This window comes from Numenius arquata, chromosome Z (assembly GCF_964106895.1).
Source record: "Numenius arquata chromosome Z, bNumArq3.hap1.1, whole genome shotgun sequence".
In the NCBI taxonomy this organism is placed as follows: domain Eukaryota; kingdom Metazoa; phylum Chordata; class Aves; order Charadriiformes; family Scolopacidae; genus Numenius; species Numenius arquata.
In genome coordinates, this window is record NC_133616.1 from 16,805,050 (window position 1) to 16,949,228 (window position 144,179).

Below are 144,179 nucleotides of genomic sequence, written 5' to 3' on the forward strand. Positions count from 1 at the left end.
GACCAGTATTCAGCCTTTTCCCAGAATTCTGTGAAGACTCTTAGCAAATGAAAGAGTTTAATGTTCATTGAGTAATTAGTAAAATAGTTTCATAATCAAAAAGTCATATAGGATAATTTAAACCAAGCCACAGAATACTTTGGATGGTTTAATAGTACATCTGGAGCTTGGATGAATGGCTACACCAAAGGTACACACACTTTACATTTCAGTAGTAATAAAGAAACTGTAATATCTCAATTATTGATTTACTACCTTATCACAAGATAAATATAGCATCTGAGCTTTGATGTAAGAGTCCGGTTTTTCCACTGTGGTACATTATCTATATACCATCAGACATCTAAATATTTTGCACAGAACTGTACACTGGAGCACTTTCTGCGGGTTTTTTTCAGACACTGTGATTCTCATAGCCTCATATTTGGACAATGGTCTGAGAGCACATGTATTTTTGATGTCACCACCAGCTTATCCATTTATTCAATTGCGTGACTTAGTATTCTGCATTAATGAAATAGTATACAGTAGCATCACTAAAGGTCCTGGTTAGGAATTTCAGGAGTGCAATTTCTCCTCATTTACACCACAGTGGTCCCCTATCAGTTACTTCAGGCTTAGTCATGGTTCCTTTATTTTGCCTTTCACAGGAGCGTATCTTCTTTGCATCATTGAGGTGGGCAAAGGACATACTACTACTCTTTATCTTTTCTGGGATTAGTGAGTGAAGAGACATCAATCAGGTATCTGAAGTTCACTGTGCTTCATTAGAAAATCCCCAAACTTATTCTGAGAAAGCTTCCATATACTTAAACATGACGTTCAAATATTTGAGCAGGTAAGCATAACTGTAAACCATTATCTGACAGGTCCAAAACCAATTAATTTTTCATATTCTATTTCTTGCTTATAATGTGATGGGAAACATTTTTTTTGCATATGTTTGTTATTTGCAGTTGCACTGAAATTGTTTCAGTCAATGAGCTTTTTCTGAAAAATAACATCAATAATCACACATCGACTAGCTGCAGCAGAAAATGTGTTTGTTATATATTGTACTTTTCATTTTCCAATTTAATAGGAAATTAGGAGAATGAATTCTGCCCCACAATCTAACTTCACAGAGTAAATAATGATAGTTGATACTTCAAAAGAGGGCTGTCTTCATGCATTAGTTTCAAGATCAATCCTTGAAGCAGTTACAACTGGTTGTGTGAATAGAGACAATCAGTCACAGCAGGGCAAAGCTGTGCTCATACACTGGTATTCTTGTATTACTGAAGCTTACTAACCTTTAGTGAACTTTATAAACTGAAATGTGTTGAATGAAGTCTTATATAAAATGTAACTATTTTTCCTTATCTAAAGTTTACTTTAAAAATGTGTGTACCTGTTCTTCCCAAACTCCTTCATTCTTTCATCAAATGTGCTTGCTTAAAATTCATTGCCTTTTCCACTCTATAAACTAGGTGTATTTGAATACCTACAGGAAGAATCTAAAGCACTTGGTTGTTATTAGTGTGGAGATAGCTGACTCCCATGTGAAAAAAATTTAAGAAACTTACAAATGTTCAAGTGATTTTTGCTTTGTTTTGGAGCTATACAGCAACGAACTACACCCTGTAGTACAATGGATCTTTTCCCCTTTTATTTTTATTGTGCAGTATCATTTCAGGTTAATAAAACAAACAAGGACAATACTATTATTCTCTATTTCCCACATTTTATTATTTTTATTTAAATATACTATACATTTTTAGCTTATGGTTGAGGATCTGTGATCCTCTAGATAGAGTGTCTGCAGTTTGCTCCCACTACAGTGGGTATTACAGTACACCAAACACACAGGAATCATTGATTCCTTCCAGGTTTGGGTTTTTTTTAATTTTGGTCAATTTTCAGAAACCATTATTCATGTCGCATGAGCTCCTGACTTACTTTGGAAAAGTGCTATTTCCCAAGTTTGGCCTCTGAGCAGCCTTGTGTTTTCAGTACTATGATAATATTTATGCATAATCCCTCCCCTGACCAAATCATCTAGGTAATTTTGTCAAAAGAGAATTTCATTTGTACCCTGAATGTTCTTTAAGTGGTCATCCAATACTGCATTCACCCAAGCTTACACTAAATGTTCACTGTGGGTGGTTCATTATGTCTTGTCAGTTTTAATTATTGATTACAAATTTTAAAGACAAACTTGCTTTTATCATGGTAGTTAAGTCTTGCTGTGACCTGCAATTACATTTAAAGTCTGAAATACTTATTTCCCTTTCTAGAAAAGTCTCATTTGTGAAGAAGAAAGATGTAGATAAAGTACCATGAAATACAATGTCAATTATCAGCTAAAATGTTGTCTCTCAACGACTTCCTGGTTTTAAAACAGTTGACTTTATTTAAGGACAGGAAATACAATCTGACCATTTTGTATTTTACGGGAAAGCTATTATTTTTTTCTTTTTTTTTTTTACAAAAAACAGCTAAGATTTAAATAACAGATTAAGATTGAAGTGCTGGTTAAACATTGACTTAAATAAGTTATAGAAGATTCCAACAACACCAGCCTTTATAGAGGTTAAACATTCTCAAAAAGACACATTAAGCAAGGCTCTCGTTTGTACCAAAATACAGTTTCCAAACAATAAAAATAAAACCAACTTTTTCACAACAAGAAATAATGAAGATAAAACTGCAGCATCAATATAATCTCATAGTTATCACTTAAAGTATTTAGAACAAAATAATATTATACTACTTTTGTTTCTTACTAAAGACACTGCAAAGGCTTATTTATTTATTTAGTGGAATACAATGTGAAGACAGTGGTACAAATTGTTTGATGTACTGTTTTCTATTTATCTGCTCTAACAAAATGAATCTCAATATGGTTACATTGGTGAGCTATCCAGAGCTCTCTAAAATTACAGAGTAAAGCAAAACATAAAACAAACCTTATGTACCTTTAATTGAACAGACTTCATATTATGCTTAACTTTGTTATACTGCAGTTGCTCAAGTTAAGCCATGGGACTAGTAACACTTCATAAAAATGTGCTGGATATTATGTATTTTGAGCCTTCAGTTACTATGATGGATATGAAAGGCATGCTAAAGCTGGATACCAGCACAGCTTTTTTGTTGGCTCTCATATATAATATACAAGTGAGTAATAATCTCTGATAAATGCACGAGCATGATTTTGGATCTCCTGTTCCTCAGTCCTTTCTTGGGTATCGCTCCCACTATGTGCCCGTGATTCTACAAGGTGATAACAAGGACAAATGCGCTGAACGGGCGTGTTAACTGGTATTAACTAAATAAGAAGTGCAGGAACGACTGTGTTGCCTTCTTACTTACCTTTCAGAGGCCAAATTTTACACTTGGGAATTACACACTTAATTTTAACATTTAATTAACATGTTAATTTAACATTAATTTAACATGTTTAATTTTAACATTTGCAATCTCAGTGACGTTAACAGGGCTGTTCACATCTAGGTTCCAGCCCAATGCTTCCTGCAGAATATTGCACTGATTGCAATCCATTAGCTCTTAGCTCCAAATTGAAATCAGTCCGATCAATATACACACAGCTGCATTGACACCCAAGTACAGATGTGGCCCCTTCTCTCAATTTCAAAATAGCAGAAAGACCCTTTGAACAAAGTATTTCTTGAAGTTTGTTCTTGAGTGCTGATAAGTAAAAAAAATTCTCAACATAAAGACATCCAATACCATAAATCCAAGCACTGCTTGTTTGGTCTTTTTGCTTAAGTGCAAGACAGTTTAGGAAAAAAATGGATTATACACATTAAATTCTGCCTTTAAAGCCTTGTCTAATACCTATTCTCAGAGTACTTCTGAGGTTTTGACATTTTATCCTATCAATCTCAATGTGAAGTATTGAGAAAAAGGGAAAATAGCAAAGAAGCAAATGAGGAAAACATTTCAAATCAAAAAGATATTTAACATCCTATTAAATAAATAACTTAGAGAGAAATAAAAAGAAATGAAGTTAGAAAATATAAGCAAACCATACTATTCGTTTTGTTAGAACAGTTTTACACTACTTTGCTTATATTTCTTAATTCTATCCCATTCTTCCACAAGGCTTCGCCAGAAATGTCATTATTTGTGCATATGATCCAAGTGCTTCCAGTAAATGCTTGCATGTCTAACTGTTCATTGGATCATTAGGCTTGAACGAGCAATTAAGGTCTTTGATATGAGTTAGTATTCCATAAATAGCATTCCCCATGAAGATCATGCAACAGATTGTCTCATGTCCTTTAAGTTCTGTTGCAGGAAAAAAAAAAAAAAAAATTGTTCACACTGGCAATAACTTTCATCCCCTTTGATGCAGGTTGCCCCTTGATTATAAAATATGACACTGAACTAAATAAAAGTATTTCATGTGCCAGCGATGAGTACAAAACTTTCAAAGGCTTCCCTGTTCTCTTTTCAAACAAGCAGATGTCTGCACTATTTCTTTGCATTTACTCTTCAATAGGATTACCAAATATTCTTGACATAAGAACCTTTGGTTCAACTGCATCAATAAAATAGTTCCTTCATCTATGACATTACTACCATTGGAAGAAAGTGAGCTGAAGTGTTTTTCCTTCTTGTTTTCTGTCCTCTCTTCGTAGCTCCCCTTCCATTCAGGGCCACAAACATTTGCCTTCCATTGTGCTTCCAATTTAAGGAAGCATATGTGTTATACCCATTTTCTTCTATTCTTTCCTTCAACTTGCAATCACTGTTAAACTCTTTCTGTTAAAAGAAGAAAACAAACACACAATTCCAAATAAACATAATCTTTCAGAGTTGCAGCATACTGAAGGCAAATAATTTCTAAAAATGTTTTGGAAGATTTCAGTATTTTTTTGTATGTGGCACCCTTTTAGGATTCCACACTGTATTTAAAGAAAAGTTTCACTGTCTACAGCCTTTAAAGCAACATCAGTTAGACTACTAAATGTGAAAGCAACAAAAGACATAATCAATTATTCAGTGCATAATTATAGCAGTGAATTTATATAATTCACTCACAGCTGAAATGATGGTCCTCTGTGTTGGAATATAGCAATATTAAATCAAATTCTCAGTCACAAACTCAAAGTATGAGGTAGCAATCCTGGAAACATTCATCATACCTCAGTTCTAACAAATACAACCCTTAAATATCTTGAAACAGATTATTGATACCATATGTTACACAAATATGCATGGCATAGGCCTACTTCTTATTTAAAGTAAGATCCTTTACGCCACACTTGCCATGAAAAAGGACTTTTTTGGATGGGTGCAAATCACTGTTATGCTGCTGTTGCAATGGATGTGAGGCTTGTTTACTTTGCTGACCTGAAGAGGGGCTCAGCCTAAAAAAGAATCATGCATGATCCTGTATCTTATTGACTAAATAAACTTGAAAGCAATTTTGTTCATGGTACCAGGGACTAAGTTCTTCTATTTTTAAAGGAGAACCAGTTGAACCAGTTTGTTAGAAAGAGTAAAAAATACAAGCATGTGGAATCATGTAGGGGGAGACTATTTTTTTTCTATAATGTTAAATGCACTTTTACTCAGATCTGCTCTTTTTGAAGACAAAAATGCTTTCTTTTCACAAACAGGTAATTCCTAATATATAAAAAAACCCCGGTTTTATCAAGTTACTTATATTCCATTTAGAAGGCTTTTGAAAGTGGGACATTTACAACATACTTAAATTACAACCAAAAATTAGCATTTTGTTATTTATGCATTTCAGGAAATAAGATGTTATTTCACAGCTCAGGCACAAGCTCAGAGTATGATATACTAATTATATGTTGTATTTTAATGTGTCTAAGAACAAGACAAGAAATATGCCTGAATAATAAAACAATTTTCATGGTACAGATAAGAATTTCAGCAATATTTTATTAGGATCAAAATCCTTAGATATTCATCTTGTAAAAATATAGAAACTATTCACATTAATAAAAAAGGACATAAGAATTCTTTAAAATATATTTTCCACTCCTATTAATTTAAATTAGAATTTTTAAACTAGTTCGTGTTCAGTACTTTGATACAGTAAGAATTTTTGAGTCTATAATAATGTTTTACTTAGTTGCTGCTAAGATCACAGAACACATGCTTATGTTTTTGGAACAGAATTGCACATATTCAAGCTCAATTTGTAACCCAAAATGCTTTTTGACTTTGGGATTAGTAGTTAGTTGAACAATGACTGTTGGGGAAGACACTATCGAGAGAAGACTCTCTACAAAATGACCCTTGATACTGCCTGTATTCACAAAGCTACCTATAGATAATTTAATATCCATTTGCTATAATATGCCACCTCTGGCATCAAGATATTAAGAAGACAGTTGGCCATCATTCACAATTCTAAACTGCAGTAACTTCTCCTATATGCCAGCAGCTTATTTTGTTAAAGAAATCAAATAGTGAGTCTTCTTTTGCTCCCTAATTCTAATCAAAGTCAGTCAAATGGAAACGTATTTGATAAACGTAGAAACAGTCTTACTTGACTTGTTTTCCCAGATGCAGAATTGTACTCGAATCCAAACTTTAATCTCTATTCTTAGATAATACAGAGAGAACAGATGATGTTGTGATGTGGTTAAGAAGTCTTATTGGCAAGGGTCTGAGTGTTAGCCCAAGACTGCTTTGCTCATTTCAATTTTCAGCATTACCCTGCACCAATGTCTATTGTGCACATGCTTAAGAGTGTTTTTACAATTTTTATTGGTTCTGTTTTTCATATCCATCTGCAAGCTGCCACACTGTAGTAATATGAGTCTAACTGCAAGTCTTGGGAGGATGGGAAAAATAATAACAGAAGCATTCTTTAAATCTCTGAAGTATTATGGAATAGGTTTTGATAAGTCATTATGTTGTGATTTTATGATGTGAATATTGAAAAATTATCTCAGCTGGAATTTAAAAAAAGGCTTTCCACATTTGAATCCTCCTGTCAACACAATTTCTAATACACTATGAATTACCGAATCTTATGGCAGCAGTTTCCACCTATGATACATGAAAGCTGCTTTGACTTCTTTTGTGTGTATGTAGGGTTGGGATGGGCTCTCACCAAACCAGCCATGGCTAACAACTTGGGTAGGAAAACTTACCTCAGGCTTTGGGACAGACCACCAAAAATGACTAAATTAAATGCTGTAAACTGAGATGTGTGAATTGAAGATGGTGAGTTATGCGAATGCCTTCACATACGCTCATACACATGAGCAATGAGTGTAGCTTAATTGACTAATAGTAACTTTTTCAGCAACTCAGTATATCTTTGTACCTGTCAAAGCCGCAGGACTGAACACTGCTTATCCTGAATTTCTGACCAATATAATTTTAGAAATTAAAATCCACATTTACAGGAGTTTAAGAAACATTTCTCTGTTCTGGTCTTTCCTCTATGTGATTCTTTGACACTGCCCAGGAGTTTAGAAAGTCAGAAATTAATTTTTGAACCAGGAGTGACTAGCCACGGTGCAGGTGAGGGAGGAGAGCTTATGCAGTTTGTATGAGCTAAACCCACTCCATGGAAATGTTTCCTTAAAAAGGAGGGCTAAATGACTTCAAGTCCTTTGAGTCTCAGTTGAGACTGGCATTACTTCAATATTTTCAGCAAAGGTAGGGGGCTTAGCTACATTGCCCAAGGATAAACCCAGCCCTGGATCTGCTCTCTCTAAAGCCTATGGATGTTCTGAATACTGAGCAATCTGAAGATTGGCTCATAACCTTTGCAGATGACTTCAATAAGTTTACATGTATGTGGGCTCACATTCACTAGAACTGGGGAAAAGTTGCAAAACTACAAACCAAACCAGATGTAATACCAGAACAATCTGGTGTTTGTGTAATCATGTGGATGTATGAGGGTACACTTGAGTTTACTAGTGAGATTTATAGATCATATTGCTTCCTATTAAAAATATTTGGATAGTTACTGGGTTTTGTTGGGTTGTTTGGTTGTTTTTGGTTTTGTTTTTCCCCCTGAAAGTATCAGTAACCTCAAACTTTCACAAACACAAATAGAACGTATATGGACAATTTTCAAATGATACCCAAATTCTGCTCAGTCAAAGCTTATATATCTGCTAATATATGTCTATATCTCTCTGTAATGTCCATAATCTTGTGTATTAATTAATATAGTCAATTTAAAGCTGGCTACTCTAGAAATCTTCTTCTTGGAAGTCATAGTTTGATAATTTGATGTGTCTGCTCCATCAGATGAAGTTTCCAAGATTTCAGGTACACTTAATCCTCCCCCCCGAATTATTGCTAAATGTGACTGTACTGCAGAAAACCAGGAAAAAACAGTGTTAAAGATTACATTTTCTAGAACCCTTTCCATTGGCCACTACTTAATAAGAAACCTGACTGAAGCAGTAAGCATGATAAATCCCAGCAGCTGCTTTGGTATGATTTGAGCTTAACAAAAATCAGGGAGTTGTGGAGAAGGGGGCTGCTGGTTCACCAGAGGATGATATTTTGATGAACAGCTCATTTCAGCTCTAATTAGTAGTAATACACAGACAAGGGAGGTTTTCAGTAGGCAAGGAACTATGCTGACTACTGCAATCTATTAGGAAGGTAAAAAAGTGAAATACTTACAGAGCCGTAGACTTTTCCTTTCTTGTTCATGGCTAAATAATAGTTGCTCTTAATGGACTTTACTGCCACGACTCCAATTTCTACAGATGTTATCTCCAATATGCCTAAAAAATAAAAATTGAGCTATTTAGTCAGTTCACTACAGGATTTACTCACTATAGAAAAGACAATAAACTGAAAAATACTAAACTTCTAATAGTTGGAACCAACTGACCAACAAACTTTAGCAAAATTCTCTAAATCTTTGCAAGAATATACACAAACATTGTTTCAATTAACATGTTTCCTTTGCTAACCCTGCATTTTAAACCCATAAATACTGAAACAGATCCATTCTTCTTCGCATAGATTTTACTAAAATTTATCAGAAGAGACATCTGAACCACAGCATTAAATTAAATCTATAGCATATGTCAATAGAATGTTAGATATAGCCCAATCTTCCAAACCAGTGGTAAACTATTTATTCCTTGTAGGACATTTAGATAAACTAAATCTCTCGGCTGCACTGAGCTGATAAATTCACTTTTGGCAAGTGTGTTGACATTTTTGGATATAGTAAGACTAACCCTAATGGCCACATTATCTTTGTCTTTCAGATATCACAAACATTTTGCTCTGCTTGTAATAAATATGATTAATTATTTTTCTTGAAAACAAACTCTATCTGCAATACTGGATGGCTCAAGCGGCCAATAATGGGAGACAGAGCTTTTCATCTCTGTATTTTCTGCCCAAGAGCATACTGATTGTAAAAGTTACTACAACGTACACAGTGACTTTAGAGATCCCTTTTCAGCTATTACTAGAGTAACTGGATGGCTATGTTGTTTGGGCATTTTGTCTTAATACAGGATAAATATGGTTCCAACCAAGTAACTTCTAAATGGTTTGTTCAGGTAGTATGCCTGGCTCCAACATTTCTCCTGATATTAAAATAGGTATTAAAGTAGTCAGAATGGTAGCCCATCTAACTCAGTGGTCACTAATGAGGAAATTACAGGAAGGGCAAAAGTGTTGGGAACTGTAAAGAACATCCTATATCGAGCCAACAAATAATGTGACAAATAGATCAGCTGAAAAAACATTGATGAGTTGCCAACTGCTTAAAAAAAGAAGAATCTGCAACAATTTCCTCCTAAATACGTTCTATTCTTTTTGTGTGAGCAGGTTTGGACTGGAAAATATAAATGTTTTTTCATTTACTTCAAAATTCCTTATGGTAACCACACACCAACAGAAGGCAACAGTATAACTTGGTATTCAGTGCTTTTTCTGAAAATGCTGGTTTTCTATCCCTGCAAATTGAATGCAGTCTGTTCAGACTGTGGAACCATGTGGACTTTAGTGTGCAGAGGAGGTGAGAAGGAAGTTTTTTCACTGCATTTTTTTTTTTTAAATGGCTGCTTTTTACACAATGGAAAAGTCATTCTATATGGCTATTGAACTGGTCTATGCAACTCAGGAGTGAGGGTGCTACCTGTTCTGTGACTAGATGTACAGGCTTTGATTGTTAGCTGAGCAGCGGCTGTCAAGCATGAAAAAGTAGTAGTTGAATTTTATTGGGAAGTAAACTGATGACATACTATACGCAGTGAAGAAGGGAGAGAACAACAAACCAGGCAATTCAACATGAAAGGTCTCCTTTTATTGACAAGAAAAGAGTGGTGGCCTTTCCTGGATGCATTTTTAATATACATATTTTTAAATATTATGCATTTTTATATATTACATTCTATACTTATATAAATTACATAAATTTTGATATGAACACATATAAATTCCAGTGCAATTACCAGAGGTTTTGTGTTTACTTAACAAGAAGCATTAGGTTAGCCACAGCCACAAGGCCCTTACATATGAGAAAGACATCAGTGAGAACTGCAAGATAAACAAGAGTAGATCTGGGATCTAGTAAAGCCCTTCAGAAAATCATAGAATCATAGAATGGTTTGGGTTGGAAGGGACCTTAAAGATCATTGAGTTCCAACCCCCCTGCCATGGGCAGGGACACCTCCCACTAGACCAGGTTGCTCAAAGCCCCATCCAGCCTGGCCTTGAACACCTCCAGGGATGGGGCATCCACAACTTCTCTGGGCAACAATGGATCATATTAAACCAGAAATAACAAAAATTTTACAAAAGTTTCTTGTCCAAACCTATAAAGAGCTGAAAGTGAAGAAATATTTTGTATAAATATTGATATAAAAATGCAAATATAAATGTTAATAGACACAAATGATCATGTATTATTAAAAATAAAAAACTGATAAAGCCTTCTGCAGTAAGATTTTTATGGTAAGATTCTTAACTTCAGCATGGAAAATCAGTATGGAGTTGCACATATAAGCAAAGAAAACTTCACGTATGCTGTGGAAAATCTGAATATCCACTGAGCTCCTTACAGCCATATGAGAACAATTCTGCACTAATTGCCTCCCAGGCTTTAAACCCAGACTTCAACAGAGTGAATGCACAGTTACATACAGCACTGCAAGTCTGCTACCTGTGAGCGGGTAAAACAACAGTTCCCAGAATCTGCTCCCTCTACCATCAGTGGTATCCAACTCAGTAGCAGCAAAGGCCCCTCTGGTATCTGGAGCTGCCTAACTACTGCAAAGCCGCAAAGATATGGCCAGTTATTTGAATGAAAACTCTAAATGCAACTTCCATTAGTTACTTATATGTAATGTTAGCTTGAGTATTAGCACAAGGTGCCTAGAAATAAGAGGAGCTATTACATAGGGGAACTCTGTAACCTAGAAAGACCCAGAAAATGTGAGGGAAGAATCAGTTAAGACCTTTGGCCTATGTTTAAGGCTAACTTGTCTACTGTTGCAAAGGTGCAATGTATCATTTTCCATATGTAAGATGAAGAGAATTACACTCTCTAATCTCAAGATAAGTTGCAAGGACTTCTTACTTCTTAATTAAGTCTTGACAGTCAGCTCAAATATACCAATGTCATGCCATTGATACAAGCAGATTTCACTGCATTTTTTTAGAGCTGGAAGGGACCATAAAGATCATCTAGTCCAACTCCCCTGCTGAAGCAGGATTGCCCAGAGCATGGCAGAGCATGTTACTCAGGACTGCATGCAGGCGGGTCTTGAAAATCTCCAAAGAAGGGGACTCCACAACCTCCCTGGGCAGCCTGTTCCAGGGCTCTGTCACCCTCACCGTAAAGAAGCTTTTTCTCATATTTGAGTGGAACCTCCTCTGTTCCAACTTGTGCCCGTTGCCCCTCGTCCTCTCACTGGCAACCACTGAAAAGAGTCTGGCTCCCTCCTCCTTCAACCCACCCTTTAGATACTTATAAGCATTGATAAGGTCTCCCCTCAGCCTTCTCTTCTCCAGATCAACGAGTCCATACCAGCCAAGGCCTATTCTGCTTTATTACTCTTTAAAGTTGCTCATTTTCACAGAAAATCAAAACCAAAGTTGCTTTCTTAATTTTCTGTATTAATACAGAGCAGTGGTCTTGAATATTTCTCTCCCATGGGACATCTGAAGTATTTGTGCTCAAAATCAAACAGACTTGAGTGGAGTACCTTAAGTTATGTGGATGACAAGCTACTAGAGGGTAAGAATGTGGTGCAAACACTGCTACAACGCCCACTTCTTTTTACGAGTGACATGTTTTTTTGCATCTTCCACACCAAAAAGTGATGAGAAGAATTTAGTTAATTCTTTCTACAGAAATTGCTGTAAGCCAATGGCAGCAGTAATACTAGGCTGAGTCCATTTCTAACAACAGCAGTAACAAAAAAAAACAAAGATACTGGCATAATATGTGCCATTATTAATTTTTATGTTGAAATGGATAAAACTGAGTTATATTTTCTCATATTATCCTTGTAACAATAACACCATATTAGACCATTTCAACTGATTATTATACTTGTAGCTGAAAGAGAACATTGCTTAAATAAGACACTTGCACTGAATTAACCCATTTTAAGTGTTCTGCACTTCAGTGATGGAGATACACCGCTCTTCAGTACCATGCCTAAGTTAAAGTATCAGAAGTATTCATATAATTCATGAAAATATAGTCATTTTTTTCTGGTAAAGTCTGTTTGCAATCTCACACTCCATTACATTCCCCAGTGGGACAGCTAAAAGGAGGTCATGAGGAGGGATGTTACTACATTGACATTATATCCACAGTAACTAGCTTGATTATACCTAGTTAGGCTATTTTACTGGAGCCAAGGGCAGCTGAATTATTTGGAACTATTATCAGTTTGATCTCATCACCAATGATCCTACATTTATTTTTACTGAGTGTGTTTTTTGTATTTGGAAGTTGAAAAGTGCATAATTTTCAGTGACAATTTTGCATATTCTAACCTCTGCAGTATTTTGCAGGGAGAAGGGGACATAATGGCTGTTTTTCTTGCAAATGAATTTAATACTCTTGATGTAATATACCCTGGCTAACAGGGACCTAATTTGATACTTACCTACCCTGTTACTCTCTGTACACCCCAGAGACTTCACTGGAGTTACATGCTGGTTAAAAGCACAGAAATAGCTTTTGTCTAGATTGCAAATTATTCATGATTATTTACAGATTTTCTCAGGAGGAGATTTTGTCATGAATTTGATAGAAATCTGCTGAAGGCAATAGGAATCTTCTCATAGAATCAAGAATCACAAAACAGTTTGGGTTGGAAGGCACCTTAAAGGTCACCTGGTCCAACCTCCCAGGGACATCTTCAACTAGATCAGGTTGCTCAGAGCCCTGCCCAGCCTGAGCTTGAACGTTTCCAGGGATGGGGCATCTGCCACCTCCCTCGGCAACCTGTGCCAGTGTTTCACCACCTTTATTTTCACAGGTCAGTGATGTAGATGCAAATTTCAAAGGTCAGCATGAGAGCACCAACTCATCTGACAGATCTACAAGCAGAAACCATAAGGACTTTTCAGAACTTTCAAATAGACTGCATTTAAATCAAATGCCTTTGATGTAAAGGTGAAAATATGTATTTTATTATTCTTGAGTCATTATTAAATTTGTCAGGAATGTATAAAAAAGGAAAATGAGACATACAGTATTGAAGCTTAAAACTGGAGCGTTTTCACCATCTAATGAACCTGATTTCTTTGGGGACACAAAAAATTTTCCTCAAGGTTTATGTAGTAGTGTCACGGGCTGTGACTGGAATTCTATACTCCTGCAATAAAAAATATAATTTCTATGGGCTGTCAAGATTAACTCTGTAAAATTTCATATTCTTCAACTGCTGCACGCTTGGAGGTAAGAACCTATTTTTAATCATAGACAATATGGCTGAAAGGATGCCAGACCACTGTGGGTACTCCACTGGCCTTAGGAAAGTTACTCTTGACAGATGATTGTTCTCAGATATCTTCAAAAAATGATATTCTATGACCTCCCGGGTAACCTATCCCACTATCTACATTAGAAAATTTTTCTAGTATCCAATTTAAATGGCCTTGCTGTAATTTGAGCCCATTAATTCTTGTTTAAACTGTAAACTAACATGGAAAAGATTATTTTTTTTTCTTTGCAGAAACCTTTGTACATATTCAGAAGTTATTACCACACCTACCTATCTATCTACCACCTTTTGTTCTCTAAACAAGCCTAGTTTTTCAATGCTTTCCTTAAAGCTTTCAGGATTTCTAGACCTTTGAACACTCCTGTTCATGTGCCCACAGCATGGCCATAATACTCTTACTGAAATTTCAGCAATGTTGATACATGAAGGAACTTTTCCTATTTCTTGCAAAAGATATATGCATACTCAAACATTTATTCATACTGCCTTTTACAGTAATATGGTAATACTGATTCATGTTTGATTTGTGATTCATCACCCTTGGATACATGGAAGAAATGTAAGCAATCATTCCTCATTCTGTAGTTGTGAATTTGATTCTCCTAATTAAATTGTCATACTTCACACATGCCCTATTGTCAATGTTGTTTTGAGCTCTTATTCAGTCCTCCAAAATACTTGCAACTATTCCAAATTTCATATGTCCAGCAACTTTCATAACCATATTTTCAATTCCTCCATTCAAGTTATTAATGAATTTTTGATTAGAAAATACCTTGAAGAGACTCTGGTGGAACTTGATGCCACTGTTCAGATTGACAGTGAAAAACTGCTAATTCTTGAATATGGCTTTCCATACTGTAAAACTTTCACTTAGATTTTGCTTGCTGATGTTGGTTAAGAGAATTTCATTAGAGATACTAGTTTCAAAAGTCCTTCCAAATTTACGGTATCTACTGCTTCCCTCCTTAATATGAAGACTTTTATCTCATCACAGTTGAAAATTAGGTTAGTTTAGTATTACTTCTCTTTGATTAATTGATAAATTCTTTTTGATTGATAATTTCTTTGGTGTTTACAAACATATATTTAAAAATTAGTTTTCAGATATTTTTTCTCAGGATATGCTGACTTATCTCTAGGTCTTTGTTTTGTCCCTTTTTGAAGACAGGTATTATATTTACTACTTCCTCAGTTATCTGCGGAGTCGTTTTTCTCCTCAAGTTTTCAAAATGAATCTCTAGAGGCTTGGCCAACCTAAGTCAGTAAAGAGAGTAAATTTTATCAAGCGAAAACCAGATAAATCATCCAACTAATTTTAATTTTGTTCTTTTTCTATTCCAACAAATGTTAGCTTCTCTTTGGAGCTCATGTTTGTTTTCTGTGAAGCCTGAAACAAAAAGGCATTTCAGCATAATTCCTTGTATCTGATTGTATACCATTACTTGGGCTCAGTCATTTCCATGCCTTAAAACTTTTCACTCCAAGAAAATCTGTAAAGTAAATAATTTCTGTGATATAATTGTAATTGTAATTAGGCTTGATAATAAGCACTGCAAAATATTAATATTCTTGGGGGGAAAACTCTCAGTAGTTAACTCATTTCTGGTTCCATGCTTTTTAGGAACTTGGCAAGGAAAAGAAAATAATTTTAAAAAAAATATGCTGTGGCCTCCATTACGGTTTTAAAACAGATAGCACGCTATGATTTTATAGCCATAACTCTGTAAACTTCTACAATTACAACTAATCCCCTTTGACCACATCCACTGTAAAAGCATAGTTTTCAATACCCAAACCATTTCCAACTCATTATAGTTAGAAACATTTTAAATATCAACTTGAGATGTGCCCTGTAGCTATGCATGTGCTCTCGTTACAGGTCCCAAAGGCTAGAAACATATTCCCAGTAGAAACCAAGTATATTTAACTTAAATAAACTGTATTTTTATAGTTTATAAAAGTGATCATTACAGAAATGACAAGGCAACAGAAAGCTGACTGGCTGTCTTGCTCTGCACAGAGGGACTATAAAAAATACAAGTGAAAAATTGCACTTACATAATTCTTCACGCTAATTCCAAATGTCCTAAGTTTTTATAAAAATGCTGGTAACGTGAAGCAAAAAATTTACAAAACATCTTAGAACTTGAGTGAAATTATGTTTAGCAATTTGTTAGGAAAGACAACTTGACAGAGTTGACAGAGTATCAGATCTATTATCAAGGAAGTACTGCAATGGATACAAACATACCCTGCAGTAAGAACCACTTGATTCTGGAATCAAATTCAACTTCTTTGCAGTGTGAGGCAGTGACTATTTTTCTGTAGCTGTGTCATTAGTGTAATACGTTCTTAAAATGCACTTTAAAAGTCTGCAGGCCTAGTTGAAGTCCTCTTAATGTAGCTGAATAGGACCACATTGCACCTTCCTTCTCCTTTCAGAGATTATCCCATATATGTGGCAATCCACAGGCAGTCCTTCCCTCCCTTGCCTTTTCTTCTGTCTACAGAAATATTGCAGATGAAGAGTGAGTTCAGCTGTATGGAATGTGATGATGACTGAGAGGTTCTGAAACTTTCCAGTTTCCAAAATGGTTACAAGAAGCTGCTGGGTCATGAAGGCAGCTGCTGCTCTTTGTGGGTCACTGGAGATGGCAGAACTTGGTAACATTCCTCTAAACTGACTTTCTGAACTTTGGTTTGTGCACCCTTCAGGAAGCTTCTCTGAAGGGGTACCTTTGACTGGCATTCACTTAGGTCAAACAAAGTTGGTGATACGGCATAACGTTAAAGATTTGATAGTTGAAAAAGCTGCTGTTAGTAAATGGCTTGAAAAAGGGTGGTTTGAAGAAATGAGAAGGCTGGTTGGATGTGGTCATGAAAGAGTGTGAGGCCACTGACTTGGTTTCCACTCTGTTTCACCATTTACACCTACGCAAAGCAAGTTGAAAATATCCCCAAATGAGAAGTTATACTTTTATTCTTATATTTTATTTGTTTTGCATAAGAATTATTGACAACAGAAAGAGGAAGATGGTGTAGTAGAAGATAAGACAAACCTAGGAAACCAAGGATGGGCTAAGCAAGACTTGCCTTTGGAACCTTTTCAGTGAAGGAAAGTAGTTCCACTAAAATGTAGTCTTACAGACATTGTGGTTGTTTTTGGAAGGCAGCTTAAGATACAAATCTCACAATCTGTGACGCCACAGTTATGGGCATAAATCTCATATAAGCAATCTGAACCATAACCAGCTTTCACTTAAAACTAAAAGTTAAAGTTAAAATCAGTTTGGTGCTTCTTATTATTATTTAATATTTTCTGAGACCTCCACCCTGTCCACTCTAAATCAGAAGTACTGAAAGACCACAAAGCAAGCTGCTAATGTGTCATATTTACATCAGCTACAACCAAAATGCGAATGTCCCACGAGCTTTCCAGTCCAATCCCCACATGTGGTGTATTTGGATAAGCCTAAGATATGTATCCAAACTTCTGGAAGGCTGTGGGAACAGGACCTCTGAGCCTTCCTGCATTAGCACAGTATCAGCGTAAGATGTGAAATCTCCGTGATGCATAAAGACCACATAAAACAGTAATTTCTCAGACCCACAAGGGGATTAAAGGAAAATAAACTGCTTCTCCTTTCCTTATCTACTGCTTTTATGGCTTTAATTTCAGGGCAGAGCAAGGATTACTCAAACAATGGTCCTCTGTAGACCAAGTAAATGGAAGGAAGGCAGCAGTAGGGTACATGGGAGGAGAGAACCTCATTAGTAATGCACTAGTGAGAGCTGTTGGTTAGCAAAGGAGGAGTTTAAGTTTAGCTACAAGAATGGCAGGAATCAGTTTAGCTAGTATACATCCTGATATCTAACAGAAACAATTCAGGAGCACAGTTAACCTACTTTTTTCCCTCTTGTCAGTGATGGAAGGCAACTCCAAAGAACAGGTCTAAACACCATCACTCCTTGTGTTGAATGTCCGAAGTTAGATGAGTTAAACTTCAGCAAAGGTAATGCAGGAAATGACTTTGAAGACACATGTATGCTGTCAGTTAAGATGAGTTCAGATCTGCCCCCAAGGACACCTTGTCTGTCACTTTCGTCACTAACATGCAAGCATGTCATTGGATTAACCAAAGTGCTGGAACTATCTTGCAGGCGGGAGGATAAACACATTTGCTTCCTTCACATGGATTTAATTCATGCTGTGGAGACTGGGTGGCTACAGGTATAGCCAACTGTACCTAGCTCTATTAATCAGAGCTCAGATTTCTTAAGCTCCATGCTTTGAGCCAAGACAGGAAGACGTATAGACAGCTACATGAATGTTGATGGAAAATATAAGGGTCTGAATATCTCAGTGTGCTTGACCCCAACATTGCAAGATTTGATAACTTGCAGATTAGATACAGACCGTGTCAGAATTCATTATCTGATCTGTTTCTGGAACAGAGTTATAACTGGCGACTCATATTGATCCAGGCATGGTAGCAATTCACAGGCCAAGAGGAAAAAAAGGAAAATAAAACACCCCCACCAGGTATATATGGTTAGATGCAGGGTTATCCGATTTGTTAGATCTCTTGACAACGATGGCTTAAGGAGATTCAGCCCACCCTTCCCCCAGATACTTTTTCCTGCCTCTGTGCTGAAGTTCACCAACCCTTCAAATATAACTGTTTGTGGAGCAGCACTATAAACAAAATCATTGGAATGATCTGGCTTGGAAATAACTCTCAATAGAAAACAAATCAACCTAAACCCCTAAGGACTACACAATCCAAGTTTTTGCAGTCATTCCTAGCAGTGTATTTTTTCTAGACCTCCTATTGCTCTCTTTCTGGTCTCTTTCCAATTGGCTAATTTTTTTTAAGTTAGGTGCCCAAGACTGGACTGATGTTCTAACTAAGGCCTGATGGGTACTGAATTGAGCAGAAAGATTACTTCATGTGTTTATACGAAAACTTGAATCCCAATCCAAATCCTAATCGAAACTTGGCAGTCCATATATGTTTCCATTTAGTAGACAGGACCAGGCACTCAGGATTTCTGCCAAATCTTAAATTTCTAGATCTCCACAGAAATACACAGGAGAATGGAAAGCTTGTAAAAGACTAGTACAGCTCAGAAAATTTTCTTAGGGGTGTGCAGAGCTGCATATTTCAACCTGGGTGAAATCTTCAGTTACCTTTCACGTTCCTGGTCATTACATTCACCTCCTGCATTTTATCGTTTGCGTAAGTTTCAAAGTGGATAATTGCAAATTGAAAGAAACTGGATGGAGTTAAGGCTGTTCCATTTATTGCCCATCCTAACAGGCAAGGAAGGGATAATACATAGGTAGTGGCACTGCAGAAGAAACAGTCCAATGCATGGTGGCTGCCAGGAGAAGTAGCTGTCAATCACCTGTAATCTCAGGAAAGGCAGGTCTACACTGCTCAGGCAGTCAGCTGCTGCTCAGTCAGGAGCTTCTAGCAGATACAGTACATATATTCACAAACGGAGCACGGATTATGGTTAAATTGAGCCAATCTCTACTTAGGCCCTGAGCATGAGCTGATGGAAGGGAGCCTGGGTGCCAAAGCAGTCAGAGAGGGTACAAACAGATGAAAAAAGGTATCCCTATGAGACATTGTATGGAAGTTGTGATACTCATCACTCATCAGCGTGCTGCACATGGCCTCTGCTACTTGTCTGTCAACAATCTTTATGCAAATGACAGGTTTGTTGCCTCCTACTGAGACTGACACATACTGTAGCTGGTGTTCCAGCTATGTCTCTTCAGCTGCACAACAAAATGAGACAACAGTTTCTTTCAACAGTTATATTTAATTTTGGGCCTCATTTGTTCTTATGATGGATCTCAACTTGATTCCTCATTGTGCAAGACAATGGGACTGGAAAAATATGGTCTCTCATTTGATAGTCTTAAATTCATAACTTCTTGTGGAAGGTAGGAGACAGAAGGCGTAACTGTACCACAAAGCCTGGCAATGTGCATTGCACTGCCTGTGGCAAGTAGGATCCTCTCCTAAATCTGCACAATGACCTAGTAATGGGGTAAAAAAAAATAAAAATCACAAGGTTCTTTAAGGGCCCATGACTAGGTACAGTTCCTTGCAGCATCCTGCTACTGCTATGTTTCTCTGAAAAATAAGGGATGCTTTAGTGTGTTCCCTGCAAATCAGAAAGTAGCCAAACACACTAATCCACTACATCAATTAGTTGTTGAGTCTAATGGTTTATGTCTGTCTTTGCCTCATACAGGAAAAAGGAATCCATGGTATTTTAAAATATGGCATCCACACATTTATAATGCAAGATCAGCCCTGGACGAGTATAATGATCACTCTTTTTCATATAATTATCTTTGGTGGCAGTTACTTATCAACATTTTCAGCAGTTTTCTTCTACAATGCCACAAATATTCCTAGTATTGCATAATAATAACTTTTTTAAGGAAAACTTTATAATGACTGTAGCAACAGAACGCACATGTTAGAAGTGTAGATTAGGGCAGCTGTATGGTATGAGTGATCAGTATTAAGAAAAGGACTGCAAACAGTATTTCAGTATATCTTAAAATTCCTAACTGTTGTTTGTCCTTTGTAGCTCTTCTTCTTCACAAATTCTTTTTTTAACTGATCTAGAGGTGATCAAATAGAAGGCAGGTCTCTGACCCTAATATTCATATTTACATATTTTGGGTCAATGTTGTATGTGATTTAAGATGACCAGTCATCCATTGTGAGTAGCTCATAACCAGTGATTACTTTGCAAGCAAACTACTATCTAAATTTTTTCATATAAAATATTTATTGAAAGACACAATAATTATGACAGTTGGTATTGGACAGCCTGGGAGTAAATAAAGAGAAATTAATGGCAAGTTGTTACTAGATGAGAAGATGTTAAGGCCAACGGTTAAGCAGCTGAAAGAACTCAGTGACCTCTAATCAACAGTTCATTGCTCTGTCCATTCATTTTTTTTGTTTTCTCTGACATAAATAACTGTGTACTTCATTCATCCTAAATTACAACCAATCAAAAAGACATGATTCAATAACTGTATTATTCTTGTTATAATGCTTTGTGATCAGCTTCTCGTTTTTTCATGCTAGATACATACTTTCTCTTACATATTCTGTACAATTCTTTCATCATCAAAGGTATGCTGAACTACTAAAGCAAGTAACAAGGTCTGTACTCTTGCACACAGATGTAAACTATTGCCCGCTACAGTGCAAGCACCTGATATATGTCTTTAACAGTGTTTTCATCTTTAATACTTGACTGTCTCTTAACCTGGCTGGACCTGGTATCTTCAGTCTTCTAGTACAAACAGGTTTTTTTAAACTCTGATGAGCAGTGATAAGTGCTGTCTTCTTAAACATTCATTCAACACCTCATCAAAAAGCAGGATGACAGAATCATCAATCTTGCACAGAAACATAAAAGGCTGATCTGCAGAGCACAATCACTTCACACTTTTCTGCTTTCATTATCTTCAAGTCTCCTTCTATACTGTTCCCTTGCTGACATCCTCGGATAACAGCTAACAAGCATGTTTTGTACACAGGATTATGTGATCTAATTGCACATGCTTGTGCCTCGTGGCTTGTCTTTTTTTACAAACTCTGATTCCCTGGTTTGGGTTGCTGAAATCTTTTTGGTTTTCCCTTTCTTCGACTATGTAAGTCTCTTGCACAAATACAAAACTATGCTTGGGACAGTTAACAGACAATATGATTCAACAGGTTTGAAATACTCTTTCCAGCTTTTCTACTCAACTTTCTTTATTTAAATTGGGGTTTCTGCTCACTGGAGTCTAACAGAACAAAATCACAATCAGCCAACCGACACCAATCAACCACTGACAATCAATCAGTTGACGGTGAGTGTGATTTCTGCTGGGATCCCAGCAGAATGCTTGTCAGGGGACATGTATAAGGCAGGCAAAGAACCTCCCATCTTCTCTATGTACTTTTATGTCAGGCTCAGAGACACCTTTGCTTACACTGACTGTCTGACATTGCAAAGAGCACCCAGCCCCTAGGCCATGTGGTGACAACTGGCCAACAATCATATTTGCACCTTCTAGGGTGGCCTGGTGCATCTCTGAGAGTGCTCGGTTCAATTTTCCTCAGACTATTACCTTTAGAGACTTTACCCGTAGCCCTCAGTCACATTTGTGGTTTTTCTGTTCTGAGTGTCTGACATATTATGAAGACTGTGGCAGCCCACCAGTGTGCTGTTTGTATAGTCCAATGCCAAGGTCGTGTAGACATCCTCTTGCAGGACCTGGCATGACAGTGTATAAAACCAAAGAAACCAAGTCTGTCTTGGTCTTGTCCATATTCCCTCTTAGTAGTAGCCCCTGCAGTGAACTACCCTGAGAATTCTGCGAGGTTCGTCTCAGGAGGAAAGAGTTCATGTAAAAAAACCAAAAGCTAAGTGTGAAATAACGTGCAATGTGAAGGGTCAGGGGTCAGGAGTGCTGGATCCAAAAGGCACCTGGGAAGCTAAGTTAGTTAACAATGTAGACCTAGTCTTAGACAGCTATGGTGATGAACTACTGAAGAACAGAGCCGCCATATTTCTGTCTGGGATTTTGCATGTCGAGACAGACACTTCCAAGCAATGTCAAGCAATGGTGCATGTGCTGCTTGTACAGCCTGGGCCTAGACAACAAATATAAAACTGTCTATGTAAAATGTCTTATTGCTTGTGCATGAACCAACTCCACAATTATCTTCCAGGATACACGTCGTGTAGCTGATGTACAGATAACAATAAATACATAAGTAATGGGTTAAAAATAGGGAACAAAAGTAACTAATTTTCTCAGGAAAGTAATTAGTGAAGTCCTGGTATCATCTGTACTCAACATATTAATTAATGATCCACAACAATGCCATGACAAACCTTGCTAATTATACTAAACTGTTCTGGAAATCTGAAGGAACTAGGAGTAACTGCAGAAGAATCTCAGGATCCAACCTGACAAGGCAATAAAATACTAGATAAAATTCAATGTAGGTGAATATTGTAAGAAGTGGTACACACAGGGAAAGTAGTTAGGTTTATAAACATGGAATGTGTTACAGAATTGCTTATGGCCCAGCTACCACTTCTTAGTCTTAAAAGAGATAGCATAACAAAAATTAGGAATGTACAGGCCAGGAACAGGGAATGCTTAGGGAATGGAAAATATAGCAACGAAGTTTAAATCCATCTGTGCTTGCATTTTGAACACAATGCAAGCAAAAAAGATGGAGTAGAACTGGAAAAGCTACAGGAAAGGACAACATGCATGATCAGAAGTAAGGATTAACTATTATTTGAGGAATACCTAAAACCTAGGGCGTCACAGGGTGGAACAGAAATGGCTTGAGGAGGGGGAATCTATAATATTGTAGGCAACCTTGACAACGTGAAGAAGGAACAACTGTGTATTGAATCTCAAATGAAATTATTGGCCAGATATTTAAAACAAAACAAAGTATATTTTCACACTTGTTAGACTACTGCAGTCATCGATGGGATTTCAGTTTACATGCACTGAAAAGCAATCAGAAAAACTAATTCTGAAAATGAGTTCCTAAAACAAGTAAATAGGTACCATCTTTAGTCAATTGCATACTGATGGACACTATGAAATTATAATAATCAGTTATCACTATATCCTTGTTCTTCTCCTCTTCAGTATTCTGCTACTGCTACTGTAAGACACAGGAAACCAGACTGACCTTTAGTCTGAAGCAGTGCCATTTCCCTTTTTAAATCTTACATATACATCCCCTCATATAGAGAAATGGAAGAAAGCAGAGAAGCAGTCAACAAAGATTTGTCAAGAGCAAATTCTGTTAAATCTAATTTCATTTAATGACAATGCAACAGGTAATATCACGAAAAGAGCTATGTAGTTAGGCTTTTGACACTATTACATTGCATTATCATAAATACACTAGTTTCATATAAAACTGTATTTTAAGTAGGATGAAAAATAGGCTAGAAAACTGTATTTAGAGAATCATTCTCAATGATTCACTGCCAAAATTGAATGAAGCATTGAGGAGACACCAATAAAGGATGAAGAAGAACGAGACATCTATTTTGCAGAAAAGTGCCGGGGTGGATAGCGGTCCACAATTTGGGCTTGAGTGAACAGCATGAAAAACAAACATCTTCCTAACACATCTAAACATGAATATAGTGTGTGAAATGCAAAAGAAAATCTTTCCACATAATCCAGCACTTAAAAGGCTTCATTGGGGCTCTATGCTCATTTCAAGATATGTCAAGGGACAGCAACCAGCATGGCCATTGATCTAGAAAATACAATTTGCAATGGAAAACTAAATAAATTCATTCTGTTTATCTTAAGAAGAGGATTTGGGAAGAGAAAGCATATCAGTAACTTTCAAATACTTTAAAAATATCTGGAAAGAGGAGGGGAATATTCCGTGCAAGAGGTAACAGAAATAATAAGCTCAACAGCACAAAAAACAGGATATGAAGAATGATAAGATTTTAATAAAGGTGGTAAAAACCTCTCTGTATTCATTAAAGATGGTTTGGAGTGTGTGCAGTCCGTAAGAACAGGTTATAAAAGTGTCCAACAGAGTTGATAATAGCTATCATCCATATGTACATTGTGGGACAAGGGGACACACCACATTATCTCTTGAGATTTCTTCCAAGCCTATAAGGCTGTGTTTCCACATACAAGAAATCAATCAAATGTTCTGAAAATGTTGGACTAACTATGCTACAGAGCAGTATTCTGTACATTATTTGCACAGAAAGTCAAACACTGCCAGAAATGTACAGACTTAGAGCGTGCAGGGTGTGCAGCTGATGTCCTGAAATATTCAGGATTTTTGGTTACATAGAAACCAGTCAGAACTACTGTATGGCATTTGTGACCGATGCATTGGAATCCCAGAAGAAATGCAAAGAATCATTAAAAAACCCTGGAGGCAGAAGAGGTCCGTTCAGATATGTGGTAGCTCTAGGAGACAGTAGGAGTGTGATCTTTTAGATTTTGCTCCCCAAAACTTCAAGACCATAAATTGTTTCACAGTGTATCAGCTTTACAGATTATATATAAACTTGAGAGTTATTGCCTTTAAATTGTTAACTTTAAGTCCGTCATCCCCATGTTCTTCATTTGCAGGTTTGTGCTTATTGATCCTAATTGATATCTGATCAAATGTAACACTAACTATAATTCCTTTTTGTTTTCCTAGAAACTATTTGAACACTGTAGTCAGTGGTGTTTAGAAATGAGATACCTATTTATTTCTGTAAAGAAAAGCACAATTATGACAGCAATACTAGGCTACTAGGCCTGTTATACTGAAATTTGAAGGGACCTCTACTATAAAAAAATCGCATAAAACAATGAGCTTGCATACTAGTAAATCCTACAGAACTTGGGATTCAGTATCTGAAAGTTGGACTCCTGGCTGTAGTTCCTATGAGACTTACAGATTCGTGGGACTCCTTTCACAAATCAGAATCATAGATAGCAAGTATTCTACAAAGCAAAGCATGAAGATAACAGAACCACTTCTGAAAATTTGATTCTTAATATCCATGTCCATGTTCCTCTGCACACCCTAGTGAATTATTTTCTTTCTATTCATCATTTTCCTGGTGTCTCTTTTTCCCCTCAAGCCCACACTGTAATCTCCTCCTCTATCCTTGAGGTAGACACTAACAAAACAACTCGATAGAAAAAGAGTAAGTTGAAACATACGACTAAGAATCACAGCGGCTGCCTTTAAACTGTCAGTCTATTTATTTACTTAATTTATTTTGCTGTTTTGAAATCTCTGTGTGCCAAGACCACGCTCTGGGAGCTCCTTGCTGTGTATAAACTAACACAATAATCAACAGTTACAAGACACTGCTAAATCTATTGTCATGCATCTGCACAATCATAATTCACTTCCATGCAACTACAAAGCAATTGGACTGCCTGACCCCACTCAGTCCCACCAGTTGCATTGTCAGCTGCCTATGAAAAAATGAAAGCCCTCAGAGAAAGCAGAACATAATAAACTAGTCTCTGGTAGGAAAGATCAAAAAAAAATTGTATCAGGATATAAATTATATGACAAATATTTCCTTTGTTATGACAACAGAGTAACATCAATATACTACTGACACTATTTGCCGGTGATATTTAATTTCCAAGTCCCATATGTTTCACGTACACACTGAGCAACAGCTAGTACTCTGTAAAATCTTTAATAAGACAGAGATGATGAAATCCCAGTTGGCAAACTACTTTCTCAATTCTCTAGTATCAAAGTGGAACAGTTCTGGCGCAAGGAGTTCTAGTATGTTGCCTGAAGGATCTCAAAGCTGTCAGTGCCACTGCTGCAATGTCAGCTGACAAGACCCAGTGCTCACTGACCTCAGCAATCACACAGACCTTTCTAATTGATCTAACTCTTTGAATATCAATCTCTGATTTCCAGTGCAGCAATTCCAGTGCTGTTTGCGCATGAAGGGAGATCTGTGGCCACATTCCCAAACTGAGGCAGACTACCTACAGTCAGGAAGACTGGAAGTTTCCACAGGCTAACCTAAGTTTATGCAAGATCTACCCTTCTCCATAAATCTCATTTCAACAGGAGATGTCAGATGAATTGGTAAGTGATGAGACTGGCTCAGTTCTCAGACGGTTCACCATTTTTTTCCCAAAAAACATAAGTTCAGTGCTCAGAACTAGAAAGATTTTAATGTGCAGTATGCTCTAATTTATGAAGCTTTATCTCTTTTTCTTAAGGTATGACATGTAGAGTCAATGATCAGTATTGTCCCAAAATATACTGTAATTATCAGCTGATACTTCAGCAATTCCTTATTTCTGTGCTGCTTCTGACAAAATATAAATAGCTATGAAAACTAATATAAAACATTCTTGCAGATCTGTGGCCTGTGGTTGATTAAATCTACCATTTTTCTTAGCATAGAACTAATAATTTGTGACTTCTGACTGCTTACTTATTATCTCATAAACCTATATCCTTGTTTACAGGAAAATTCCTATCTATTTATTAACAAACCTGAATGAAAATTTCCAGCAGATGCAATTATTATTAGAAGACTGACTTCTTCAAGAAACCTGGCTTAACTCTTAGTTACAAGTGTGTTAAAGCAAATCACTGATGGATTTGTTACAGAACCTCTCTATAATGGCTTCCCACTCTGCCTTCATAAAATATTTTTCATCATGTACTTTAAAAGCAGGCTCTTACCTGTCAACATGGTCCTGAATGCCATTTGCCCTTTATGTACATATTAGTATACATAATACCCAGAAACAGTGCGACCCCCGTTCCCGGATTGTTAGGTACCAGAGCCAGCGAGATCAGTCTGAGGAGCCAGTAAACACCGTTGATTTGGGAAACACTGCTTCACTGCAATGACCTAGCAGAATAATAGCAAAGCTTGAAACAGGACTCTGCTATCTAAGTTCTATTTCAGTGTTTTATCCAGTGAGGATGCAATATTTAATAAGAGCAAACTTTCCTAATTATCTAAAATTATTTGAATATCAATCTCTGATTTCCAGCTTAACAATCCCAGTGTTGTGGGATATAGAAAAGATTTCTAAACGCCTTTTCAATTCATACAATAATTTAGGCTGGAAAAGGCCTTTGGTGGTTATCTGGTCCAAAACCTAGGGGCCAAATTCAAAGTTTTGTTAAGTTTTTCTATGTCTTCTTTGTGCTATCTATGTTATCTCTGATGTGGCTGTCCTGGAAAAGAGTTAAGTGACTTCCCTGACTGAGAAGCCTTAGAATCCATCTCTATCAACCATCTTGTCCAAAACTGGATCTGCCATATGCAAAGTAAAACCTCAGTGGAAGTCACTGGAGTAGAACTGACATCAGATTCAGAATCTGGTCCTGATTCCACTGTAAATGAATTAGAAGCATTAAGCTCGGAGAAGATCACTGACTTTTAAGAAGGTGGTGGCTAATGGGGCACTGTAAAACATACGCAAGAAGACAGTGACAGCTGATTCTGATTTCTCTTCGAACATGTGGATTATGTTACATCCACCCAAGCACCAAGCTTTCATCTCAAACAGTTGTGAAGGTGAAGGCTTCTGGGGGTCTCATTCTCTAATTATGCCTGACTTAGAATTCACTTAACTTAGACTAACACGGATAGGAAGTCAAGTTCTGTTAGCTGTTCCACCTTTCACCTTACCACACATCTGGGAAATATTCAGATCAAGATCATAACCTTGCATTTTGGCATTAGCTACCTAAAAAAACATTAAGATATCACCAACAATTTGCCTTTGACTGGGAAAATTAGAAGCATATTTGAGATGTAAACACTGTTGTGGCACTAATATTGCTGGTAATGATTAAAGGCTGCTACTTTAACTACAATGGAATAAACCAAAACTGACAGTCTTAGTCCATGCCCATTTTCAGTTTAAACAAGATAAGAAAATCCCAGTGGTATATCATATTTTGAAGGAGGGGGAAAGCTGGGAATATTTAAAGATTACTATTTTCTATGAGGTCTACAAATGGAAAGCAGTATGTGTAAAGTACTGTAACAAATTTGTGGTTACAAAGCAGAAGCAGGGATAGGACCCAGCTCTTCCTGCTGTAACAGGCCTCTCTGCCACTTGAATTAGGAAGAATTGCCTTTAATTGTAAACAGGCTAGACCTATGCATGCCCTAGAGTCGATGCAGTAGAGGGCAGCATTCATTAGCCAATTTATTCCATATTCATTAGCCAATTTATTAGATTATCATCACCATCATTATTCTTTTACTTCCAGAAAAAACATCAGAAATCAAAACCTGGGAATATAGGAGTTTGAGGGGAAGAGCAGCTGGGGCTATCCACACGCAGGAATGGGGAGTTCCAAACTCCCTCTCCCCTGCTGTCTCCAATTCAAACTTCAGAACTCAGGTCTAAAGCTGGGGTATGTTAGGAAGGATTTGCTGTTATAATCATACTGGCAAAACTTTCTCACCTCTAGTATTATTTTTGTGTTGAGGTTTTTACTCATTTAGAAAAGATAAAAAAAAAACAACCAATGACTGACTAATGTAGAATACTTAGAGACTCAGCAGAGATCAAATTGCGTAAGCCAAAGCCAGGAAGACGCATTAAGAAGGAAAGCACAACATTTTAATGAAAAATTTAGATCAGGCTATGGTACCAGCTGTGAAATAAAAATGAAAATTCTCTCTATATTGATGTGTCTAAACCAAGACGGATGCCTATCTGGGATATATGATTATCCAAATATTAGTTATGCTCAAAGTGGAAGTTACTATTTTCTTTGCAGTGTTTACTGTAGGAAATGCAGTAGGCTGTGATATATAAGCAGTCAGACTAGATGCTATGGATCTTTCCATACAAGTAAGAATGCTAAGAATTGATGTATATTAAAATTTTTTTATCTATTTTTTTTTCTTTTTCTTCAAAGTTGTATTTTTAGGTTAGAATCATTGTAAAAAATGAGATTTCCCTCCAGAAACAAGTTTTTCCTATGGTATCAATTTTTCCCATCAATAAGCAGCAAAATAGTAATTCTGTCAAATCATGAAGCTGTATATGCTGCTAAAGATGGTGAAATGAGATATAGCACACGTTTACAAAAGCATGTGTCTCACATGTTTAGTTTCTTAAGCCTTTGATGTGTTTCATATATCAGTAGAGCCTTGTCCTCATTGGCCTCATTGCGGTGCAAGTTCAAAGAAAACATATTATAAAAAGGTTAAATTGTAACAAAAGCTTCCTAGCAGCTTTGAACTGCCACATACAGTTTTAGTATTTATAAGAAATGCTATAATATCTGAGCTAACATTTCTTGTTAGTTGGTGAGCATTTACGTACCACAGGACAAATAAAGGAGGATGGTGGAATTAAACTATGGATGCTTGGGGACATCCAAAGTATGCAGGCTGTATACTGATTGTAGGATTTATTTTGAAAAATTCAGTTCTATAAATCACATGTAACAGACAAGTTTAGCCAGAAGAAAGGAGAAAACCCTAAGCATGCAAAAAAAGGGTTCAAGATAAACACAATTATTTTACCTACAACCAGATTTGAATATCATTGCTCCTCACAAAAGCAATATACATAACTCATGTATGAAAGAACTACTAAATGTAGGTAACACTCTAGGAAAGGTAGAAATAGATGCAAAAATTTGAAGCTGCTGTCGAATATCATCCCACAAAAGGAGATAGAATGGCACAGAGAGAACATAATTTGCGAAACCCAGAAGGGAAGGCATTTTCACAGTCTCCTTCCCCAAGTGTACATATTTTTAAGTCAATTTAGTTAATCAATAACTTATTGATTTACCTAATATTATTTAACTAGTAACTATAGGTTTTAATTTTAATATCAACATTTAATATGTTTGCTTCTTTGAGACAAATAGAAAGTATGCCTAATTCTGCCATTTCTACTCTTTAAGATTCTCCTTCATTTTTCCTCTGTTGCTTTGCCTGAAACCACAGGATAAATCAGTATTATAAACAAAGCAGCACATATACAATTACTTCTAGGTAGAAAAGGCTAAAATAGCGAATACTGACTTACACTTAAAGTAAAGTAACTTTTTCATGCACTTCTTTCAAACAAGCATTAGTTTTTAATACAGTTTTTTGAACATCTATGACAATTTTGCAGACAACACCCAGTTGCACAGGGGTGTGGATCTGCTTGAGGGTAGGAAGGCTTGACAGAGGGATCTGGACAGGCTGGATCAAGGGGCTGAGGCCAGTGGTACGAGGTTCAACAAGGCCAAGTGCCAGGTCCTGTACTTGGGTCACAACCACCCCATGCAGCGCTACAGGCTTGGGGAGGAGTGGCTGGAGAGCTGCCTTGAGGAAAAGGACCTGGGGGTGTTGGCTGTCTGATGGCTCAATCAATATGAGCCAGCAGTGTGCCCAGGTGGCCAAGAAGGCAAACAGCATCCTGGCTTGCATCAGAAACAGTGTGGCCAGCAGGACTAGGGAAGTAATAATTCTCCTGCACTTGGCACTAGTAAGGCTGCAGCTCAAATACTGTGTCCAGTTTTGGGCCCCTCACTACAAGAAAGACATCCAAGTGCTGGAGCGCGTCTAAAGAAGAGCAACGAAGCTGGTGAGGGATCTAGAGCACAAGTCTTATGAGGAGCAGCTGAGGGAACTGGGGTTGTTCAGCCTGGAGAAAAGGAGGTTTGGGGGAGATCTTATCTCTCTCTATAACTACCTGAAAGGAGATTGTAGCAAGGTGGGGGGTCAGTCTCTTCTCCCAAGTAACAGGCAATAGGACAAGAGGAAAGGGCCTCAACTTGTTCCAGGGGAGGTTTAGATTAGGTATCAGGAAAAATTTTTACACTGAAAGAGTTGTCAAGCATTGGAACAAGATGCCTATGGAAGTGGTAGAATTGTCATTCCTGGAGGTATTTAAAAGATGGGTAGATGTAGTGCTTAACCATATGGTTTAGTGATGATTTTGTCAGTGTTAAGTTGATGGTTGGACTCTGGTTGGATGGTTGGTCCCTTCCAACCTAGACAATTCTATGATTCTATGAATAAAATTCTAAGTAATACATAAGTATGATATGCAGAAACAACATCAGTAATTGCACGTGTAGATGCTGGAGGTAGCTTGCCTGCTAGAGAGAAATGAAAATACCACAATGTAAACTGAAAACTGCTCTTCTGAAATCCTTGCAATTCATTAGCGTTTGTGACTGAAGTAAAACTGGGTAATGTCATTAACCAGAACAATTACAACAAAACTACAGAGGTTTTGCAACAGTTTAGGCAGCACAGAGAATTTTTTTATAGGAAACATGATTTCTCTGCTTGCTAAGACATCTCCGCATCTGAGACAACAGCCCTGCCCGTGTGGCCAACTCCCATGCAGGCTAGGAGCCTGCACTGATTAATATAAATCACTTGATTTGAATGTAACGCCTTTAGAGGTGTTACACTGCATCTGACAAAAAAACCAAACAAGTAAATAATATGTTTAATGCCATCACATTTTTCAGAGGAACTGTCTCCTATTTTGTACTTTTACTGTGTTTAGCATAACAGGATTAGTGCCATGGATTTCCAGGTGCTCAGCATGCAACGTGTTAGCTCTGCAGAGTGATTCAACCCAGTGGCTTGACTGCTGCTGATACTCAGACTAGCTGGTTAAAAGCTAGTTGGAACAGCTCTGTAATACCATGGTGAAGAAATACATCTTCTCTTCTCCAGAATTAATCTCACCCTTTCTGTTAGACTCAGTCTGATTCTTTGTGCTTAGCCATTCTCCTGTATTAGATGCTGTGAGCCACTGGTCCAGTCAACCAGTGATGTCTTCCCTTTTGTTCCTACCTTATCATGTCTTCAGATAGTATTTGTAAACTGGCATCTGGTTGTAAAGGCTAAATTGCTGTACACAGTTTTACACATCCCTTTACATGAAAGACACCGGAAAAACAAATGACTTCCAAGTTCAGCAACAAAACTGAACTGACAGAGGTCATACCTTTATTGATGGACTTGGAAGTATCTACGTTAATCTTGTTTGCAACATTAAACTGCATGTAGGAAAAGTTTTTTTTCACACATGTATTTTTGCATGTGTACTAAACATATATATAATTGTATATATATGTATCTCACGATGTCTCTGATGTAAAAATATAGATCCGACCATATGAATGCTAGCTACTGAAATACTATTTATGAAGACTTCTTATATATATCAACCATTTCACTTATAATTTAGAAATATCCTCCTAAACTCTGAAGTACCCCTAACTGGATGTGAAATCCCTGGTATATTTCCCATCAAAGGCCAAATTGCTGCATAGCTATCAAATTGTTCATATTCTCAAATTATACTGAACATGTTTAAAGCGCACTAGTTAGTAATGAATATTTCTGATACAGAAAATTATGTAGAAAAAGAAAAGTTACATGATTCTACATGCAGGCAAAATGACAGTGACCTCTTGTAAATACTTCATGTAATCCAAGGGCACAGGGTGAACTTGCTTCTCTTAAAATTTGATATATTTCAGCACAGGCATGAGACACCATTCATCTTCCCTTCTCATATTTCTACCCACAAGACAGATGCCAATGTTGTCTAATGGATAGATCTCATCTAAGCTATTTCCCATCTGGAGGCAGGCAAAACAAAAGAAATGACAGCTAGAACCAGAGAATGATGTCTTTCAGAAAGTATCCCAAGCTTTTCAGTAATTATGTGTATCTTTTCAGCTCATCGACTTTTAGCAAACATATATAAAAAACATGATTTGTTTTTGGTGACATCAGATAACACGTATGTTTACATTGATATAACCCTAAAGATAATAGTATTGACTAATAAGAATCTAGTTGATGAGTATTAAACTTATTAATGGTGGTGTTTGGATCTCTATCTACACCACAGAAATTATCTGCCAGATGTCCCAATGAATGATTTTTCAGTGTAAGTATATTGTAAGTAAGTAGAAACATCGTAAAGTGACATAGAAGAGAATAAATAATAAAAACTGAAATTGATGGACTACATTGCAGTGTGTGCTTCAGCACAGGGCTGAAGTGTATTCACACGGCGTGATCATAGACTAACTGCAAATACATCAAAAGTGCATCATCAAAAAATCTGTCTGTACAGGAACACTTCATTAATAAAGAAGAGATCGCAACAAAACATTTGGCTGGCTTTGCTGAAAAGGAATTGTGAAATGTAATTATGAAATGCAGTGTCTGAAAATGGTGCACAAAATGGCTGGAGTTCATAGTGTTTCTTCCTGTGGGCCATGAGCAGGGCTGGAAAATACAGCGGTGACAGCAGTTTTAGTAGAGATGTGTCATCTATAGTTAAATCTCAAGTTTGCTCTCTGACTTCTCCACATAAAATACTTTCACTGTACAGCCTGAAAGTCTTGCCAGCACTGGAAACAATCTACTGCTTGAAAAAAGGCTCAGGTCCCTGAAAACATCATGAATAACAAAAATCAGAGTTTAGTGAATATTGCAGAATTAGTAGATATTATAGTACACAAGAACATTTACAGTTCATCATACAATGTCCACAGCAACATTATTTTGCCTTGTTTATTGCAGTAATATTTTATTTGTGCCAGTAGAGTGGGCAAACAAGATAAACACACAGATACATTTAAGATTCGCCTAAATCTGAACAGGTCGTTCTTGTGCTAAATCTGCTTCCACTAAAATCAATGCTGCGTTTCTTTCAGCCCTGCATCCCCCTATCCCTTTATAATATTATGCCTTCTCAGTATCTACTGATTGAGGATTTGGCTCTTAGATACATAAATAGATATTACTTTGATTGTAGTGGATTGTGCAAAAGTCCAAATACAATAGTCGGGTTTTGTACAGATTTTGGCTGGCACAGAGTTAAATTTCTTTATAGTAGCTTGCATGATGCTGTGTTTTAGATATGTGATGAAAACAGTGTTGATAACACAGGATGTTTTAGTTACTGCAGTGCAGTGTTTACAAGTGATGCAGTGCATCAAGGCCTTTTCTGCTCCTCACATCGCCCCATCAGTGAGTGGGCTGGGGGTGCACAAGAAGTTGGGAGGTCACACAGCTGAGACAGCTGACCCCAACTGACCAGAGGAATATTCCGTACCATATGGTGTCGCACTCAACAATAAAACTGGACTGGGGAGGGTGTTTGGCCAGGGCTGCCATTGCTGAGGGACTGGCTGGGCATCAGTCGGTTGGTGGTGAGCAATTAGGTTTTTGGGTGTTTTTTCATCACTTGTTTTTCTTGTTTTTTTTTTTTTCTTTTTCATTTTATTGTTTGTTTGTTTGTTTTTGTTTGTTTGGTTTGGTTTTTTTTAAAAAAGTCTTTATGTCAAACCATGAGTTTCGTCACTTTTAGACTTTTGATTCTCTCCCCCATTCCACTAGGCAGGGGAGTAAGCAAGTGGCTATGTAGAGCTTAGCTGCCTACTGGGGTTAAACCATGATGATTTTGAATCATGGAAGTTGCTTAAGTAATTATTAAAGGCAATGTTACAGCACTCCCCATTATTAAACTACTCTCTCTTTGTATAACTGGAAAAATACAAAGCTGGAGCATTAGATTTGTTTTAATCAAAAAAGAAGCAATGTTAACATGTTATTTACTTTTAACATGATATTTACTTCTCTGGTTTATTTTTCATTTAATAAATATTATTTAATGAGAAAGTTCAGCTGTATGACAACATATTAAGACAAACTAAAATCATGGTATTAAATGAAATAGTCCATTTGCTACTGAAGTTAGGTGTCAAATGCTTTAGTAGTAAAGGACATGGATGAAACACTTTGCATCAGAGTTTTAGTAGAGGAAATAACTTCTTCATTATGATTTATTCAATTTATTCATATCAGTAAAGCATCCATTCAAAGTTAAGATGTGATTGGGATTTTGAAAGGCAGTCAAATTCGTAACAGGAAAGAAACCAATGATTAAAAATAAGGTGTCAGAAGATGAGTTCTACTACCTTTAAAAACCCAAAGGAAACAGTAACCAGAAACAGCCAGTTTAGTTCACTAACTGCATACACTTCTTTTGCTCAATAAATTAGTTCATGCTAAATGCAAAGCATGTTTTGACAAATTTCTTTTTATGTTTCCAACATAATGTCATTTAATGTAATTTGACTAAACAATGTTGAATTGTTGTTTTTGAATTTTTTTAGTTACATGCTAATTTCTTTCCAAATGCAGCTTGACAAAAGCCATATGTAAATGATTATCTTGTAAATAACTAACTTATTGTCCACCATTTTCAACCAAAACCAAAAAGGAAAAATTACAAATCTGAATAACTGTTCACTAAGCCATATAACTATATACATACAAATCTGCAGATACTTTGTGTTTAGCAAAGAGGAGTGTTAAACAGTACCAAGCAGTGAGAACTAACAAAATGACTAAAACCAACAAATGCAAAATGATTATTTTTAAATTAAATATTGCTGTCGGATGCTTTAAATCATGCTAGTATAAAGTGGGATAATAAAGTGTAGTTAAGTTACTTGTTATGTGAAGCAACTGCATCATGCAGTCATTTCATAAACCGATAAACCTTAATTCCTTCTCAAGTTTTTGTTGAAAATGCATTTGAAAACTATTCTGTATTGTACAGCTAAAAAAATATAAATTTCAGAAAAAATTTTAAAGGGTCAGTTTTTACCCATTTTCTTCTGTATCATTAATCTCTTCGGTAAGCAGTCATCTTGTCTCTTTCCACATCTGTAGCATTACTCCTTTTTATCTTTCTGCTTAGATATATTAACAGATAATTCCTACATCCTCTTTCAGCCTTTCTTTTGCTTGGTTAAACAAGTGACTTTTTTTCAGACTCTCTGGTAAAACTGTGCCTCTCTATTGCAGAGCTATCCCCAGATTTGTGTCTACCGTAGCTCCCATTTCCATTTTTTCTTGACAAGAATCATGCATCTTATTTCAGATGAGTTCTTAACAGTACCAGAATGGAACCACAGTTACTCCACCTCTACAGGAACTTCCTAATGCAGAACACACGAGGCTTATGTTTATATTTTTCATGGCCGCATCACATTAGAAATTCTTATTCATTCTGTGATGAAGCTGTAGGCTGAAATCCTGCCCTCAGATTAAGCAGTAGTTGCTTATAATATATTCTTGTTACTAGTCCATAATGGTATGTCTTGTTCTTTAAGCTACCAAATTTCCTTCCTCCTCTCCACTCACCAATCTCATAAATTTCTTCCTATATACTACTGCTACTTTATATTTTTGAAATTTCTCATTATCACATCACCAAATTTAATTTTCTTTGTTGTCCAAGTTACTATTGAAAGCACTGAAATTTTATCAACTCTCCTAAAGTCCAGCCAGATAGATGAGATCTCATTTATTTTCCCTGTCCAGAAAAAACAATCATCAAAGAAAGCTATGAGGTTATGCTGACATTATGGCCTTTTGGAAAATCTATGTTAAATTTCATCCCATTTTCTATTTATTTCCATGCATTTACGCTGAATGTTGAAGAAGAGAATAATTATATCCTATTATTTTTAAGATTGGCTGATTTTTAGTTGTGTGGACAAGTCAAAATGGAAAATTTTGAAATTCTTCTGGAATGAGCAGAAGAATCTAAGAACACTCAGAGCAGTCTTCCTTCTCCTGAATCAGCAGTACATACCAACATTGCAGAACATTTTTTACCTGATAATAGCCAGTGGCAAAGCATCCCATTTCTTTTTTGATGCCACTGAGTAAAGAATATATGATGGACTGGTGTGGCCAGCTATCACAGGACAGGAGTCTGAAGACACCATTTTTTTGCTAAAACCTCCCTTTAAGATCCTATGTACCTTGAAAAACAGCTCACCAAGTGGTGTTTTTCTGAAAAAAAACTTGTGGGGAAAAAAGCTTACATCCTATCCAAGCAGGAGGGCACTGAAAGAATCACAGTCTGTCCTTGTTTATCAACAGATGGAAGTGAAAGTACAATCTTGCTGCCTTCATGCAATTGAAAGGGTGAATGCACATGCAAGTAGAGGATGGATATACTAATGGGAAAAAATGACAAAATGATTCCTCTTATCTTCTAAATATGCTTAAGCTGAACTTAATATACACAAGGCTCTGTGCATAGGATTGAATTACACCAGATCTTTGTCCATAACCATATCTCTACATGGTCCTGCACAAAGCACTTAAGCATATGCCCTTCTTCTTTACAATGACAAGAAGGGTTTTCCTAACATGGAAAATTTGGGCTATCTATGCATGTGCATGCATAAAAGGATTTTCTGTTTAACTGTGCTGGTGCATGGACCTCTCACGCACGATCCACCACCCTATTTTACAGAGTTCTGTATTCACACTCATTCTTGAAATGACCTTGGTCCCAAGTTTTCACCCTAAAAAAATATTGACAAGATGCAACAAATAGGGTAATTGAGCACAAGTTAACATTGTGACAGCATGGCAAAGTCAATTAGCAACAGTCTTCTGGGTGTGTTGTGATACATACGAACTGGAAGTAGAGGCTGGAAAGGATAGTATAACGGTTTCTACAAATTTTTTGAAAGTGTGACAAAGGTGAGAAGGAACAGACAAGAAATAGCAATGTCATTTTCAAAAGCTGGAATAAATGTTCAGTAGAGATTAACATGGCTAGCAGAAGCCAAACAAAACTTTCTGAAGGTAACAGCTTTCAGAATTCATGCTGACAGACTTTGTTCAATGAGTCATAGCTTTGTATTGTTACCATTTCTTTGTGCAGATAAAAATACTCCAAAGATGATTTCTGGGCATAATAATGCCTGCATAAGAAAAATTAGTTGGAAATTGTTTAAGGGAAGACTGATGGGAGATGAGAGAGAGTGATCACAGTGAGATCATCTCCAGATGTCAAAGACCTGAATCTTTGAGGGCAGCCATGTGTCCAGTAGGGCCCTTTGAGACAAAACTGTATTCAGAATAAGATGCTGTCAAGGATGAGTTCAAAGTCATGTTGAAATTGCTATCCAGGATCATTTTTCAGGAGGATGTATGCTTGTCTCTAAGGCAAAGCAAGAAATTTGATACTTTGTCATCCATCCCAAGCATACAATAATTTTTATGGATCATTAAAGCTTGGAAAGAGAGAATGGGAATATTCTGGGGTATTCTGAGAAAGTGATATAACAATCTCTGGGCTTTTCAACCTTTTTATCTAAGCTAAACCACATTTTAATTCTTAGCTCTACTTAAAACAAATATTCTGCCAAGACAGACATGTTAGAAGTTGATTTATCTGGAACTGCATTTCAACTCGATTCAAAAACTCCCATTTAAAAGTTAAGGTAAAGAGTAGCTCTTGAAGACAAGAGGCTTAAAAATAAAACAAAATAAAAGTCAATTGTATGTTTGAAAGATTTTCCTTCTCCTCACCTCATAGAAGTACCTGCTTTTGAGCACGACATTTAAACTATGTAGGGACCAACCTCTCTCATATAAAATGATTTACACAAGAGAACTGAAATTATTGTGTTGAAACTAATTGTTATTATCACCCAGTTGTGAACCAAAAGTGCAGGGCAGAATGTTTGAATAATCTAAGAAAATAAGGCATCTTTAATTTAACTTTCATTAGGGACCAGATTTAAAGTTCACTGGAGTCAGTGGAAACACTTCCATGAACTTCAGTTTGGACCCTTTAATGGCACATATCTCAGTGAAGTCCATTTCCTTGCAATTCAAACTTAACTCTCAATCAGAATAAATATTACTTTATCACAATCTGAAAATATACACACAAGAGAGAAGATGTCTGTAAAATAAACCATACCAAAATTACGTATTAATGTATGTTGATGATCAGCTACGTCTGTGCCGGATACAGTCAACAGTTGTTTTTTATCAATCACAATGAAGGACATATTTTTCTTCAAAAAACAATAATAATAACCATTTTATCAACAAAGCTCAGCAAATATATGCAAGGGAGCATTTCCTATGTGACCTCTTAAAGGAAACATTTGAATGCCAAAACCAAAATAGCAAAAATACTATCAAGCCTTTCCCACTCACAAAGACAAACAAAAACTTATGTAACTCAATAAAACACAAGGGTCAAACCCTCATCTACTTGATATCAAAGCTACTCACCTGGAATCAATAGACTAACCTCTTTTACACCTCAGTGAGAATAAATTGGATAGAATAAAAAATCTTTTCATTAGCCTCTTGGATATAAGGTTGTGTGGACTTTGTGAGTTGGATGATATGCAAACGCACTGGTGGTACATAACAGACTAATGAAGCTTTTGGTTTCTGGAATTTCAGTGATTTAGTGACTTTCAAATGGGGATGCCCAGAGCTTTTTGTCACCCGCTGAACATTGCTAGTATTCCACAAGGAACTAATGCCCAGAAAATGTTTTTCTTCTTTATTTCTATCTGTGACACCAAATTAAGAAGCTACTTAAAAACACAAAAAAAAGACCTCAGCAATTTCAACAGAGATAAATAAGCCTGGAGCTAAGGCACCCAAGAATCTGTCTCAAATTGTCAGTTTGCACACTGTTATGCTATTGCTATAACTGCATAAAATAAAATGCCACTGAAAGACAAAAAAGTGAAGGTTTTCTCGCTGCTAATGAAGTAGTTTCTCTACCAAGATCTGCTATGCACCAAGAAGACTCTTGGGAATGCCTCTCTCAGTGACTTCTATCTCGGGCAGTACGCTTTCAATGGATTTTGTACAAGATAAAATCTACACAACACTCTTAATACTTGAAGATTGTAAAAAGTAGTTCAAGGGTTGCTTCAGAAGTGCTATTCTTCTTCAGAAATAGTGGTTTACACTCTAGTGAAATGTAAACTGGCCCTACTCCCAATGAAGTCAATGGCAAAACTACTGCTGGTTTGAAAAACACTACCAGGTCTTGCAATTCCAGCTGCGACTTTTATGGTGTAATACAACGAGCAGATGATCTAGCTGAGGATGACCCTGCTCATTGCAGGGGGCTGGACTAGGTCCCTTCCAGCCCAAACTACTATGATTCTATGATTCTGTAAAGTCTGCTGAGGATATGATAGTGACTTTGTCAGAAAACTAAATTTCGCCAATTTAGGAAAGAAAATGAAAGCAACATACTTTGTTACTCTGTATCTATCACTGATAAGAGATAGCACTACGGTGTCATGGGAAAGTAGCTTTTATTTACATCATAAAAGAGTTGCCTTGGATGTAAGTAAGAGTTCTTTAGGGCTTTCCAACAAAGAAACAAGAAGGTAAATTAGAACCATACAAATTACTTGGGAAACAAACAAACAAACAAAAAACCCAAAACAAAACCCAAAAGATGTTATCTTTTAATGTTTATTCTGAGAGTTTTCCTTCTAAAGAAGAAGCACAAACATGCATTAAATGCTGAACTCTCTGTTTCCATTGTAGTCAAAGTTGCAGTTTCTAGTATACTGCCACTAAGTTACTCAAGTAAACGGAGAAGTAAGGGCCCTTTCTAGTGCCTATCTGTGCTCAATTCCCCTAGTTCAGTCTAATTCTCTGAGTTTGCACTAAGTCTCTTCTTATCCCCTTCACCCAACTCGGCAAATGTGCCTGGGGCACAGCTCACTCCAGAGCACCTTGCTGTTGTTCTACTCGATCTTCTCTTACACTAAGCTTTTAAGTCGAGAAGTAAACCTTTTGTTGTTTCTAAACCAGAAGCAAATGGTTCATTTTGTAAGGTTAAGGTCCTACAATTATTACAACAAATCCTGAAATCCCCAGTCTGATGACAATTCCTGACGTGGTCTTCCTGCTCCTCTTTTCCTTGTCACTTCCAAGGACACAAGTGAAAGGCATCAGTTGTGCTGAGACTATGCTTTCTTACAGGTGCTAATACTTCCAATAAGCCCTATGAAATGAAGAAAAACTCGTAACACAGTTATGCCTACAGTCTTCTCAGGCCCCACGAGTATGATGGGAGTGAGATAGTGTTGCGGTTTCAGTTGGGATAGAGTTAACTTTTTTACTAGCCGCTGGTATAGGGCTGTTTTGGATTTGGGATGAAAATAGTGTTGGTAAAACTCTGATGTTTTAGGTTGTTGCTAAGTAATCAAGGCCTTTTCTGCTTCTCACACCACCCTGCCAGCGAGTAGGCTGAGGGGGGAGTGCGTGTAGGGAGGCACAAGAAGTTGGGAGGAGACACAGCCAGGCCATCTGACCCTAAATGACCAAAGGGCTACTCCATGCCGTATGATGTCATGCTTAGTATATAAAGCTGGGGGAAGAAGAAGGAAGGGGGGACATTCCAAGTTATGGCTTTTGTCTTCCCAAGTAACTCTTATACATGGTGGAGCCCGGCTTTCCTGGACATGGTTGAACACCTGCCCGCTGATGGGAAGTGGTGAATGAATTCCTTGTGTTGCTTTACATGTGCATGCAGCTTTTGCTTTACTTTATTAAACTGTCTCTATCTCAACTCATGAGTTTTCTCGCTTTTACTCTCACGAATCTCTCCCTTATCCGAACTGGGGGAGTGAGCGAGTGGCTGTGTGCTTCTAGCTGCCGGCTGGGGTTGAAACAATGCATCTTGTAAGAGAAGGAGAGGTGGTCGCCTGCTGCCTCCAGCCACAATGCTTGCCTTTGGACCCGGCTGCAATGAAGCCCACAGCGTGCATAAAATGCCTCTTGTATGCTAGTTCTCAAGTGAGGACAGGATGTGTGAACCATGCCTTATTCTTTCCCTTTTCTTCCACAATATAATAACTATTTCCTCAAAGTAAGAGAAAGAATATTTGCCAGAAAGGCATTTTCTAATTGAGCTAAGATCTGTATCTACTGGATTGGAGTCAAAAGACTTCTCAGCCCCTTGGAGCATATTAATAACAAAAGACAGGTACACGTCTCAAATTCCTATATTCAGCTCCCAAGTTAACGGGGCAAGATATGTGACATTCAGTCTGGTTCTGGCCAATATCTATATAATGGAAGACATTTTCAAACTGGCATTTATCAGTTTCAGGGTGACCCTGTTGCTCTCACATTTTTGTGCCATGAATTTCTGAGGAGTGCTGACTTCTGAGCTGACAAAGAAGCCAAAAGTTGACTGCTGCCTGCCCCCTGCTATGTACACAGAGCACTGCAGCGCTCTCATCTACAGAAGTCAGCCAGAGGACTCTGCTTTTGTTAGTTCTTTGCTTTCTGCGTGGATGAAGTTTTCAACCCTCAGAGAGTAACCAATTTGCCTCCAGGCCGGCGTTTGTAATGAAAGTCTTGGTGCCAGGATTTTGTACATTCTATTCTGCCTCTAGTCAGGATGAGGAAACTTTCAAAATAATTATCCAATTTTAAAGACAAAAAGTAACAAATGGGTATCCAAGGAGCTGTAGGGTTCAATATAGGCTATTTCCTCATACAGTTAATATTGCCTACAAACACCAGGCCTAAGTTTAGCAGTGATGAAGATTGAAAACTCTGCAAGCAAAAGAGAAATAAATCTGTATTGAGGAAAACTGCTGTGGTGGGAAAGCTGCCCTCTACACATTACCACCCACAAAGCCATATGGGGATTCCATGGATAAATATGTGACTGCTAGCAAGAGCTGGGTGGGAAACAATCTCTCTAGCCTAGGAAACATTTCAAGATTTCAAAAGTGTTCCCACTCTGCACCAAGGAGGCTGACCAAGTCACTGCTACCATTGGAATCAGATAGGTCAGTTATTTGTGTCCAAAGTAAAATATGTTATAAAGCAAAACAGATAGTGACGAGATAGGTTTCAAAACCTACAGAGTTGGAAAAAAAATAATAATCAGACTTTTTCACCACTACAGTCTGAGATGAAAATTAGCATAAGAGTCCTGGTAGCCTGTAAAATGTAATGTATAGGAGAAGGGACACAGCCCAGAAGAGCTACAGGACACTTGCTCTTTCTCTTTTCAAATGTTAATTCTTTAGTGTGATAGCATCTTGTGGTTGGATAGTTTAAGACCGGGGTAAGAAACTCCTGAATATCATAGGGCACATCCAGAGCACCAGAATCAAGCTAGTGGCCTGTGCTCTGCTGCTTTCTTTCTTGATGGTCCTGTGTCAGGGGCCACAACAAAATGTTACTGTTCCTGACATATGCTCTTGATCAAATCCTAAGTGCAACTCTACTCCCAGGTCACAGGGATGGTGATGTGAGGTTCTTCAGTGCTTCTCTACTTTTCACTAACTCTAACCAAAAGTTGTCATTATGGATTGACAACTACATTAGCAGACCGTCCATAAAGTATTCGATACCACATGCCAAAAATGCTCTTGACAGACAAATTTAATTTCCTATTACTTATAAACTATTAAAATATTTCCCTAACATGAAGAGAACATTCAAACTGACATGAGAAATAAAAATTTTCTGTAAGAGCTTCACAAAGCTACTAGGTGTGAGAGGCAAATTCCCTTGACATCTGTTATAGTCCTATGATTTTTCATTGATAGCCCAAGGAAGCCTAGGAGCAGAAAAGGATAGAAACTGAGAAAGATGCAAACAGTAGTGATCATAACAGGTGAATTTTCTGCACTTTAAACAGATATTGATATCAAAAGCCTGAAATTTGGAAGACTTCATAGAAAAAAATCATGGCTTCACTTAACACACTATTACTCCAGATAATATTCAAGACTATTTCTCATGCAGACATATAAGCTGATTATGTTATCCTGTTACATCACATTCAAAGCACTACAGGACATTTATTGCTTCCTGTGCTTCCAGAACATTCATTAGCTTACGTTGCTATAGCTTTGAAAATTTGAAGTACAAATGCTAAATATTACTCTGTTCAACAGGTTGGTTAGTATTAGATTTAACTTCACAACTTTGATACTTCAGATAATAAACATGTAAAATTCAGGATGAAGAGGTTTTTTTGGCTGATGAAGTGTGCTTGCTCTGTATTTCTTTGGCATACCTTGTACAGAAAAGAAAGCAACATGTTCTCCAAAGCCTCCTGATCTATAAAAAGGATGAACAGACTGAAGAACAGTCTTCTCTAAGAATAAAAGACACCTTGGAATGCTGTGTTTGAAGGCAATGCTGCAACATCATATCATCTAAATGTTCCTCCTGTATATATAGGAAAGAAGCCATCAAAGCACATCGATGAACTTGAGTGTCTGATGTATACAATGCAAATATTTTAGTAGCACTGAAACGTTGTCCAGCTGTCTCTTCTAAGCTTTCAGTCCAGTTCAGCAGGAAGCCAAATGGTCCTAGGCTGCTACATAAATTTGGTGACATCTGAAAGAAGTGGTGTGCTCAGTTGGACAGACAGGTTTTGCATGGGAATATGTCGTATTAGGAAAGTTATAAAGCAGCTGGAGATTTAATACAGAATCTGTGATGGATAAAATCCAGGGCTACTGGCTGTGCTACTGCCTGCCCTTAGTCACACCATTGCTACTCAACCAACACATGCAACATATTAACAGCAATAATTAGTACACATTCCTGTCTGCTACTTAAAACTTCACTCCCAGATGCTGCTTTGGTCTGATCTCAATTTTATTACCTTTGATGATTCCCTGCACTTCGTAATACCAGGCTCCATTGCTATTCATTAAACTCAACAGTGGTTAGACAGACACTAGCTGAAGCCAGGTTTCTAACAGGAATGCCCTTGCTTTTATTTCATGTGGCTAACTTCCGTAAATTACTGTAATTCTTCCTCCAAATCCCCTGCAATATATGTTCATGTATGTGTGTATCTAGACAAAACAACTACAGCCATGAGAACAAAAAAAGGCAGCTAGATAACAAGCCAAATGATTATGTAAAAAAAATAAAAAATAAAAGAAGCAGCTATTTTGCAGTGAACCACCTTGAGTAAGATAACATGTGTTATTTAATTTATTCTTTGTACATACACACAGTCACACACTCCCACCCCTACTCTTTTCAATTCTTACGGTTTCTCTACACCCATAACCCTACAAGACACCTAATACTCTCCTACTACTCTCCAGCTGGGCAGGCAGACCTGGTCATCTTATATAAATATTTCTGCTAAGAAAATGCTCATGAGAAGTATGTCTGTGATGACATTTTTGTTTATAATTTCAAATAATCAGATCTCTCTTCTTTTATCTTATTGTTCTGGACCTTGTCTTGCCTTTCTTATTGACTTCTAACTATTTTGTTGCAATGTATGTAAGCAGAGTGAAATTATTTGGCATATTTTACTGGACAGCAGCTATAAATCCTTGTATGTGTAAAAAAGTATGAACATTTGGACACTATCAGTGGATACACAAAGGCTTAGTTTCCAGCATTAAAGATTTTAAAGTTCTTTTAATTTAAAATAAATATAAAAGGAAAGATTTCATAAAATACAAGCTGTCAAGGTTTGGCCTGAATTGATTCAAACAAATCAACACTTTGAAACATCTTTACCTGCCTCTTTGCTTATTGCTATGGCAAAATATGCTAAGTAAATGGGAAAAAACCACAATTACCTAGTTTGCAACAACTGGAAATATTCACAATAGAGCCAGAAACTGTGAAGCTTAACAGACATTGACTTTAATGAACATTTTGGAATTGGGTTGTTGCAAGAGTTTATACAAATCATTCAAAAAGGTACAGGGCTGGTATTTTTGTCTATGTGGAAATCTTTCCAGGACTTGAATTTTCTTTTAACATTTTTATTCAGTGAAACCCAAATTAGAAAGCTAATGCTGGAAAGAGAGTAAAAGATGCCTAGACTGACAGCACAGTCCCTTTGCAACTACAGTTGTTGATTTTGAGACAGCTTTATTTCAACTGGCTTAAATACTTACTTTCTTTTTCACTAGAAAAGTAAATTCATCTTCAAAAGTAATATCACCTTCAAACTTCAGAGATATTCCTAGCCACAATTTCAATCCACCCCTCTCTTTTTCGGGTAAGTAATTTAGAAGACTGTCATCTCTCATTGCACAATCAACATGAATTTAAGAATGGTGCAATAGTTTAAGTTCTGTTACCCATAATGAACAATTTTTCAACATGGACATTTCACATCATGTTCTGTTTCAAGATATGTCTTACACTACTCTACTTACTGATGGGATGGAATAAACAAACAAAAACAACTAGCAACTCAAATTCCTCAGATCGGACAACGACTAATTAAGTGCTAGCATCCAGGAAGGGTGTCAAACCAAACAAGGGATGAATAGAGCTTATTTGCTACACTCTTAATCAAAAAACTACTTATGAAACATATATCTGGTCATCTTGATAACAGAAAAATAAGTAACAAACATAAGTCATAAAAGCTGGGGCGTGCAGATTTTGTCCATCTGAAAGTGTGTAGGCAACTTGCAAGGAAATCAAAGCTGATCCTGCAAACTTCTCCATCCAAGTGATATTTAACCTCCAGAAAATTTTCCAAGTGACCACAACAGGGTTTTGATATGAAAAATGAGATCCTTTAAAATGTACATGTACTCTACTTTACAAAAAATGGAAAGGCCGCACTCCTTTTGAGAATTAAGATCTCATTTGACAGAAGATACTTAAGTCTGCTAATTCCCATGGACCAGCTTCTACCGATGAATATTTAACTCCCATTTTTTTGACTTGCACTATGAGTTAATACATGATTCTCCTGGGATCAGCAACATCTCACCTGTCCAAAAGGCAAGTTGGCCACGCAGATTCTTGCTTACAGGGAGTAAAAGCTCCACTTTAGACTATTCTGTTCTAAAGCAAACTCTTTCCAAGTTGTCTTCTTAGAAAAACCTACCATTTGCATAGAAGTTAATTGCTATTTACAGCCATTATTATATCAACAGCTTAGTCTGTTTCAATTAATATGAAGTAGAATTCAACTCTTCTTCCACCCACTATGTCCAAAAACAGTATTAAATACAAACTCAATTTAATACCACTTTGCCAAAATTTAATAATTTCATTAACTGGACTACCTAACAATCTTTTATTACACAATATACTAAATTATATAAACATAATTTTTGGCATATGTGTATTTTAATTCAAAACCCGAGTTGGACAGCACAATGCAACATTTGGCAAATCACAATCTTATCTTGGCTTTTGTAGTAATAATGTCTAAACAAAAGTAGACATTTACTGGCAACAGCAAACAGCAGAACTTGTGTCTTTTCCTTTTCACAATTCACAGTATCATGCTGGCATTTGTTATACATTTCTAAGCACATTTTGACAGCTAAAAATGTCCCACATCATATCTCAATGTAATGGCTGTTTTACATTATATTTTTGTATCTAATCCACTTAAAAAAATGATGATCCAATTATTTTTGGTACAAAAGAATTCCTTAGAAATTCTGGTAATTAAATCTAGCAACCTGGAGAATTCCTTGAGTGTCTATGATTTTTTTTTTGCTGTGATCTCATATAGGCAAATTCAAGACAGCTCCTATGCAGGCAGTGTCCAAGTCGCTTCAAGCATACAAGCCATATCAAACAGATTTTAAAGATTATTGTGCTATTGCTCTGAAGAAGCAGAAATGAGGTGAGACAGAAGTGAATTGCCATGCTTTGAGCTCACTGGCTGACCTTCCAACCCTTCCTCAACTTGTTCCTGCACACTCCAAAGCATAAAGCTGCCTCTTCTCTTCAAAAAGAGTTAAGAAAATGGTGTTGGAATGTTAAAAAAAAAAATCATAACAAGAGATAGAGGGAAGCAGGTACTTGCACTTTCGTTTTGTTGTTTTGCATAGAACATAACTGATTTCACTAGAGATTGGTTTGCAATAAAATAATCATAAGTGAGACATGATTGTCCTGTGGACTGCTTTTGCTTGAAAACATTATGCTTTCTGTTTCTAACCTAACACCTACAAGGATTCTCTTAAAAGAGAACAATGATTTATCAGTATGCTTACATTGCACTCTTGACAACTTGACAACTGTTTTATCAGTTTTACTCTGTTCCTAATGAAAGTTAGCTTCTGGCTCAGGCATAATTAACCTCTGTAGCCTCTTAATGCTGTTTCACCTATAATCCACAGGTCCATATCAGAGAAGAGCAGAGTTTGTTCAGACCCAATCGTAGCATTTCACAGAGAAGTCACTGATTAAAGCCAGACATACAGACAGTAAGAGAAAAGAAAAACAGAAAAATAACCCTGTCATGTGGTGCCCATTATCTCCATATATCAGCTGCAACAGTCCACACTTCTTCTATGACATCTTGATGCATCAGGGAAGCGCTAAGAATAGCCTTGATTGATATATCTATCTTAGAATGGCAGGAACAAGTGAAATTATACCTAACGGCTTCAGGAACTACTATATTGAAAAGATCTGTCACAATATGAAAAAAAAATGTCAACTCATTCTTTCCACTCCTCCTCAACACAGAAGCAAGAGACTTGTAGGGATTATATCAAATGCAAATACACAGCCACATAAACCACACAGTTTCCTAAAGTGCTTTTCTAAATACAAATGTGTGTTTAGCACAAAAAAAGATACAACTTAATGAAAAGAAGTCCTGGTTTCTCAGTTTGCTCTGTATCCAGAACAAATGACAGTTGTCTTGCTACTCCTGAAAAAAAAGTCAGAGGAAGCAAAGTTTTTTCTGGGGAGCAGAATGTTTACCGTAAACCCATTGATAACACTGGGGAATGAAGCTAAGGAAGTAAAGGTAGAGCCATGCCTGATCGCTTCTACATGTGGGACAGAAAGAAAATGACCCATGGGCAGGTTTCTGCATGGAAAGCAACAGTTTTGTGCACGGTGTTATGCCATTATGGGTATGCATACTAATTCTCTAGTATTTCTAATTCAATAATTCAATAACTGTTAGAGACTGAAAGTACCTAAGGACTAGCTGGAACTGTCTATTCCTTCAGTCACACAGACATCAGTGCCCTGAGCCTCAAGTATTAACTTAGACATTTTACAGATGGTCAAAATGCTTGCCTGGACCAAGAACTTGGCCACAGGCCTGGGCAAAACACAACATAGTCATTCTCTGTGTTTAGCGTCATGTCAGTGAAGAGCTTGACTATTTTGGCAAAGAATACTACAACTCTCTTCTGAGCATTTATTTGCTCCCTCTCCAATTCTTTTACTATTTTGAAATCAGTAAGTTATATGTTGAACCTTTATGACCAATTATTATTTAATTTGAAAATATAACTAAATTAATTTCATTTTCCCATAGAAATAATGGGCTTCAACCACGTTTTCAATTAAACTTTCTAAAAATTATGATCATATTAATTTTTCAGACTTTTAAAAGAGTATACTCTTTTATATAGTATATATACTATATACTTTAAAAGAGTATACTCTTTTATATAGTATATATAGTATATACTCTTTTACTATATACTATCGTAAAAAAAAAAATCAATTTGGACAGTTTTCATGATATATTTCTAACTAATTCCTACAAAATGTCATTGTGGTGGTGCAACCTTCCCTCCCCCTAACTTCACGCCACTTGGTACTTGGCGTGATCTCCCTCCCAATCTGGGCCGCAGAACAACACGAGGGACCAGAATGTAACATAATGGTCTAACACGAAAGAAAGAAAAGGTAGAGAGTAACACACCCAGAACACAATAGTGTGCCTGGTCCCTATGGCTCCTACCGTTTGAAGGTAATAATAGTAACTGATCACTCCTGACACCATATGGGTCATGGCCACAGAGGGGGGGGATACCATGACCCCAAGATCTAGCAAGCTCTGAGGTTGTATAACTATTGTCCAGTTTGGGCCAGAGTGGAAAAGCACCTCAATCTGAGAAAGGGAAATTTTAACTATAGGCTAGCCTCTCTCTCTCATCCACCTCTCCACCTGTATGTTGTGAGATATACATTAGCTTTATGGATGTGGATGCTCTTCTGTCCATCCATTAAAGTGTAGGACCTAAAAGTGGCACCTTTCAGCTCACTAGAATTACCTGCTATTAAGAAATTCCCAATGGGAGACCTGTATGTGCTTGTGTGTGTGCACGCTTATATGCTTTGCTTAGATATATACATATATATGTATTGATCTCTGATTCAGAGATTCATAGATTCATAGATTGGTCCAGGCCAGAAGGGATCTCCAAAGGTCATCTAGTCCGACCTCCCCGCAGTCAGCAGGGACACCCCCAACTAGACCAGGTTGCCCAGGGCCTCGTCGAGCTTCACCTTGAATATCTCAAGGGAAGGGGCCTCAACCACCTCCCTGGGCAACCTGTTCCAGTGTTCCACCACCCTCAGAGTAAAGAACTTTTTCCTAATGTCCAATCTAAATCTCCCCTTCTCCAACTTAAAACCATTGCCCCTCGTCCTGTCACTGCAGGCCTTTGTAAACAGACCCTCCCCAGCCTTCCTGTAGGCCCCCCTCAGGTACTGGAAGGCCGCAATTAGGTCTCCCCAGAGCCTCCTCTTCTCCAGGCTGAACAACCCCAGCTCCCTCAGCCTGTCCTCATAGGAGAGGTGCTCCAACCCCCTGATCATTTTAGTGGCCCTCCTCTGGACCTGCTCCATCAGGTCCATGTCCTTTCCATATTGAAGGCTCCAGACCTGCACACAGTACTCCAGGTGAGGTCTCACCAGAGCAAAGTGGCAGAATCACCTCTCTGTATCTGCTGGCAACACTTCTTTTGATGCAGCCCAGGATGTGATTGGCCTTCTGGGCTGCAAGTGCACATTGCCTGCTCATGTCCAGCTTCTCATCCATCAACACCCCCAAGTCCCTTTCCTCAGGGCTGCTTTCTAATACCTCATCCCCCAGTCTGTATTTATACCAAGGATTGTTTTGGCCCAGGTGCAGGACCCTGCACTTGCTTCTGTTGAACCTCATGAGGTCCATCTGGGCCCACCTCTCCAGCCCGTCCAGGTCCCTCTGAATGACATCCCGTCCCTCTGGTGTATCAACAACACCACACAGCTCGGTGTCATCTGCAAACTTGCTGATGGTGCTCTCAATCCCTCTATGTCTTTGATAAAAATGTTAAACAGTACCGGACCCAGCACGGACCCTTGAGGGACACCACTTGTCACTGGTCTTCATCTGGACTTCCAGTCATTGAGTACCACCCTCTGGGTGCGACCATCCAGCCAATTCCTTATCCACTGAACCGTCCACCCATCAAATCCGTATCCCTCCATTTTGGCAAGCAGGATGTTGTGAGGGACCATGTCAAAGGCCTTACAGAAGTCCAGATAGATCACGTCCATAGGTCGTCCCTTATCTACTGACCTAGTCACTCTATCATAGAAGGCCACTAGGCTAGTCAGGCAGGACCTGCCCCTAGTAAAGCCATGCTGGCTATCTTGAATCATCTCCGTGTCCTCCATGTGCCCAAGCATGGCATCTAGAAGGATCTGTTCCATGATCTTGCCAGGCACGGAGGTGAGGCTGACAGGTCAGTAGTTCCCTTTACTCATTTTTACCTTTACTCATATGTATATCTGTTGATTCGGGGTACCTTCTAGGAAGTTATGTGAATCTTGCCATCTTCGAATCTGTAACTAAGTTGCCAGTCAATTACTTTGTTTACTCACCTTGTCAACTGGTAAATTGTTAATGATCAAGTGCTGCTAAAATTCAACCTCTCAATCTGCCTTACATAATTAAAAAAATTTAAATAGCTGCTAAATCGTAACCATGTCAAATATTTTCATCCGTGACGATCATGCTTCATCTAAGCCAACATTAATTTGGACTTTGATTTTGTAGGCAAGTCTGTTTAAATATTTCACATTCACTCTAATTGGGAAATGCTTTGGAATTTCAACATCTTTAAGAAAATGGGGAAAATAAGCTCCTTCCCCAAGACACCCATAAAGCAATATTCTCCTTTCAAATTTCAAGAGAAGTCTTACATGCAAATGAATGACAGCAAAAGATTACATGATAAATTGTTTCAATTCACCTTTGTCTACACCAGCTGTATTCTGATCATCACACTTAACAGAGTACTTCAACCTTTCCAACATGCTGCCCTGTCAAACACACTGAAAAACAGCTCAATTTCTATAGTCCACATTTCTTTTACTAATTGGGCAGAGGGCAGCCTGAGCCAAGTGGCAGATGTGAGGTCTGTCTCGGGGTTTTGTTAGTTTTGGCAATCGCGGAATTCTTTCAGGTCTGGGACATGGTGCACAGTTCTGGTTTAAGACACCCAGTCATCCTTCAAGTTCCTGGAATGCATGGAGGACTGTTTCCTCATACAAACGTAAGATGTGCCAACCAGGAATGAGGCACTGCTGGACTTGCTACTCACAAACCAAGAAAACCTGCTTTGTAGCATCTTGGTTAAGTGATAGCCTTGGCTGCAGTGATGACAATATTGTGGAGTTTGGGATACTGCTGAGCACACTGAAGGTTAGTACTAAGACCAAGGTTTTGGATTTCAGAAGAGCAAACTTCAGCTCACTCAGAGCTCATTTGGCAGGGATTCCATGGGAAGCTTCCATGGGTGATAAAGGAGTTAGCGAGTGCTGGGAGTTTTTCAAGAATGCTCTCCCAGAAGCACCAGAACAGTTCATCCCCTTTAAAGACAAGGGAAGCAGGCAGAGCAAGAGAGCCTCTTGGCTCAACTGTGAGCTTCTGAGTCTGCTCAAAACCAAGAAAGAAGTGCACCAGAGATGGAAAAGCAGATGAACACTCGTTGATAACTACAAGTGCATTGCCAGGGTGTGCAGAGATGCAGTTAGAAAAGCAGAAGCTCAGCTTGAATTGAAATTGGCCAGAGGTGTCAAAAACAAGAAGAAAGGGTTCTTCATGTACATAAGCCACAAGCAGAAACATAAGGAAAATACTGACCCACTGTTAAATAGGAGAGGTTAATTAGTCATCAACAATGTTGAGAAGGCAGAGGTTCTCAACATTTTCTTCACCTCTGTCTTTACCATCACTACTGCGTGTCAGGCCTTGAGAACAGCAATCCAGGTGGATGCCAACACAGAACCACCATCAGTGAAGGAAGGGTTGGTGTGTGAGCTATTATAGGAGCTGGACCCCTACACATCGATGGACACTGACAATATCCACCCAAGGGTGTTAAGAGAGCTGGCTGACTTCATTGTGAGGTGGCTTTCCATACCCTTTGAGAAGCTGTGGAGGTCAGGGGACGTCCCAGAAGACTGGATGAAGGTTAATGTCATGCCCATCTACAAGAAAGACTTAAAGGAGGATTCAGGAAACTACTGGCCCATCAGTCTTACTTCAGCCCTTGGGAAAGTTATGGAATGAATCCTCCTGGGAGCTATCAAAACGCAAATGAAGCATCCGATTGGGAAAAGCTGACATGGATTTACCAAAGGGAAATTGTGCTTGAGAAACCTGATGGCCACCTACGACAAAGTAACCTGCTCAGTTGAGGTGGGGCGAGGGGTGGACATTGTCTACCTGGATTTCTCCAAGGCTTTCTGTACAGTTCCACACAGCCTCCTCATAAAGAAACTGGTGCTCTACGGTCTAGACAAGTGGTCTGTGCAGTGACTGGGGAACTGGCTGACAGGCCGCACCCAGAGGGTGGTGGTAAACAGCTCCTTCTCAAACTGGCAGCCTGTCACAAGTGGGGTCCCCCAGAGATTGATACTGGGCCGAATGCTCTTTAGTATCTTCATAAGTTATCACTTATATTTATTTACTATTATAAGTGTTATTATACACTTGGGACCATCAAGTGTACCCTGGTGAAGTTTGCTGAGGATACCAAAACTGGGTGGACACTTTGGAAGGGAGAGCCATCCTGCAGGAAGACCTGGATAGGCGGGATGAGTGTCCTAACAAGAACGTTATGAAGTTCAACAAGGACAAGTGTGTAAGGTCTTGTACCTGGGAAAACACAATCCAGGAGTGCAGCACAGACTGGGATCTGCCTGGCTGGGAGCAGCGCTGTGGAAAGGGACCTGGGGGTCCTGGTGGACAACAAGCTCAATAAGAGTGAACAGTGGGCTGCTGCAGCAAGAAAGCAAACAGGATGCTGGGTAGCATCAGCAAGGGCATCACCAGCAGAGATAAAGAAGTCATTGTCTCACACTGCTCAGTGCCATACCTGGAATACCTGGGCCAGTTTTGGCCCCTACTACACAAAAAAGATGTGGACAGGCCTGGGTCCAGGGAAGGGCCACCAAGATGATCACAGGGCTGGGAAGCCTGCACTGTGAGGAAAGGCTGAGAGAACTGTGTTTGTTCAGCCTTGAGAAAAGAAGGCTTAGGGAAGACCTTAACACCATGTTCCAGTCTTTAAAGGGTGGGTACAAAGAAGATGGAGGCTCCCTTTTTGCAAGGAGTCACATGGAGAGGACAAGGGGTAATGGCTTCAAGTTACTCCTGGGGACATTCTGATTGGACACAAAAGGAAACTTTTGCACAATGAGAACAATCAGCCACTGAAATAATCTCCCCAGGGAAGTGGTGGATTCATTCCCCAACATTGAACACTTTTAAGACTCAGCTGGAGAGGCTGCTGGGCCTTCTTGTCTAGATTGTGCTTTTGCCAAGAAAGGTTGGACCAGATGATCCTTGAGGTCCTTTCCAAACTGGTATTCTGTGATTCTGTGAAGAAGAGACACCTAGAAGGAGTTCTAGAAAGACAGGAGAATGAAAGCATTATCTTACAATAAAAGGGCACGTCAACACAGAACCAACCAGAAGACCCACAAGGAATACTTGAAATTAAACTGTCCCAGAAAACCTATTAAACTTGAGTTTGGAAAGCAAGACAGCTATGTTTCCATGGTGCCCCACAGGAATTAATATGGTCCACGAAGATGCATAGCTTATTAGTCTATGTAGATGTAGCTACATTGCTTCGTGTCCAGAACCAGCAGGAAGATGGCGGGCTGTGTCTCAGCACGCTGTTCTCTGTTTAACAATGAACTTGGCATATGAAGCTTAGCAGAGGGAAAAAAAGAGGAGAGAATATAACTGCCTCCCACGTGTACATTGTTGTGGTGAACTCTAAAGAAGAAAAGCTCTGGGGGCAGTGAAGAATGCTACTGGGGCAGAAGAGTGGGAATAGCAGCACTGATTATGAAGGTATTTTGATTGAAAATAAGAATTATTTGTAACCCTCAGAGGAGTGATATTATGAAATGGCCTTCAGCTACGTAGTAGGGCAAGCAAACCTACCTGGTGTTAATTGAACCTAATAGGCTTCTGAACAAATTTATGACAAACACTAGTAATAACAGGGCCTATATTAGGGTTCTCGGGAGGAACCCTGTCCTTGGGTCTGCTTTCCTGTGACTTAATTAATTTTTAATTAATGGACAAATGTAACAAATGCCCATGGTGAGGCCGTGCATGCAGCAGAGGTCCCCACTCACTGTATAGCACACAGCAATGCTGCCTGCTTCCTGACCCTGGGACACTAGGCCTGCCTGGCCACTTTGAAGTGATCCACCAAAAGCTGATGTTAAAAGGAGAAGCCAGAGAAAGATGAATAGAAATCTCCTTTTGTACCATAAGTTCACTGGTTACATATCGCATGGTATTGTAGAACTTCCCTGTTCTAGGCCAAGAGCCACAAACCACTCCCTACCTACCTACAGCTCTCAAACTGCCACAGGCCGCATGCCTGTAGGTGGGAGAGGCCATCTGGAAGTGCCCATCTTGTGGATGACAAAGCCTTCAGGAAGTGTAGTAAAGATGCCGTTGATACCACGCATAGACTCCTGTTACACAGAAACTGTCTGCTGAAGCTATCCAGTAAGAATCATTCCAATATTAGCATTTCACCTTTGAAATTTATGCAGATAAAGAGAAGACAGTTTCTAAGGAAGTTGCAGGGCACAAAAGATGAGGAGCTTATTGTGTGAATGCAGTGTGCTCCTGCCTCCTCACTGCAGCTTGCAGCACAAAGAATTCTCTTTTAATTTCCTTTTCCTTTTTAACCCACGACTGACATTTGCCTTTGACTATTTCAGCCTTCTGTAAAGCTGACATCTGCAACTTTTTCCAGGATTGGCACAACCCATAAAATCAACTGGTATTTTCTCCTGGACTAGGTTCTAAGGTGGTATTATTACTTTTATAAGGTGCTGAAATGATACTCTTGATAGAAATTGAAAACGCAGTGTGAATAAATTGGCTGCTTTACATTGCCAATTTCAGAGAAATACAAGGAATGCATAACTGAGATCCTGCACTGCTACATGTAGGTACAGGGTCAAAACTCCATCCTCTCTTTTCAAAGTCTAAATTATTTTGATTATTTTATACCAAACGTAGCTCCTTTTAACACTCCCTTTACTTTTTTTCCTTCTAAAACATCCTAAAAACATTCCTGTTACGAATCATGATTAAAGGGAAAAAAAAGTCTATACCAGCCAGTCTTTATGGGATCTCCCCAGATGGAGCTAAGCTGCTCTCCAAACACTCTAGTATACACTTGCTTTAGATGATATAAGCCAGGATGGCTGAAATCTTGTATTTAAGCCAATAAAGCTAAGATGTGTGATTTTGCATGGGGGAAAGTATGGAACGCTAACATGAGTTGGTAAGATTTAGCAACCTCCAGCAGAGGAGGTAGAACAAGTTGCTGGAGGGCTTTTCCTCTACTCACTTCTGGTAGTGATTCCCTGATTGTAATAGTCCTTTCATTTTTTCAATATCAGACCTATTTCTCCTGCCTTTCTGTAGGCAATTTTCTTTTGTTCCTGGGTGAATCTTTTATTCAGTTAAATCTCTCCTAAACACTAACTTATCCATAAAGGCTTAATGATATGACAAGGAAGCAATTATGAATTTAGAATCTATAAGCAAAATCTGCTGGTTTTCAGAATGTGCACTTCTAAAAGGACCGACTCCCTCCACCTGGTATCTGTAGTGAATATATTAACAGCACTTAAAACATTTATCTGTCATGGTAAAACAAACTTATTTCCCAAATTCCAAATGATAGCTTGTGGGTTACCAGCAGCTCCTAGCTTTTCTCATTAAGAACAACTCATTTTCAAACACTGCCAATTTTCTTGACTCCACTGGCTGACGGGCAGTTTTACCACAAGACACTTTCCAATACCTCTGTCTTTAGACAGAATTGCCTATTGTGTCTTTTCAATCACTTCTGTAGACTTTTCTTCTACTTTCTATAACTAGTGTTAAAGTTGTTATTTAATCTGTCATCTCTGTACATTTATGTTGGAGACATACCCTGCTATACAATATAAACACTATTACACCTTATACTTCAAATACCATTTCTATTAGGAACAGAAATATCATCCTTTCTATTGTGAACACAAAATAAGGCACAGAGCAGGATCATCAGTCCAGGGTTTTACGGTGAAATAAGTTTTAATAAAGAAAAAAGAGAGAAAATCCTGGTTTTTAAACTGTCTGCCTCAGTCCCCATCTCTGAAGAAGGGGAAAATAACACAGCCGTATTTCAAGATTTGGTTAGGTAATGTCTGTGGAGATGGAAAAGTCTAACATTGAATAGCAAACCTAAGATCTGTAGCATGATATTTCTACATTTTCTTTAACATGAGAATTTTAACTGCTTGTTACTTTCATTTTTGCTGCAACTCAACAAACTTTCTGCCACTAATTATCAAAAGTAAACACGGAGTTACTGTTCCGAGTACAGATGCATTGCTATAGTAAAACAGTCTCTTGGCCTAACATAGGACTCTGTAAGGCTGTCTTTTTCTAAAGAGCTCTTACCCAGTTGAAAAGTTCACCTTACCATATCAGTTATTTCTGTTTGGAGATATTTTAACTTTTTGTTCCTAATGGAAGCCAATCAGAAATATGAAATAACCTCTTGCCCTAGAGGTTAAACATACATCTGGTCTCCCTATTTAACATAGAGGTTTATCTTTTGCATGTTACTAATGATAATTTAGAAGGAGGGCAGAAAGGAAAAGGAAAACTTCCCTGCCCTAACACTTGTATATTTTTCTGTTATGAAGACGGCAGCCTCCATTTCTCATTTGACATATGAAATAGCTCTGCCATAAAACCCTGTATTTTTCAGCTTTGTGTTTAATTGTTGGAGCCAAGAAAAGGAGGTGAAGAAATAAGACAGATCTTACTTGAGCTGACACTGCTTAAAATGTAGGCTATGGCAAGCATGGCTCTCATTATATTTAAGTGAATTAGTCTGTTTCCTTTAAAAAAGGAGGCAAGGGGAAAGGAGAGATTAACAAGCCACCAAGGGCCTGCTGTAAGATTTTGACACTTTTAGTGGCTTGTGACATATGACTTGTGAGTATCAGCTCTCCTTCAAAATCAGGAAACAAATCTACTATTTGTATAGGAAATAATAAAAAAAAAAAGTCAATAGCAAAAGACTCTGCTACAAGGTCATGTTAACTAGGATTCATTAGCAAGGTATTTTTTGGAACAGAAGCATGAGATGAGTACTTTAGCTGAGTAAACTCTGAAATTATTATTAGATATCTAGAGGTCTCTAACATTTGTCATCCTTTGCTAGGCCAAGCATATGCTATGGTCCTCCTGAAGAAATTAATCTAATGTGTCCAAATACCGCAATAACGACACTGACTTCTACTTATTCTCAAGTTGTTTCACATGATGAGAGCTTTTACATCATAAGCTCAATAGAGTGAGCTCTCAGAAGTGCTCAGAGCAACAGCTGCACAAGGATTACACCTGAAAATTCAAGTGTGCTCTTCAATTAGGGCCCTTACAGATTCTTTGGAAACTTCATCTTACATGGCTATGTTGGTTGCATCGCCATGCAATCTACTCTTGCATTGTCAGTATGTCTGTGAGTGTGTAACAGGAGCTTTGTGTGTGGAACTTCCATAGTTTGGCACACAAAACAATAAATGAAGAGCTTATATATATATACACATATATATTTATGACTGGGTACTGTGAAAAGCAAAAAGATTCTGAAACTACCATGAAAAAATATTTAGTTGAAAAACCAACAGTACAAGTATTAGAAAATGTCAAACTGAAGTTTATTCAAACACCAACATTATGTTCCCATCCCCATTATAGACCTAATAAGTGTCTGGTAACCTCAGCTATAACTTCTTGTATTAAGCACAAGGTAACAAAAAGTAGTTAGATGTTTTTACATACTGGTTTTCCTGCTTATCATTAAAGATACTTCTCGAGTCTGCACTGATGTGTGAATGCAGATACTGGTACTCCTCACATCTATGGCTCCCTTTTTAAGGATTTTAAACTGCGATTAATGTTTGGGGGTCCCTGGATAACAAATACGTCCTCCATCTGCACAGTGGCAAGTTTTTGGTAGCATTATTGAATTTAATAGTTCAGATAGTCAGCACTAAGGATCTTCCTGAATATAACCACTGTGGTTTGCTTTTTTTTTTTTTTTAAATTTAATTTTGGACATAGGAGTTACTGTCATTAGTCTGTACTGAAAAGATACATCAGTCTTTGTTATGCCCTGAGTACAGTTGAAAACAAAAAGGTTACATCTTGCTGATCTTTATGGTCTACTGGGTACATTTATAAAACCAGCAAAACCCAAAAGGGAAGAGTTCCACAGAAAAATTATTATTGATATTTTATAATAGCGTTTGTCTCCAAATCCTCATCTTCGCAAAATGTTTCCTGTTTCATAAGCAGAATCAGCTGCAAGCAGCGTCCACAAACGCATGTGTGGCAGAGCTAAAGGAATAAAGCAAGCATGGTGAATTTTGAGCAAATCTGGATAATGCTTTGAGGAATTATTTGGTGTGTGGTCTGAGGCAAGAAGCCACAGAGAGGCGGAAGTTAATCTTATGTACTCCCCAGCTGCAGATACATCTTTTTGAGAGCAGACTGCAGCAGGAGACACAGAAGAAATGACCAAGAGACCAGATTAATACCACATGAGCCAAGTGTCAGCCTCATTATATGTGTTTTCACTAAAGTTGAAAAGGCTTTAACTTGGACGGCTGTCATTTCAAACAGAAGTTGTGACATGTAAAAGTAACTGTAATAAATTAAACTGAAAGAATAATGTCTGTGACACTAAAGGGGAAGTATCAATAATAAAAAAAATAGTAGGAAAAGAAATAAAAACCAAACAAATAACTCTAGTAGCTTAACTCCAACACATAGACAGCATTTCACAGAAATTAAGTCAGTCCCAAAAATATATAATAGGGCCAAATAAAATACCTTTTAGGTGGAGATCATGCTCAAATTTCTTTGACGGATAGGTCTGACAGTAAAGAGAAGGGAGTGAAATTGAAATTATATTTTAAGTCTTTAATCATGGAAATTATATATATCCGTGAGTGGAAACATCCTAATGTTCATATCTGTAAAGCAAAATAAACTTTGTTGTTGCTCGTAACTATGATGTCCATGCAGCACAAACAGATCTAGAGCTTAGCTTGACAGGACAGATCCAATTTGCACCTATGCCCATGTTATTTGGTTAGGAGCTATTTTGCCATTAAATTTTGTATTATGCTATGCAACAAATTTATTGAGTGATCTTGACAGAGAGCTTGAACAAGAGGCTATAGATTTAATTTTCTTTCTTGGGAATCTTAAGTTTTTTGTAGTCAGAAGACAAACACAAAAGTCTGCTAGAGTTAAGAAGCAGCCTATTCTTTCTTGTTCCATAAGCGGACAAAAATGCATTTGCTATTCCTTACATACAAACCTTTCTGTAAAAAGAGAATGATTACCCTCCTGGTAATCCTTTTGGTTTTTTTTCCTGGCACTCACTACACTGTTACTGGTGTGTTTCACAAATAATTTGTTTTCATAACAGCCTTGCTCATGTAGGAATTATTACTACCCTCATTTTACAAACAGCGAAGCACCAAAGAGATATTAGAGTCAAATACATTTATAAATTTTGGGGTACAATGTATAACATACATATACAAGACCTGATATTTCATAATACCCACAATAACACTTTATGGCACTCTCTATACTCAAAGTTTAGTTCCTGCAGACCATCCTTGTGCCAAATAGTTCAGTCTTCTTCCCTCTCTTTTTAATCAGATTCCTCCTCTATGTGGCTTGATTGTCAGCAGGTGAAGCACAGGGAACTCAGAAAAGTCCCTCAGCTCCCTTCATGCCCAGGGTATCTTCACAGCATATGGTGAAGGATATGAGCCTTTAGCCTTATGCAATTCTGTCTTATTTTGATAAAAAAAGAAAAATATCCATTGTTGACATTAAGAGTCTTTTTAAAATTCACAGGCTTCTCTACAAAGAAAGTGGGTGTTGGACCTTTTCTTTCCCAAACAATTTAGTTGCAACCTTGATGGAGTAGCAGTTTTGTGAGGTATACCATGCAGCTGAAACACACTGCCTCATCCAAAGCCCTACAGCAAGGCATTTTACACGCTGCATTTACTAATAATAATCTATGTCTTCCATACAGTAATCTTAAAATGTCTTTTAGCAACATCATTGGGTTCAGTATACCTGTATTGCAGTTATTAGCACTAGTATTTTGACAAAGGAAAAGTGTCCTGTCATCAGAACGTGGTCCAGAGCACTGCTCTGCTTCCCCCGAGACAGGGGAGAAGGACACAGGAAAGTCAGCTAAGGTTACGGCTCAGAGGAAGGTTTTCATTAGCTTCCTTTCCTGCAAGGGACAGGTGCCACAGGTACTAAGATACTTAATGCAGATGAAAGAGGTACTTCGAAATTGACATGGTTTGCACTTTTAATCTTCACCTCCAGGAAAACTATGGGGAAGAAATAAGTATCTGGGAAATACACAGAGATCAAATTTTGTTCTCTTGAAGTCAAGACGCTGTGTCAGTGAACATCAGGAGCTATAGCATCTCCTAAAATGTCTGGAAATGTATGAAAAGAAGGCACTAAAACTGCAGTCTTATAAAATTCACTTCATATTAAATACAGGTATCCTGTATCCTATTCTAGAGCATTGCTCTTGCTCTATTCTTGCTCACTCTAGTCACAGTTACTGAATATATGAACTTGTAACTACGTTACCACTTCACATCTTAAAGATAAGCTTACAAAATATGACAGTACTTGATAACACTAAAAAGCAGCCATAAAAATACTCTAGTCCGCCCTCAAAAGATTAAAACACTTAGAAATTTAGGATATCTTGGTGTCCCTCAGGTATACGTTTCTCAAAAAAAATGAGGCGGATGCTACCAGCATAATGAAAAGCTGAAGAAAACCCAACCAAACGAAACCCCAACTTTTTTCTTCTGTAGCACAGCTTTGCTTGTGGCTGCTTTAAACAGCTTATTACTTCCAAATGCAAGTTTGCCCACCTTTCTGCTCGCAATTAGTCCATACTGACTTTGACATTAGGAATAGAGCAGGTTATTAATCCGAAGAGGGTAATGCGAAGAAGAGAATCCCAGAGCATGTACCAGATAGTATCTATAGAATTCAATCAGAGAAGAGACAATGAAATTGGGAGTGGGAAGAGTTTATATCCCCATGCTGATTACATGCTTTTAGATAAATTCAGCAGGCACTTTAATGGCTTCACATGTTCAGGCTGTGAGCAAACTGATGATGCAGTGAGATGAGAGAGGACAATTCAACACCACTGACGGTTCACAGCTGCCAAAAAGGATAAGCCGTGCTTCCCCTCTCCCACTCATGACACATGCTGCCCCTATTTCTTTCTTGTCATCCTACCCAGGATTGCTCTGGCACTTGTCACACTTCCAGTCCCCTTCCTCTAATGCGGGTACAATATCATTGATTTATACTCAGCCTCCACTTAGCACCATGCCTTAATTCCAATTAAATAACATCCTGAATGCTTCCAAAATGCTTCAATGTTCCCTCCCCAACTCCCACACACACTGACTACAGCTGCACAGATGTGCATCAGGAACCTGAAAGAAAACTTAGATTGCCTTTATTTCTATGCAATGTTTGAACCTCTAATATCAGTGGCAGAAGAGGGAAGAGCAATTAGACTCCTCAGGCCCCCCATTTTCACTTCTGCTCCCCATGTAGGAAGAAGAGTCAGGAACTGCAAAAAACAAGTAAGTTAATTATCCTTCACATATGTTTTCCACCATGAAAAGAGCAGGCATCATATTGCTTTACTAGATCAAGGTTTATGAAAGATATGATCTTTATTTTTTATATACAATTCATGCGCATTCATTTTTCTAGTGTCTGTAGTCTTTTCCTCTCTTGCACAACACCAGAAGTTATGGAAGCGGGTGAGGAGAAAAGGAATGAAACTTTTTGTTGTAGTTTCAACATTTCTTTTTCCCTGAAAGTCAGCCTCGATGTGTGTGAAAATTCCTCTTTAACTGTAGAAGATATACACTACTGACAGATTATTTAGAGGTAAATGTGAAAGGGGACAGGCTAATAATTCTTTAGGCTAACTATAAAATAAGGGAATGCTTTACAGCTGACACTGTGAGTATATCAACCCAGTAATTGGATGCACGTGTTAGTAGCAGTAAAACAGCACTGTCCAGTTGTCCACTTTACATGGGAATCTACTTTGAGTGTATTCTTTGATTTACTGTTGCAATTAGAACTGAATGTTCAAAGAAAGAATACAAGTGACCTCATTTAAAAGCAAAGAGTGCCTTTAAAGCCATTATTTAGCGTGTAACCTGGCTCACTTGGAATCATTTCTTTCCCCTGCAACTTCTATTTGTTGCACTGTACTCATGAACTAGCATAATCAGTTTTAATAATCCACTCAGCTAATGAATTGAGTTTTAATATCCATTCAGTGATTAAAGATTAAGCCACTTCCTCCTCACTCCTACCCTTGAAGATTTTAATTTCTTCATAAACATGAAGAGTTTTCCCAGGCTGACTTTTCAAAACGTCATATAACAGTGTTTCCTGTCTCCTTTGTACTATGTCGTAACTAACAGTGATGTTTTACAACAAATTGGCACTAGAAACAGAAGCAATTAATACAGCTAGGAAAGGATCTTTCTAGTTAACAAAACTAATGGTTACAAGTACCCTTGACTACTTTTCTATGTTCAAAGCACCTGAGCAATGAAAGGCTCCATGATATTAAAACATTACATCAAAATAAATTGTCAAAAGAAGGAGAATTTGTTTGATAAGTACATACAGTCAGACTAGCAGTACTAATATACCTACTGACTGAGAAACATAGGTGTGCTAACATGAACTAAATGCATCCTCCATTTCTGATCTGATAATTTGGTTTTCATAGCCCAAAGCAAGCAAAGGTTACTTTTCCATGCAGTCTCATCAAGCTGACATTGGTTGTTAATACTGATAAATATTCAAACTATTTGTGCTGTTTGAAGTGGCAAAGAGGTCATTAGATCACAAACCCCAGATTATTAGGATAAGGTAGTTCAGCATTTTACGGAGACTGCAAGCAATGGTAGCGAGTGTTAAAAATCTGCAAACCAAAATTTGAACTTGGTGCTGTTTTGAGGAAGAAGGAACTGTAACAGAGTGATTCAGAAAGCTCTTCAGAAAACTGAGACAACAACCAAACAAAAACAGGTCATGAAGGGAGCATTATAACAAATCCTGAGTTGACCAAATGATTTCTCAGCTTTGCTGACACTATTTCTATATCCCAAATAATGAACTTAAGAATAGAAATACACAACTGTTTACAAAGGTACTTTTTTCCTATTCAGAACCTTCCTTGGGAAATACATGACTCGGACAGAAGTAAAGTCAGGAATCCCACCATGACAAGAGATGTTGCCCTCTGTTCATACAGGTACCTGCTATTTTTAACTTAAGACACACAGGTTAGCAAGATTTGCTCATAGAAGGGTTCTTCCTTTTCCAAAACCAAAGGCTCTGTGGAATAAGTGAAAACTCCCCTATTGCAGGATCTGATCTGACTCCCATTTCACTCAAGTGAAAAGGCCCCTATTCACACACACACAGTTCAAAGACATCTGAAAGTCATCTTAAAATGCCTTATTTCAAAACAGAGGATCTTATCCTACAAGTGAATGCATCCAAGATGTTTCAGAAGTGTAAGCACATTCTATAGTGCTCACTCAGCTAACGCCCTCTTCAAGGGAAGCTTTGACTGAGCCACTACCTGAGAACCCTCCCATTAAAACAGCAGCACGGCATCCATAAGCCTGCATGCCCTTTGGTTTCTTTCTTCTGAGGTTCTAAGAAGAACAAACTTCCAATTGCCCCTAACCCTTTCTTTTTTTTTTTTCTTTTTTTTTCTTTTTTTTTTTGCAAGTGGCTATAAGTTAGATTTATGAAGACAAAAAGACTTTTTACAACTGTATATTTTGAACAGATTTATAACAGGGCTACAGCATCAGCATGGAGGGTCCACAAGGCAGGAATGCAGTAAGGGTAACAGGAGAGTGTCATGTAGATGTTAAATAGTACAATTCTTTCCACATTCATAAATCCTAAGTGCCTAAGGTTGTATACTGCTGGTTATAAATTATGTAACTGAGTTCTGCAGAGGAGAAGAAAAAAAAAGACTTAAAGTGAAAAATCACCTCTATAAGAACTTACACATTTCATATTAAAGAACCTAAGTTTCAAATTACTTCACTAAAACAATATTATTTCCTATTCTAAGTCTTTTTGATAGGTAAAAAAATAAACCAGATCTCTATGGAGAGTAAAACAACAAAACACATACGGCTACTAATCCATCTCCAGAAAAACAGAGAAAAGTTCTCACATTAATTTACAAACAACAACTCATGAGGAGCTGATAACCCCAAACAGCTAGCTTAAAAAATGTTCAGTGGCAAAAGAACATATTTTACCACATATTCTGTTCTGGTTTGAGATTTACAGCTGAGGTTAAGGTACCTACCAAGCTTTATGATTTTATTACACTTGAGGTATAATCAAGAAACTGAGTCTCAAACCAAGTATACTTAGTCAAAACACATTTACTGCCATTTTTTACGTATATAACCAAATATGTACTACAAATCTGTATTTATATATCATGTTTTAAGTGGACACACTTAAAACTCTAACGATCAGCATTTCTAGTAATTAGAGCATTTGTTTACAATCTTTTGGCCTACAGAATGAGGCTCAAAACTTTCTTGCTGTTAGTCACTATGTTGCTAATCTGATTCCACTAACTAAAGCAAACCCAAAGGAACTTCAGCAGATCCTGAAGCTCTGTATAAAAGATAATTCCATACTCAAGGAAAAAGCCTGGAATAGGTTAGCTCATGAGAAGTAGCAAATTATTTCATGCTAGCTCCCCCAAGTGAACACTCTTTCCCTGTAATTGCAGTGCCGTTGCACTGTTTGGATTAATCCACTTTGGATGCTCAGAAGGCCAATTAACAGCCTCTCAGCTGCTGTATGCCTTTCAACTTTGTTTGAGCTAAATTAGTTCATACAGCTGAGGACCGAGCTCCTTCTTGTCCACCTACGTTGAGCAGAGGTGACACCAGACAGTGACTGTGCCGCCATCTACCGTAGGTTTTGCGTAGCACTGCTTGGTCCAAAGCCCGTAGGAATCGCTCCAGCAACATCCACTAATATTCAGGCTCAGTGACACGGAATCCACTCCCTAAACACGTACGTAAATAACGGCCTGATCCCACAATCCTTGCTCAGGCAGAACTCCCTCCACAGACTGCAAGTTAGCTGCTGCTAATTAAGCATCACATATTGTGCTACCATTCTTCTGCTACTAAGATCTGTCCTGTAAATGTAAAATCTGTCCTTGATAGCACTATTAACCATTGCTTTAAAAGTCAATTGAATATAGCATAAAACTCAAAAATACGTTCAAGTTTTCCTGAACCAGCTTATCACATATCATGTAGCCCAATGTATGTCATCCATTAAACCCAAAGAGATTCACTGTCTTCACGAAAATTTTCTGGGTGCAAGTCAGAAACTGCATACACACAGTTATCTCTCCATTTTAATATATGGCTTAAGCTTCCCTTGGTCATCCCAGATCTCAAGTTATATTGAAAGCTTTTGTAATTGCTCTTTGGAGGCTTTTTGATTGCCTCCCCCCCACCAGTAAGTCACCAGAAAGCAGTTCAGCTCTCCTTATTCATGCATACAAATGGCTCTATCAAGAACAGGGGGCAACAGACTTCACAGCTGTGGTACTTGTGGGACGATGTAGTAGTTGCATTTTGAGGACCAACTTCCAGATGCAAGGAACAATAAAACAAAACCTAAAAATTGTCCTACTAGTGACAGACACACTCCAGCTATGCCAAACACTGCAAGTTCCCCCAGCCTCCTCACAGAGCAGTCAGAAGCCACCTCTGTTCCCATTACCCAATAGGTAGAGAAAGGCTGATGGAATAGTTCCAAGCAATCAAGTTGGAGAACATCTGCCAGAGTAAACTTTAATTTAGCACACTCTACACAATATTTGTAGAGCAGATCTATGAATGCTGCTTGAGCCATTTAAAGGCTGGAGACTACATGCTGTTTTCCGAATGTTTATTCCGACTTTCTCCAACTGTTCCTCTTACTTGACAGTGCTCAGCTGGCAGCGAGCCATGAAAGCTGTTGTCTAATTACACAACATATCATGATCTTACAGCCCTACAGATAAGGCTTTACTGCAGCATAAATGAATTTTAAACATTAGCGTATGAGAAAAAGACAATTAGCCTCCAATCAGAATATTTCAAAGCCTTGTGTGTCAATAGTCATTATTATTTGTTTAAGAAAGCATGGTTTTGAAAGAGGAACTTACATTAGATATGAAATAACCTTTAATGTTAAACAGGCTACTATTTAGTGGGATAGCTGGCTAACCCTTTATGCGTGGCAGAAATCTATTCATATGTAAGCACGTACTTTAGACTGCCTTAAAGATACCATGCATTTTGTGTAATCAGTCCATCGAGGGATTACCGCAGCATTATGATGGCACAGCTACCTAAGAGGTTAGAAGAAGCATAGATTTTGTGAATCTCTTGCGACATTTTGATACATAAACAGCCTTGAAATAAAGGCATAGTTAATCTAGTCTTAAATGGTCTCAAACTACATACTTTTACAGAAAACACAATTTCACATTGCAAACTATAACGACTATTAAAGAAGAACATACAACTATTTGACTTATCTTCTGCTAACAAGATCCTAATTGTTTTGTATTTAAAGATGTTTTACACTAGGTCTGATTTTGTGATGTAAGTGCAGTTAGCAAGTTGCAAGTTTTAAGATGATGGGAGTCCTTTCTTCACTGCACATAAAACTCGAGCGACAGGATACAGCTACGTGTAATAAAAACATTGCTTTGCTTTTACATGAAAGAAATTGCATTCTCCTCTCTTTCAGCAGACGCTCTGCAGACGCGACAATAACCACGACATCACCACGAATGTCAATTCTTTTCCCGATGCACTGACTAGAAAACTAGGAAAAAAGAATCACACCCTACAGCTGCATGGGGTAGGCAGTTCTTGCATGTAGACTGAAAAAGTAGGAAGATGTATTTCTGCATTTAAGTGTATTCTACAGCTTCTGCATGATCTTGCCAAGAAGCGCATACAGGCATGCAACTTAACTCACAGAACAGTTCTGCTAGCCAAGGGGGACTGCTCAGATGAGTAGTTACTTCTCTGAGTACGCTGGTGTCAGACCGGGCCCCTTACAGCCTTCTCAGCAGCAATGTTCTACACAGAATGGCCGTTCTCAGAGATGCACACAAAGCTTTCAAAATCTCATTTTAGGAGAATGATGCTGTACTTCTCCATAAATTAAGTAATCTAAGAAATACAGTGGTAGAACCTGATTCCACACAAATTCATCAAAGTGAAGCCTTCATCATAGCTCTGTTTTTCAAGAATTTGGCTTTCTATGAAATACAGAAATGGAGGTGGTAAGATTCAGCTGCTTTGACATCTAAAGTTTTTACAAACATTAAGTGCATGATAAAGTATGAAGTTGCAAGGTGGAGCAAGTGAAGTAGTGACATATGATACAGCAGCCCTCTCCTCCCTGTTTGTAAGCCTATGTTATGGGTGTTTAACAGAAATACAGCTGAATTAACAGAACGTCTATCAGACAGCATGGCAATCTGCTGAAGTACTCCACGCTTTACACATTAGTTAACAAGGGATCTGCTTAAGTCACTTTAAATTGTTTTAATTTAACAGAGGATTTATCCCCAGGTTTATCTGGATTTATGTAAAACAACCCGAGAACCAAAACGTGGTTCTCCACCAGTGAAGCAAGTCAGAGAATTTCTTCCAACACTTGCATAACACTGGGCTTACTTTCTCAGCATGCTACTATAGCAAGACGCAGTCACTTAAGAGTAACAATGCAATATATTGTGATTTACTACAGTTACTTCAATTTGAGATTGCCCAGGCAGGAAAAGTGAATAAAGGTTACATTTCTAGCACTGACAGCCAAAAATACATTAACAGAAGCATGCTGTTACTAAAAGCCTAATTAGCACTACAGAAAAGCTTGAAAACTACAGCCATGGAGACAGCCATATGACTTTTACTTTGAAATAATTTCTTTTTAAATAAATAAATAAATAAATAAAAAATATGACAATGAAATGCGTGTGAGGTCCGTGCGAAGGCAGCCCCAGATGTTTACAATGCAGCGAGTAGCGGTAACAGCGGCAGCGGCGGGGCGCACGCCCGGGACGCGGCGGGCACCGGCATCGCCTCACCGCCGGCGCCCGCCGGGCACCCCCTCGGCAGGGAGCAAACCCAGGAACAACCCCCGCCCGAAGGAGGAAAAAAAAAAGAAAAAACAAAACAACCTTGTTCGGGGCTCGGGGAGGAGGGAGCGAGGAACAGACAGCTCTTGTGCGGGTCGGGGAGAAGAGTGCGTGCGTGTGTGTGTGCGCGCGCGGGGGAAATCCATGCATTGTTTCCATATAGCGTCCTCGTCGAGGCACTTTAATGACGGGGGATAATGATTTTCAGATTCAGGAGACAATGCCCCCCCCCCCCCACACACACACACTCCGCGCCACATCCTTACAAGTCCTCCTAACTTGCTCATCTGCCAGGCAAAGAAACAAACTCCGTTCGGCGAAGCCATTTGCAAAACAAATGTAGTAACGGGAGAGGTGCGCGGATTGGGGCTGGCGGGGAGCGGTGTCCCGGAGGAGCCCACCCCATCTCTGCCCCGCGCCCCCTCCCCGCCGAGGCGCCACCTTCCCCTTCCCTCCCCGGCGAGGGGGCTCGGGCGCTCCGCGACCGGGGCCGGGGCCGCCGGGGCGCTCGGCGGGGTAGGGGCGGGGGGTACCGGCAGCCGCTGCCCGGCACCGCGGCAGCAGAGAGGTACTTACTGAAGGGGCAGTTCTCCTTCTTGGTGCCGCTGACCTTGCCGTTCTTCTCGATCTTGAGAAAGTACTTGTTGTAAGAGTAGAGCTTCCTCTTGCGCACGTCTCCTTGGAGGTGATTGTAGCTCCGCACGTGTCTCCCCGCACTGGAAGGAGAGGAGAAGGACGAGGGGAAGGAGGAGGATGATGAAGAAGAAGAGTTGGTGGCCTCCGGGGACAGCATGTCCTGGCTGAGGTCATGGCAGGTGACAGGCACAGAAGACACCAAGAAGAGCAGCAGCAAGCAGCAACAAGGCAGGTGGGAAAAGGCTGAGGCACCATTTGTCAGTATCCATTTGCACATTGTACTGAAACTCTGGGCGCTGGAAAATGTCTTATCAAATGAAACATACTGGAAGGGTAAAACCTGGTAAAAGGCAAGTGGAGAGCCGGTGGTTGCTGCTTCTGGTTAGATCCCTCTGAGCTCTGATCTGGCCTGAAGTAAGTGCACCAACATCCATAACTCAGGGGACAAATCGCCTCAGAAGTTGCTGCCTTTTAATCCTTCGAGTCCTCCCTCAGAAAAAAGAGCTGTTGGTTTTTTTGGGGGGGTTGCTGTGGTTAATCCTCTTTCCTTTTTCTCTTCCCCACCCCACCCCCCCCCACATACACACACACTCCCCAACCTGGTTTGAGACTTCCCAGTAGTTATTTTGTTCTCTTCCTCACTCCTTTCTTCACCATCTTAGATGCAGAAAGGTCTGAAAAATAGATGACAGCAAAGTGAACAACAACAACAACAAAAATAAATAATAACCAGCGGAAAGGGGTGCTGGAAGGGATTTTTCACACATACCCCTTTACACACACACGCACTCACACTTTGTGGCTTTGCACCTTCTTCTGATCCCCACCCCCTTGCCTTTTTGCAAATCCCCAACCAGTTGCACAACTCGTCCTTTCTCACTGACAACCCCAGAGGAGGCAGTTTCTTTGTTTTGCTTTGAATTCCCCAGAACAGTATTTAAAAAAAAAAAAAAAAAAAAATCCAAAGAGAGAGAGGGAGGACAAGAAAGAGAGAGAGGGAAAATTCCCAACTTGTCTCTCCCCCCCCTTTCCTTCCTTTCCCTCCCCCTTTGGTTGTAAACAGGTTGGAAGCTGCAGCCTAAATGTCAGCGATTACAAGTCAGAGGTGGGATGTGCCTCTGGTGGTCAACCCTTATTTGCAGGGGGTCAAGCAGCGGTGGGACATCTGAAACCCTTTTGCAGTTGGAGGGAGCGGTGCCTGCTGCGGAGGGAGCCTCGGGAGCTGCCCTGGCTTCCTCTCGGGCGGCAGCAGCGGCGGCAGGAGCCGCCGCCTTCGGCTCGCTGCTAATTGCTCCTAAAGTGTTCTTCTCCTCCGAGCGCCGGCCACCAGCATGGCTTGGAGACTCATGCTTTACTAATTTCCCTGTCTTCCACGCTGAACCAATCCCCGCTAGGGAGGCTTCCCTCCCCCTTCACCCCCCCTTCAAAAAAAGAAAAAAAAAAAAAGAAACTTGTTTTCTAGCGGAGGATTTTATTTTATTTTTTTGGCAGTGAAGTGCTTGAGAAAGCCACCTGGAGCTTGTTGCCTGCTAGATCTCCCCCTCCCCCCCGCTGGAGGAGGGGCTGGGTGGAGAGGTTGGAAAGAAGTATATACTACAGGCAGACCCTGGAAAAGCAGATTATATGCTGGTCAGAGAGAGTAAAAAGAGAAGAGACATAATTAACTCCTTTTCCTTCTTCTTTGCCAGCTTCCATGGAGGTCTTTCTCCCTCCTTTAATGAATCACTGATTTCTTGCTTCCGTTGCTGAAATAAAAAGTTCACACTTTAGCCTGCTCTTCCTTTTAAGCCTCTCAAGATTTATTGTGTCTCTTTCCCCACCCTCACCCTCCTTGTCTCAAAAGAAATCAGGGCCCTAAATGACCATTTTCTAATTGCTAACATGAGTCATTTACTGAATCACGCGTCTGACTTCAAAGGAAAAGCGGCTTTATTGGGATTGCAAAGGTTTCCCCATAAAATCTGTCTGAATATTTGCTGGTGTTTGGTTTTTTTTTTTTTTTTTTAAACTAATGCAGTTTCCTTTGCCAGAAAGAAACAAATTTTCCATTTTCAAGGCTATTTTAGAGTGATTTTTCAAGCTATTATTTTCCGGGAGGGGCGTATGTTGTTGGTTTTTCCTTTGATTCCATTTTTCCTAATGGATTTGTCATTTCACATACTGAATGTTATGACAGATTCATATTTCTAGCTCATCACTGAACTGTCAGCTTTCCCAGTAATTAACAGGCATCTTCCATATGATGTACTATCTTTTAACACCAGAATGAAGGATCAGGGACTGACAGGATATGGGCAGCATGCAAGACATTAAATTTTGGTTCAGTATTTAGTATTGTAAAACAACTGTTCTGGAATGCAAGTAGGTGGACCATTTACTAAGAGAGTGGAGTAGCAGAGAAGTGAAGTGATACAGAAAGACCATGAGTACCTCAATACATAAACCTAGAACTGTTTTGAAGTAGAGGCAGTTTAATAACAGATCAGTGGAATGCAATGGAAAACCGCCTATGCAATTACATTTGGCATTTGGAGTAAATCTTAGTTTAAACAACAAAAATGCAGAAAAGAACAAATAGTTCTAAAATTAGACTGATTCATTAGATTAGGATGTTAAATATATTGTTAACTTCACAACAGAAATTAGAAATGATTTTCTCCAATTATGGTGTTTATTCTGGAGAGAGTCGGCTCCTAAATTTATGTGTTCAGCTTCTGGGGGTGACATTTAAACAGCCTTAAAAATGAAACCATTTAATGTTAGAATCAATATGTTTTATGATGTTGTTTATGGTACTTCAGAGTATTTATTCTGCTTGTATTTTCACTGAATGCAAGGCATTTCAGATTTTTTTTTTTTTGTGAATCTGATTTAGGCTTTCCATTTGTGGCAACTGATGAAAAAAAAAAAACCAACAAAAAAAACTCAAAATGAAAACCAAAAGCCTACTTTTCGGTGAATGCCTGACAGCTTATATGTATGTCTACAAAGATGATGTCAATGTTTGCTTGCTGTCTAGGTCATGAAGGGTACAACACGGTATTCCTGAAATTGAAGTTCTTTTGATTCCAGCAGCTTAAATAATAAATAATTATCATAATGTCTTAAAATTATTTTGAATTATTTTGAACATTTTCATTTTTTCTCTTTTTGTTTTGTCAAATGCTGGAAAATACAATGAATTGGCCCTTTAGGATCTCTGGTGGCAGAAGAACATAGTAGTTTGGGGGTCAAACATATATTTAACTCCTACTCGTTAAAAAAATAGGTACCGTCTTGAATTTACTCAAAAAGAGTTCTGTTTAGACCTGTTTCTGGCTTGTGATTGGCTGATGTTTGTTGTAAGATCTTGTCATTAAGAACAAAACCCACATATTTGGAATTTCATATTAAATCTGCTTCTGGCAGGTGCAATATTCGGTGCAGTACTTAAAACTACTACAACGCATAGAGTCCTTTTCTATCCTGTGTGATGACAGGGAGGGCATTTACAAAACAGAGTCCAAATGAAAAGCTGACATAGCTTTTTAGATTATATCTCATTCTTTTTTCTACTTTCTGTATAGGCTTTCTTTTATAGCACAGTTGAATCCCTAAATACCCCACTACTTTGTATTGTCAGGTCACCTCTTAGGTTAGCCTGAGAAAGCCTGAGAAAAGTTCCACAGGAAAGATGCACTATTTAACGGAATTCAATCTGTCCCAATAGATTTGAATCACTAACATAAATGTATGAATGTAGATTATATCTCTGTAATGAGGCCTGAATCATTCTCAGTTACTTCAAAGGACTGAAATTCAACCTTCCTTTTTAGCAGCAGCAATCAGACCTTAATGGGTTCCTTTATTAATTGTTCCATTGCTAAGCTTGAAAAGCAGCTACCTTCAGTACAGGTCTTAGACTAGAAATGGTACCTGCTGGTTCTAAAACAGTGTTTCTGTTTTGTCTTTTACTGCTCTTAGATTCCGTGAAAAGTCTCCTGCACTGCAGTTCTGTAAATGCTGAATTACATTGACCATTCAGAACGAAATAAATCCATTTCTGAAAAACATGCCAAAAGTAGAAGATATATTTTAAGAATTTGCTTTTCAGGATGTTTTCTTTCCAAAGAATGTTGAGGGAAATGAATTGTACAGGTGAATTTTAATGAAAAATAGTCTAAACAAAATATTTTTTTGATACTTGTAGCAATAGCTTATGTCATATTTTTGTCTTTTGATCAGCAAGGAGGGATGATTAGAGGTTTCTTTGTTTGTGTTTTTTTATTTCCTTCTGAAGTAGATTACTTGAATCAGAGAAGGAATATTTTAAGATAGTTGGAATAGATTTTTGCCTGGTATGATTTCCCTTAGGCAAGGTGTATCTTTTCTGGTGTTGTAACTAAGTTCTGTCGATGCCTTTGAGTGTTAATATAGTCAGCTCACTCTCAAACGTCACCAGCCCCTCAGTTTGAATTGCTAGATAGCAATCATGAACATTTGCTTCTTACAGTATGATGAGAGATGCATGTGCATCTTCTGGTCATGGGACCCAATTCTGTTCTTATTCAAGGTGTTGGGAAATTTGCCAGTGATTTCATTGAGAGAGATTTGGGCCAGGAATGTCACTGCCAGAGAGGCAGCTCTGCCAGAAATGAGGCGAGGAATGCCAAACACCAGTGACGGCTCAGATGCCTCCTTCTGTATGTAAGTTGTCAACTGCGTAACATGGTAGTGTTATAAAACCCTAGTTTTGGTTATAGAGAAAAGGCAGTGGCACATAGTGTCCACAATCACCAACCAGTAATGAGACAAGCTGTTTGGTTTTAGATGCAGTGCTACTTGCTGAAATCTTTGCACTGTGAAGTTCATGCCCACCAACAACAGGGACTGAAAGCCATTGCATTTTATCTGGATAAAGTATGGCCTAAAGCTTAAAGAAAAAAATCTTCGTTACAGTTGTTTTCTAGAAATGAGGTATAAAATAAGCCCTTAAGTTGTCAAAGACCAAGACTGAAGGTGGTGTAACTCATTTGTATGTATGAAGCTGGAATAAGACATAAAATCAGAATACTGTTTTAGCTGCCTGTAGTGGGATTTGGTAGTGTGTGGAGCATACTCCTTGGCTCTTCTGTGCGTGCTCCTTCCAAGTAAGTATCCAAAACTGGAGAAGAACTCCAGCAGAGTTAATAGCAGAGGTTAATAAAATGCTTGTTTCAGCATTTCTTTTTTATGTCAAAACGACTTACATTTCTTGGTCAGACATAACAGCAGACACGTGCAAAATGAGTCTGAGATAACCAAAATGTAGCTCAGCCAGAGCTGGTTCCACCCAGCCTGCAGAGTGACTAGTGGGAATGGCCAAGTGCCCTGACCAGGCTGAGGCTAGTCCTCAGGAGGAGTAAGATGGTACTCACTCCATGAGATTTGGTGGAAGAAGGAAGAGTTGGCTGGGCAACCACTGCCACTGCTGCTAGGTAATGATCAGCTGGAAGATACTGTATTTTATGTTTTTCTTTTAAGAAACAGAATCAAAATATGGCAGCTCAGGACTGCACAAGTCATCTTCTTTTGAACAGACATATAAATTGTGGTACCAGGCAAGATTTACCACATTACTTAAATTGGTAGTATGTGTTTCTCTCTCATGGATGTATTGGCAAAACCATCTGAAAGCTTTGCTTCAAGCAGACAATTGAGAAAATTGTTTATTCTTCTTAAAATACTAATTATGGCTATTCTCTTAGAATATGTTTATGGTTATGCTATGTCTGACAAAGAAATTACAGAGATGTATGACATTTGAAAATATTTGAAAATATTTTTTTGTTTTATAAATACAGCTATTAAAAAAAGAAGAAGAAATAAAAAAATGCATTCTATGGAGGTCAGCTAGAGGAGACTACAGACCCCCAGACATTGAGCTGCAGTGCCATAAATAGCTATGTGCGTGGGTTGGACACTGACCGTGTTTAGTAATGGTCTGCTGGCAGCCAGTTTTGCATACTCTGCAGCACAAACATAATTAAAAAGGCAATATTTCCAAGGGGTTACTTTAATCTTAGATGATTTGTTTTTCTTTCTTATTTCATACAGAACTACCATGAATGCAGACCACTTAAATAGTCTTATAAATACGAATGATTGAGGACAAAACTGTCAGAAACCGCCAGGAAGAGGTAAATGTCAGTCAGGTCTTTACAGATTCTTTCATGTTGTCCCCGCCCCCTGATTCAATCTCATCCACATTTTCCATGGGGAAACCTACCAGGATTTACAGATACTTTGTGCATTCTGATATGCCCTTCCTCCACATAAACCTATACACCTGTGAGCTTTCCTTGCAATGGTAATGATTTTTTTTCCCCCCATACTGTTTATTCTAATTGTTTATACAACTTCTTCTTAAGATACACTATCAACATTTTCACTAATGATTCCCAGGATCCAAAACTTCAGCTGAAACAAGGTGTTGGCTTATTTGTGACATTGAAGCTCCTGTTTCCTGGAGGAAACTTTCCAGAAATAGAGATAATTTGGTACTTAAATGTCATCTTTCTACCTTTAGATTGTATCTGTTAATTTCTGGAAAAGGTCTTTGCGTGGCACATAACTGAGAAAACCCCAAAAAAGTTACACAAAATTTTTTATGAACAGGGTTGTGTAATAGCACCTGAAAGGTGTTAACTATCCAGTACTCTTCTTGGATCCAGTCGAGATCCTTTTTAGAAAGGTGACAAAGCCAAACCAAAACTTCACAGCTTTGCTAGCCTCCATCCTTCTTGAGTGCGACTGGAAGGGAGCGAAGAAGTCACTTCTAGGCATTGCTTGTGGAACTATTTGAAACAGAGCTGACAGCTAGGAACATCAGCCCAACAGCTGAACATGCTTGCCTCACCACAGGCAACCAGGGTAGCCAGCTGGGCTCCCTCTGAGCTAGTTAATAGCTCACACATTGCAGGGGGAGCTCACACATTGCCTCTTCTTTGTCAGCTAATTTGTAGCAGTCACTGGAATTACTTCTGTGAGTAAGCACCTCTCAGCGTGAGGAAGGGTGATGGAAGCGAGCTCAGTGCTAGCAGAGAAGCATGGGGTAAGGCTGGGAATCAAGGGACATCTTCCCATACCTTCCGCTGAGTGGGTAGTGATGGAGATGCTGCAAGTCAGGCCAGGCACCTGTCAGCCTCCCTATGCATGGCATCCTCCAGGAGATAAGGAGCCTGGAATCTCTTACAGGGGACATTCCACATGTGTTTCCGCCAAAGTGCTGTGCTGGATTGCGCACCACCTTTCCTAAGGCCATACCTTGTCACACATATGTGACAAACGTCTCATTGAAGACACCATGAAGACAAAAAACAGATGTGGAGTCAGCTCAAATACATGGGAATTTTTCCTAAGCACTTCATAGCTTAGGGCATACCAGTGCCCTTAATGTTATTAGTAAGAACACCATGACTCAGATATAATTGCCCAGCTAGATACACCCTTCTTATTATTTAGTTCTGGATTTCAGAAAGAACAGCCAGGCTCTACTGCTGTGCTAGGCTCTCTATCAAATGACGAGTCCCTCAAAGTCAGTTTATTGCTGAGTTGTGATCATTTAAAAGATGATTTTCTTCTGTTATAGGGTACTCCCCAGCTGCTGATTATGGTTTTGGAAATGCAGCCTAATTAGTTGTATATTTATTAGCAGATTGTTTAGCTTTTTATTAAGATCAAAACACAGAGACAAAGGATAACAATATGGTGTATTCTTGCTAGCATTATTTAAAATGTTTACAGCATGTTAAAGATTTAAGCAACTCTCTGAAGAGCAGTCATCCATTCTGTGAGTCTTAAAGAGATTATTTTTCTTTACAGCATATGGGTAGCAACTGGCCACACAGATCCAAATTGTTGCAGATTTTAACCGTGTTGCCAGTTACTGATGATAGTGATTAGCTACTAAATGCCAGGTTCAGTAAACTTGACATCACGTTTCACGTGTCCTACATGCAGTTAAAAGCAGGGAACTTTGAAAATGACACACATTGTTTTTTGCATGCCAGTAATTGGTAAAATGTATTCCTTGGATGTTACTAAATACTAAAAAACCTGCTGCAGTTTTGTTCAGTGCAGCTCAGGGATATGTACCCCCTAAACCATGCTCAAATTTGCTGAATCAAGAGACATTACCAATCATAACAAGCAGTAGAAGCCTGTGTATATGGTATAAGCTTATTCCAAGCAGTTTTCAAAAGCATACAAGAGCTTTTTGCACCCAAACGATGGAGGGAGGAAGCCAAAGAAGGAGGGACACCTCCATTTCTTTCTCTTCTACTCTACTTGTGGTGCTGCCTTTCCTCTGGTATTCCTTCCAGCCCTGAGTCCCCAAGTTATCCTAGGAATTCACGTGATTACTGGGAAAAGAATATAATCTTGAAGCCCTTTTTGTGTATCTGAACAACAGAAATATAAACAACGAAGAACAAGTTACTTACATGTGGCAAATGGCGACTGTTGTCTGTGGAAAAACACTGCTTAAAACAAAATGCTGTCTAAGCAGAGGAGAGCAGATGGAAGGGCTGAATAGATAGGCCAACCTACAATATCCACAGATGACACAGGAGTGAAAATATTTGCTTTATTTCTGAGGCATTAAACACTAGTGCTTTTAATGTCTTCTGAACTTCTGTAAGTCTGTTGTACAAATGATTTAGCAGAACAGTGGTGACCCTTGCTTCAGCCTGCTCCACATCAGCTTGTGCTTGTGTCATACACCAAAAGGCAGAAAACTCTTCAATTAATTAACAATTCTATTAGTTAGTTAGTAAAGTGGCAGGTAAATGCTCCCTGCAAAAAAAACTCTAGGCATGAGAGACAGCTACTTAGATTCATGGTCAATGAATGGTGATTAGTCAGAAATTTTTTAAAAAGCATTTACAAATGATGTATTAACTCAGGCCATACAATTTAATTACCAAACAGTCTTTCTGGTCCTGGTTCCCCAGGGACAAGCATTCAGATTTGTTAACAAATCACATCATCAGGTAAGCCAACCCAAGTCACCTCTCTGAGGAGAGGGGGTGAGGGAACTAAAGCTATTTTTTCTCTACAGTTTGCAGTAAAAGGTACTCCTCCAGAAGTCTTAAGACTGGGAGCTTATGCAGAGCTCCACCAGACAAGTTGCTCCCTGGTTGCCTTCCATTCTCTTGTAAGTGCTTAGTGTCCTCAAACGGGAGCTAAGGAGAAGCCATACATCCTCCAAAATGGAAACTTGTCTTTGAATATCTTTTCAGAAATGCACAGTATTGTGTACCCTGAAAGCAGCCTGTCCTGTTCCCGATGTGGAGTATCTGCAGAGAAGTGACGGCTGGGATGTCGTCTCCTCAGTTTTTTGGTTGATGGCTGACATTTGTAGGTCTCCTTTCTGAACACTGAATAGAACTGGGGGTAGGGAGTAGCCTGACACCAAGAATGACTATGTCCAGCCTGGATTTTTGACAAAAGCAAATCAATCAACATCAGCTAATATGTAAAAAGTATTGTCTTCTACAAAAGGAGCAAATGTGTGAGTCCTATCTATGAAGAGATAATGACTGAGGTTAATGTCAGGGAAATAATGCAAGTCAGCTCACCAAATCATGACATAGAAAACACTATCCATAAATAAGACCCTCTAATCTATTAGAAATCTTCAAGCAAAACTGGGATTGGCCCTAGAGAACTTTGAGCCCTTAGCCAGCCCTCTAGACAGTTTCTTAAGTTTCTGCGTAAGCACCTGCATATTCCAATAAATTTCAGTATGTCAGCACATATGTTCAAAACTACCTGTGTGTTTACGTACTCTTAGGGCACGTTTGTTCAGCTTTTCCTACTCAGACTTTCAGCTGGCTTATAAAAAGTTGGGATTCTTCTTGTAGAAATCTGAGTATCAGGAGTGAGACTGTCAAGATTTTTAAGGGATTAAAAACTACACAAAATGTGAGAATGGCACTTTTTCAAGTCAGAAGGATACTAACATTTTCATAACTGGAAAGATGGTACCAAAGTAGCTGTTATGTGTCTTGTCGGGAGAATGCCATTAGTACAGACATGATGTTCAGTGCTTCTGATGAGCATTACAAGGAACCAGTAGGTTGTATGATCGTTTTCACAGGAAATTGCAAAAGTAGGTTAGAAAGAAATTTGTTGGGTTGTTCTAGGTGAACCTAATCTGATGGAGCGATTAATTTCGATGATTGCTGGATTCTTTTCCTATAGTTTTCATGATTTTGAAGAAACCAAATAGGTCTTGATTAAATGCTTAACAGAACGCTTACATTACTAAGGGACATCTCCTGTGAAACTACAAAATAAGCAAGAACAGAGCAAGATCTCTCATCCTTTCACAATAATTTATTTTCCATTTCTCTTTATGAGAATCCTCTCTCTCTAAAACTCTAATTCTGCAAAACTTAGAGAATAAACAGGACTCAAATTTCAGTTGATTCTGGGCAGCTGACTTCAACAGATTCTATGTGGTTTTCCTGCACTGACCAAATTGCAGAAAATGCATCAGAGCATGGCAATTCTAGAAGTTCCCTGGAAATTCCCAGTGTAGACTAAAGAAAACAGTAATTAATGCTCATTCAGCATTTTGTTTTCATTCTTCCTATATTTTTCCAGTGTACAGAACACAAATATACTTATTTGTGTCATGTGTGCAGATCCACAAGATCTTACTTAGGGGTTTGTTTTACACAGTGTACTGAATACCAGTCAGAAGTACGACTATTTGATCACATCTGAGTGAAAAAATCAATAGCTTAGCAGGAAAAGGCTTCTACTTTTATTCCTAATCCTTGTGTTGTTGGTTTGTTTTTTTTTTTTGTTTGTTTGGTTTGGTTTTTTTTTAGCAATGCTAGGCATTCATATAAAGGGTTTGCTTTCTGGTAAAAAAAGAAAAGAAAAAAGAAAAAAGAAAAGAATGCTAACAATCCATTAAATTCTGGGATAAAAATTTCCCGTAGATGAAAAATGACGTTTGCTCTAAGTACTGTTTTTTTTTTTTCCATAATAATTGCTGGGTGATTTTGATTTAGAGAGACAAGTGAACAACATTTAAAGTCTTCAAGACTCACTGTTGCATTACAGTAACATATGAATAACTTTGCTTGTTAAGTGAACATTTGTAACCAATTAGTCTGAAGAATGCGTCCTTACAGCTGAGAAAAAGAGGATCTCTTCAGCTCCCCTTGTTCCGCTGTCTCTGGTGTTGGTCTGCTGGGGCAGTGGTAAGTAGGAGCTGTGTATCCATCAACTTTGTGCACCAAGGCATTTAGCTGGGTGGTGGTAGCAGATTATGGGCAGACTACGTTCCTTTTACTCCTCTGGTACTGACTTAGAGGAATCCTATGCTGGTGGTATTATCAGCCTTCATGGAAAGGGGGAAAAAAGTCATGAGAGGCTATCTGACTGAGAAGGGCTTCTTCTTAAGTCTTAAAACTTCCTAAGTCTTATGAGGGGAGACTGAGGGAGCTGGGGTTGTTCAGCCTAGAAAAAAAGGAGGCTGAGGGGAGACCTTATTGCTCTCTACAACTACCTGAAAGGGGGTTGTAGAGAGGCAGGGGTCAGGCTCTTCTCCCAAGTCACAGGTAGGGCAAGAGGGAATGGCCTCAAGTTGCGCCAGTGGAGGTTCAGATTGGATATTAGGGAAAAAAATCACACTGAAAGGGTTATTAAGCATTGGAATGGGCTGCCCAGCGAAGTGGTTGAGGCGCCATCCCTGGAGGTATTTAAAAGATGGGTTGACATAGTGCTTAGTGACATGGTTTAGTGATGGTTTTTTATCAGAGTTAGGTTGATGGTTGGACTAGATGATCTTAAAGTTCCCTTCCAACCTAAACAATTCTATGATTCTATGATTCTGTCATGGTACTGGTCATTCAATACTCTTAGTCAAGGCTACATTGACTATCCAGGTCCTGTAAATGGTCCTGGACCAATCTGTAGAGTTCCTGACAGTTTTAAATTATGTAAAAAATTTAACCATGTTAACTGTGTCAAAAATTTAACTGTGTAAAGACTCCATCAGTTTGAAGTAGCTTGTCTTTGTCTTTTATTGAGCCAGATTTTGTGGTATTGTCTGTATAGATAAAAGATGTGAAAAAGAGGGAACTACACCAAGAATCATATCTTCAGATTGTTGGCATTCAAACAAATAATTCAATAATAAAAACTCAGAAAGTTGTAATTTATACTGCCACAAATCCCGACAATGAACCTCTTCAGAAGTGTACGTGCACACACATTCCCTCCCACCCCTTCCACCAACAGCTTTTCGCAACACTCTTGAAATTAGCTGTAATAAATATGACAGCAGGTTAAGGTACTAAGGACTTGAACTACGCATGGACAGTGTTTCAGATTAGTTACTGATAATGCCTTTACATGACTATCAGTATATCATTTCTTACTGGTAAGTGAAAGATAACTAAAACAGTCTTCCTACATATTTTTATGAGAAAATCAGTGAGTTACAAAGTTGGAATCTGAACTGAAACACTGAAAGAACAGTCAAAAATTGCTGGGTGTCTGGAGCCATCATCATGTCTACAAGTGAGCTCTGTTTCAGTGCAATATAACCACCGCGGGAATCTGTTCATAATAAAGGATTTCAGCACTGTGATGTTCATCATCACAGTCCCTAAGTGTCAGATGCTTTGCTCCTCCAGAAGAAGCTATAGCCTGTTGCATCTAGATTGTTGTCTGCACACCTAAGAGAAAACATTCTGACCTGGTTACCATGCTATTGGAGACCTACATTCTGTTTCTGTACTAGAAGAAGCTGCCTTCTTCTACTTTGAATTTATAGACACTTCAGGTAAGTCTTCTTTGTTCAAATGAAGTAGGAATCAGTACTTTGAAACAGAGTTGAAAGCACAAGTGGCAACTGCTTTTCATCCACAGGTTCTTCCCATGTGATGGGACTTTTCAGTTTAAACCCCTCTGCCTGAAGAGGATTTAGGTCCACATTTCCAGTTCAACAAGGTGCTTGAGCCATGTTAGGTGAAATAATCTCTCCTTACCTAATTCTAATGTTGTTTTTCCGCTTTACATGCACTTGTGTCCAGAAAAACACCAACTGTGGCCTAGGGTTAAAGCTTTCTTCTTAAAATAAAGATTTAGGTTCCAGTCATTGCTCCGTGGTATGTTTATACATTTTATGACTGCCTAATGCAAAATAAATAAGCAGCAGTTCAAGCAGGCACTGAAATTGAAGTCTCTCTTTTCACAGGTATGAATGTTAACACCCACTGGACTGAATCCCTCATGGAAATAAGCAGATTTACTTTCAGGATTCCAGCAGGACATGTGCTTACACCATGATATAAGGTATGCACTAGCATGCAGAGTTACTTATCCTGTCCAATTTTAGGTGTTTAAGTGCTTTTTACACACTACAAGTAATTCTGTAGGTGTCAGTGCACCTTTGTTGAAGCCCAAGGCCCCTGAACTTTAAATGATATCTGAGCAAAGGTTTTCAGAAGTTCAATTGATTAGATGCACGTCTGCCGTAAATGCCATTTTGGATACTGCAAATAGCCCTGGGCTAACATTATTTACCCAAGGATAATGCTGTGGGATAAGTTATATCCCCAATGCCCAAACTATATTTTGTGTTCAAAATGATAAGGTCACAGTAAAATAAGAGTACTACAAAGAGATGTCAGAATGCTTTTCAGGGAAAATCCACATTACATACAATGAAACTGAGGTACAAGCTATGGAAGTGACTTGCTGAAGGCAACCTAGAAGGTCAGTAGCAGAGGTGAGAGCCAAATCTCCAGAATCCGAACCTGCTACTTCATCTATGCAGCAAATTCTTTCTTCCACTGTACTGTCTACTTACTTTGGATTGTAAAATAACTGACAAAATAAGATTTTGCTCATCTGCTTATTTGTTCATTTGCTATTTTGCTCATCTGATGTAGTTTAAAATTTTAAGAAACAAACCATTGAATTTGCTTCTCTGTTTCTCAATTAGATTTTGCCTTTCTTTTAAAATTACTACCAGCTTTGTAGCTCTGTAGCTTTGTACATGGTAAGCTTTCTTTAAAATAAGGAATAAAATTTACATCCATCATTGATAAAGATTTCATATTTTTCATAAACACTGAGTGAGGAATAGCAAGGAATAACTATTATGGCTATCGGGTCCATCTTGTGTTCTAATGTATGCTACAGAAAGCTCCTCTTTCACATATCTATCTTCCACACAATTCCTGCAGCTAGTACAATAACTTGTGGTTAAAAGTAGCTTTCCAGAAGCCTCCAACAGTGGATTCTAGTCAACTGTAAGGAGGAACAAGCTCAGAGTATGACATCCACTGGCTTATGGATTAGAAATTCACAAATCTGTACAATACCCTTACTCCCAAAAAATCAAAATTGAAACAATGAAAACATGTTCCAGTTATATAAAAGTCAAGCAATTGGTGTCTAAGTTCAGGACATTTACTTTTGGATGAAATATTGAAACTTCTATAATTTTATGCTCTTACTGTATTTTTGAGATTTTAAACTCTTCCATCAGTTAAAAAGAAGAAAAACTTAGCTTAATTTGTGTTCATAACCAACAGATGCATTCAGAAACAGATTTTCTTTCTCTTTTCTGTTTGTGCCATGGCAAATTAGCTTTTAGCTCTAATGAAAAGAAAAACAAGTATTTTTAATCTTATAGAATGCTGTAATTTTTCTTCATTGAAGCTAAAGGTAGCAGAACTGATTCTGTTGTAATTTTTGTCTGAGAGTATCAAAGCTGTGGAAAATATTAATGTCATATAAAATGAGGGCTGACATTTCTACATCACTGGTCTTTGTGTTAGTCAGAATGGAATGGAAGAAGAAGACGCTGCAGTGAATCAGATCCTACAGTGCCAAATTTTTCATATCCCATTTCCTTTAGAAAAACATACTTGCTTCATTTTCATGGAAAAACAAATAAGACAGACAAGAAATGGACATATCTAGGCTTATGAGTTGTTCTGGAAGTTTGAGATGTTACACTTGGTTTTTATTTTCTTTCCATGAAAACCTTAGAGAAGAAATTTCTAAATAGAAGACCAAACAGCCACGCTGTCTTTATTTAAAGTTTCTTGTTGATGTAAGATTAAATGTCAGCAAACATTAGAAATAAACTGAATGTTTCAAGAAAAAAAAAAAAAGCACCCTATATTAATTCCTTTCTAATGCTTTTGGCTGCCATATCCCAATAAGTCCCAGGTAGGTGTTGCTGTCATAACCTCAGTGATTTAAGTTCACACACTGAAAGGAACCCTACTCATACGAACAAGGCTGTTTACAATTCCTGAGCCAAAGGTCTGTCACATCACCTGGAAAAAGGTCTTCGTTAGTATCAGTGTTTTTTGGATCAGGCTAACAGTGTGTGGATTTGAGGTTGTGTACAAGTCTTTGCAAGGGTAGAGACCAGATTGTGGTATCCCAGCCTGTTTTTAGTTGTTGCAGTAATGTAACTCTGTTGGAAAGTTTTGACATCTTTCTGTGCCAATCTCAAGATTTCAGAGAGTTTCCACTGGCTGGCCTGCCATCCTGTTGGCCAAGGTCCCCTGTAGCTGCAAGAATAGTAGCCACAGAAAAGGCATTGACAGGGAATCTGAAAGATTTGGAAAGGAATTAGTTCTGAAAAATGGTTATTTTTACCCTCCTTCTCTCTTGTGGGTAGTTGATGACAGATCAACTACCAAGCACTTTAGTAGAGGGGAAGAATCTCTTTCTTGCTTGAAGATTGCCCAGGACATTACAATATGTTAAAAGTTGCATATCCATGTAATACGGTGGTCTTGTCCCACAGAGGGAACTACATTTCCTGGGTGGACGAGACAAGCAATTGTCATTTAAGTACTACATTCCACCTGAATTTAAAAAAAAAAATAAAAATTGCTTAAGCTGTTCAGTCAGATTTATCCTGGAAATATCATGACCAAAGGGTCTACTGTGCACATCTTTGATGCAGGACTGTTTTAAAGAAACCTGAGAGCACACTAATGGGCAGCACTTTTAGGACAGCACCTATAAATCTTTGGAGAGATTCAAGGTACCAGAGCTTGGGAACACCACATTACATTCTGTTTCTCTCACTATTTGTTCTCTGCTGACAGGCTGAGAAACATTTTTTTATTACTTGTTGGAAATGCTACCCAACTTGCTTTGCCACACTGGCACAGTTTGGTCAAAAGACCCATGCAGGCTTGACTTTTTCTTTCTAGGAAGGTCGCAGAGATAATTCTGCAACTCTGGCTGTGACACTGGTGTCACTGTTGCCCGGAAGAATCCCTTAAAACACCTGTTGTAATTGATGACTATACGTTTTATATGTCTCTATAGGTAACAAGCAGAATTGTTTGAGACTCTGAAGTCTGTTACTGGTTTAAAATATACTAAATCAATCTCTTTAATAAGTTTATAACAATATGCCTTAAGCCACAAAGTATTCAGTAAAAATGGATTCATCTAGAAGGGATTGGCTGTATCGGTTTTAAGAATACACTTTTAACTGAATGGCTACTGCTCACTGCCAGTTCTGGCACAGATTTCCTTTCAATGTTCTTTTCCTTTAAAATCCAACTTTGAAATGAAGGGGCAATTTGCTTTGTTGTAGCACAAGTGGGATTCTCTACTTAAAGACACTGTTTTACTTTCCAAACAAACAAATAACTAGACAGCACCAACAGAAAAGCCAGTTGAAAAACATCACATGCATGGAGCTTACTGAGCGACTGTAAGTCTTTTTTGATCTTTCAGCATGGACCTCTGAACCCAACAAAATAAACAACCCAGATTACGTCCTAATTGCTCCTAGTGAGCAGAGCTGCAACACCTGGGTGTGTGGTTTCCCTTTATAAATTAAAAGGTCAAGCTAGCCCCTCCTTCCTTTAGGAAAACATCCTGTGCCTATGCTCTCGGTGGCCTTAGGTGGCTAATCAGTTTTGTGCCAGAGGATTAGTTTTGTATAGGGGTGTCGAGTTTGAATGTATTTCTGCCTCCCACCCCGTATTTTATTCTCTGCTGCTGGTTTCTCTTGGAGACATTCCTACTATCTAAGCATTTTTGCTCAACAAATGCAACCACACTCATACCACGCCTTGAGCACTGCAAGGGTATGACGAGTCTTCTAAATAAATTAATGTGATCTGCATAAATAGCTATACTAGTGTATATAAGGTACCTTGCCTGCCCAGGTCTACGAGCAGAGATTCACCCAGTGGGGATAAATTCCCAATCACACGAGCCCACCCTAACATAAATAAAATTAAAAGGGAAAATAAAAGTTTCTTAAGTAGAACACAGCAAAACGTAAGATACTAACTTGCTTTTAAACAAAAAGTTGAAAAGGGTGCGAAAAGAAAACATTCTCTTGGTTACCGCCTCATAGCGTTTTCTTTATAGCAATCTTGAAATAAGCAACTGAAGACAGAAGGGAGCTCTGTAAAACATCTGCCGTATCTCCATTCCCACATTTCCCTCAGACTCTTTTTCAAAGTGCATGTTGTTCCTTTCTGTTGGTAGGTCTAAAGTTAGGGTGATTGTACTGGAAAACACACGGCATGCTGCCGCCATTTGTATATTTTTTTTACAAAGGTAAAAACATCTTATCAGACTGTAGTGTTGACAGCTTGCTTTTCCACTTCTCAATGTAAAGGCTGCTGATCTTATTGAATGTACTGCAGATATGTTATATTTTAAAAAGTACTATTCTTACAGGGTAGCATTTCTCTCTAGGAAAAAAAAAAAGGTGTTTTTGAAAAATAAACAATCAAATAGTTCAAATCCTGACATAGAAAATGAGAATATTGTGGATATATATTTAGTGTTTGTATCTAACTCAGCTGAATGATGTGCCATAGTTGAAACTCAAAAACCCTTATGTAATACCAGTTGTAATAAGTAGATAATAATAAATTGAGTCTTTTGACTGATAAAAGGCACTTGTATTCTGAAAGAAAATCACTGAAATAAATATCTAGATATAGCACTTTTCTACTGGGGCCGCTAACAGAACAATGATTTTGAGATAGTTACAGGTGACTTTACAGTGGCTGCCAAACAGTTACATTGGCATAACTTAATATTTTTAACATGTATGCCAGATGCAGAATGTTACATTAAACTGTCTCTTGATTGGTTTGTTTTGTACGTGTTTTGAGTTTTGCTTCATGAACAGAATAATCTAGAGCATTGCAAGCTTAAATTTACAGTTCTAGATCAATGAAACTTTTCTCAGGGAATGTCCACACAAAATTCACAGGAACAGGGGAAAACAGTGCCAGATGAAATCTATTGGAAAGTCACCAAGGCATTAATAATTTTCACAGTATAACTGTTCTTCAGGGGCTTTCAACTGAAAGATTAATAATCTAATTATTGTACCTGTGATATAATTAATTCCTCTGTTTTATGCAATATAGAAATGATTCTTAGCTATGGGGCAAAGGTGTGTGCCTATGCGTATACCTGTATCTATACACTGTTGTGCCAAGGGGCTGCTGTGGCTGAGCTTGTAATAGTAACTCATCTCACTTCTCTTTGTCTGAGCTCCTTATGCTACAGTGTCTTCCCATCCTTGTTTGCACTCAAGTTCTTTCTAAAGGCTTGCTCCTAACAATGACGATAATTAATGACTGTGTTTCAAGGCTTCCCAGTACATCCTGTCATTTCAGAGCCTGTCTTCTATACTGTAGGCTCTGAGAGGCAGCATTTGTTTTCATGTTCTGTCTTATGCAATGCCAAGCAATTCATTCTGTTCAACAAACAATAAAAGTGGGTGAAATTTTGCTCACTGTTATACTTTTACAAATCTGAAGACTTTTAACTCCATAGAGAGAGGAGGAAATGAATATATTTCACATGCATTGTTACATGCCAATACATATCTGTGCAAAGCAGCAGTCTATCAGATTTCAGAATGAATGATTAATTTATTAAGCCAGACGTTTCTCTTACTGGCAAAAGCAAATATTTTCTTTGGTCATCTAAAGCATTCTATGTATTTTATATCGCTTAAGGAAGAAAACCTCTTGCTGTTCCTCTTTCCCATCTTTGTCACAGCTTCACACTATCCATGTGTTATAATCCAACATTGCATGAGTAGATGCAGCCCTCTTCTCCCCAGTCTCAGTTCAGCTCTTTCAAAGGCTAAAGAGTTTTGTCTGACACTTTTATTGTCCAGATGGTTTGTGACGTGTACAGATGTTATATTTGGTAATACATTGATTATCAAAACATGTCCTGTTGCTCACTTGAGGGTTATGACTTGATGCATAGGTCTATTACAAAGATTGATAGTCTTAATAAATGCTAACCTACCAATTCTGTAAGTGCACAGGGATTTTGTTGTTGTTGGGTTTTTTTTTAAAGATGCTAGATGGCACTGCTAGTCCAGGCTTTATTTTGAACAGCTGGGTTTCATAAAGCTAATTCTGCAAGTTATAAAAAGGGCATGTAAGGTATTACTTAAACTTGACAGCTAACGCATTCTGAGAAATACACACCATGATGCATACAATAACGTTTCCACTGTAAGAGTATTCAGGTTTAGGTCTATAAACTCTATAGTTAACTGCATTTAAAATTGTTTAGCAAGTATCCTTGTGTTTGCATTTTGTCCTCTGTGTTTCTTCTTCACATGCCACCTCATTTCATAGTTACTGAGTTATGATAGCATGGAACTTGTTACATATTTTAATTTTTTATTAAAGTTGTTAGTCATGTACTTTAAATATTTTTTAAATTTCAGAATTAGAAAATATGGAAATGGAAATAGAAAAAATGGAAAAAATATAAATTTTTTTTTTCTGGAATCATTTATTTCATAAACATTATGCCACCCATGATGAAAGTCATAAAATAATTATTTTGCAGTTCTGCAGAATATTTAAGTATTATTAACTATTAAGTATATCTGCAGAATATATTAAGTAGTGTTCTCCATTTCCTTCATTTACTTTAACATCTATTTAATCTATGGTTTGCATTTCTTTTATAGAATTTAGGGATTCGATGCTGTTATCTGCCAACAGGTGAGGGTTTCATTTTAGAAAAATACATTTTACACCTAAAAAATGAGAGAAGGGGACAAAAAAAAGCAATCTTTGGAGTAAGAGACTCCAGTAACATGCAAAGTCACTCCTGCTGCATAAAGATTTGTGACTTGAAAAAGTTTATACAATGTTATTGACTATTCATTCTCTGTTTAGTTAGTATCAAATTCCCTTCTTTTGTTTATTGTGCCGTAAGCTTACAAAGAAACTGCAAATTCTCAGCCTTTTGAGCAGACAGTTGGATACCGTTTCTAAGCGTTCGGAGCAACCAAACGGAACCTGCACCGTTCTGACCACTGGCTGGGTCACTGGCTGGGGCGTAAAGACTCACCTGAGTAACTCGAGAAATCCCTTCAATCCCCCCTTTTGATTTGCCTTTCACAGGCCAGTACTTTTTATTTCTTCTCATCTGTCTGCTATCATGTTAACAAGCAAAGGAGAATCTCGGCAGTTCATTGACAGCATAATAAAATGGGATTTAGATTTCAGTATTTGAAGAATGGCTTGCTTTTAGGGCTTTAAGCTTTCGTCTCGTACTTGTATTGCCCCAGTGATCAAAAAAGCCCCAAACCCCACAATGTATGTCGTTGGCCTTATGAATTGTTCCCCTAAGCTGTCCAGTCATAACTGGCAGAATATACAGTTTGTAACAAACTTTATGCAAAATTTTGCATATTTGTCTGTAGTACTGTAATATTAAACAGTGAATATTCCATGGGGCTTTTCTCAGGTAATTACTTCCATCTAAATAAAGCTGAAGATGCAAAGTCTAATTCAACACAGTTGAATAGAGAATAGCCCAAATTCATTCCAGACATGAATTAAGTGAACTGATGAGGTGAATTTGGCCTTGTGTATCTGCATAAGAAAACTCATACTTCCTCTTGGAAACCCAATGCAAATGTAACCTAAGATTATGGCTTTGAAAATCTGTGCTAGGTGATGCTCTCAGGTGAATATTGTGCTAAATACTTCATCACTGTTGAGAGATGTTGCTTGACAATCTTGTGTTTAGTTCCTAGATGAAAATAAGCACTGCTTTGTAAAAACAAGGCAGGAGTGAGCATTAGTAGAAGGTTTTTTATTGTTGATGGAACAACTGTAGTGCAATGCAGTACTGAAAAATTTGCAAATTAATGTACTCTAAAATACTGCAAAACTTTTTATTTTTATAAAGCTGCCTTACTGCTTTCAAATGATGCTTCTGTGTATATTTAAGTTAATTCTAATATATGTTATCTGAGCAAAAGAGTAGTGAGAGTGGTATCGATCTGAATGTCAAATGTTGTGGCATCTACGGAAAAACTCCATCTATCTGTAAAGCTGCAGGTTTTACTCAAACCTGCAGTTCACTTAGATTGCTGGCAACAAATACTGTGATATCTAGTAGGATTAAGAGTTATGTGTATTAGTTTGTCAGCTGTTCCTAATTCTGCATAATTTAGATGCTGTGAACTGGAGAGGTGTGCATTATTTATCAATAATGTATGTGTGGATTAGTTTCATGTGAGAGAAAGCTGAGTAAAAAAAACGCTCTAATGTGCTCTATCTATTATTAATCAGTGCAACTGAATAACTCTTAAAATATCCCAGTACACAATAGGCATCAGTAACAATTTTAAAGACTTGTGAGCTATTCTGTACTAAGTTTTTGAGAACCTTGTTTAAATCGTTATGATGATAAAAATACTGTAATGTAGGATTTTATATGATTTTTTTTTTAAAAAATAGAAATATTTATTCATTTTGCCTATTCTAATTTTAATCCATGTCAGAAAGGGAGAATTTCAAATCAGGGCCTCCATTCTTTAGAAACTCCCATAACATATTAAGGCATTTGCTGAGAATTTAGTTGGCTCCCTGTATAGATATAGGGTCTAGCCAGGAAGCTTTCAGTGCAAGGTCAGGACTGAAATTGGCAGAGGCTAAGCACATCTTAAGGAAGCTGCATTCTTCTTATCAAACTGGTGTCTGGAAAATAACCCAGAATTAATATCAATTCCTTACAGAAGAAAACCTCGAGATGGAATCCAGGCCAGCTGATGAGGGTCACCCAAGCTAGTCTGAGTGAAATGCAGCGAACAAAGGTGGGTTTTGCTCTGTTCTTGGGTCTTTTATATATTTCATTCAGCATTTCAGTATTTTATCTCAATTTGGAAATCTCATGGGGTGCCACGTAGGTGGGACATGTGAACACGACCATCTCGTGAGAGGTGGGAATGTGGGCTTGCGCTGAGAAATAGGTTTCCTGCAGAAGGGAAATGATGCATTTGCTTGATTCTGGAGTCTGTTCTGGAGATTAATGTTTTGCACACCTTGCTGCAAAAAGTCCTGCTTTTTCTTGCTGTCTTCTCCTACCTTGATAATTTTTTGTCCGTTTGTTTGTTTAGTGGAACAGCTTCATCAGAAGGTCTGAAACCATCAATCCCTTATCTAACATAGTCATCAGACCAGCTGGTACCTGGAGGGCTTGGGCACATCTGGGGACATGAATTCAAATGTCCTCAGATAGAAAATTATTCTTTCATAATCTGCATGTGGGCTCTGATCTCTTGGTGTAAAAGGGAATGTAGTTCTTCCAGGCCTCTTCTAAATGAAAGGAATTGCTACAAAATTTTATGCAGATCTTGCTTCAGCTGGTGTTCAGTAGATGTGCTCAGAGTATGAGTGCTTGATAAGAGAAACAGGAGGAGTGACCCCAAATGCAGAGCTCTTCTGACTGACCTCTAAGTATCAATGTCTGAGGTACTTGTCCTGTTGACGATAGAGTGGGTAGAATCTATACTATAATTCTTCTGAGGAAATCTTGGAAGAAGGTAAGTTGTGTCCCAAGATCCACTAACTGCGTGACTTGATCTCCCTTGACCATGGAAAGATTCTTGCTGACAATGTCAGAATGGGGCACCAACATTGTAGAACCCCACAGTTTGATGGAAGGGTCTTGGCCTCAGAGCGTTGGGTCTACATCTGGCCATGGGTAAGTGGTAAGTTAAGTAGGGAGCACTATAACAGTTAAGAAAGAAGCTGTTTAGTCTGTGCTGAACTGGAAATACATCTTCACAACAGTAGAGGCTCTGCAAAGTTTAGGAAGTTGGTCAAGAAGGATTTTCAGGGCTATTATTTTGGCATTAAGTGACTAAATTGCTCTTAAACTAGCATCAGGCACCTAAACCCCATTTTTGGTAAAACCTGAGCCACTATATAGCTATCCTATTTATTTCAAGATTTAAGTCTAATGCTAAAGGCCTGATCCTCCTGCACTGGAGATGGACTTTTGCTATTACTTTAAACAGAAGCAAAATTGGCTTTCATTTGTGTGCACACATAGTAAATCTAAGGTATCAACAAGCCCTTCCTGACACTACAGTACTTTTTAAAAAACTGTTTCATTTTTAACCAAGTTAATTACTTTCCAAGTGAGTAGGATGCTTTTATACCCTCTTAATATTCTCTTTGCATTGTGTTGGTTGCCTGGGGTTGAAGTGTTTTTGATTAACTATATGCGATAATGAAAACCATGAGAATGACCTTATGCAGAAGTTCTCTGTTTCTGATGTTAGATATAAAACGGCGGAAGTCTTACAATATTTAACACACAGCTTTTTCTCTCCTCCTGCTCCTTCCCCAACCCCCTCCAAGCCAGAACTAAAACTAATTATGGAAGTGTTAGAAATGCTTGTATACCAAGACTTCAGTGTTTTGTAAAGTGTGCCCAAGCGGAAAATTTGATGATTTTTACTGGGAAGAAGGGACAGCACAGTCTGATAAGGACACAAAGAAACTGCAGTGAGAGCTGCTTTGATTACTATGCTGTCCTACAGTGTGATGGAGCGTGACACTCAGCTGAGCACATGTATGCTTAGGGCTTGTTAATGAAGCAAATAGGATGCCCTGCTCTGCTTGCACATTTGTTATTTTTTCAGCACATTTTTTATTTTTTCAGCTAAATGTTGTTGACTGTTGGATCTTTCCTACATCCTGCCGCCTATGAAATGGAGTATAACTAGCCTGTTGGGACTAAATAAGATGGCCAAATGCTGGGGGTTGAGAAAAGAGTGCTGACTGTCTACACTGGATTCTGTGTTACGGACCTCATTTTTCATGTTAATTCCCATTGCAGAAACACTTTTGAATATGGATGATTCTCATGTAAAAACATGAATAGCAGGGTGTAGTCCCTGGTAAAGATCTGAAAGGATCTGATTTGTCTCCGAGTTGAACAGGCAGGAGTTTTGCAATTTCCTTTAATTAGGGAAAGAGTGAAATCCTTGAAAGAAAAACAAGATCTTAATACAGGCATATTTTGCTGTGTCACATGGATTTGCGTTAAATAGGTGAATTACAATGGCAATCAAATTCATCTTTACAAATATGTTAAGGGTATTAAGTTTTTATCAGACTGAAAATCCCAGCCTCTTTCTGCATCTCAGTAGTGGGAGGAGCTCTGCAGACTGTTGGGGCTGATGGCGATCTCCCAGTCTGCTCTGTAGTGAGTTCTGAGCTCTTGACAGATATTATTCCAACTTACTTTGGGGGGTGGGGCGAGGGGCAAATGTGATGGCCAAAGTTCCTTACAATAACACAGAAAGGCTTAGAGAATTAGATGTCTAAAAATAATTATGTCTCTGAAGTTGCAATATATTATGTAGAGTATTAAGCTTGCTGAATATTGTTATATATTGTGCCAAGAGGGTATGATGCAATGTGGATTTGTACCCATGGGAATTTTGCTCCAGACTATGACCAAAGCAGGAACTGGAGCCCCTATATTACTATTTGGCATATGCTCCAGAAAAAGATTTAGGCATATGTTGTATTTCTGTTTCATTTTAATTTTTTCAGGAGCAAACCTATGCCCAGAATGGAAAAGAGGAATCAAGTACAATTGAGAAATCATTGATTCTGTTTTATGCTAACAAAATGACCTTCAAACTGAAGCTAGTTTAGATCAAAACAAAACCTGTCATAGATCACAGATTTGAGCATTGAGAACTGAAACTGAACTTTGAGCATAAACTGTTTTGAAGTGAAAATAATTCTACAGGAATTGAAAGTGGTGTGTATAACCCTGCCAGGGTCATGCTACTAAAAAATTCTAGCTTGTTGGCTTGTTATATTTAGGGGAATACATTTGCTGGTATATATTCGTTAATTAATTTCACATCATTTGGCAAATGGGCAAACATTTCAGTGCAGGACTGTATGTAATAACCCTTTCTGTAGCAAATATCAAGAAGGTATTAAATAAAGCTGAAATAGCCTCTGTCAACATCAACAGAAGAATAACAGGTACTACAGTGACTAGGTACAGCTGGTGCCATCCTTTGAAAAAAAAAAAGACATCGCCCTGTCTCATTAAAATCCTTTGAAACCACTTAGTTATCTGTTCCTTTACAAATGCTGTACTAAAAAGGTGCTAAATTGCAGGGATCAAATTAACTCTCCATACATTCAGATTAGTGTTTCTCTGAAGTAAACACTGCCTAAATGTTCAAAGTAAGAGCAGTGGCTTTGAAAAGGTGTTTGGGATAACTGTAATATTAGTTTTTAGCACAGCAGTATCCTGATGGCAAACAGACGCATCACAGCATGTCACCTTTTGGCAGATAGCTGCTGGGCCGTAGCTTGCATCCCTACTGGCTTTGCTTGAGATTCCAGGGTGTAAATCTGGGTAGAATTTGTCCAGTTGTGTCCAAAGAACGTTGCTGTGAAAGTTAATGGGAAATTCAGCAATAATTTTTACTGTTGGGAGGAAAAGTAGGAGATCATGCCAAATATGACTCAAAGCCAATCTCAATTTCCATTTAAATATTAGTAGCCTGATACAGCTTAAAACCTTTTATTGCTTTAAAAAAGTAACACTTTGTCACATGTGAGAAGTATGAGTCAACTTTCTACTGGCTAATTGTAAATGGCACAAACCAAGATTTTAAGAACATTTGTGACTAATTTGATGTTACTTATTTGTTTAATTACATGACCTTTAAATACAAGCCCAAATTATTTTATAAATATTTAGCTTTCCAATAAAGCTATACCAGATATCAGTCTTTTTGATAAGAACCATCTGCAACATTTGAACTTACTGCATATTCAAATTCTTATTTATTTGTTTGCTTTCATTCTGAAAGCAATGCTTTTTTACCAGTGTTAAAAATGCAGCACCTAAATGAGATCCCAACTCTATGGCATGATCCAGGCACACAACCCAGATAATCAAAGTCAAGGCTAAGCATGGATAGCAACTTCGAATTAGACAACTGCTAAAATTCCTGGTAGGTCATGCACAGTTTGGAAATGCAAGTACTGAAGAAGGGAGACAAAAATCACACAGACAATATACCGACTTAGAGATAATAGTTCCTTCTGAACTTAAGTTTTATACAGTAAAATCTGTGTATCCCATGGAAGTTATTTTGAAAACAGATAATTATCATGTTTATAAGGATAGTAAAACAACCCATGACTAGAAAACTTCTAGTCATGATAGTTTTTCAGTTGTCAATACCAAAGAAACATTCTGCTGGAAGCTACTGGTCTAAAGCAGTAAAAAGTGTATCTCAGTCCGTTATGACTTTGTTCATTTTATCTTTTGTGCCTTCTGTTTATATTCCCTTTAACTGTATCCATGTCATCTGACTTTAAAAGATAAGCTATTAACTGAACTATTTCTTACTGTTTCACCTGTTCAAGTTAGATTTAGTAAACCAAAATATTCCATCACATGAGATGAAAGGTATATATTTCCTGAAAATAATAAATACAGTTCACAAGGTCTCTTGTGTTTTGTCTGATGTGGTTTCTGCATGTTGCTGTTAAACTTTAGGATAAACATCTATTATCTGTGTGGATTTTCCATGATGGTTTGATGTCAGGTGCACAGATTAGGACTTAATCCTGCTAACCTCTGCTCAAAGAAATGCCACCAGTGATCAGTGGCTACAAGCCACAGTTTTCAGTATAGGGCCCTCTCTGTTTTCTGAATAGAGAATGTAAATTGTTTAGTCTGAATAGCTTGTGGCATGCAGTTGCTTCATATATAACTCATAAGTAAATGATACTTGACACTAAGCAAACTGTTGCCCTTAATGTAATTGCTCACATTAGAAATGGAAGAATTTTTTGAAAAGGCAAAGCTAAAAAAGCTAGAGGCACATTACTTTTTCTCCCTCGGATACTTTTGCTATATTTTTCAGCTGTGATGCTGATATTATGCAAAAATACAAAGGCATTTCATTAAACGTGGTAATCAAACCACATAAAATGTGGTAATATCTATGTTCATGAGAAATACATTTTTAATGTCGTACACAATGTAGACATAGAAATCACTTTTATGAAGTATGTTCAGAGGTTAATGCATCCTCAGATTTTTTTGCTGTGGTTTGTATTTGCAGAATCTTGACTTTATCAAAGAAACCCCTGTGTCAGCCTCCTTATGCGTGTGTTTATCTTCTCCTGGTTTTGCTATTTGTAAAAAGCTTCTGTTTCTCTGGTCTTAATGAACATATCTGTTTAAAACGTTGGTGAGGCTGGAGTACCTTTACAGCAGTGTCTTTAAGCTTTATCTGATCACCAGAGGTTTACAAATTCTTGCTAATGCAAAATTAGGATACTCATTTCTCCTGTTTTCCCCTCACTCTGAGCACTTGTTTGAGGAGAGGGAACATTATAAACAGGTTGAAAAGCTTTAGCATACTCACCCTGCAGGGCAGAGGATATGGAAGATCACAGCTGTCTCTACCTCTTGTATCTGGATCTTATTAATGTCATCAAGCAGTGAATCCTTCGTAGCTGTAGGCTGGACTTTTCCTGCTGTTAACAGGCCTCTGAATGAACTGTAGTTCACCAAACTTTCTGCAGCTAAGTAAACTCAGCGTTACTCAAAAGTTTTCTCCAGAGCTTAAGATGACAACAAATGGGATAGTGTTAGTACAACAACCCCATGGAGCTGTTTGATGTCTGCAAATTGACTGGAGTGTGAAAGTTTATCTCTTGGGGGCTGCCCCTCCTCTCAGCCATAACCTGCCCTTCAAAAAGGGAGGCGAATGGTTCTGCGCTCGCGCTGCACGCTTGTTCTTCTGCTGCCTTAACCCTAGCAAGCTCTACTTTTGCTACCTGGCCCATTCTTCTTATCTTTCATGGGAGATGGACAAATTGGAGACCATGGAAGAGAAATGCAAAATGCCCTTCCCCAGGACAGAAAACATGAGAAAACAGCCAAGCTAGAAAAAGAGAGTTGGGGTGGGAAAAGGGTATAACAAAACTCACTCTGCCCCCCTGGATTGTGAACTATTTCTTTGTTTCATTTGACGGTTAATAAAGAAGGAGCTTCTTTCCATGAAATGTGGTCATGATAAATCTGATACCTTTCTATTGTAGTGTATTATAGTATTTATAAAGACAGTCTAAACCTGGGAATGCAGCTTCAACAGATAACCGATTATAATAAGCTGAACCTGAAATGCTTGGGAAAATATAGCTTTAATGTCTACAGATGGCTTTCCTGTCATGAAAACTGGTTGTCTGTTATTAGAGGATTTTTTCAGTAATGTGCAGTATTTAAGAACATCATTGTTAATTCACCCAATCACATTGCTCGCCTAATGCCGAATGTTTTCAGAATGTCATCAAATTGCCAGTAAGAATGGATGGCAAGAAATAAATGTAAAATAGCTTCTCTTTTATTAGAAGTCCCCAGCGCTGCTATTTTTAAAAAGCTTTGACTATAGTAAGAAGTTGAACTAAATACAAGAGATTGGTAACCCCAAGGGTATTCTGGGGAGACACAGGAATTACAAGTGACTACAGATGGAAGTGTCATGTGAAAATGATGCTACATTAAGTGAGTGCAACACCAAGATGCAAAAGAAATCTTGGGAGATCATATGATAAGGAGGTGGTAAATTTTTTCCCCTCATTGCTGCTTTACATTTTTTGGAAAGCAGATGTGCTTGCCTATATACACTGTGTTTATCTCTGAAGTACGGAAGGGATAATAAGAGACACTTGTATGCCACAGTTTAGTTATGTCAAGACATGTCATAAGCATGGAAAAATATTGCCATATATTTTCTTCTAGGTGAAACTGAGGCACACAGATTAAAACTGTCACCAAGTTGTTAATGGTACATTTAGTACTGCAGTCCAAGCTTCTGGCTTTCAGTCCCCTAATGAAATAGGTGTTCTGTCTCAGTGAATTTTTGTTCATGGATCCTTCTACAGCAGTGAAACCCACAAAGAAAGAGGGAGAAGGAAGGTGTGAAGGGTGCACAGCAAAGAAAGAATCATCCATATAGTTTTACAGCAATCAGCAGATTAGGGAGTAGAGCAGCTTGAGTCTGAATTACAGCACAGGGCAATGATTTTAAATTTTGCGTTATTAAATAATTCTTCATGCAGATCTGGAGCCTTTCTTCTAAAGGATCTCACAGAGTTTTTACAAATGAATATTCTATTGAATGTTTTCAAAGGTTTCCTTAACACTAATGACACCCTATTTAGAAAGCAAAAGCATCTTTAAAGTATACATGAAGACCTATATCCTCTCTAACATCAGCAGTACATGAAGTTTGAGGTATGAACTGAACCAGAACATGCTGGTTGAAATAGCTGTAGGACTAAGTTAGCTCATGCAGTGGATTTGCCAATGAATGGGTTAACGGCACAATTTTGTAAAACAGTACCATGGTATTTAGTGATGAAGAGTTACATTTTATCTGAAAAAGAGTCTGTTCACAGAATAGTGCCACCTAGGACCATATTAGGACATCAGTTTGTATGGCTGGAGGAAAGAATGTGACCTATTCACCAGCCCTACGTGCCGCAGAATCTTGGCTTGGAAGTCTTCCACCCAAGAGTTGGCTAGACTGAGCTCTAACATCCTTATGAAATGTCAAAGTCAATCTAAAATGGGGGTAGTTTGTGAGTATTTTTTAATTCCTCCCAGAAAAGCTCTTTATTTGAAGTCTGATTTAGCAAAAAGATGGTCAAGGGGGAAAAAAATTTTGGCCTTTGTAATGCAAAAGCCTGTTCAAGGTTTCAGGGGTGGGTTTTGTGGGTTGAGTATTTTGGTACAGACTGGTTTTTGAGACAGAATTTCTATAAGAAAATTAAATAGGGTTTGGAAATGTGAGTTAAGTACTGATTTGATATCCCAAAAGTCAACCTCAGATACTTCAGTACTTTAGTTTTACTTAGCTAATTTATGATGTTGTTGACTTTTAAGTGCTCTTGGCCTGTTCTGGATCATGAACTTGGAAGTCTCTTAGCCACTGAGTAAAAATTTTCTCCTGGAACTGAAAGCTGCTTTCCTAGGGGGGCTTACTGGAATTGGAAGCCAGTTTACTACAGTTTTCCAGACACCCCAGCTGTAAGAAAAAATGAGTTAGAGGAAAAAAAAAAAAAGGCTGTAAAGTATGTTTTTAAAATAACTATGTTGCACATCTATTTATTTTAAAACTCTAGTTTTTGGCTTATAGAGAAATACATTGCTTGTTTTCCATGATGTTTTTTGTATCAATTTTCCGATACATATTGGAGTGAAAAGGGCAAGAAAAAGTATATCTGTCACCTACCAGAAGATAAATCTAAAATGTTTGTTCAGCAGTTTAAAAGTTCTTGTGAATAACCTAATTCTGATGTCACTGCAACCAGGTGAAGTAATTTTATGTAGATATAACAATATTACATGCTGTTAGTTGAGTAGATTCTTTGAAATATGTGTAAATGAATTGTGAGATCTGAACTTTTGTCTTCTGGAATATCTTGGAAATAATTGAATGGCATGTACGCCTAACTAAAATCTAAAATCCCAAATCATAAGCCTGAACAGCAGTAAATCAAGATGGTCAAAACTAGCTTAATGAATCTAGACTTTTAATTTCACTTGCTTTGGGGAGATTTCCCAATAAATCCTCAGTTTCCATTTGTGTTTTTCATAATTGCTCCTTAACAGTCTAGGTGGATGACCAAAGAGTTGTTTCTGCTGACTTCCGATTGGTATTGCCTGCTTTGGGTTTGCTTCAGTTTTATAGCTTGCTTTGTGGATTTGGTCTGCAGGTTTGGGTAGCATGGCATCCACACAGCTGCAAAATGAACACTGCTATAGTATCCCGTTTGGAGAATGCTGGAAGAAAGAATTAAACTGGTGATAGAAACTGCTAAGAGGGTGGAGGAGAAGCTTGTGAGGATCAAATTATCTTTCACATTTTCTATGCGCAAAGAGAACAAGTACTACTGCAGATTAGTTCTTCAGCTATTCTGTGGCCCTGGGATGTTATCCTTGTGATTTCTTTCAGGGAAGTTTCTGTGGTGACAGTACAGTTCAGAAGAGTTCAAATGAGATGAACAAAGAGCAGAACAAAAGCTGTTCTTATGAAATACTAGCAAAGCCAGAAGACTTGCATCTTCTTCCTCTATTGAATATTGAACTTGTTGGACACCAGTCTCCCCCCATACTCAAAATGAGTAAATTTTCTACAGACAAGATATACTTGTCCCGTTTCCTTCTTTTTCTATGGAAAGCTTTCTGCTTTTTCTTATTTCCCTTGAGACAGAAAAGGTAAATAGGAAAAGCAGCAGCAGTCAGGGGATATTGGGGCTACATTTACTCTCTACACTCAAAAAGCAGTGAGAAGGCACAAGTTTAATTCAGAATTTCAAGCCCTTCTTAACTACATTCCTATTATCTAGTTGATGAATCTTGTGATGGCAGCGTTTTGCAGGCCATCTAAATATGTTGTGATTTTTTTTTCAATTGTTACCTGTCATGTGCCTATTTGTGTTAATTAAAGATGTTGCCACTTACTTGAAGGAGAATGTGAAGGCTTGGATTTATATCCTGAATGAGGTCCCTGGTTGCATAGGGTGAATATAGTTCTAAAGGAAGCTAGTAAAATTTCCTTATGGCTACTAATTCTGGAAGCCAAAGTCTATACATGAAAATATGAATGGCTAACAAGTATGTGTATTATAAATTCTGGTCCCATTTACTGCAGCCTTCTATAAAGTTGCCTTCAGAAATGCCCTTGATATCTTTGAAGGTAAAACATTACACAGGCCAAGTGTTAATAGCCACTCTAAGACAAATTCAGCTTGTAGTTCTATCAGCATAAATACAAAGTTATAGAGTTGCCTTTCAGTAGGCCCTGGGGAGGAACAATGCACATCCACTAAGACTTCAAAATAATTCAAATTGTTGTTGTTGTTCTTGAAACATTAAAGTGAATGATGAAAATGAGGAAACGAGTGCTGGCAAGAGGTTAGCAAGAGGCAAACAGTGTGCAGCCATGTCGATGCAGCTATCCTGCTTCGCCTCCTTTGCTCATGACCTGCAACGCCCTGAACACTCCAGTCCTGGATCTTTGCGGAAAAGCAGTTACAAGCTGTGCCAAACTGTGTGATTCTTTTGTGCTCTGAATACATGTCCTCCAGGGGCTAGGATGAAACCACCGCATTCATTTGCACTTGAGTAAAAACTACATTGTTTTTGCAGTCATTTGGCATCATGTTCAAAAAATATAAGGTCAAATTCAGCTCTAGTGTTGCAACTCAAATGATTTCAATGGCATTTTGCCCACCTACATCAGAGCTGGATTTGGCCCATCATCTGGATCTACTTAGTGAATACTGTGCTAAATGTTCAATGCCTTGCACAGGGTTTTAGTTATGTGCTTACCATTGAATTAAATGGGAATTGTATTCTTAGGATCTTATCCAAATTATGAAATCGTAGGACTGAGAAGGGAACTTTATTTTTGTTAAAGTTTGTGCAGCACCAAGCACACTAGAACTTAAATTGCATTTGTGATGCTGGGTACATCTATAATACAGCTATTAAGCATAATAAAATACCTTACTAGTGCTTCAATGAAGATACCACAACAATAGTAAATATGGAAGAGATTAAACTTTCTGACATGGGATTATTTTGCTTCTGTTTCTAAGTGATGACTCCATACATTAAACAGAGTGATTGTATAGTGTTCTTAAGTATGATCCTTTTAATAGCTTCAGAGAATATTAGAAATTTTTCTTCTTGCAGGGCAATCCCAGAACAAAGTCTTGCTTTCTTTATGCTTGAGAATTCAATATTGTCCTGTTTATATTTCTAAATATTTTAAAATTTTTTTTAAAGGGATGTAGTTTAAAATTTTGTCTAGATTTATTACTTAATGGATATGTGCAAAATTTTGGTGATCAAGGGAACAACACAGTAAGTCAGAAGCCTTCAGAAATAGATTCATTACATGTCACCATCTGTCCAGCCAAAAGTGATCAAGTGGTTTTGGCCATATTTGTTTTTCATAGAAAATTTAGTTTTCTATGGATGTTTTTGCAAAAGCATTTCATTTACTAGGAAAAAAATACTTGAATTCCTGCATATCTGTTAGGGCTTTGGAAATATTTCACTTCTGTCCTGGTTTCGGCTGTGAAAGAGTTAATTTTCTCTCTAGTGGTTGCTGTGAAAGGAATGTCAATAAGACCTATTGGTTTTAGTTGTTGCTAAGTGATGTTTACACTATTCAAGGACTTACAGCTTCCCAGAGAGGCATAGACAGGATGATGGAACAGCCAATGGAATATTCCATACCATAGACATCGTGCTCAGGATTGGCCAGGGGGTGGGAATACACAATCACTGCTTGGGAAGGTGCCAATTCACCAGGCAGTGAGAGCGACTCCTGTCATTATTATTACTGTTATTACTGTTGCTGTTTTTCCTTTTCTCTTGCTGTTTCCAATACACTGTCTTTGTTTCAACCCATGACGTTTTTTTTTCTCCCTTTCCCCTCCTTTTCCCCTCTTCTCCCCAGTCTTGGGGCAGGGGAGAGGGAAGGGACAGGGTGAGTGAGCAGCTGCGTGGTTGTGGTTGCCAGCTGGGGTTAAACCTCAGCAGTTTCTGACAGTCAAAAAGTCTTCCTTTGGACAGAGAACACTCTCATTGCTGTAGCGTACCTGAACCAACTGCCTGACACATGGTTCTCCAAGATCTTTTTGAAAACAGTATGCCAATGGAGTCTTGGAAGAAGAGTTTTCTTTCCATTTCTAAGAATCTGATTTCTCTAAGCATGAAAGCTTTCCAGAAGCAAAATTAGCAAAAAGTTTAATTTTGAGAAAGGAATCTAAATTTCTTATTGTCCTCCCACTCTTGGCTGTTGCTTTAGATTTGATTAGACCAAATAAAATGTGAAATTACGTAGTTAAGGCATTTAGCTTTACATCTATCTAGTGGTTGCTTTCATGTAGTTGAAATTTGTCTGTCCTGTCTAGTTCTAAATTAATCAATGGTGTCCATAAATATTATCATTTGGGATACTGTTTTGAAGCCTTTTTGAAGCTCTAAGTATATGTGAAATACTTGTGCTGACTTTTTCTTCCCTGGCTGGCAGCTCAGTATGGAGTGTGAGCAATAAAAGACAACACAGGGTGGGGGAGGAAGGATGTGGTGAACATGTCAAGGGTGGATTCTGCAGCAATAAAACATACAGAATATTGCTTAATTGTGTTAAAATGACACTCTAAGGTCAGTGGAACAACATATGGAAAAAGGAACATATGGAAAACTCTACATAGAATCATAGAATTATCTAGGTTGGAAGGGACCTTTCAGATCATCAAGTCCAACCATCAACCCAACACTGACAAAAAACATCACTAAACCATATCACTAAGCACTATGTCTAACTGTCTTTTAAAACCTCCAGGGATGATGATTCCACCACTTCCCTGGGCAGCTTGTTCCAATGCTTGACAACCCTTTCAGTGTAAAAATTTTTCCTGATATCTAACCTAAATCTCCCCTGGTGCAACTTGAGGCCATTTCCTTTTGTCCTAATGGGACAAGGTTCTCCTACTTGGGAGAAGAGACCAACTCAGCCTCCTTTTCTCCAGACTAAACAACCCCAATTCCCTCAGCTGCTTCTCATAAGACTTGCTCTCCAGACCCCTCACCAGCTTCGTTTCCCTTCTCTGGACTTGCTCCAGAATCTCAATGTCTTTTGTGTGGTGAAGGGCCCAAAACTAGACACAGTGAAGTAGAAATGCAAGTGCATAAAACTACCATTGGTTTGTGGCAGTGAATGCACTGGCATTTGAAATGTAAATCTTTGCTCTGTAGAGGACAGCTGTTCTCATGAGGGACTTATGGTTGAGAATACTGAAGCTGACCAAGAACCAGTTAGTCAGAAACGTGACCAAGGATATTGGGCTCATTGCAGCTTATGCTGCAGTCAATTGCAGGAGAATGTGAGCTGTGAAGCTGTCATGAGTCAGAAATCTAGAGGATGTCTTGGAAGAGTAGACTGAAAAAGCAGGAAGCAGCAATTGTAACTACAATTCTCAACATAAGCTATTATATTTTCCAGAATAACAGGAAACTTGGGAGATTTGATCTGGTGCATTGCTAGGACAAGTTTAAACCAGACTATGTTTTTGACAGAAAGTCAGTCTATAAGATTTTATGGTGTATCACCTAAGGAGAAAAGAAGCTAAACAATGAGATTAGCCATCCTTTACACTAACAATTTTTAAAGTATGACAGAAGCTGGAGGACATGTGCTGACACTAATCCCTAATGCAAAGGCTTTTCAAGATAGTTAACAGCTTTCTCCTGTAGCAGACACTGTAAAACATTGGGAGAAAAATATGTAATATATTTTGTTTCTGGCTGTAATTAAAGTGAGGAAAAACTCACTGTGCATTTACAGGTGAGCAGTAAGTGAACTAACCCAAGTTTTGGGGAATGTAAGGTGTTCTCAAGTACTTAGATTATTTCAATTTTTATATGGAATAGAGGAGAGCTATTTGGTAGGAACTAGAAGGATCCTAAAGCTATCCAAATCTGCACTCCAAATTTAGAGTTCACACCTTAACACACAGAAAGAGAAAGTAAGTTTAAAGTAACGTCATCTGTGCTCCTGCACTTCCAATTACAGAACTGACCATTAGAAAGAGCCAGGAAGTTTCTTTGAGACTGGAAGCAATTTATCGGTTTGAAAGTAGAGAAGAGTTGTATACAGTTTGGATGAGTGGGCAATGCCATTGTAGTACCAAATAATTGAGTGACTTTTGACAGAGGACCAGCAAAGAGGATTTGAATTGGTGAAGAAAGGATTTTTATGAACTAGATTGTATTTAAATTTCCAAATTGATCCTAGTCACTTGCGGCTTCTGTATGGGAAATTACTTTTATGCAATGCTAAAAGTTGCTGTGGGATTTGCACTTGAATAAATTGAGCTTGATTGGTGCGGAGTTTGGATACTGCAAATTAAACACTTAAAGTCTTGGTGAAGACTATAAATGCTAGAATATAAAAACAACATTTGTTGTCTTTGCTAGTGTTCTATTATCCATTACTTTCCCAGAGCTTATTTTTGCACTTCTGCTTTCCCGTGCCTTAACAAAAAGGCACTGATAGTTATCAGAGTCCTCTCTAGGTAGCTGTCATCGCAGTGTTGTTATATCTTTGCCTTCAGCGCAGTATTCCTGAATATAAGGCTGTTATGGGCTGCAAGTAAAGACAGTGGAAGCCCAAAAGAAATGAAAAGAATTATGTGCCCATCCAAGGAGCAAAAAATGCTTGGCTTTTGATTAGAAAAAGTAGCCAGGAAAAGAATTCCAAACTTAGTCCTTTTTGGAGAGAGCCTAGCCCAGTAATTAAGAAACTAAACAGTTTATTCTTGTTGATTCCAAACCCAAGACCTCATTCCTTTGGTGAGGACCTGGTGCAGAGATTTAAGAAACTATCCTGAGGGATGAAGAGGGAATTTGGAACTATCCCAGCAAATTTTATGCCTAATAGGAGATGATTTGTGGAGGAGAAATTGCTCAGGACTTGAGAGATCTCCTTGCAGCTGATAGATCTGGCTAAAAGTTGCTGATAATCTCAATCAAAGAACAAGCAATGCTTGCTGGCAGAAATTTAGCAGAAAATTAAGAAAACCTAGTCAGGAGACACACTATTTGGAATTCAGGAGTTTAGACAAAAATAAAACTTCTGTAGATAATTTTATTTAAATTAAAGGGAAATGGGCTATAATAAGAAGTCCAGGTATCAAAATTTACCAGTTTTACACTGCTGTGTTTCATAGTACATCTTTTTTCTGTTCAGATTGGGTAGAAGGAGATTAAAATCTGCTTGTGCTAGTGGGATGCTTACTTGTAATGTCCTAATGAATAATTTCATTTCAATAAGCAAGCGCTATAGTATGGGGCTGTAATAGTAGAGCACTTAGAGGTTTCAGGTGTGATTATGTAGATGTACTTATCATCAGGACTCAAAAACATACTAGGAGATAACTTTTGAGGTTACATATATATATATACTCCTAGAGCATTATAGTACTCTAGCTCTATCATCACTGATTCTCACTCAAGAGCCGTTTAAGTTAACACTAACACTGTTTTGAGCACTGGGTTAATGGAGACCTACATATATACTTTTTAGATATGTTATTAATCTACAAAGCATGACCGGCTGTTTTATATTGCTCCCAAAAATACATCTAAGAAGGATCAAAAGCACAATGAATAATACCAGTGGTAACTGGAAGGGAGTATAAATCATACACAGTATCATACACGTGGTATCATACACGTTAGGGACCATGGAGCTGCATTTTCCGAAATCACTTTCAACGTTTGGGCAAAATTTCTTACTGAATTTTTTAGATACTTAATTCACTATACAAGTACCTGCATTTACATAGCCTCTAATGACAAACTTAGAATAAAAATTTCTTTGCAAATTTTGTGAAAATGAGATTACAGGTTTTCTAGGGCTCCTACCTTTCAGCAGTTTACCAACTTGACCAGCACGCTATAGTACTGGTTTACGATTTGTTTCGAACGTATAACATTTTACATATATCCTGAAATTGGCCTTCTGTTTTTCCTTTTACCAGATGGCTTATTAAAAATCTGGTTGTTCCTGTTTTATGCAGGTTGTATGTGTGAAATGGAAGTCTAACATCTCTCTCCCCTTGTTGTCATCTCTCTCCTGCAAACCCCTGTAGCAGGGACCCCGCCACAGAGGTCCTGTTTTCTCATTGTGCTTTCTCATTCAGGCTCAGCTGCTTTGCCAAGCCTATGTAGAGCATCTCAGCTCCCTTCTCCAAGCACGGCCCTGCTCCCATGTGCTAAGCCTGAAGAGCGAGTTCCAGTGCTGGTTGTATTCTTCATCAAAACTTGCAAAACACAAGCTGCCAAGAGGTGACCTGTAGAGCACTCAGCAGGGACATAGTAGGGATCAGCTGGAATTGCTTGTGCAGAAGTGCTGCGAGTGAGGTAACCCACCACCATTGTTTGGGGAACTCTTCAAGCTCTGCTCTGCAATCCAGTTTGGAAAGCTCTGCTCCAAAATCTTTGCTTGTGGTAAAGTTTTAGTAGTTGCCAGCCCATACAGAATACCTTTCAGGTCTATCTAGAGTAACATGGTTGGATGAAAGGCATATTAAAAGCAAGAATAGCTCTTATCATTAAGGGACCTATTCATATTAGTATTGTAATATATGTGCTTTGTTGAATAATTATTTAATTACTTAGTTTTATTAAGATAGTTCCAAAACCACTGTGGTGCACTAATAGTGCAAGCTTGTAAGTGATTATTGTAGGTAAAGGAGTAGGTAAAGCATATATTCTAAAAAGTATTACAGTAATTGACTGATAACTTTAAAAATGTGGAGTGTATTGCTAATACTTATGCTAACACCTAAGTTTTGTGGTCATAAGCATAATTCTTCTTTTCCTAAGTATCTCTTCTACCTACTGGTATGTGTTATAATGTAAGCACATAGTTATTTTCTTTTTTCTTAGCCTTTTTGCTTCCCATTGTGTCAGGAACATAGGGAAAGTCCTGTTCCTTCCCGTGGAGAGTGATTTCAAAGCTAGATATATCACTTGACATTTCTTAAAATTGCTTTCTCTGTTCCAAAGCAACTTAATTTACAGCTTTCTATATTTACAGTGTTTCATAAAAAGAAACTGTGTTTGGCTTTGTTGAATAAAAGCTGAACAGCTTGAAGTGAGGTATCTTCAAAGTAACAAGAATATTGTGCAAATACTTCAGAAAATCAAATAAAATAATCATAATCAAATGTTGCTCAACTGTGTTTGGATCCTACAAGCTAAACTCTGATCAGACTGTACAAGTGAAATGCTGCAAAAGCTCATATGGGTTTACTGGTGTTCTCTCTTCTGGGCCAAAAGCTTAGAGGTTTGGATTCCAGCTAGAATGATTCCAAGAGCTTTGTGAACAAATTTAATCAAGTCTGATTTTGATGTTACGTTAGTTTTGGGGGAGGGGGTTGTTGGTTTTTTTGGTTTTGGGGTTTTTTTGTTTGTTTGTTTGGGGTTTTTTTGTTTGGTTTGGTTTTTAGTTTTTTTTTTCTTTTTTTTTTTTTTTCAATAAGGCTTTCATATCTTAACCTTGGAAAGGTTGAACTGCCTTGTGAGCATTCATGCCTATAATTGTTAAGCTTTGTGCTGCTACTTTATTTTAGGCAGATCTCTTCAGTTAGTTTTAATTTTCATAATGCACTGCTTCTTATCACTAAAAATTTCAGTCTCTGAGAAAAATACACGGCAAAGAGAAGACCAGTATGCATACTGAAAACTTGTAGGTATCAGAATATTTTGATATTGGTATTTTTGCTGCAAACTCTGTGTTGTCAGAAAGAGACTCACTTTTGATGCGTGCTTCTTTGGGAAAATCATGTGTTTGCTACTTCTGAATTGCCTTTCTAACGTGGATGTATCATCATCAAAGACCATCTTTTTGCTTCTTTTCTTTGTCATGGGACTATGGTGGTTTTGTGTGTGTGGGACACATGATACAGGGAGAGATAATTTTTCACATCAGTGTGGTTTTTTTCCATTTTTTTCTGCGTAGGCTATCATGCAGGTTTCTCTGTGTGCCTGAAGCTTCACCCAAGGTGAACAAGATATACCATTTTTGTCAGCATCCTGGGCTAGACTAAGGAATAATGGAGTCCCATATCTCCTTTGTATTTCAATAGGTGCTCTTGCTAAAGAGGGACTTTCAAGTATGGATGTGCTGCAAAGGGTGGTCAGAGATCTGCAGCCAGTGCTGTAAGGGTGGCCTTGGCCCTTCCAGTAACACTTCAAAATCTGTAGGACTGAGAGGTGTACTCTGATGTCTGTTCGTGAGGTTAACCACTTGCACCCTGCCCAGTACCTCAGTGCCCCACTGCTTCCTTCTCTCTGAAGAGCAGGTCAGGTTATTTTAGTAAATATAACATGAAGAGAGGGCAGCAGGTTATTTTTATAGCTCTTCTTCTAGTCTTAATTATTCTGTAAAGGAGTTTCAGTATGGATAGTCTTGTTTTGTTTTGGAGGCATTCTATTTTTGGTGTTTATTGGCACTTGTGCCTTGTACATTTAATAGGATACATTTTAATAAGGATTTAATTTCAATATTTGATAAAGGATAAGATGAAGAGAATAATTTCTTTTAAATTATTTTTCTAGACTCAGAATTTATACTAAGTTTTAATCTTAAAAATGGTTCTTTGTGGTACTAGCTGAAAAAGAGTTATAGGATGTCTTAAAAAATTGCATGATTTTATCTGGTGTTACAGAGAAAGAGAAAACTTGCAAAGTAATACAGCTTGAAAAAAATGTCCACAAGCTGCTACTAGTTAGAATTCTGTATAATATGAAGACTCCTTAAAGTTATGGAATGTAGTGGAAAATAACGTATCCTTAACTTCTAATTTTTTTTTTTTTCAAATTCCATGGTTTAAGATAAAAGTTGGGGTTCACATTTGAATCTTACAATGGCTTCCTCTCCAGAGGGCCACAGTAGCCTTGGGTGGAGACATCACATTAAGTGAAGTTTAGACACGGTTAAACCCACCGGAGCCCTGATCCTCTCCTGGGTGTAACAGCACCTGTATACTAGAAACGTGCTTTATCTTTTTCAGTCTTGACTTTGCATGACGCAGAGTGCGGAACTGCAGAAACCTAGAAGGATTTTACGACAGTGTGGTGACACTGCCTTTGGGACTGGTCTTTGCACAAACTTCTCTGTTTTGGAGGTGCTCTATCTCCTAGGATGAAGCTGCCTTATTTTTGTAATCTTACACTTATACTAGGGATGACTGATGGTCCTTTCCAATCAATTTTCACCATTCTTTGCCCCTGCTTTTGCAAATCAGTCAACTCAAGAAGAAGGCAGCTTAAGATGGCATTTTAAATAATTGCTGTTGGAAGGAGAGCTTTCATGTCTATCCTAAGAATGAGCATGAACTATGCAGATAGGAGATGTTTTTCTTCTCTGTAAGCTCTGCATAAACAAAATTACTCCTCTCTTGTTTCACTGGCTCCTGTGGGGCTACTCATTTGAGTTAGAAAAGTAGAGTTTTGCCCATATGAAATTTGAGTCTTAGTGATCTCCTTCTGATTCAAAACTATTACAGTCCATCTGAGTGTATTTACAGTTCTAACTAATTCTTTGCAGGTTCTTTAAACTACGTTATGTAATATGTGTTTTTACTTTTATTGGTCTTCCTGAAACTCTAATATTCCTGTTAATGCTCTTCTGAAAATAAAACATCTATGTAAAAAGACTATCATATTTTACATTTTTGGGACAGTTTCAAATGTAAAAGGCATGTCAAGGTGAATTGAATAATGGAATGAGGAATGCAGACCTTCCTCATTGTCCTCATGGGAAAATAATAATTATGATACCTAATCTGAAACCAAATGAAGTGACCTTGGAAAGGGAAGGGGAAGCCTTTCAGCTGGCTACAGATCCATTGTGCTCTATACCTGAACAGCTTGAAAGTTGATTACTTTCATCAGCATCACTTTGCACTGCTTATTGAAACCTTGGGATCATCTATTTAATAAATTCATGTGTGGCAATGTAAAGTCTCTTTTGGTATGCTGCTAAAGTAACTTCTGAGAAAACAAATACCGGCTGTGGAACAGTGTGCCCTGGAGAAAGAGATCTGGAATCCTCAGAGTTGCTTAGGGGTTAATTGAGTGAATTTGAGCTAGGACCCCAGAAAATACACCAATAATGATGTACACTTAAACTTCAGGAACCAACTGAATTTTATATAAGATTATTGTGAACCGCCAAAATGAATCAGGGCAATGGCCATACAGTCTTCTATATTTATCTTTGTCATTGGCCATTTGTTCATAGAAAAGAAAACCAAATTGGGGCTTTGTGCCTGGTTTTCAGGGGTCAGTGCTGAGGGTACCATGGAAAAAGAAAATAAAAAGAAGAGAAGAAGCCAATGACAGCTTGCAGGCATATACACAAGCTGTCTCCATCGTCAGGAGGACTTAGAATTTCCCAGCTAATTTTTTGGCCACTGCAAGAAGATAGAACATGTTTTGATATTTGAAGAAATACACAACTTTTATTAAAACCATTTCAATAATCGGAGAGCAAGAAAATGTCTAAGACTGCCTTTTTTTGGTTAACAAAATGGTCATTAGATCATCTTATAAATTTCTTTGAATTCCTATTGTCAATGATAAATCCATCTGTGTATAACTAAGTTAGACCTATTTCAACACAGACTTTATTCAAAACCTCCTGGTGAGTATTTTGTGTAGGTTTGTCCCTTTATTTATTATTTATCCACAGAAGATGAGCTGTTGCAGACCCTGACCACAAAATTTTGGCTCTCTGCATCTAGCTGCTCCAGTCTGTAGTTCAGGATCCCAAGGTCATCACTTTGGGGGTTTTTTTGTTTGTTTGTTGTTGTGGTGGTGTTTTTCCTTACTTTTTATTTAGAGACTACAGCTGAACATAATAGAGAATTATTAAATACTCTAGTTTAATTATGTGTAAAACTAAAACTATTAAGTGGCTCTTTCAAAGCGCAAAGAAAATATGTTTGTCGCCAAAATGTGACTTCTCAGGCTTCACTGGGTTTCTTTGCACAGTGTCAATCAAAAGCAGAGTCCTCTGTAATCATTATACAGTTCCTCTGAGCCCAGCCTAGGAGCTAGGTCCTACTGATTATTGAAGTCCTGGGAAGAATATTCTCCATCCAAAGTAGAAGAACATGCATTCTTCTCTCAAAAATCATTTGCCTCTGCTAGGTCTTTTCAGTGTCCTCTTCCACCTTATCCTCTGCTACCTACCAATTTGGAGTGATAGGCCCTTTGTATCCTTTTGTGTCCTTTTGAATTATCTTATTTCCAGGTTCAGCAGAAAAACTGATCTATTTTTCCAAAACCTCTGTACCTGCTAACAGTTCATCCTTTCTTTCTTTTGGCTTTTTCTTCCTGGACTTATTGTATTCTGGTTGTTCATGTGGATGAAAAAGTGAAGGTGCAACAATAGCATGCACTTGGTTCTCTGGTTTAATTTTAATAATTTTAATTGTAATAATCCTAGCTGGGCTGAACCCAGTGACAATGACCAGTGACATGCCCAGTTTCTTCATGTGCATGCAGAAACAGTTGAAGTATAGACTGTCAAGGGAATCTGAGCATGCTTTTTAGTTAGCATATGCTGACATTTACACTATTGTTTCTTCTGTCTGAATATACATAAAAGTCATATCCCAAAGTCTATTAAAATTCTTGAATCCATTTCACTTTATCAGTCTGAATGTTTGGATAGCCCTTTTTATTGCTTACAGCAAAAATACTAATAATTGACTTAGAGCCAATTAAAACATATAGCAGTTCTTATTTTTATAAATGAAACCACAGTGTAACACCACAATGGCCAAATCCTGCCTTCCTGCTCCAGGTAAAAGACTTATGAACTTTAGCAGTGCTTTGTCTGAATAAAGGTTAAGCAATGTTTGATGGAAGCACTGCCAAGTAGGCTATGTGCAATTTTTGTTTTCTCCTACATAATATAGTTTAAGTATAGCTTTCTCCCCCATGCCTTAAAAAAAAAAAAAAAAGCTCTAGAAGAAAGATATAAATCTCAATCTCTCTTGAAAATAAAGGACTGTGCTTAAGTCATTTCTCAGGAACATCCTGGACTGAAAATTTTCAAATTACATTAAAGACTTCAAATATAAGTCAGTCTTTATATAGTCAAGGAGTCACTATAGTGACAGTACAGCAGGGAGTTCGTATTTACCCTCTGAATGCAGAGGTGTGTGTCTGGATACACCTGCTTGAGAGCCCTGCACAAGAAGACCAGAAACAAGTGAATAAATTTGAGATGTCTCATGCAATACATGCTAGTGTTTTTTGTTGTAAAACTAAAGGAAATCTGAGTCATTGTAATCTTAGAATGTAATGCCAGACAAATGAGAACCAGACCGCAATCAATGAAGCCAAGTACATCATTATAGGTTGAGTAATGTGAACGACTTACATAAACTATGGCTGAAACTCAGGATTTAGCAAAAGACCATCACCCTTAATTGCATCAAGGACAATTAAAAGCTCGTTAGTCTGCAAATTGTCCATCAGGAATAAGAATCTCATAAATCTGAGTCATAAATATGTAAGAAGGGCAATATTTCATTTTGATTTAACTATTTTCCTTTAACTTACCTTTCTTCCTGTGTTATGAATTGATTTTAATTTATCCACTCTCTTCCCCAAAATGGAGAAATAATTGCACTTTGTCTTCACCTAGTCTCCATTCCCAGCAAGACTTTTCAGCCCAGGATCTTTAATTAAATCCTCTGTCTCTCTGAAGGCCTTTCTTGCTTTACTAACAAATGCTCTCTCATCAGCTCGGTGTTAGGTTCCTCCTTTTCTGATCCATTGGTTCCACATAACAATAATCCAGGTGATACTAACACTCTACTGAAAAAAAAATGTGTTATTGGTACCTGTGAAGTCCATAGGACTTGTGATAACTTTGTTTCTACTCTTCATTTAAAAAAGATAAAAAACAGTTATCAACCAGCTCCTGCTAACACTAGCTAACATCACCATTAGGCATTTGCTGTCTACACAGGATGAAGTCATTTACTAAGAAGCACCATTTATAGGATGCACGCCCACATGATGAAATAAACCACAGATTATCAAAGGCTTTAAGGGTTTTAGAAAACTCTGGATGAGACTGTGAAGAGAGGAGGCATCAAACTGAGAACAAAACTTCAGTCCTGCAAGACAATGTTGTAACATCTCCAGTGTGTTGTCACACAGCCACATTAAGAAACTCTCACTTCTCCTTAAGTTGCCTCAAAGACCATGGAAATTCTCTGGTGGCAGGAGGTAGCAGACACTGAAGTCCTACTAAGAACAAATGCATCAGGGATTTCTCTAATGTACATTTGAAGTGGTTGGCCATGTGATCTAAATGTGTGGAGGCAGACTGTCCCATAGGACATTTAAGTGTGGTAAACACTCCCATGGGAGTCAGCTTAAGGGTTATAAAGATTTTCTAGAGATAATCCTAAAAATGTGAGAAGCCCACTGATTTATGAGCTCATGATACTCCTAACAACAACAAGTAAAAATGGCAGAAGATGATTTACAGGGGTGTAAGTACATTTGAAACAAATAGTGTCCAGCTAGCCGAAGAAAAGAGAGCCCTTTTATTTTTTTTTTTTTTAAAGAGCTACACTAAATTCAGTCTGACAATTGTGTGGTGAAAACATTCCTTGGATTTCATAATCATAGGCAAACTCATCATCAGAATTAGTGTAGAGAAGAATTTGTTTGCTGCCATCATGGATAATAAGCAGAACAGAACAAACAGTCTCTAAGCAGTAGCTAGTTCAACTTTTTACAGCTCAAGTTTTCCAGTTACCATTTAGAATACCTTAAGAAGCAGCAACAAATCTAACCTCACTTCTGAATTTTCTTCCTAACAGAGTTTCTCATAGCAGGCATCACAGCATTCAAGTGAGAGGCAAGGATAGACAGAGATTGGGACCTGATGAAATACACCCCAGATTCTTGAAGGAACTAGCTGATGTAGTTGCCAAGCCACTTTCCATGATATTTGAAAAGTCGTGGCGGTCAGGGGAAGTCCCTATGGACTGGAAGAGAGGAAACATCACACCCATTTTTAAAAAGGGTAGAAAGGAGGACCCTGGGAGACCTGTCAGCCTCACCTCCATGCCTGGGAAGATCATGGAACAGATCCTTCTAGATGCCATGCTTGGGCACGTGGAGGACACGGAGGTGATTCAAGATAGCCAGCATGGCTTTACTAGGGGCAGGTCCTGCCTGACTAGCCTAGTGGCCTTCTATGATAGAGTGACTAGGTCAGTAGATAAGGGACGACCTATGGATGTGATCTATCTGGACTTCTGTAAGGCCTTTGACACGGTCTCTCACAACACCCTGCTTGCCAAAATGGAGGGATACGGATTTGATGGGTGGACGGTTCAGTGGATAAGGAATTGGCTGGATGGTCGCACCCAGAGGGTGGTACTCAATGACTGGAAGTCCACATGAAGACCAGTGACAAGTGGTGTCCCTCAAGGGTCCGTGCTGGGACCGGTACTGTTTAACATTTTTATCAAAGACATAGACAGAGGGATTGAGAGCACCATCAGCAAGTTTGCAGATGACACCGAGCTGTGTGGTGTTGTCAATACACCAGAGGGATGGGATGTCATTCAGAGGGACCTGGACGGGCTGGAGAGGTGGGCCCAGATGAACCTCATGAGGTTCAACAGAAGCTAGTGCAGGGTCCTGCACCTGGGCCGAAACAATCCTTGGTATAAATACAGACTGGGGGATGAGGTATTAGAAAGCAGCCCTGAGGAAAGGGACTTGGGGGTGTTGATGGATGAGAAGCTGGACATGAGCAGGCAATGTGCACTTGCAGCCCAGAAGGCCAATCACATCCTGGGCTGCATCAAAAGAAGTGTTGCCAGCAGATCCAGAGAGGTGATTCTGCCACTTTGCTCTGGTGAGACCTCACCTGGAGTACTGTGTGCAGGTCTGGAGCCTTCAATATGGAAAGGACATGGACCTGATGGAGCGGGTCCAGAGGAGGGCCACTAAAATGATCAGGGGGTTGGAGCAGCTCTGCTATGAGGACAGGCTGAGGGAGCTGGGGTTGTTCAGCCTGGAGAAGAGGAGGCTCCGGGGAGACCTAATAGCGGCCCTCCAGTACCTGAGGGGGGCCTACAGAAAGGCTGGGGAGGGTCTGTTTACAAAGGCCTGTAGTGAGAGGACGAGGGGCAATGGTTTTAATTTGGAGAAGGGGAGATTTAGATTGGACATTAGGAAAAAGTTCTTTACTCTGAAGGTGGTGGAACACTGGAACAGGTTGCCCAGGGAGGTGGTTGAGGCCCCTTCCCTTGAGATATTCAAGGTGAAGCTTGACGAGGCCCTGGGCAACCTGGTCTAGTTGGGGGTGTCCCTGCTGACTGCGGGGAGGTCGGACTAGATGACCTTTGGAGATCTTTTCCGGCCTGGACCAATCTATGAATCTATGATTTGTTGGCATCCACTGAAGAGATACTTGGTGAAAGTGACGTGTTTTTACAGACTTGTTGCAGCAGCTATTTTAAGTACTGTCCTAGACACCTGCTTTGTTTCAGACTTACTATTTGATTTCAGGTATGAAAAGAGAGTTCAGAACGTGGCTAATTCTTTGACTTAAAGCAGAAGCTCTTGCCTCGGTCAGGGAGACTAGAGTCCAACTGGAAGAAAAAGCTGGATGCTTAAAACCATTTCACTCTAATTGATAGAGTGACAATGAGCTTAGAAGCGAAAAACATATATATATGTATGATTGCCACCACTATATTTGTGAAGCCATCTTTTCTGGTGATAGCCATGCTTCTCCACATTAAACCATCAGATGGATGTTAATACTAACTTGGCTGAAGAATACTAAAATGAACAACTTGTGCTACTCACAAGTAGCTCTTGCTAAAGCATGTTTTGGTAAGTCCTGCTAGATTAAATAAGATGCTGAAAGCTTCTGCTCCAGTGAATTTTGACAAAATAGGCATTTGCTCTGCTTCTGCAGCTGGTTCATAATAACATCTGGTACAGTATGTTCTCTCTGGGTTCCCACAGAGAGAAGATTTGATACTATTGATTCATCTCCCTTGGTTCCAGACATAACACAAACTGAAAGTAGAAAACTAAACATATCCATTTTTTTAAGTTGAGGTAGCAAAGCATTTTATTTTCTACAATGAGTGTTCCTTGAACTACTTGAGGAGCCAGATGTTCTCTTAAATCTGACAAAAATAAACCTTGATTTGAAACTAAAATTCCAATGAGGATTTCATTATGTCAATTCTGATTTCGCTCACTTTCCAAAAATTACAGAGCTATAAAATTCTCTATTTTAATTGCCAGTCACTGTTTGAACCGCTTTTCCAATTCAACCATAAGTGCAATACTAGAAACTAATAACTGTGGCAACTTTGCTATCCGATGTCATGAATTTGTCTGGATATTCAACAGCGTGCACTTCTTATCCCTTCAAGTGTTCCTTGGCAGTGAATTGCGGCAAAGAGCTAATGAGAATCAAAACACCTACTGGGGTATCTCTGTATCCTGAATTTGATAAAACGAAAGAGTGAGGCTTGGCTGTACTATCTTAGAGTTGACAATCATATATATAACTCTCAAGATTTTTCCCCAGTTTTGTTTTTTGTTTTTTTTTAAATTTTTTTATGTTGGCTGACATCATATCTCATTCTGGGCATTGTGTATGTGTCTTTTTGGCATTCTATGCCTTTGCAGTCCAATTCCAAGAAATATAGATAGAATCATTAAAATCATAGAATGGTTCAGGTTGGAAGGGACCTTGAAGATCATCTATTTCCAATCCCCCTGCCATGGGCAGGAACACCTCCCAGTAGACCAGGTTGCTCAAAGCCCCATCCAGTCTGGCCTTGAACACTTCCAGGGATGTGTCATCCACGACTTCTCTGGGCAACCTGCTCCAGTGTCTCACCACCTTCACAGTGCAGAATTTCTTCCTAATGTCTAATCTAATTCTCCGCTTTTTCAGTTTAAAATTTTTACCCATTGTCCTATCGCTCCACTCCCTCATATCGCTCCAGTCCTTCCCAATCTTTCTTGTAGGCCCCATTTAGGTAGTGGAAGGCTGCTCTAAGGTCTTCCTGGAGCCGTCTCTTCTCCAGGCTGAACAACCCCAACTCTCTCAGCCTGTCTTCTTCTGGTGCTCCATCCCTCTGATCATCTTTGTGGCCATCCTCTGGATCTGTTCCAACAGGTCCATGTGCTTCATGTGCTGAGGACTCCAGAACTGGACACAGGACTCCAGGTGGGGTCTCACCAGAGCAGAGTAGAGGGGTAGAATCACCTCCCTTGACCTGCTGATGGGTTCTAGACCAGGCACAGGCACAGAATCTTGCTGTTAAATCAGCCAAAACAGGGGGCCAGAATGTATACTGGCCGTGTGTTTTTATGCTAGTTGTGGAAAGACAGAGTATTTTGCATAAACCTATAGGTAACAAGTTAATTAAGCAAAATTTTTGGAAGACACCTGAGGTACCAGTTGATTTTATAATGCAGCAGTACTTTGTGACTCATGGCTGTAGGATCTTTGATCTAGAACTCAGAGCCTTCAAACTGAATTTCATTGTATCATTTAACAGCAATTGAAACTGTGCCTTCAAATAAGAAGTGTCTTAATAACTGTGCCATGCAAAGATTACATATTTGTAGATTTACAAGTGAATTTTATAAGTACATCTCATCCAATCTAAAGGATTCACAGAAATTTTCAATATTAATCCCAATTTTGGAAGTATGACATAAATGCCAAAACATGGTTACAACTACATAGACATTGTCAAGTGACAGTGGAAAAACATTTAGGACTAGATTTGTTAACACTTACAATAACTTATTGTTCAAAATATTTGCCACTGAGCAAATTCCACTAAGTGTCCCAAAATGGGAAATAAATTCATTCCAAACCCACTTACTGACTCAAGGAGGAAATGAGGGGGTGGGACTATCCTTTATCACCAAGCCAAAGTACCTCATAATTCAGTGATCAGGAAACCCCTTCTAATAAACTCTTATAATCAAATTTGCTCATACGAAGCAGGCACATAAGTCGAAGTGTTGCATATTTTGGAAAGAGCTATAATGCCTAGAGAACTTTGTATACATCATGCCTTAGAATCTTTTTGAATCAAAATGTTCGTTTTATCTCAGTTTTAGAATTCTGCAAGGTGGATTACTCTGTTCCAATTAAACAAGATACTGAACTCAATGATTTTTTTGAGTCTACCTGGATTGTGATACTTTCATTCCCATTTCCCCATTTTTTCTGGTATTTAGAATCAAAAATTTTGCTGGAAACTGAGGGGAAATATCAGCTGAAGAAGTTACATAGACTTTTATTTTTTTATTTTATTTTATTTTGTTTAGTTTTGTAGTTTATATTTTATTTTGTTTAGTTTTTTAGTTTATATTTTATTTTCTATCTTGTGTCAAAGCAGTTCTACTCCCTGTTTTTATTTCCTTTTCATTTATGTAGCTAGAGAACTTCCTATGATTTGTATAAGTCCACTATAAAGTAGCTTGTACATTTTGGATATTTCTTGCCTTATCCCATAATTTCTGAATTTTAAGATTTTTTTAGACAGTCTTCTTCCCACACTCTTCTGAGTAAGCAGGTAACTTTTTTTTTTAGCTCTTTATTCACTGGATTACATCTGAATATCACTTCCTTTACATTTATTGTTCAAACTATTTGTAATGTGAACCATTAATATTCTTTGCATTTTTATTTTAAAAACATTTCAGGTGTCCTATATAGTTTCTTTACCTTTTTAGACTTCACCAGCTAGTTCACAGCGTTTCTTAGTTAACCTATCTGAAATCAAGAGCCTGCAAGGCAGATCTGCCTTTCTTTGTCCTTCCATTTAAAGTAAAGCAACTTATGAAAGCTTGTTCTTTTTTAATGGCCAAATGTTTGATGATGGCTTTTTCTATTTGTCTAAACAAAGTCTAAAAGACCTTAGCCTCATGTGGGTTCAGTTGATTGTCAGGTGAGAGCTAGGCCACCCAGGACTAACTAGCCCTTATGTTATTTATAGATTGGATATCCAATGTTTTAGTCTCCCACAATGACATACATTTACAGTAGTATTTGTCTGAACTAAAATTACCACAATCTTTGTTTATATCCAAAACTAATCTAAAGGGTTCACAGAGATATCCAACATTATCCCAATAAACTTGCACCACCATTCTTCATCAGAGACTGATTTTTTGACTCAATTAGATTTATTTGTATTAGTTCTTGTTCACAGTGTCTGTAATCACTAGTGTTCAGTTTGGCACCTTCACCCATATGTTTGTCAGTTCCTCTAAACCCTACACCAATGCTTCAATTACGGTAGCTGTTGGTTACTTCTGCCATCTCTGGTTTCATATCCTGGACTAGCAGCTTTTCATCCATTTTTCTTCCAGGTTTCTTGTGTTCATATAATAAAGGTTTCGGTTGTGTTTTATGAATCATGCCTAAAATTTTCTGAGAGCAAGTGTCCTACACACATTTGTTGTACACAGACTTGGCTTCTCATTCCATTTTAACAAAAATAGGTCTTTGTCTCTTTCTCCAAATACCAGCAAAGCATAAGCTTATATTTTTTTGCCCAGCAAGCACAGCACAAAATCAAATAACATTCTCAGTCAGGCCTGTGACAATGATTGCAGTAGAAGTAAAATTCAAGTGTTACTCAACATTTTAATTGAAATAGGACAGAATTATTCCTTTTAATGCTAATTAAAACTAAAGCTAGATTGAGAAACAGCCAATTTTTTTTCCCAAGTCACAAAATCCTCCAAAATCCTTATCTCTGAAATTGATTTTTTTTTTTTTTTTTACAATATGAAAGATAAGTAGTGGCCTGTATTTTCAGAATAAGGAAGCCTGGAAACGTCAGCTCAGTGGCAGCTGTCAAGGCCAGGAAGCTGTGCCGTAAAGGGGCTGAACACAAGACCTTGCTCTGAGGCTGGCAGCCTCCAAGGTTCTCCAGACTCACAGTGCTGGAAGCCCATTTCCTGGCACTTTCTACATCCTCCCGAAAACAATTTGCGAACTCAGAATCCACTGTTTTAATCTTAAGAACTGTGATTTTTAAAAAACAAAAATAGGAATTTCCACTTTCTAATTTTGAAAGTAAATTCCAAACCAGCCCAAATATAAATTTTCTTCAGAAACATCCATCTTCTATTGGAAGTCTTAAACCTACATTACATCTGGGAGCAGTTCAAACCTACCACTTTGGACCACAGCTAGGGAAACAAGGACTATTTAACTTGCATCAGTTGAAGGTTTTAATTCTGATAAAGGCTGAAGGCGTTTTCCCTTCCTGGCACATCTCTCTCTGAGCCATTAACTTCCAGAGGCAACTGCCTGCAGCTGGTGAAAGTTCAGGTTGCTCAGCCTGTGTACTCTAAATATAACAGTACAGCTAGACTTTATTTATTCTAATAATTTCCAAGAAGCAATATCTGAAATAGACTTCCAGATCCATAGGAAAAGGAATAGATCTGAATGTTCAGCAGGGGTCTCAGCACAGGAAAGAGTTAATTATAATTTTTTTGCTGGAATAACATATATGAAAGTCTGGCTCCAAACCGTAGTAGAGCGCTTAAGAGCAACAGTGCTATGACCTCAATGAGCATTATCTAGCTGTGGGAGAAATTATTAGATAGTTAACAAAGAGATTGTGAAATTCTGACTGCTGGCAATATCTGTCTGAAAGATTTAAAGGCCACATAAATGGTTTAATAGATGCAGTTTCATAATTAAAATCATATCAATAATTAAAATATTCATTGTAATAAATACAATTACAATTGTTTAAAATTGCACCATGATATTTACCTAGATACTGTTACCATTCACTGCTTAGTTGCCAAACAATAGCATGGTTAAAAACAATTCACAGAATATTTTTAGTATTTTCAAAAAAGTTAGACAGATTTTTTGGTTACAATGAATATAATTAATCGATATCTTAATGTAAGTATGTTTTTAACAGATGTTATTTTAAGAGATTAAATAACATATATTTTAACATATGTGGTTTTAGTGACACAGAATAAATGTATCAAAAAATAAAAAATTAGGTTCTACCTAGTACAGACTTTTCCATGAAGGATCACATTGTAAGTAGGAATTCGTAGTGGTGGTGGAATTCCTGTTGTCATAGTTTGAGGTAAAACATAACCAATTTTCTTTTCAGTAATTTTACTTTTCAGCTAAGCCTCTTCTAACTAACTAACTAACTAACTAACTAACTCACTTACTCACTCACTCTAAAATTAAGGTCATATTCTTCAGAATACCTACCTGTGAGAAAGCCCACACTTCTAAATATATAATTACCAAATGAAAAATTTTATATTATACATAATTTTCATAATGATAATTTTAGAATTTATGATATGGTTTTGTAAAATGCATATATCATTATATTTTATAACATAAATCAGTAAGATATTGATAAACATAACTGTATTTCTAAAAAATCATATTTTTTAAAAGAAAGTTGTGGAACCATGATATATTCATTTCCCATAATTCTGCTAATGCACTGTTCTTGTAGACACATACAGGGAAAACTCAAAATGTATCAGACACCAGACCAGATGCAGAAGATTTGTCTACACCATTTATATTCATTTTCAATTCCACAAAACCTTTTCATGGCTAACCTAATATCTGTAGATCTTGCCACTCCTAGCAGTCAGCAAACAAGAGCATACTTCTTACTGCCCCTTCCATCTACTTGAATTTGTCTTTGAGACTGGAAAATAGCTTCAACTGCACTGATGACACCAAACGTGGCTCACAGAATGGTCAAGACAGATTAGAAAAGAAGGGCTGCAATTGCTCACCTGATGCTTGCTCATGGAAAAAGTAGGTAGATGAGTCCTTTTCAGCAGGGTGACCATTGAAGTTGATGACTGGCAATGACCTGTAGCTCAGAAAGAAAGCTGAGGAGATGGCATTGATGTCCTCCCCACTTTCTGAGGGCGATGGGGCACACTGAAGCCTTCTGTGAGGAACAGCTTATGCTGCAAGTACAGCTCATCAAGCACGGGCTGTGTTCAGCCCCTGAGGAGCTGTAGCTCACAAATTAAGGGAAAGAGCCTTTCCAGAAATGAATGTGTGTTCCTGCAACCACATTTAAAATTAATTTTTAAAAATCTACTCTGAAAAAGCTAAATGATCCCCTTGTTATTTGTTGTTCGTCCTGCGTCTGCTCTTTAGGGACTTCTGCCTTCATATTGCTCATCTACCAAGGCCAGCCAATGCAGCAATACGTGTCTTTGTCTTTTAAGCCAAACATAATGTGAGAATATGGACTGAAAACTCCAACTTTATTAAGGAGTTGGACAAATGAGTCATTATTTTGCTGACAGCCATCCTGTGTCACCGGCCAGGAATGATGAACCCTGTGGTGAATGTGATATTGGTTTGAGCGGTTCTATTTGCGTTCACAGTCATAGCAGATTTGGACAATGTAGGAGTTAAAATGATTAATCTGTTCCTCGACAGGCATTTCTACGTGTTTAGTTAGATTCAGATTCAGGGCTTTGGCATAAACGAATGAAAAAGCGAGCACAGAAAAATTCAAGTTAATGACCGAGTTCTCTTGGGTAATCATCCAACATTTACAAGATATGCCAGGTTTAGCAATAGGCCATAATTCTGCAAACAAGATATTTTAATATAAGCTTCATTATATCAGTTTTTCCTGTTTACTAAGGCTCTGGTCTTCAGATAAGTCAAATAATTGTATGTAAGACAATTGCTTATGATGAGCCAATTCTGTCGAAATAAAGAGCTTTTGAAATTTCCTCTTGCTTTCTCTAGGGATTTCTGTTGTAAAAATGGGTTATGATATGACTTTAAGAGAACTTGGTATAGGAGGAGCTTTAAAGGCAAAATGTTAATTTTTGTGGTCAAAGTAACAATTTGAGAAGGAAGTCTGGAAGAGAAAGTTATATTATGAATATTCACAGTATGTCCAGGATAACCAATTGCATTATTTTACATTATATGTTTTGCTCAGTGATAAAAGCTGTTTTTTGGGATGCAAACTTGAATGACCCTAATTATTTGTTTTCACGTGTTAATTGCTCAAAATGTGATGAAGCATCCCATGTTAGCATCTCAGCCAAAGGAAACCTAAAGGAGATTTATCACTTTTCTGTTCAGATACAAAAGGGAGGGAACAAATCCTCCCATTATAAAGTTGCATTTATAGTGGAGTTAACAACCCTTTGCTAGATAATCTAAAATACTAAATGCCTAAAGATTTTAAACATGTTAGAGTATCTGATCCCAGCTCCTTTGTGATTATAGTAATGGAAAATTTCCACTTCATCTCACCCTGCCTGACACTGCTTGGTGTCTCTGAATTTTCTGGGCTGCTGTAGGAGAGTGATTGGAATCAAGTTGATAAATCATCCTGAATGTCATGGGTATCCAAGACAGGTAAATGCTAATAATGAAAAACACTCTGCCTCCTAGCCACAGTAAGGGACTCTGAGTAACCCACCTTTTTATAACTGTGGAGTCTATCTATGAGTCAGTGAGGATTTGCTGGACTGACCCTAGAGAAAAGACTTTGTGATGCTCTAGATCCTGCCTGCTTCCCTGACTTCTGAAATTCAGAGCCTTACTCTAACACTGTGTCTGAAACAATTTAACACTTTTCTCCTTCTCCTTCTATCCCCAGCTGCACGTTTCTTCTTCCACTCTTTGTGCTAAACCTTACATATATGGACCAACTCCAAAACCATCATTAAGTCCCTATCTGCAGCACAGATTCATTAACTGCAGGAAGTATAATTTTTATTTCCTTACTTACCGTTGTCCTGTATTTCATGTTTGGTATTCTAGTTATGCTACATATGTTATCTGTGTCCTATCTGGAGCCCACCAGAAAGTGGTCATTAGAAGTGACAGCTTCTCTGCAAGACCCTATTCCTGTAATGTTTTTCTGTTTCTATTTATTTTTATTCCTGGGGTAGATGCAAAAATCCACTGATGGAAAACTGAGTGAAACTGGGGCCTTAAGATCCCCTGTATCTGTGGAAAAAAAAAAAAAAAAAAAAAAGACACTTCCTCTTACCAATTTTTAGTGGAGAGAGACTAATGCAGAATATGTTTCCAAAACACTGGCACAAGGGAGCCTTGAAGCAATTGTATATTTAAAATACTCTCTTTCCTTCTGCCTTCTACTTGCTGTTTTGCTGAACAAGCCAGTTTTAACTTTTCAAGACTTTTCAGAAAACATAAAGAATACAACCTCATTATTATTGTACAGAAAGCCATGATAAGTAGATGTTAATGGTTCCTAATCAGTTTTCAAAAGGGTATAAAATAGATTCTTTCTACATATCTATTCTGAATAGGCTTAACACACTGAGGAGCAAGGCAAATCAGGCCATGCTGAGTATCTAGACAATGACTCATGACACAGCTAACTGGTTGAAAGAATTGAGTTGGGCACATCTTATTTTATGCTGATTACTCCCTCTGCCATGGTAGTACTGCAGAGAACATTGTAAGTATATATTAAAAATAATAGGAAAAGACCTCATAAAAAATAGAACTTGTAATAGAGTGGATAACCTGGCAAACAAGATTGGGTAGCTGGGCACTCTTTCCCCAGAAAAGCAGTGCTGGTAGGAGTGGAAGGACCTCAGCTCACCACCCCAGGAAGGGTGTGTAGCCCTCCTAGAGGTGTCTGTCCCACCTGCTCTTGCAAGGTAGTGCTGGAGGCTCAGGGAAATATGTTTTGTTAGTGTCCATACTCTCAGAAAGCACTTACTAATGCATAATCTGAAATTCTTTGATGTAGTTCTACTCTGTTGCTCATTTGGGCTACAAAAACCTGTGTTTTCCTTCTCCATCACATTTTATATAAATCTTATGTTAATACACACTAGCATACTCATTGCTTTTTAATTGCAGCTGAAACTATAATTTACTTACAGCACATGAAACCTGTAATGCAGCTCAGACCTTACTTGAATATTGCCTAATTAGCTAAATGATTGGTTTGAAATGGATCATAGTGAAGTTGGCAGTTTGTTGGTTTTTTTTTTTTTTTTTTTTTATGGAGGGGGGAAGCTGCATTGAAGTGCATTCCTGCCCCAGGTAGAACTGTGAAGAAACCTCTGGGCTTCCTGCAGTCTCACACCTGGACTCCTCAGCCACCTCTTCCCAGCCCCATCTCCTGGGCACCACCCTGCAAAGACTAAGCCCTCACAGGCTTGAAAAGAAATAATTTCCATGCAGGTAAGAGGAGGTGGAGCAAATATCCAGGCAGAGAGGGAAAACACCTCTTCAGACAAACACCACCCAACATGCACTGCGCATCACTGGTTTCAAAGAGCTCTTGCAAAAACCTCTTCAAGGTGTAAAGGTCTGCATGGTCTGCATCTCTTCCCTGATGATTCTCTCCCTTCTTTGGACCAAAACCATGCAGTATCAGCTACTAACAGCAGCAGGAAAGTCTAGTTGGAAGTTACCCAAAACGCTTTCATTTAAGTGTTACGCTTTACCAAAGCGTAACCAAATGAAAAAGAAATATTTGCACATTTAGAAGTATTTTAGCTTTCCTTATCAGTTTATTTAATATTTTTGGAACTTTGCCAGAATATATAGGAAAATAAAAATATATTCAAGAAACATACAGTGTAGTAAATCCACCAGACAAATAGTTTCTTCACCAAAACACTATGAATTCTTGTTTAAAATCTCAGCACTTCTGATCTGCCAAAGCCACGGTTAGGAAACTTCAGTGTGTGTAACCAGTGCTTACCCACTGAGTTACAAGTACTCTAGCAGGCATAACCACAGATGTATTTTATATGGCTCAATAATTTAGGAATAAAACCACCTGAAAATATCTGGAGAGAGAATTTATGTGAAAAGATAATGAAGTTTTGATTTGTATCAGAATGATGTGTTGGTCTGAAAAATGCAAAAGGACAACAAGCTGACAGGTTTTCCAAGGGCCTTTCAGTTTTTGTGGTCATCAGAGAAGGAAGTAATTTCTGAGAATATTGGTTGGAACACAAATAGGCACAGAGAGAAAAAGAATACAAGATGTTCCTGATTTTTACATAAAATGTAGCTGTTCCCCAGAGGTCTACGGGGTCCTTTTCCTGCAGCGGGGCAAGACTTGTGTGTTTTGTGCGCCTGTGTCCACAGTTGCATTGTTGGGGTCTTTTGCAGGCAGACTTTTGCAGGGATTTTTTCTTGTGGCAGCTGGACAAATGTGCATCAACGCTGAGTGCTCTGCTGTCCATGAGTCCTATTTTCAGCAGACTATGTCTTCGGAGCACGTGTAGAGGTATAATAAGATATCCTGTGTTTGGGAACTTCCTTGCAGGCTTTTGACCTGGAGAGGCTGCAAGCACTCTGTGCTCCTTTCAGAAAAGCACCTCTGGGCATGTCCCACCCGTGTTCTAGACAAATCCCTAAGTGCTCTGAGCACAGCGTGAGAGATGATAAAATAAATAATTATTTTTACTGGAACACTTGCAACTGTTTTTTTCGAGGACCAGTTAAAACTCCAAGTGAACTTTTGTGGTGAATATTTCATAGGTTTGTACAATATCTAATGTTCATAGCTATCTTAAACAAATTCCTTTTAGAAACCTAAGCAGTCAAAACTTTAATTCAAGAATTTCAAAGGCAGGAGTATTAACAACTCCAGACTCCCAGTCCGTCAGAAAACTGCAACTGCCTAACACTCTTCAGTTCTGGATCAGTAGGAGTAAAGCCTTTGTTTTTAAATGTATAGGGAAATGCCCCTGGGCCTTAGAATCATAGAATGGTTCAGGTTGGAAACGACCTTAAAGACCATCTATTTTCAACCCCCCTGCCATGGGCAGGGATGCCTCCCACTAGACCAGGTTGCTCAAAGCCTCATCCCACCTGGTCTTGAATACCTCCAGGGACGAGGCATTCACAGCTTCTCTGGGCCACCTGTTCCAGTGTCTCACCACCCTCACAGTAAATAATTTCTTCTCAATATCTAATCTAAATCTCCCTTCTTTCAGTTTAAAACCATTACCCTTTCTCCCACTATACTCCCTGATCAAGAGTCCCTCCCCATCTTTCTTGTAGGTGCTGAAGGCTGCTCTAAAGTCTTCCTGGAGCCTTCTCTTCTCCAGGCTGAACAATCGCAACTCTCTCAGCCTGTCTTCATAGGAGAGGTGCTCCAGCCCTCATATCATCTTCGTGGCCCTCGTCTGGACCCATTTCAACACATCCATGTCCTTCCTGTAATGAAGGCTCCAGAGCTGGATGCAGTACTCCAGGTGGGATCTCACAAGAACAGAATACGGGGGTAGAATCACCTCCCTTGACCCGCTGGCCATGCTTCTTTTGATGCAGCCCAGGATGCAGTTGGCTTTCTGGGCTGCAAGTACACATTGCCCCGTCATGTTGAGCTTCTCTTCAACCAACACCCTCAAGTCCTTCTCCTTGAGGCTGCTCTCAACCCACTCTCTGCCCAGCTTGTCTTTGCGCTTGGGATTGCCCTGGGAAGGACCTTGAACTTGGCTTGGTTGAACTTCATGAGTTTTGCATGGACCCACCTCTCCAGCCTTTCCAGGTCCTTCTGGACGGCATCCTTTCCCTCCAGCATCTCAACCGCACCACACAAGTTGGTGTCATTGGCAAACTTGCTGAGGTTGCACCCAATCCCATTGTCCATGTCGCTGACAAAGGTGTTAAACAGCACAAGTCCCAGTGCCAACCCTGGACGAACACCTTCAGATAAAACATCTGAGCATGTTAGAGAAAATGCCTCAAATTAAAGACACATACTGTGGAACTGGAGAGTCCTTGGGCTGTCATGAATCAAACCCCATACCTTAATGGAGAATTAAAATTTAAATAAAATTAAATTCCACAGCACCTGCAGGTGCTGTGGAAGATACCTCTTGTTCACCCAGTGTCATAGAGCAAAAATAACTAGTAGCTCTGGCAGCCAGAACAGCTGAAGCTGTATACTTGGTTCCCTAAATGATGTACTGGATATTGTGGTATAAGCAAAACTGGTGTAACTTTAAACACCCATGAGGACCCTGGAGGCCATCTGGAGTCCAGGTGGGAAAGGACTGAGAAGCTGACAGAAACATTTCATTCTAATCGTCTTCAGTACCGCTCTTTAAGGAAAGTGCCACGTGCCAACGTGAGTGTGATAACACGTCTGAGGCCATCATCATAACCGTGCCTACTCTGAGTGTCTTGCAGTTCAAAACTGAGTCTGACCCTTTTTCAGGGATTCTGCAGCTGTAGGATACTTTACTGTGTACACCAGATACAACTTGATTTTTCTTATGTTATCATAGGTCTCGAAAATGTGCTCTAATTACTCATCTGTACTTATGCTCTTGTGCATCTATATGGCCCTTTCTTTAAACTTGACTGTAGACACTTTCAAAGTTAGAGCTCTAAACCAAGCAAGAGGTTCACATTCCAGAGACTCCAGCTGAGCCCTAAAAAAGATAAAGTTATTTTATGCAAATAAAGGAGAACTGGAGTTCACCGCGGGAGTTTTCTGCTGTGAGTACCATGAAGGCAGAGCAAATGATTATGACAAAAAGGTAGGTTCTTGGAAAGTATGATCTTGTGTTTTAAATGTAACCAAAGGTCTTGTTTAATTGCACTTGTACTTGTGTAAATCAGGAGCAATTCACTTGCAACTGATGAAGTAGTTCTGGTGTAATTTCATGCAAGACAGATCATTAGCTGCAGTTAATTGAACATTCTCTTGTTCAAATGTGGGTGTCTCAAGAAGAAAAAATTCTCTTGGTAGAGAATGTTTTTTCTGAACCTTCTCACTCCATTTCTAGTGCATTGCAGCTTTTCCAAATATATTACTTTGATGCTAAAATTTTTGCTTTTTGATCTCAATACACTAAAATTTGGAGAAAAAAAAAAACAAACCATTGGAGCTGAGTTACGCTAGTATAAGAAAAAATTTTATGCCATAGTTTCATAACTGAGAAAGACTCAAGTCACATCATTTGATCCAGATGTGGGTCTAAAACATCCTCGATCCAGACTCAGGAAACACTAAAATTTAAGACTGTTTCCACAGTGTTTACTTGGCCAAGTTGTACACATGTGTTATTTTCTATTCCTGGTTTCCTTATTAAATGGAAACCTTAATGTATCATTTTGTTATTTACGGTCTGCCATAAAAACTACAGGATATACAATGTGAAGAGTTAGAACTGAGGAAGTTAAAGCTTAGCATTTGGCTTTCCTGACTTTTGAGTGCATGTTGCTTTATTCGTGTTAGCTAGCTAACGTAAGAAATTACTTCTTATGTAAATTTACTTGCTTTATGGAAATTGTAATAGCTGCAAGGCCACTTTTGGCTCTCCCAAAGCTGTCACTCTGTTACCTCCTTGTTCTTTAGAAGTGATTTCATGTGTGTTTACACATCCCAGATCTGAATTCTGACCAAATGATTAAATAAACAGTGATTATTCTAATTGACTAGTCTGAAACCTGCTATAAGGACAAGGGCAAAGCTCTTACTCAGTTTAAGCCATTGCTTGCTTTAAATGTCCGTTCTGGTGTTGTAATAGATGGGAAATGACTTTTATGTGCAATCCTGCTCCTGCTCCATGCGTTCCTTCGTCACTGGGCTCGGAGGCTGGAGTGCCGGGCCCCGGGAAGCGCCGCCGGCCGCTCCCTCTGCTGGCGGCAGCGCTCAGGCAGCCCCGCTCGCCACCGGGGGCGACCGCCTCCGGACCCCCGGCCGCCCTTCCCCCTCTTCGCTTCTCCTCCGGCACCGGCTCTCACCCTGCCCCGCCGAGGGCCTTCGGGCAGAAGAGACCAAGGGAGAGTCAAAGAGGAAGAGGTGAGGAAGGAAAGAAGGAGCAAAGGAAAGAAAGAAGTAAAGGGAAGAGGAAGGGGAAGAGGAAGAGGAGAAGAAGGATGAAGGAAGAGAGAAAAAGAAAAAGAAGAAAAAAAAAAGAAAAAAAAAGAAAAAGAAAAAGAAAAAGAAAAAGAGAAAAAGAAAAAGAAAAAGAAAAAGAAAAAGAAAAAGAAAAAGAAAAAGAAAAAGAAAAAGAAAAAGAAAAAGAAAAAGAAAAAGAGAAAAAGAAAAAGAAAAAGAAAAAAAAGAAAAAAAAAGAAAACGAAAAAAGAAAAAAAGAAAAAAGGAAAAAGAAACAAGAAAATCTTTTTCTCTCTAGTGCAAAGAGGGCTGGAGGGGTGGGAATAAATGGCTGGTGGAAGAAAAGAGGAAACAAGATTGCTTCTTCTGACAGCAGTTTATGGTTAGATCAGTTTAGTTGTAACATCAAGCTGCATCTTTAGATAAAAACAGTACAGTTTAAGTTTAGCTGCATGTTAAACTTAGAAAAAGGGTGAAAAGTTACTTGTCAGAAGGAAACTAACAATGTGTAGGGAAATGCTAATTTCCAGTTACTAAAGAATCACTAGCAGTAATTCATATATAGATATGAGGTATATCTTGCATAGTGTTAGAAAAGAACCATATCTTCAGTGTCCATGATTGGAAGTGACTTTTGTGTGACCAAACTGCAAATGAAATATCTGCTTTAGGTATTTAGTCATTTAATTCATTAATTCCTGTTTTTCTCCTGCTCCATATATACCTCCAAAACAAAATATCTTATTATTTATCAGAGAAGATCTACCATTTTGTGATTCTATTGCATTCCTATCTCTAAGTACTACTACAACCTGGGTGGAAACAGAAAACCTAAAGGCAAGGGGATAGAAACTGCAAGAAAAATTGTCCCTGAAACAAATATTCCTGCTTTTACCCTAGACTGTGTTTTGGTAGGATTGCTCTTTGTGCTTTACTCTCTTGCTAGACCCAGCTTAACATTCTTGAACTATGGGTGCAGTTCTAACATCCAGACTTAACAAAATTAGTACGTTCTGCCCTCCCCATGACTCTAGTCCTGTTTCTTTCCTCATCACTCTCTTTGTTTTCTCTCCTTCGCTTGGGGAAAAGCAAAAGAGATTGACCTTTCCTATCTGTATCCATCAGCATTTGCTCTTTTCTCCTTTGGCTCACCTTGTTGTTGCCAACCCTTAGCTCCTCTCCTATGCATCTAGCTGCCATTTCTCCCTCTGGGGTTAATTGCCAAACTGATATTAAAATTAGAAAGGTGTTTCCAAGGCAGAATGTGGATCATAGTGAAGAGAAAATGAACGCTAGCAGGAATGAAATCAAGTGCTGTGAAAAACAGACATAAATTATAGCACTGTTACAATGCCTCTTATGTTATACAGTGATTTATGTTGTTTTTCTGGTTTTATGTTCTGTCCAATGTAATGCAAAACATATTGCTGACAGATACCTATTTTGCTGTTATTTTAAGCAGGCCTACGATTTGTATCCTCTTACAGTTCACAAAGTTACATTTTATGCCAGTGCTGCAGGAATGGAAAAGAGATCTTGTGGAGGACAGCTCTATAGTGAGCTTTCCTAGAAACTTTTGTTTTTTTCCTGGGACTCTTCTAACCTACATACCTAGGAGGTATGCCTGGAAATCAACATAATGATCAGGTACCTGAAAAATGTACCTAGTTAGGGGGCCAAACATTATGTTCAGGCTGGTCTATACAGGAAAAATAAAAGTTAGGAGGAATCAAGGAGAGCTAATGCTCAAAATACAGATGGATTTACCCATTAGTTGTGACCTCTTAAAGAAGTGAAGGAGCTTTAATTCTTTTTGGATAAGATTAGCTTAAACTGAAATAAAACCAATGTGCCCCTGAATGTGACAGTTAAAGGGAACAAGAGCTTAACATTAAATTAATAACTTCAGTTGATTTGCCCTATAATTCTTGAGAGTCCTTGTTTAGATAAGAAACCAACTTAATGATGTTTAGTGCATAATTACTATTAAAAACCATCCCAAAGTTATATGTGGTTTCTGAATTATTAACTAATCTATAACTACTGTTACACTGGAACGTGACGTCTTGATTCCCTGTTGTGCCAGCTTGTGAAACTGCATGGGAAAAAGAGGAAAGCAGTCAAAATTTTATATCCTAGGATTCTTTCTGGCACTTGTCTTTTGCCCAAGCTGACTCACATCAAGTTGACAACTGTTTTTATTAGTATCCAACAGTTATCGCTCAGTTAACAGTGTTCATCTTCCCAAACAAACTTGCCTTCAGGCCTGGGTTAGCAAGGCTGCAAATAGTGTTCTCTTCTATTCCTATTTTGGAGATGCTCTCCTTAGGTTTATGCAGTAGCCATGGCAAGCAAGGAAATGTGTCCTAAACTTAGAATAAACTCTTTCTACCATCTTAAATCTAATATGTTTAGAGGCCTAAGTCCATGTCTGATCTAAAATATTTCTGTGGATATGTACCAGGATTTTATTAGACTCAGGAACTAATAAATCTGTATAACTATATGTGCACGTGTATGTGCACACACACATATGCACATAAGTATACATTAAAAGTGATGCAGGATCTGCTAGCTATATATTTATTGATTGCTTTTGCCAAAGCTATATGGATGGGAATTGCATTTGACTTTGTATAAAAACCACTTCTGGTGGAGAAAAAGTCTGTGAAGAGTCTCAGAAGAGCAAACCATTCTGTCCCCCAGAGATCCTACATTACTTATGGCAAAGTTAAAAGCAATGGGGAACCAAGAGAGAAGCTCCCTTCTCTGCTACCTAGCTTTAGTTCAACCAGGTTTAAACACTTGCCTAGTGTCAATTGTTTTCTATACTCAAAGTTTGCAACCCATTAAGAGGTTACCACCTCCCTGTAATCTAAACAATGAGAAATTGTGTACCATACGCTCTAACCCAAATAAATCAAAGTTTCTCAGAGATTACTTTCTAAGAAAACTTGTACTAATTGTCTCAGCATTTCCTCTCAAATCTTTATAAATCCAAACCTCTGTGAATAGCTTGGCTTAAGAATAGTTTATTGCAGGTTTTTTTGTTTGTTTGTTCCAAATCAGTTCAGATTAAACTAAAAGAAAAAATGATCCACAGGGCTTTTTGCAGCGACATAACAATGTTACGTCTTCTGTCTCTGAAGTATTTTGTGCTTCATTGAAGAATCTATTTATAATAATGGGACACTTTCCCAAGCAAAAGCTGACTTTCTGTAAGAAGGTGCACCCTACAATCTTGTTTGCAGAAAGTTATAGCTACATCTGTTTATACCAGACATATGCATTACTCTGGAACCATATAGAGCTTTAAAGGAATACAGGAGTGGAAACCAAGGTCCTACAAGCCTCAGTTTCACAAATGAAGCAATGAAAAATAAAATAAATCTAAACAGAAGGGTATTGAAATAATTTAAAAAGTGCATTCAACTACTCTCTTTAATGCTTGGGTTGGATGACAAGGAATTGGTCTTTCTCAAGAAATAATAGTTTGACTGTTGACCTACTCCACTTGATTCCATTTCACATTCCAGAAGGAAATGATAAATGTAATTGGAAAATAATTAGAAATTCTAGATTGGCCTTGTGGGATATCTGATCTGCTGCTTAATTTAACCTAAGTTACATTCAAATGTTTAAAATCTGAGTATCTTTTACTAAGGAGCTAAGGAGCTGATGCAGTATCTGTAAAAATGGTCAGCTGTCTAGAGATGGCAAAGGTAATTTCATACACGTTTGCAGCACTTCTGATGGAACGCAAGTTTCCAAGTTCTGTTGGGAGATGGAAGAAACAGAGGTGTAAGCAGAAGTGCATTAACTACTTTGTTCCGTACTGGATTTAATGTGAACTACAGTCACATTCTCTCCTGTTTCAAATATTAGCCCTCATATGGATGTGCAATTTTTCTAATATATAAAGGTTGCTTTCTGAATGTGTTTGGCTCAGGCACATACGAGGGAGAAGGAGGGGTCAGGATGACATCCCATGTAGGATGGCGTTAATGTCTAGGGAATCAAGCTGCACCAACCTCCTTGCCATGACCAGCTGGTGACCCATCAAAATGCCAATATTCTACTCTTAACTAGACCCCAGCTATGATTCAGAAACATGGAGTAAGCCTTTATAGAGCCAGGACTCATGTTATGCTACAAAATCTATGAATTTATGGCTATGCCAAAAACTCACTCAGGTCTGAGTGATGAACCCTCTCCTAAGCCAGCCTTCCTAGTACTCTGCCTAATATTGTCCAGACACCAGTTTTTTGTGCCAAATTAGCAAAACATGAATTTAGCTATCCACTCTACACTACTCTCATTACACTGGATTTAATTATATGTTAATAAATGAAAGTACTGCTAAATTCTACTCATATGCCTTCTAATATATCTAAGAACTGATTTTTCCAGGGTTTGTTACTTCAGATATGGCTCTGTTATATAATTCTTACTACTGAGTAGACAGAGCACAGATTTATGCCAGCTTGGGTCGAAGAAACTATCTTAGAAATAATTCGACAAGTGTCATAAAACATAGTTGTATCAACACAAGACAAAATATCTGTTTTAGGTTGAATGATGAACAAAGATTTTATTTTTGTAAGACTGTATTTTGCCTGCAGAAAGACTTTAAATATGAATTGTACTTCTGGAAAACATTTTAACCAGCAATTCAACTGAATGTTATTGGGGCAGTCAACAAACCATGTAATTTCCCAGAAAAATAGTTGGCTATATTCTGAGCTGTAGATGTTCATGGTGTGTTCATGAATCCTTGAAAAACGGAACTTTGCAGTGGCAGATGAAGTTTTGTGAATATAACCATCACATATGGTAGAGTTTCAGCATTTCTAGATTAATTTCCTTTTTATATCTGGTTTCTGACAAGAAGCTATAATTCGAACAGCTGTGCTAAAATCCTGAGAAATTATTTTTGAAGGAAATTTGACAGCAACCTTGCACTGGATATAAGTTGGGTCTAACATATGAATTAAATAAAAATAGTAGTTGGACTGAAAATTACATTGGACGACTGTTCAGTTTGTCTTTGAAGCAATCATATGTGTTGCTTCTTTGAATACTACAAAATCTTTTAGTTGATTTAGTTACAGAATATGAATTTTGCATATGCCCTTGACAACATATAAGCAACTAATTAGGGGTCTTGTCAGCATTTACAGGGAAATTGTTCTTCAGGCACTGTGTCATGAAATTTCTCATCTCTTACCTTTGAAGTTACAAGCTTTCTGCATGAAATGCTCCTATTTGCTTCATTTCCTTTCAGCATAGTTAGCTGCTGGACATTGCCTGCATTCAGTGGAATTTTTTCTTTTTAATTCTGAGGTGTTTGTTCTAAGCTCTGTTGCCCTAAATCTCCTTGACTTGCATCCCCAGAGCAAGCTAGAAGTAGCCTTCCTATTCTCAGTCTCTATTGGTATCCAGTCACCACTGATCTGATCAAGTGTAGTAGCACCAGATGCTGAGGAAGTCAACCGGTTGCCAACATGACATCAACAGGAGTTTCAGCAGTACCATAAACTTTTACAGTCAGATTTCTTGTGTGAGGTTCTTAAAATCTTTCTGTTTACAATTGAACTGTGTCTATGGAGGCCTTTCTGTTTGATGAATAGGGTGTAAAAATGCTTTCCACATGAGTGTATGCACTGTTACAATAGACAGTCAAAAGATGCTTTTCTTATGCCATTATTTCAACACTGAAATACTTAGCTAGACTCCACCCATGGTACATAGTACGTGTCTTCATAGTCTCAAGTTCTGCAGTAATTAATTCTGTGCAGACAATGCACCCTTCTGGTCATGGAGAGGATTTTTAAGCCAAGAATATTTCCTATTAACAATATTTGGATAAGCCCATAAACTAAACCTGAGTAGCTTCTTGAGAAAGTAAATTTAACTTTGATTCAGCTGTACAAGTGTTTGCTATAATGCTGAATGATTACCTAAACAAACTGAACTGTACAGAGCTGTCTCCTGACTGTGTCTCAGAGGTCAATGTTTAAAGGCCTGGACCTGAGAGGATTCTTTTTCCTGTTACTCACTGCCTCCTATGTAAGCTGCCCATGCAGTTTGTTATGAGACTATGCTCACCACAATGTACTCTGCAGTGACAGTTTTGTTGAGCATGCAGTGACCTAAAGGTGTTGAGGAAGCAAGGTATGAAGAGATAACGCTAAGCGGACTCATTGCTGGAAAGTGAAGACAAGCAAGCTTTTGGGCTCTCTGTTCGTTTTTACATGCATAATCTATTGGTAGGTCAACTCTCTTAGGGGAGTGAAGGTAACATTTGCGACTTATTGCAAGTCCAAGTGTGTGGGTCAGTTCTATGAGATAGATTACATAGAGGAAAGACAGGAAAGAAGTGTAGTTTTCCTTTCTGTGTACTGAGAGGACAAAATGGAACTTGGTTTATTGGATTTGTTTGTTTGTTTGTTCGTTTTACTACAGTTGATCATTTTTTCAATGGGGATAGCCCTGCTTCAGTGAAATGGGGACCCCATAGCACATAGTACTGGCTATGCACTGTGTGTCTGTGTCTTCAGCCCTGCGTCAGTCCTATACCCTGAACCTTGTGTTGACAAGCAAATATCACCTTGCATTGAAAAGCAAATATCTCCGCATATGGAAAATTTGAGTCCCACCCTTTCGCTCCAGCTTCACAGCAATACTGCACCAGCACTCAAATTCAGAGTCCTTGTACTACTTGTTACATGGGAGGGGTAGAAAAATCAACCTGAATTCAAGTTCTAAGCAAGAAATTCTCACATACTAGTAACATGAAAAGCACTACTGGTAGACAATTATATATAAGCAAACTTACACCAAGAGCATTTTTTCCCTTGTCTTCCTCATGAACTATTATCCCTACTTTGGTCTCTGAGAAAATGCTGACACTTTTAGGTCTGTTTTTCTCTAGTTGTACATCTCTAAATCATTATTTCCCCCCACCTTACTAGTCAAAGAAGAATCAGAAGACTGCAAAGTTTATATCTACTTCCAAACCCTTTTCTCCACCTACCCATAATATCTCTTACGGCAGGCAACATCATACTACACTAGCCCAGAAATGCACTGGAGTAAACCTGCAGATTTTCCTGCTAAGGCACCTGAGACTCTAAGATCTCAAATGTCCTCTGAGACAACAGTTAAAAAATAGTGTAATGCATGATGCAAGAATTAGTAGCAACAGAGTCATCCGAAAGTCTTCAGAAATAACATTTCTGAAAACTTTGGAATACTTTATTTATGGAAGATTTTTTTCTTGTTGCTTTATGGAGACATGAACTAAGCACATGTACTGAAGTTATTAACAGCATAATTGTTACTAGTTGTGTGAATAAGCCTACCGGATAACTAGCTACATTTCAGGATGTAAATTAGAAGTTCTTGAAAACTGACTGTGAGCTCAAGAGCTGGATGTCATGTTCATGTAGACAAAACCTAAATGATATGGATATGCAAAGATGTAAAGGATAAAGAAGTATGGATCAAACAATGGCCTTGACATGAATGATGTTTGGTGTGCCCTTTTCCTCCATACTGCAGCAGCCCTTACATCCTGCTTTGCTTCCTATTGCGAGCTGACAAGAAACAGACATTCTCTGTCTTCAAATGGCAGATGGACCGAGGCACTAAATATCTGCTGCCTTGACTTTCCTCTGTTTGTTTTAAATGGGCCATCTCTTTATTTTCACTGCATACTTCATAGTGTCCTGTGGAATGTGAGATTTTCTATCAACAAAATAAATGTTTATACAAAATGTCACTGATTATAAGGGTGTAGAGCTTCCAAACTAAGAACATTAAAACCGTTAACTGGAAGTCCAGTTATATACAGCTAAAGTTAAAGAAAGTCTAAGTAATTGTAGTAAATAAAAAAAAAACATATGCTGGAAGTAAACACTCGCAGCCAAATTCAACTAGTATAAAACAGCATTATATCGAGACAACAGAAACCATCTTTTCATTGTGTACTCATGTTGTCCAGAGAAGTATACCTGTCTATGCTCAAACTTAGGACTCAAGGTCACACACAAGCCAAAGCACTTTGAATATCCATGCACTCTATTTTGTATCTTGTTTTGCCTCTTTCGGTAATCAAGCTCAACCAATTTTCCAGCCAGGGAAAATCTGTTATGAGGAGAAGAGGAGAAACAGACTGATTCATACTAAAATTTTGTTCCTAAAGACAGGCTAGGTCTTGATGGCTTGGGAAATGAGAGCATAGTACCACAGGCTGTACTAGAGTACTAGAGCCTGGTTTACGGCAGAAACACTGAGTTTAAATGAACAACAGAAGTTATAGTTGGCTGTAGCATTGCACTTGCTTGCACAGGGGCTGAATTTTTCATTAAAGCAAGGCTTTAAAACACAGGCAGTGCTATAAGTTGAATGAACATGGCTAAGGAAATATAAAATTTTGAAGTTATCTTCCTATGTTTCTAGAAAAATTTTGAAGTTATCTTCCTATGTTTCTAGAAAGAAAGCACCTGAATAAAGAAACCAAACCAAAAGTCACATCTCTGCCCCGAGCTTTTATACTCTAGTTACAACTAAGATTATTATGATAAAAAAGTGAGCAAAAATCACCTCCCTTTTTTACCCTGTTTTGATTACTCTGTGTTGATGGACTTTAATTAAACAAAATAGCTTTTATCCCATAGTGAGGTCACAGGGGAGATCTGAGTCAGTGTTGGTATATTCCCTCATTTATTCATACGCTTTGGGGGTCAGTCACTTTCTCTCTTTTTTAAAAAAAACCCCACACTTCTAAATTCCGATAGAGAAGGGACTCTCATGCCATATTGAAATAATAAAAAAAAAAGATTCACAACATGCGATTTATATGTATTATATCAGAAAATGTTTTTTGTTTTAAATGCAGCAGTTTATGAAAATGACCACTGGTCATGCAGCTTCACAGTCAGGTGGGATGAAGGCTGAGTTGTGTCGATGCTTATCTCAAAGACATCAGGAGGACTTCTCCACTTTATCTTGCTAAAGAAGTAGAAAATATGTTCAAATCCCAGTCAGCAGTGAGGTCCTCGGACTGCTGGTTGATCAGGAGAGCATACAATTTCAGCTGTCAAAAAGGGCACACTTAGTGAAAGTCAGAAAGAAAATGGCCAGTTGGAGGCAACTGAAGAATAAAGGCATCAATTCCACAGTTGCTTCTTTTGTTATCATTTCCAATTCATAGATATTTTGTTTACCTTTTGAAAACAAATTTATTTTCCATTTAGTGATCATGTATATTTGTTATGAATAAAGGGCCAAAGAGACTGCTGCATTTAAAACCAGTCTCAAACTCCAGTTACTCCTGACTCATGCTTGTGATCCATTTGTGGATTCTTACACATGCATTTGTAACTGTTTGGTGGCTCATAAATCCCTTTTATTACCCTGCATGGTAGGGCTACCAATGGGAAGATGGATATTGCCTTAAGTGGAGTCTGATGAAAAGTGAAGTGACTTCTTACATTCATATCACTGCTTTTCAGTGTGAAAGTTATAGATGATCCTGAACTCAAGAGGATGGTAGGGGAAGCATAGGTCAAAATCAGAACAATAGCACATTTCTGCATCTGCATAATAAAAGCCCCTGCTAGGCTGATATGGAAAAAGAAGTGTTTCTATTGAAACATGAACCATATGTTTTTAGCCCACTATACATTCACCCTAAAGTTGTGAAGTAGCCGGAGAGACTAAACCATGCAAGGTATTGAGAAGGAATAAGTAAAGGAAGTTCATTCGGTAAGATAATGAAGTAAAGCTTTAAAATTAGATATGATTTCACACAATTTATACAATTTACTATTTTTGTTCCCCGTCACAACAGTGACTATCTCATCTGTGATGATTCTTGTATAGCTGGCTCTTTAATGTGGAGTAAACCTGTGAAAAAGTGGGTGTGATCTTGTTTTCTTGCTGTTTGCTTGATATGTTGGAAGTACCTTAACCTGAAAATGAACAGGTTTGAATGCATACCAGGCATATGAATAAAATCTGTAATGACTGTAATGAAAGAGAAGTCAGACTGCTGCCAGATTTTCTTCATGCCTCTCAGGAATGGAATCACTGAGATTCATTATTTGGGATTATATGCTGTAATGATTAAATTAGGGATCTCCTGGCTCCAAGCGAAACATGGAGCCATCCCAAACAATTTAAGGTTAACTTCTGCCAGTGGAAGCATTCTGCATTTTATTTTCATCAAGCAAATGAAGAGCAAGATTATGAAGGAGTAGAGTCACCTACTGCTTTTATACAGCGTACAATTTTGCATGGCTCTAGTCCTCTTAGAAGCCTCTGCATATTAAACAATGGGAATAATTTCATGTTCTGCTTATCCTCTTATCTTTATATATATCAGAATTTTTCTAGCTGAATGCTTAAGATAGGCTTTCTAATCTTAATTTTTCATTTATATCGAATATTATATTACAAAACATACAAATTCTGAATTATGTGCAAGGATTAATTAAAAAAAACCCCACATATATATTCAGCATTATCTTTAGCTTGTCTCAAGCATCAGAAACTAAGTGAAATTGAGAAGACGCCAACATAAGTCAAGCAGCCCCATGTTGAAATATGTTGAGTTGGGGTGTCCTTGGGGTCTCATGGAGAAATATTAGCTTGTATCCAGCAGTGGTATAGCTTTGTTATGTAGTGATCCAACTGAGCTAATCATCCCAGGAGGAATGCCATAATGATGTGACAAAAATATTTATGACTCTGGAGTTAGCTCAGGCATCTCTTCATCATGCTGCATTGTAAGATGTAGACATAACCTTCGTGGCTCATGATACAGAGGAAGTCAGATTAGATAGGTGACCTGGAGGTCAGTTTGGGCCCTCAGTTCTATTAATCTATCTACATATCAGAACAAACCATAAACATATTAGAGGAAGCAGTAAAATAGCTCCATTAAACACCACATTAAGGGAACAAATTTCCACACAAGCCTACGAAAAAAGAAAAAAATTTTAAAAAAGGGAAGGCATTTAAAGTTTTGTGTTTAGATAAGGTCAGAAAAAGAGGAAAAAGACCTCGTGATAATACGTTCATTTCTTCTAAGGTTAATAGGCTGAGATCATTAAGCTGGGGATAACGTTGCTGTGAGGAAAGGGGGAAAAAATCCCAGAAATCTTGCAGCACAACTGCACTTTCCTAGGTTTTGTTGCTGCATGTGTTCTGTTCTTTTCTACTGTATTCCATATGATATCTTATCGCACCAATATTTGAATACCTTCCAATAATGCATTAAGCAACATAAGTAACATCCACCACATGTTCATTCTCACACCTCCTCCGCAGTGGCAAAGGCACAAGAAGTGCTGTGATTTGGGTTCATTTCAGTGATAGATTCACATTGCTACATGTTTATGGTAGAGGCAAAAAATAAATGCAGAGGAAATTCAGAGCAGAAGGTATAGTTCTTCATCTCTGGGGAAAGCATTGCATGCTGTTGGATCAGCCCCTGAAAACGCCTGTCCCTTGCACAGGCAATGGTTACGCTTTTCTTAGCAAGGGCCATCGCCTCAGGAGCAGGAATTTATTAAAGG

At 38.3% G+C, this 144,179-nt stretch overlaps 1 protein-coding gene across 1 annotated transcript; it reads right to left on the reverse strand.

Moving 5' to 3' along the window:
* Positions 1-4,572: 4,572 nt before the first annotated feature.
* FGF10 (fibroblast growth factor 10) lies at positions 4,573-70,970 on the reverse strand. The gene is made up of 3 exons (XM_074166414.1): positions 70,634-70,970; positions 8,644-8,747; positions 4,573-4,770 (listed from the first exon to the last, which is right to left on the reverse strand). The coding sequence occupies exons 1-3, from the start codon at positions 70,968-70,970 to the stop codon at positions 4,573-4,575; spliced, it is 639 nt and encodes a 212-aa protein (XP_074022515.1).
* Between the last annotated feature and the right edge of the window lie 73,209 nt (positions 70,971-144,179).

Excerpts from the sequence above, each read along its gene's own strand:
- FGF10 (XM_074166414.1), bottom strand. The coding sequence starts at position 70,970 with ATGTGCAAATGGATACTGACAAATGGTGCCTCAGCCTTTTCCCACCTG. Across the intron at positions 8,748-70,633 it reads GAAGGAGAACTGCCCCTTCA|GCATATTGGAGATAACATCT; the intron begins GTAAGTACCTCT and ends TTTATTTTTTAG. Across the intron at positions 4,771-8,643 it reads AAGGAAAAGTCTACGGCTCT|AAAGAGTTTAACAGTGATTG; the intron begins GTAAGTATTTCA and ends TTCTTTTAACAG.